Here is a 144,179-nt window from a genome sequence, read left to right on the forward strand (position 1 = left end):
TCGACTGTAGTTCGCATTGTTTCATTCCACAGAAAAGCAAAACATGACGGTCAAGCTGGACGCATCCACGGTGGAGATCGAGGAGCGGGGCGTCAAGCTGCGCCTGACCGTCGTTGATACGCCCGGGTTCGGCGATGCCATCGATAACAGCGATAGCTTCAGTGCGATCCTCGAGTATATCGACGAACAGTACGAACGGTTTCTACGCGACGAAAGTGGTCTGAATCGGCGCAACATCGTCGACAACAGGATACACTGCTGCTTCTACTTCATCTCACCGTTTGGTCATGGGTATGTATGAATGCAGGCTCCATTGCGCCACCCACCCACTGTTTGTTGTGTGGCTAATACCCTTACGCATTTTCTCCCCCAGGCTCAAACCGCTGGATATTGAGTTCATGAAGAAGCTGCACTGCAAGGTGAACATCGTGCCAGTTATCGCGAAGGCCGATGTGCTCACGAAGAAGGAAATCCAGCGCCTCAAGTGCCGTATTATGCAGGAGATCGAAGACAATGGGATCAAAATCTATCCACTGCCAGATTGTGATAGCGACGAGGACGAGGACTACAAGGAGCAGGTGCGCCAGCTGAAGGAAGCGGTTCCGTTTGCCGTTTGTGGTTCGACCACGCTGCTCGAGGTGAAAGGGCGGAAGGTTCGCGGCCGCTTATACCCTTGGGGAGTGGTCGAAGTGGAAAATCCCGATCATTGCGATTTCATTAAGCTTCGCACTATGCTCATGTAAGAAGGCGCACTTTTTCATTTGCTCTACTGGAGTAAGGTTTTCATGTTGGTTCTTATTTCGTTCGCAGTACTCACATGCAGGACCTTCAGGAGGTGACACAGGAGGTGCATTATGAAAATTACCGGTCGGAGCGGTTAGCGAAATCGGTGCGTAAAAACACCAACTCCGTGATAAAGGAAGAGAACGGCGTCCCGGGTGAGGTGCTCTCCGAGAAGGATCGCATTTTGCGCGAAAAGGAAGAGGAAATTCGCCGGATGCAGGAGAAGCTCGCCCAAATGCAGGCCAAAATTCAGGCGCAGAAGTAGACCCGAGTGTCGTCCGTGGCCTGAAGTTTCTGGGAGTTTCGGAGGTCGATCGGTCGCACAACGCCCAACCGAGAGATTGGTGCGTCAGTCTCTTGCACACGAACCCAGACGAACTACCTTGTCGCGATTGTTATGAAATTACTGTTACGAACAAGCGCAGCCATTCCCGTATGATCCATATCAAAAATGCCCATCATCCAGCCTCAGCACGGACGTCCGTCGTCGGACTCGGAACGGTTTTCCATATTTCGTGTGCCATCTTCCGCCGCAAACGCATCCTGCGCCACCTTTTGTTAACACAAGCGCCTTGCGCAAAATCCTCGAGAATCTCTATTTCTTACCGCGACGGCGCTGGGAACGCCTGGTACATAGAAGCAGTAACGAATTCATTTAAGCCTATCAGTATCATTACATTGTCGCCCATCATTACCAATGCGCCGTATAAATCCGATGCAATGCTTGGGTTTTTCCATTTTTGTACGAGATATTCGCATATTATTAGATTAGCACTAAGATCATACTTTACCATTAGTGATTGCTGGTGACGGCCGTACATGTTGCAGGCCGTATTCGCCACGTAAATCACACATCGACCGGGTTGTGTATTGGCGTACTTTTTTCGACGTTGAACAACGAACGGGTACTTAAAGGACATTCTCTGCAAAAAAAGCTCTCTTTCTACGTGTCGAAATTTGAGTTTGCTGCGCTAAATAGAAGGCATATCGCGTACGTTCTTCCGCTTGTTGAGCGTCCTTCGTCTTCGATGGGCAGGCATACGGAACAGTATCCAAAGATAATCGTGCAAAAGCTACTGAAACAGGGGCTATTTTCTTCCCGGTTGTACGATATTCAGCTGCAATAACCGCAATAGACTATGGACGATTTCTGTACTCTCTTTTCCTGATATTTGCATTAGTTCTAACGACGATGAAATATAGAAATATATATATGTCTCGATATTTTAGGGTATTACTATATTTTTTACATTTCGGTTTAAACTTTTCGGACAAGACCATATTTGAATAAATTGTATTCTACGGAATCTGCAAACCAATTGCCTTCTGGTTGTGTCGTCATGTGTCCTAAGGAAAGAAATTTGCCCCTGGCGGATGCCTTTTTATAAGTTTTGTGATAAAGTTTTCTCTTTTATTCGTCCTCCAGAGTGACATTGTGTCGCATGTGTGTTCGAGTGAGTGTGTTTATGCTTCTAGGAATGCAACTTAAACGGATCACCATTTTCTCTCCCGGGAAAAAACGGTCCCCAAGACCGACGACATTATTTTCCTCTGCATAACGTGCATTAGCTGCATTAGTCGCTCTATCTACATAAATATAATCTGCAAAATGGTACCAAGATACCGAAGCGTTTCACCAGTACACAAAAATCATTTACGCACCACATGCACAATATGCAAAGCGAAATGTATTAAAAATAAAATAAGGTAACATCGAAGGACCAATTTTAAACAAATGCCATATTGTATCGTGCGCAGTACTATCAAGACGTTCACTAGTCTTATGGCCGTTCGTTTGTTACTAAGTTTGTGGAGTTTTACTCCGAGTTGCGAATTACTAACAGAAGGCGAAGGCAGCTTAAAACCGGTTTCAAATCGTATAAAGAATCACAATCGCACAGCGATGAAGGCTCAACAAGGAAGAAGAAAAGGCAAAACATTGCATAACTGGTGTAATGTGACAGAATGAATGCAAAAATCTTCAACTTCAAAACACCATGTAACTTGCAGATAAAATTATAGAAAAAAATGTAAGCTGTAACGTGCTCTAGTATGTTCCTTTCTAGATCCTTTGCGCAGCAGTGCGCTCTCGACAATGCGCACGCTATTCATCCGTTAACTAGCCTAACTAGCACTGTTTGAATTGTATTGTATGATTGTGTCCTGGTGTAAAGCGTCAATTCATTTCATTGATTGCCGTGCCCGTTGCACGGTCCTTTATTCGGCGGTATGTACAGAGAGTTTTAAATTGTTCATCCAAGCTTTGCTAGAGTTTATTGAGCAACATTGCTCGCTCATTTACCCTCAACTGCAGCATACCATACGTAAATCCTTGACTGCAATTTCTTTGCAGAGTCATTCTAGACATCTCCTTCCCGCAGCTTTAACGCGTTTAGCACATCTGCTATCTGCTATCGGTGAATATCTTAACGAGCTTTGCGTTGGAATCTGTTCTTACACAAGATATAACATTATTTACATGTAGGTCGATCCGCGGGGACAACTGTTTCTGGTTTGTATCAATATGTATTCACAGGACAATCACAATAAGTTTACACTGCTACTGTGCGGCCCGTTGACCGATTTCCGATGTGCTGCGTCTCCAATCCTAAGGCTTGTAGTAGACGCCAGCCTCTCCTTAATATGAATGATTCTGTTATCCTTGGAGATTCGTAAACGGCAGGACAACGTATATGAAAAGCCAAGTGTGAGGCATAGCATCGCTTGGCGATGTTTCGTTCACGCATCCCTACTAACGTACAATGTACGGGGTGTTTATATTTAATACGGTCGATATATTTACTTAACACCTCCTTAGTGCGTCAACGTCCTGCCCGCAATAGGCTACATGTATATGCATACTTCATTATTGTTAATTGTCAGTATATCTTGTCTCGCACGAGTACTGCTGCTTGGCTGGAACGGCATTTGGTGCGTGTGAATTTTTTCTGTACCCTTTGATTAGGGAGAGCTTCCTTTCCAGTTGATCGAATTCTAGCCAATCGAACGGTACCGATGTTTATGAGGCCTAGCATACTTGCCAACAGCTCGTGTCCGTCCGTGCCTTATCTAAGTACATCGAAAGGCCGAGCGTATAGTGGTAACATTAGCGAGTTTGGTAAAGCGCACCAGCTAAACAGCAAAACAAAACGATTTACGCAATGTACATAAAGCAAACTATATTTTGCCTGTTAACGGCGCAAGCGCGACATTAGTAAACCTACGTAAATATCAACTAAATGACGAACATATTTTGCTCGATGCTAAACGAGGTAAAAAAAATAATTGGTAACTTATTCGCGTTTTCACGTCTAATGTTTGCAAAGGTGGGCTGCTGAATACATCGCATTGAAGAGAATGATGAATGATTCGGTTCAGTTTTGGGAACACATTTCGTTGCCAATTCGTTGCCAACGGTTATCGTACTTTTTCTCGAGCTTACGCTTAGAGGACGCAATAGCACTATTAAGGAACCTCCCTCTGTCATCCTTTCCACGTCGTCTTTGTGAGTTTTTGTTTTTGGTTTCGTTAGGGACTATCGATGGAACAAAAAAGCAATAATACGGAGCGCCGCTCACAGATTGATCGTGTCCAGATCCTGGCACGGAGCCCGCGGGCTGTGATCACCGTTCGAACTACCGGGCAAGTTCACCAGCTGGTTCCCGTTGGCGGCCATCGTCGTCGAAGGTCCTACCGTCAACGCAGTGGCGGCGGTGGATGTAGTCATCGTCGTCGTGCCGGTTCTTGTTAGGGTTGATCCGGCACCTAACGCCCCTGCACCGGTTCCGTTGGCGGCGTTGGTAACACTGTTGGCATTGTTGTTGCTGCTGCAGTTGTTGTTATTGTTCTTGGTCGATTCGGTTGACTGTTGCTTCTTGCTGCCCAGCCCAAGCGGGAAGGCAAAGTCCTGTGGCAGTTTGCGCATGATTTTACCCGACGTGATCAATCGGCCAAATCCTTCCTGCGGTCGGTACGTTGAAGATGCAACGAGAACAAAATGAGAAATAAAAACTCTCAACTCAGTGGAACCTCATCATCTCAAACTAGTAAAGAAAGCATTACCTGATGCGCGAAGGCATAACCGGAACGCAACGAACGGCGAGCCTTTCGGGCGGAAGGTGTCCTTAGTACGTCGCTGCTTTGTCGAGATCGCAACAACGCCAATCGTTGCTGTACACGAATCTGTGGCACAATGAGAATCGTCCCAAAAAATGCTTATGTAAGGCACGAGCAAACGAGATGGATCCTGCTGGCCAACCTGCTTACCTTATCTGGCAGGCTAGGAAAGACATCGACGAAGTAGAACCGTGACGCCAGCACCGGTATCATCAGGACGATCACCGTTAGGACGGTGGTGAACCAAAAGGTGGCTTCCTTCATGGCCTGCGTCAGCGAGCCCACGTAAGGACCCCCGATGACATAGTTGTAGGAGTAATCCAACACGAAGTACCACAGCAAACTGCCCCAGATCATGATGTGATTGAAGACGGTCCAGTACGAGGTGTCCAGAGCGATCTGAGAATGGGGAGATCAATAGTCAACCATCCGGGTTGGGTAAGTTACGCTGCACCCGAACATACCTGAGCTGTATTGTCCAGGATGAGGATCGTGGCAACCACCGAGCCAAGCAGCATGTGATCGTTCAGGACGTATCCGTCTGGGGAGATGCCATCCTTGTAGGTACCTGAAAGATCGAGCGTTACCGAGAGTGAGGTACGGTTGGTGGAGAATATTGTGGGGAAAATAGTTGCTTACCGTACGGAATGAGAAACAGTATCAGCGAACTGAAGATACCGTGCAGCACGCTCCGGATAAACTCCGTCGTGTTGAACAGTGCGTTCGTAATGCCGGGCGAGTAGAGCTTCGGATAGTCAACGCTGCTTTTGTCGGACACGTCCTGCTCGAAGATGCCCAACGCTAGCACCGGTAGCGATGTATAGAATAGATTGTACACTGATATAAACATCGGATCGAAAACGGTCTGCCGGGTAGGGATTGCGTAAAACGAGAGAAGAAAAAAAAATGCACATAAATTCAGTGGGCTCCACTGGGCTGCTAACGGTCATAATGGCGAGAAACTTACTTGAGCGCTGAAGCCGCAAAAAAATGCATACCAAAAATGGCACAATGTGAATGCAAAGTTTTTGTAGAAAAAGTAGCGCAAAAATTTACACATGCGGTAGTAGGACCAACGCCCGTGTACCAGCAGCAGTCTTTCGAGAAATTTGAACTGAGCTATCGAATAGTCGCTGGCTAGGACGGCTTGCATGCCTTCCTGGCCCGAGATGCCCACGCCGATGTGAGCCGCTGCAAAGAGACGAAAACAGGTAAAGCGAATGTCGACTGACGCCAAAGGTCCAGAAGCCGATGAATTACCTTTGATCATCGACACGTCGTTGGCACCATCACCGATGGCCAGCGTGACGGCGTTCTTCGCGCGCTTGATCAACTCCACAACCATCGCCTTCTGGAGGGGCGTTACGCGACAGCAAATGACTGCCTTGCAGTGTGACGCAATCTCGAGGAACTTGCTTTCCAGCTCCGATGAGAGACAGTGCACTAGCGAGTGTCCATTGATGACCAACGCTACGCCCGTGTTTTCGTCCAGATCAGTGAGCGTCGGTTCGCCCTTCTCAAATCCTTCGGAGTAGTTGCTACAATTCACGCTGCGGGAACACAAACAAATTCCACTGTTATTTACCACATCTTGCAAGTGCACTAGCGTCAGTGAGTGACAAGGTGAGGGAGGAAAAAGGGGGGTTTGAAAAGGAAAATGATTCGGGAAAATAGGAACAAGATCAAGAGAGGATAAACAAAAACAGGGTACGAAAAACACAAGAGCGGGATTGAATGAAACACACGAAACAGTTAAAGTATGATCAAACAAGGGTGTACTACTATTGTCAGCACTACTTGGGGTCAGTAACTGATAGTAGTGAACACGGAAGGAAACACAAAAACATACACGCTACGTCGCTAACGATAAAGGGTAATAGGAAGGATGTATCGATAGAGTATTAAAGATAGTTACACAGAGTTAGATCGTAGGAATGTTAGATAGAAGGAAGTGTTCTTACGTTACTATTTGCTACTACATTTGGTTCATTTGATCATCTGTACAGGCATATGAGGAAGGCATTGGCTAGCGTGACTGTGTGTACATCACGTCGAGTGTGTCATACGGGTCTGTAATGCTTCGGACACCAGTGCGCTGTTGATTTTGAATACTTGGATTGATTTTGATGTTGTACTCATGTACAGAAATACATACAAAAGGATAATAAATTTCGCAGGGAAGTTAGAAAACAATCAAACAACAAAACGTTACTGCTACACCAACGTCCGGTGGGTGATACTTAAGGAAGGAGATAAAGAAAGTAACATAAAAAAAAACAATAAAGAGCAACGAAAGCTGGGTTGACCTTAACGCATAAAGGGATATACCAAACCAGAGTGAATATAAAACATGAAGAAACTCCTTTCTTATCTTTTGCCTCTGTGGTGTAGTACATTTAAAAGGATATATTAATAAAATAAATTAAAAAAAAAACAAAGAAAATAAAACCGAAACAGGAAACTGATAACACGTAGGCTCGAGCGTATCGAGTTGAACATCCACCCGATCCGAGGTTGAAGTAAGGAGTATGGAAATTAAAATTCGTCATATTTGCAGATTGATCGATCGATCGATCGAGAGTCCGCGTGATCGTGTCGGTGTGTACCTGTCCGGTGCCTCCTCGCTTCCTCCTATACTTGTATATTTATGTCTATTATCCCACCTAAACGTCACGACAGAAACCGAGGGCGGCGACGTGTTCTGTATGTCGACCATCGGCCCTGAACTGCTGCTGTGCGCTCCGTTGGCCGTTACCGCGCTCGTTTCGCTACTAGCGACTGTTCGCGTGTGCATGGTGTTTGCTTTTTGCACATCTGCAAGACAATGCGAGATTCCAAAGAGGAGAAGAGTTCCAAATTATGTGGACGTTTTCATTAATGTCCCGCTGCGGGGTTTTTGGGCGACACTCACTAGACGGATGATAGGTGTTGACTATCCGCAAAGAGTCCATGTACTTGCGCAGCTGCTGTTCTACTTCTCCCTTCGTGATGCCGTCGATCACAAACACATCCGCCATGTCGTCCGTCAGCAGCTGACAGGAATATCCAATGTTGATTGCGGTTTCTAGAAGAAGAAAAAATAAATAAAAACCTCCTTACATCCTACTAGATTTGTGGCTAAGGTTCTACGTTACCTTGTTTGTCACCGGTGAGCACCCAAACCTTGATGCCGGCCAGCTGTAGGTTCGCGATCGTCTGAGGAACGCCATCTTGTAGCTTATCTTCTATAGCTGTCACGCCGATCAGCTGCATATCACATTCGATCTCCTCGTAGATTGCACCTAATTTATCCTCTCTACCGTCTAAAGATAAGGCAGCTTCTCTCTGGCGCACCAGCCAGGACTCGTAGAACTCTTTCGTCAGCCGCCGCTCGGCCAGTACCAGCGTTCGGAGTCCTTCCCCGGCAAATTTCTAGAGTAGCGGGACATCAGAATCATGAGACAACGTGCAGAAGAAGCACAATCGCGAATATCGAGAACAAAAAACACTCACATTCAAATGCTCCTGCGTTCGCGCTTTCAGGTCGTGCTGGTTCTGTCCAAGCCTATCGTATATCACACTATCGGCGCCCTTGCAGTACAGGATGATGGAGTTGTTGCGACGTAGCACCACCGACATTCGCTTTCTAACGTTATTAAAATCTAATATACTTAACAGTTCATATTCCTGTGGAAGCAAAACGGTTGGGTGAGATTTGTGAGATCCTGTTTTATGCAAACTCATTTTGGTGTAGCTTACCTCTGTACGTCCCATGACCTCGATTGTTATACTATTCGGTGCTCGTGATTTAAAAACAAATCCAAAATTTCGCGCCGCCGACACGAGGGCCGCCTCGTCAGGACTTTGTGCTTGATAATCTAACCTGGGAAAGCAATCGAAGCAACGAAAAGAACGTAGGCGATAGAGAAGGGTATCTTCAACGGTGGTCATCGGCGCAAGAGAGTACCCAAAAAGGACATCGTTACACTTACTTGCCATTCTTCTCCTCGGCCATCACGGTGTGGCAAAGTGCTAGTAACCGAAAAAAGTTATGCGCGTGTTCTTCGTCAGCTCGCACGGCATCTAGCAGTCCCTGGTCGTACCACCGGAACTCGGGTTCATACTCGGGATTGAAGGAAAAATCTACCGGCTCCATTACCTGTGTCGTGCATTCGCAGAAGGGCCACGTATTCATCGTGTTCCATATGTGTGAAGATTATAAATGATTGACGATTTTTGCGGCAAAGGATGAGATATTTTTTCAGTGCAGGAGTAGCGGTAGAAGTAGATGATGGCGCAAGGGTGAGAAGATATGTGAAAAGAATCGAAACGGTTGTAAGGATACGAAGAATAAACGGAACTGAACGGGCAGATGTGGAGCGTAACCGAAACAAACGCGTTCCAATGGGCAACGAGCAAATGATCAAGTAAATGCAAATATGCAGTACATCAATAATGCTAAATAATCGATTTTGTCTTGAATATGAAAGAAATCATTACAAATCAACATGTTGCAAAACGTGCTTCAACAAAACAATAACACCCCAAAGTACTCTTGATCGTGTTCATCCTCAGAGCCTTCAAGAAAGTAATGTGTGCCAAGCAACTACATAATAAGATACGGTTATACTACTGCTGTATACGAATAATGGCAAATATTGTTCGAAATTTGCATTTGAGGTGGTGTAGGCAAAAATGAAAGCAGTTACGCTGCTCGATTGCAGCATTTTTTTTTGCAATATCTCAACGCAAAATATATATGTAGTAGGAAAATTGCAGTGACGCAAGACTCACCAAACTATACGAGGAAACCTATGTTGAAAAGTTGTAAAAAATAGCGTTGTTACAAACGATCGATAATGAGAGTAGTAAGGTAAAGATCTAAAAAGGCACTGTCTGTTTTTGTTATTGAAATGATCAGAATCATGTTATGGGAATGGTGCGGACAAAGCTCTACTGCGAACAAGCAGCACGCACAATCGGACCGCTCGATTACCAAGAGTACTTCAGTGCGTTACCCCGAATGGCATTTTGCGATAAGATATTTTTTTTTCAAATAAAACATGCCTCATGAAGGCAATGAGCTACTGTATGCTAAACGGTTGAATTCAAAGCGATAACTTATGAACATTTAATTAAGCGCCCGGAAAAAGCGTGTCGCGTTAGGAAGGAACAAATAAACCAATATCATGCATACATGCAGTCCTTCTTGCGTATTGTTCCCACTTGGTGGTACTTCGGTAGCCGACTGCGCCGGGACTTGAGTTTGTGGTGTGGCTTGCTTAGTGGATATGGACGTCTGCGTTTCTTGGTTATTACTGTGCTGACTGAATCTAACATGTAGTGAAGGTGGATGCTTTTTGTTTGAGGGGCTTTTAGTCTGAACTGGTGGTTCGGTGGTAGGCTGAGGTGTGCTGCGACCTGGTGGCTCTTCAGCGTTTAACAAAAGCGATGTGTTACTGTTGAATGCGGGCTACAAGCGTAATGGTCAAAAAGAGAAAAAGTAGAAAGAGAAAGCACAAATCATAAGCAACAAAGTAACATAACAGATTATGGTTGTTGATTCAATCAACACACGATAATTACAAACGATATAACAACGATGCAAACGAATCAATCAAGAAAATAAACATATTCAAACAAAAATCAGACAAAATCATAATAACAAAAGAGGAAAACAAACAACGGTTGAAACAGTGTTTCAATGAGAGAAATGGTTGAAGGAATACACATACCATGAAGAAAATGGATAGGAAAAGAAAGAAAGAGTATATAAGATAATATTACAACATTTGTATAATGCCACACGATTCAAACCTGTACTACACATTAGTAGAATTATTGTAATAAAATCGATCAGTAGAGTAAAAAGTTCATTTCGCATTAACATAAAAATACGATCGTACACGCAAACACACATGAAAGACAAGAAAGGTAAGAATGAAAACGACACAATCGCTAGGTTCTTGGAGGTGCGCTCCTTTCTTCTGCTTATGCTTAGATGCTCGTTCAAAGCACCCATTTTAAAGCATATAAAGTCCTCGGTTGCATAAAGCTAACATTGGTTAATTACAGCTTTATGTATATGTTGCATTTATTAGTGTTATGTGGGTGAAATTTGACAAAAGTGTAACGTATGGATAAACCTTGTTTGGAGTGTATCAACTACTGGCGCTGGAGTTCTGGCGCGTTTATTGAATTGAGAGTGTAAACCCTAACTTAGAATCAACAAAATCCAGTAAAAGTACAAAACAGTAAGTGCTGCAAAACACTATGTGAGATATGCGGCACCTTGAATATGCATTTCGTTTGAAAAAGTATTATCTCACATTCAAAAAGGTACGATAACATGTGCGATTGTGTAACTGGGAATGCATTTCAGAAGGACAACAGCCGAAGGAGCTCAGTCAACGTCAAGGTTCTCGTTAAGAGCTCTGACTAAGGCTGCTTAGTTGCACGGAATAGGGAAGAAGATTGAAAAAATTGTCCGAAAGTACTACTGCAAGCGTCAACCATCTACTGCTAGGAGATTGGAAGTCATTTACAATGAAGATCATCGCCACCGGGCCCTACTTACCTCCGACAATTCAACTGTTTCGCCCGTTCTCATGTCAACAACATCGCCATAGGCACGACCGGCAATGCTACATTTGTTGAAAGTCATAATATTCTGCGTCAGTGTTCCCGTTTTGTCCGAGAAGATGTACTGAATCTGTCCCAGCTCCTCGTTTAGCGTGGTTGTCCGTGCTTTGGCATGGGTTTTCGTCTTATCGTAGTACATCTTTTCGTCCCAGTTTATGAGAAACGATTGCGCGAAACGGATCACCTTAAGAAACAGCAAAGATTTTCTGCTAGTAAAAACAGCTCCAACATCTTAAAGCAAGACCCGTGGCTTACCTCTACTGAAACGTATAAAGATATTGGCACCACTGTGTTCAGTACGATTGCGTAGGAAAAAAAGACTAGACACCCGATACTGATTGCACCTTGCAGGTAATCCTTCGGGATTATTCTCTCCCATGGCAGATAGATCTGTGGAAATGCAGCAAAGATTAGCCTTAGATTACCTGAGCACATGGATAGTGTACGAGTGGGATTTTTTTTTTATATTCGGAAACTGCTTGAACTTACTTGAAATTTATATCCTACTAGCGCCTCCCAAATGGCGGATGCAATCGTACAGAAACCGCATATCGATAAGAGAAAGAACACTATCTGCAAGCAAGAAGAAACAAAAGTGTGAGCAATTCTGAAGCGCCAGTTTGCGGACGATTGGCGGTTCGATGGATGCAATATGATACGGTGCAGCGTCTAGCATCGCCTGAATGCCAATAACTGTAGGATAAGCAGCAAAACAAACGCATTAAAAGCGGTATCAACTTCCGAAGCCGAATCGCCCGTCTAGATCATGTTACTGAGCTTGCGATGCAAATACCCGGTCGAAGTTGATAAATGCATGAGAAAAAGCCATTCACTCGCCGATCGAACGATGCTCTGATGACGCTTGGGTAAATCAACTTCATTGATTGCCACCAGTAAAGCAGACAAATCGCACACATCAGCACAGTGCCACTGTTGCGTGTGCGAGAAACGGTTCGTGGAATACCAATCGATTACCGTCATTCAATCAACGGATGGAAGCCGGCGAGAAACCGCGTAATGGAGCTGCGAACAAGATACATAAATATCTGCATTATTTATCTTTCAGCGTGAATGCATCTTCGTGCCGTCATTTGCAATCCCGGGCCACCCACGGCAGACGTCTAGGGTTGGGGATGACAACTGCAGCAGATACATCTTGGGGGGGTTTATTTTGCGTTCATTTTCCAGCAGTATAATGCAGTGCTAAAAAAAGAAAATATGCCATCCACTTTGCTCGCGCGCACTAGAATGTCCCCCGTTACGCTCAGACAACACTTGGCCGAGATTGCATCGGTCGGTACTTCCCACACACCACGGACTTGTGGCACGGACAGTGCACCATTGTCGTATCATATGCACCCGTTTGAAATACCTTTTTGCAACGCTTTTGCACTTCCCCACGGGACGGTACTTACTCCTATAATTATAAAATTTAATAGCCTATCGATGGTCGTCCGTTTGAATTTGGTCTTTCCCGAATTTTGCATCAGCTTGGTGTCCTTGCCGGCGAAGATGACGACACCGTAGCACCACTGCGTGTTGCGGATGATGCAGCCGCGCAGCAGTATCTTGTCGTTATCGAGCGGGTAGCGCTGGTTCTTCCACGTGAGCGTACCCTCGAACTTGTTCAGCAGGTTGTTCGGTGGTTCGCACACGATCTCACCGTTAAACTTCCACAGCAGATCCTCCTGCTGGCCCATGGCGGCCGTCTCCGGTAGGCACTGTTTGCACTTGAGGTTCGTCTCACCGTCCAGCTCGGCCGTCTCGATGAAGCAGAGACCGTTCGGTTCGCTCGACGACAGCAGCAGGATGTCGGCCGCCACGAACTGATCGTTGTCCATCCGGATGATGTCTCCGACCTGCACGCCGGACCACCGTTCGTCCACCAGCTTGCCATGGCGCAGGGTCTTCGAGCGCCGTTTGTTAACTTGCGAATCGGACATGTGTCTTTGCTGCATAAACGACCGAACGATGACAGGACGTAAGGACATGATCGCAGCGGTCGCAGGGTTTACTTACGAAATCATCATAGGCATCCTTGATGGCAGTGAGCATGAGCACACCGATCAGTGGGATCGCGGTGGTGACCGGCGTCAGCGACGAGATCGCCGGTATCAGCTGAAGGATCAGCAAACACAGAAAGTAAAAGTTGGCAAGACGTTGGAACTGCTCCAGCAGGTTCAAAGGCAGAAATGTTAATATCGAATATTTGGACGTTTTGATGTAGTTGTTCTGAAACGGCAGTCGTCAAAAAGCGACAACGCATTAGTCGATCGGATTCGGCTGGCGACCGGCTTACAGGACTTACAGCGTATTTGAATTGCGTATTGTATTCCCTATCGTTGGCTCGTATTCGTCGTTCATTTTCTGTTCGAAACGGAAAGAGGCAGTCGTTAGCGAATGCGTTGGCACGCACGCAGACAGGTGCAGCAATGAAATGGGAATCGCCAGTGGGAAACAACGAAAAGGACATGCATGCACAACGAAAGCAGAGTGTGAACGCGCGATGTTCGTACCGTGATAAAAATGCGATGGGAATGATGGCGCCATTTTAGGGAACAAATGCAATGAACGATCGATCAAGCTGTGTGCGATGTGGACCCCAGTCAGTGATGCGTGAAGTGCGTGAGTAAGCATGCGAGCCTGCGAGGGATCAGATGAAGGTGAGATGGACAGAAACAGTGTGAGCGTTAGCAACACCCCGCGAACCGAGGCTGGCCAGACACAAGCGCGCGTGTTAGTGTGTTAGTGCATTTACCCCCAAAAATCGATCGCAGTCGGCTGGCTCCATTCGATATGTAAGATTGGCCACGATCGAACGAGGACTTGGTTTCGCTGCGACGGATCAGCATCGGTGCGGCCGGTTGTCCTGCCGGTTTGTTAGTGTGCCACATGCCCAACCGGGCCAACACCGACACAATCGAAGCCCGCAAACCCTGCTGGGGACCATCCTTCGTCGTCCTTCCACCGAGGCACCCTGTGCTCGCACCGGTGTTATCCCTGTCGCCAATAACGCTATCCGCATCATCGAGCGTCTCGACGCCACTTCCGTAGTCACCATTTTCGTCGTCGGTTCCCTTGCCATCACCACTTCCACCACCAACACCTGCACCGTAATCGTTCTCCGCATCCCGGGCCGCAAGCAGCACAAGCCGGCCCGCCGTATCGGCAGATCCACACCGGGCTGCACCGGTGCCACTGCGAGATCTGCGGCCAGCACCAAGCGTTTCACAGCTTTCCAACACCGGTGCGTCATCGAGCGTGTTCGAGCTGTCCTGTACGTGGAAGTTGACGTCGATCGTACCCTCGTACCCGTGCTCACCGGGGCTGGAGTAGAAGTTCACGTTCGGTTCCGAGCGTTGCGGATGCAGTGGCCGTGTTGCGGAGAGATTGTACAAACTGCCACAGCTCTGCGAGTTTGATTTGCGCCGTGTACTGCCACTGCGATGGTTCCGGCGGAAGCGTTTCCGCTTTGGGGGTGATCCGGTCCGGGGCATCATATCGCGATCTTCACCAGGTTGATCACGAACCATGTGACTGGCCGGATCACGATGATCAACGTCCTGCTGGTGCAACTGTTGATGCTGCTGTTGCTGATGCTGCCGGCGTACAACCGTGGCCACCGGAAGCCGTCGACCGCGGGTACGTCGAACCGCGGCCTCGTCATCCTCATCGTCACTCGAATCGTGCCGGATCTCCAGGATCTCGAGCTCCACCGAGTCCGTGTTGGCGTGCGAAATAGGCATGCTGTCGTCGATCCGGGCACTATAACCGGTGTATCGTGGACGACATCCACCAGTGTACCATCGTACCAGCAGAGAACAGGTGATCGCTTCCTTTTTAGATCGTCGCGTCGATCACAGTACCAGATCGTACGTACGACCCGGCGTTCGTTGGCATAGCGTGCGCGGCTCAGCAGTTCACACTTCGTTTGCTCACGAGGGACAACTTCAAACGTCAATTAAATCACTTGCCAACTTGGGGTGTGGTTTTTTTTTGTTTCTTACGATCGTCACTTATCACTGCTGGCCGCTGGGCAGAGGGAATGCAGAATCACATCGATTATTACCCAATCAAAAACGCATCCATTCATCGATACCGTGCCACATGCCCTCGGGTGGGGGCCCGTTTCGAGAACCGAGTCCGAGCAACACGCCCATAACCGGGCGACAACTTCCATCGGCGGGCGCCATTTGTTTAATTGGCTTAATTAAAGAGAAATCCGTAATGGGGCGTTGAAAATTGACAAATTGTCCCCGAACCGGCCGTGCCCCCGGTACAACTGACGTCACGGGCTGATGTCAGGGTTTGCCAAACCTGCTGCTGGGGATGTTTTTTATGCTACCTTACCAAAAAAAAAAAAAACTTCAGCTAGTAACTGGAAACTGGCTGGATGGCCTTGAGTCGGATATACCATACAATTTTGTTCTGGAATGGGGCAAATTCCGTGCTCCGAACACGCAGCAACAAGAAGGTGTTTGGAAAGCGGGTCATAAAACGACACCAACGCCGTGGCCGATTCGAAGTCCCACGTGCGGCAGATAAAACGATGTATGCAGCCAATGCAGCAAGCATGCAGTCCCCTTCCCGTACAAAATGGCAATCGCATTTTAGACGTTGCGAAAACGGAACGTCAGTACACCACGTACATGCAAACTCCCACCACAGCAGCAAATGGCCACCTAACAATCGCGCTGGTGGGTAATAAATGGTGGAAAATTTAACTTGTTGTGGCGCAATACACGCTCCAGGAATCCACGTGCATGGGTGTGTGAGTGCCTGTTTTCCACGGGTCCAACTGGAATGCGTGTCTATTTTCCTTCCCAAATACGTTCATCATCGGCTTGTGTCGCACGGGGCAAGCCCAAAAAGGGTGGCCTGCTACGGATAGTGGCGCTTCTTCGCTTTCTGAGAACCTCGAGGAGGTCGTTTGTGAGGTTACAGCCGACAGTTAACGATAATAAGCCGTTTACATTGTGTGCGGGGCAATTCCGTCCGTTGGTGCTGCTCCCAGCAATCGTTGGAGGTGAGCTGGAGGGTTAAGGGCTTATTGTTAACCCTCGGCACGAACATCGATACTTGAACAGCCCGTTCGCAAAGGGGCTATTAGAGGGTGCAAGATGAAAAAATTCCCCGTAACGCAAGCTTAAATGATGGTTCAATACTGTAGCTCCTTCTGTGGGGTGTTGAAACGCGGGAAGTTAACCCGTAGAACCGGTTGGTCGGTGAAATTTTCCACGCTTGCTTCGGGTACGCCAGGCTACGCCAAAGAGACAAACAAAAAATACAACTTCCAAGCACACCCCACGGCACGGGCAGTAAAACGTGGCCTCGTAATGTTGTGCCAGAGGAAAATGGTCATTTTCCACTAAGTGGGTCAAGCCGAACTCGGTCGATCGGGTGAAGCTTCAAACCGACGCCTGCAAAGTCGTTCGAGGATCCGCACCATAAGAAGGACATCCGACCGAACGGCGGGTTAATTGCAGGAAACGGTTTGTTTGATTGCGTTACCAACAATTCCTGTCGCCCGTCGGCCGCCATTTTAACCATCCGTCCGTTCGTCCGCCACGTCGGTTCCGGTGGGGGGGGGGGAGCACGAGGACAATACTCACCCCATCCCACCCTCTGAAGCAGTGCTCCGGGGTTTCATCACGCCCAGGCCACATGACAATCGATTTAATAACAGCTTCGGGGGTGTATCTTGGCTCGCGCCATCGCTCTCCCAGTTCGACGTTGCCATCAAGCGCGCACGAGCTCGTTTCTGCATCCTTTCCTTGTCCGTACCACCCACACCCACCTGCTGCGTTCACCCCCCCCCCCCCCCTTGAGCTGCGGATGACAAAACGATACTAGGTGCTTTTACTGAAAGCTCCGGCAAGATGTTTCAACGCCTCGATGGAAAACACGACCTGCTGCTGCTTCAACCAGGTCTGTAGCTGACCATTTATGGCCATATCCTTCCCAATCCTTCCTCACGATACGCCCGGAAAGTGGGAAGTGGAAATTGCACGAAATGCCCCCCCCCCCACCAACGGAGCTCCTTTTTCGTATCCTTATTCGCCGATGACTCATGCAGTCTATCCGGCCTCACGCTGGTTGTACACGAGTCAGATCAGTTTGGTTTGGTTGGGGCGGGTGGATGATGTTTCACTTTGCACCCACCGGGTCCCGCTTCCCGGTCCGGATGCCCGTCCACAACGACGCACCGGAAGAACTGAAGGACCCTTCGAAAAGGGGCGCCCTCTTCAGCACTTCTCGCACACTTTGCGCCTCGCGTATTCTTTTTTTTTCGCACACTGCGGGTTCGCATAGTTTTCACACTTCAGCCGAACCGGAAGGCGCGACTTTTCTTTCACTCACACGCAACCACTCGAAGGCCAGCCAGCGCGCCGATGCTCCGTCCCTGTCGCCCACCCGTTGCGGTGTGGCGCACAGCGAAGGGTGCGGGTGGCGCCCTAGAGTACTTAGATTGTATTGGAGAGAAGAAAAAAAAATGTACCACCGCTATTTTGCCATACACGGGCCATGCACGATCGATTTTCCTCCGAACGTGGGGATTAATGTTCTCTCGCTTTTCCCACTCCCCCCCCCCTCCCCCCGTTCGTGTTCACGGTGAATCCTTCCAAGGATCTGCGGATGGGCACGGGCTCGTTTCGTCAGCGCACAGTAACTGGCCGCACAGTTTTCACGACACTATTGTGCAACGCGCTTGTGCTTGTACCCAAGCAGCGCAGCGGACTTGCCTTGGCCGATAGGGGCTCATAATAAACACGGCCTGCTGCGATGTCTGCTTCATGGCGCTTTATCCACGGTAATTTACATCTTTCGCCCAACAAACCCGCCGCCGCGGCAAACACCTGGCACACTCCGTGGGGTGGGTGCAATCCGTCCGGATCGATTCGGTGCGTACGCGTTTCCCTTTTTTGCCCGACCGATCGCTTGTCAAGTGAAAATTGGACTGGCTCGGAACGGGTTTGCCGTGGAAAAACACCAGCAAACGTGTTTACTGCTCGCTCACGCGCGTATGCCCTTTCTCTCTCTCTCTCTCTCGCTCGCTCTTTCTCTCTTTCTCTTGTGCTTTTTCTCCACCGTCGCTTTTTTTTTCCGTTGTAACTTTTGCTGCTCGGTGGTCGCGGACGACAGACCAAAACCCCTGGCCCGAACGGGTGTGAAACGCAGCAGCACGAGACAACGGACGGAGCTTATGATTAGTAGGCGAGCTTAGGCGAGAGCGAGATGGCACGAGCGCCCGTCCCGTTGGGGGTGGTGGATGAGTTTGGAGAGAAAAACGTGCGAGAGAGAAAGCTCGGTCGGAATGTTTTCGTTTTTCCACCCAAGCGAAGCTGTGCCAGTAGCGCGACTGTAACCGTAGCCGCAGTAGTGGTGGTAGTTTTCCCGTACGGATGACATTTTTGACATTTTGCTTTCCCGGGAGCAGGGCTACCAACCGTGGTTGCTGTCAATTTGCCGTCGGAAAATGCGCGCTCTCGCTTTTCCGTCCCTCACCGCTCGGTTACTCGCGGGGAGGCGGTCCCATTCTGTTGTCATGGCTGGTGTTGTTGCTGCTCTTCTTCTTGTTGCTGTTGTTGATGATGCTGGTGTTGTGCTGGGAACCGACCAAAACATAAACACGATATGCTGATGTGCGTTGAAAGTGAAACCGTGTGGCTACTGCGCATGGCATGCACTTCTTTCCGTGGGGCTTTTGCGTGGCGCCCTTTTTTTTTAATGTTGTTGTTTGCAACCGCCTTCATGCACGTCTGTCGCGTGCGGTATCATTTCCAATCGCGTAATGTGGCGGCCTTGCACCAACACACGCGCGTCGGTTGAATCATTTTCCGCAGCGTTGCATCGTCGCTTCGCGTACGAAACGGGCGGTAATCGAGCATTCCGAATGCAACGCGCAATGCACTTGCAAGTGCAAGGAGAAAGATTTCACCACAGACGCACACACTTGCGTGTGTGTGTGTGTGTGTGCCGATGCAAACAGATGCACCATTCGTATGCAAATCGGTGGCTCTTGAAACTGGTGCATTTTTAATCGAACGATATTATAAAAAAACCCAATGTTCATTAGACTAGCTACTAGAGATGATGCGTAAGCAGAATCCTTTACGGATGAAGCGTAAGCGGCAAAGCGTTCTAACTACAAGCGTCCCAAATAGCTACAGTGATGACTAGCACGGTGTTTGGCGTCATTCCATCTTCCGCATTACTTACGGTGCCTGGCGTTATCCTGCTGCACTTTGCTCGATTCGCCCATATTGAGGCGAGTGTTAGGTACAGGTAGTTCTCTCCAAGGACGGGACTAATACTACTGGACGGCGATGCGTAATCTTTGGCCCCACGTTAGATGAATTGCACTTGGTGGTGTATATGGTGTGGTGCACCTGCACTATACGATCATTCGTCGGCTGATCGGTAGCACAAACAGCTCACGTCGTGTTGCTCCAGTTCATAGCACTGGACTGCATCGCACAGATCTCACAAACTTGTCGTGCGTTTCGGTAAAGCTATTTATCACAACACAACTTCACTATCTTCTGGCAAAATATCTTCCCTACAAAATTGGCAAACGATGATACTTTTTTTCTCTTCATTTTACTCACGATGGAATGAGCGCTTTAGTGCTTTTTGTTTTAAAACCCGCACCAATGGTGTTTTTGTTATATCACTCGCGATAAACTAAGGCATTCCTGTGTCTTTCACATACACATCACTTGATAAAGCTTTTCGCACCCTTTGTTTTATTTTTTTTACACTTGTTCAGATGACTCACTGAGCACTCTTTGAATACTACACAGTGACCATAAATCCACGAATTCCGCGAGCGAGAGCCACTAGGTCCTGTTGTGATGCTGGCGGGGTCGCGATTTCATCGGTGGCACCCAAAGCCAATGCTCGAACGGTGGCACGGAGCGTGGCACAGGACACCCGTCCATTAAAAGCGTCACGTGCGGAATGCGGGTCGCTGTGGGTGAGAAAAAACATAGCCGAATGAGACCACGGAAAGGGACACGTCACGTGAAAAAAGTTCCCAACGGAAAGGACCTCTGGTCGCGCCACACTTTAGGAGATATTTTAACGTCTAGAAAATTGAACACACTGTGAGAAACTAGCCATGCTGATCGTTCTGCCACCGCTTCGAGGCGTGTTGTGGTGGTGCTTGCTCGAACGGAGGGTTTCCCTGTCGGTAAGCTGTCAAATTAATAGACGGCTCTGGTTTTTCCCGCGCGGAACGGTCACAGGGCTGATGATGAATTTTTGACGAATTTTCCACCACGCGCGAACAAGAAGCTGATTGGGCCGGACGTGCAACCTACTATCAATAGGGCCTATTGTTCGTGTGCATGGGTGTGTGTTTTTGTGTGGAAAAGATCCCACATGGCCGTGTGATGGAGAAACAACAACAGAAAGGAAAAGAAGCAAGAGAAGGTCGTTTGACCCCTACCGAGAACCCGGAGCCCGGAGGACCCGTGGTGCGAGGAGAAAGTGATTCCAATAAATTATTACTAATTTTAATTCTATTTGAACTGTACAGCAGAACGAGACATCGATGGTAGTAAACAGCCTTGAAGCGCGTGAACCGAACCATCTGGTTTTTTTCCGATCGAAAGCACAAGCTCCGAACGATTCTAGCGCGGATTCTATTCCGTCTATTTCCAGCCGCCGGAGGGATGATAATTGCAGCAATGTTAGGTTCAGCTGCTACTTCCCGATATAAGCGAGCAAAACTGTGAATCGCTCAATCTTCGATAATTTTTTTGATATCGAATGATAAAAGCACAGTAATACGCGATTAAGCAGCGCGTGTCTTGAACCGATAACAGCGCGAGCAATTATGTTTTAGACCGATAACAACGGTCGGTATCATTTGGTAATAGGGCGCGGGTGGCAACAATGTGGCCAAAAAATGTCATAAATTCGGTTGCTGCCACCTATCGAAAGCCGAACATCCATTGATTGCTTTATTTCCCAACATCTCCACCGATTAGACGCGGGTTTGGATCGATTTCAGTGCCATTGAAACGACAATGCACTCGATAATTCCTGTTGCATTGATTGTTAATCATTCACAGTCTACTTGCCCGTCAAAAGAGGCCCCATCCATTTTTCAGTTTTCACTGTGGGGGATACCCCCGGCGCAGAAATCCCCGGCAGTGAGCAATCCGAGCGGTGTTCTTTTAGACTCGAGCGCCCATCCACTGCCTTCGAGTGTGGCGTGCGGGTTGGCAATAAATTGCATTTGCATGTGCACGTGCCACGGTGCACTTTCCGGTTGGATTCGCTCGCTTGCTCTACGGCTTCTGGGACTGCGCCTCGAAGTGGGCACCGAAATGCGGGTGTCCCTGTTTTCAAGGACACACTCTTCCTGCAACGGTTCTAGCGGAAGTAGAGCAGAATAAAACGGCAAACAACACAAAAGCAAACCTAATCCAAACGTCATTTAAACGGAATTTCATTGGTTCCAATCAATGGGAGGCAACAAAATCGTTTCGTCACTTCGTGTTACTGCTCCATTCTTCCATTCTGCTGTCCAACCGAAGGATGATTCATGCGATTCAATCGTCTCTACACAACGTTATCTTATCGCAACCCCACGCTTGCCATATGCGATATCGATACGTGAAGGCTAATGATTGTGGTGATATTAAAGGTTCAGAGCAGGTTGTACAGGATTTCACTCAACGCTTATCCTCGCAGCTCGGTGGAACACGGTTTACGGTGGCTTTGTTGGACTATTCGGTGTGAGCAATAAATAAAAATCAGTAAAAAAATGCATCAACGATTCCGTAACGTTGCGGTGGCGTGTGCGATCCTCCTGCTTTCGTTCTCCAACACTGGTAGGCATCGTTCTTGATCGTGATCGCGCTACATGCCAGTGCGCGCTCCGTAGAGTTTGATTGTTGTGCTTTGGTTTGTGATCTTTTGGTATCCTTATTCGTTTTTGTAGCCTCTGCGCTGCGCTGTTACGCGTGTGTCAGTGGGGAAAGCTGGAGCGACTGCCAGGCGAACGCGCTGGTGCAGAACTGCGACAACGTCAGCCGGATGTCCTTAATGGGGCACGATATCTTCCTGGCACCTCAAAGCCGCCAGCTCGAGCAAGCGTGCGTGTCCGTTCACGCCAAGGGAACGATATCCGGCGTCACAGGATATGCCTATGTCCGGCAGTGCTTCTACAACGACAAAGCCCTTTGCAGTTTGCTTCAGAGCGAGTTGCCGCCGGGATTAAACATCGTTACTTGTGACATCTGCACAGGGGACCTGTGCAACGGTGCGAACAGCATTAAGGTGGCCTTCTCGAGTGTAGCTATGGTGTTGGTGGCCTTTTTGTTGTGGAAGTGAGGCTCAACATATTCGCATGACAAATTACGATGAGTTCAGGAATAAAAATTCTCACCATTAATTTATTCTAAACGTTTATTGCTAACTGATGTACATGAGAACTTGTTCAATCATTGTCCAGTGTTCAGAGTCGACATTATTCGAATGCACGTTTGTTCTATCGAGCGTGAGATCTGTTACATAACGGGAGATCACAATTTAAATGCTCGATGATCTTGGAAAGTGAGCTACGATCTAGTTACTTTATGCAGAGTTTTCGATAGTCCAGAATAAGAAAAATCTTCATTAAAACTAAGCATCTCCATGTTTCTAAGTAAGCTCTCTTATTTCATAACTCAATCCCGTCAACCTCGTTTCTTTGGCAACTGTCCGGATTAACTGGCGCGAGTACAATCGATCGATAGGCATGATTAGATAAGGCACTAAAACCGAAAGGCTAGGGATAGACCACTCGAAGTGCGGCTTATGATGTCTGTCATAATTTGCACAGCGTACTTCAGGTTCGTTTTCCACGCGAACCATAACGTCCGTTTCGTTTCATCGATCGAGTGTGCAATTAAGTCGTTGCGAAATGCAATCACAGGCGCGCATCATATAAAGAATGCCCCAAGGTCAGGCACGGTTTTGCAATCTTACCCTTATATCTTAATGTTTCCGTTGGGCAAACATCGCGAACCCGTTCAACCGGCTAGCTCGGTAAGAACACCGCCATTTGCTAGATGTAGCCCAGATTAAGGATAATGGTGGAAATTTGCAAAAAAAAATACAAACGGCTCTAGTTTAATAATTCGCTCAGACGACATTCGCCCAGGGGTGCGTAATGACTGTTCCTTGGAGCCGAAACGATCAATCCTCCGGTACGATCGACGTTTGCCCCGTGACGGACGTTCGCAGCGCAATCATCATCTGTGGGTTGTTTTGTGTCGTTAGGCAAACGAAAACCTTCATTCCGGAACCACGTTCCCACGGACGTTCTTTCCCTGCATTTCGGTACCGCGCACGGTGATTTGGTTTTTGCCACGATTGCCCCCGTTACGGACGCGGCAGTGACACAAGAAGGCCACCAAACACGTTGTGGTGCGGTCAATATTCACCGTGACCTCCGCACGTCGCAAAGGATCCGGTGGTTGTTTTGCATTTTTCGCTGCTCTTCCATCGCCACGTGACGGACGGCAACGAAATGGAGCCAATATCCGGTCGGCTTTGTCGGCAGCAACAACATTTGTCACTCGCAAACCTCAGCACGTCTTTCCACCCGCGGCATAATTCATCAGCGCAAAATACAAGCCTGCCGGCAAACCGCCGTGAGCCACACAACACACAGACGCACCCATGGACGTTCTTCCTTACGACCGTGGCTCGTTATTGATGGGTGGATCATAAATGTTTTATGATTCCTGCTAAGCACCGTGGAACTCGAGGATTCACCGTGAGAATTGTATGCATTTTTCAACCCCTACAGATTAGGTGTAACTGGACCGACGATGAAGGTGATTCATCTGAGCGGATTGGGGTCTTCTTACCGGACGCCACGTCAACACCGGCCTCCTCCAGGGTGACGGACGTGTCACTGACTCATCACGCTTATGGCGGACAACTCGCCCTGCAGCCGGCACAAACAGCTGCGAGCCCCATTAGCGGCGTTTATTTAATTTACGCTTGCGAGTTTTGGATTTCTTTTAATTAAGCACAACGCCCATTATCGGGCGCAAACTTCTTCCGCACCGCGAGCCGCGCTAATCAGTCCATCCATTATGCATCGAAGCACGGCCGAGAATCGCGCAAGGAACGCTTCTTGTGGGGATCAATCATGGCGACGCACACGTTTATCTATCGATCCGGAAATATCGTCCCCACCGCTGGCCAACAGGTTGTGTTGCGTGTTGACGTGTGGGTCGGGTAGTAGAATGTCCGGCCTAGCGGTTTGGAAGGAAGCCATACGGGTGTCTCCAGTGGTTCTGGTGTGTGCATTCGGCCTTACCCAGACCTTGACATCGGCACACGCCCTCTCTGGTGGGTCGAATTCGAACGTTTCGTCCGATTGGCAGCCGGTCCTTGTGCCGGTCGGTGGTGGCTGGAAAATTATGACTTTCCACCATCACCGCCAGCGGGAAAGCTCCACCGAAAGGATCGCTTGAAAATCGAATCGATTTGCCGTGCGCATCCTGGGAGTAGTGGAGGAGTAGGAGTGGTGATTGGTGCCTTCTTTTTTCTGTCGATTGGACACCGACGGGGCCTCGGACTTGGGTCAGGTGTGACCTACTTCTCCATCGTCCCACGATCCGGTATGCCACGTCACTGGCCGTGGTCGATGCTGGTGGTAAAATCGATGCGTAGGATATATTGGAAGAAACGTACGGCACCAGCTGGTGGGTGGGTGGGTGGTAGTAATATGTTAACGGAATGTTTGATTAGCCACCCGAGGCCAAGCGAAAGCGTTCTCACTTATGTCTTTATGATGGGCGCAATTTAGCTTAGTTTACCATCGCTGATAGTTCCGGGCCGTCAGCCCTACCGTACGCTAGTGAATGGCGTTTTATCTTTGGGGGCTTTTGCATGCGGGTGTTTTTAATTGCAAAGACACACTCGAACCATGTGACCCGAAAGCCCTGTGAAAGATACTGCTGGTAGAGGGCAACGAAAACGAAGGTAACACCGATAACACTACACGGGTTAGGAGCGTTTTTAGTATGTTTCCGAAATGTGGAGCATACGGGACATCGTGACCCAAGATAACATGGCTCGGTGTTTGCAGGTTTAGGTTTAGTGTTTCGCTATGTTCCATTACTTATGCCAACGTGGTGAACTGCGGGTCCAGCAGGGCCTCTGACAGTGTAATCTCCTATAGATAGTTGCTCGACGTATGAGCCGCGCTTACATCATAAAGATGTGATCATAATTCCACCAATAAACGGATGGAAATTATCACACTGGACGAATGAGCGAAATAACGCTATATCCAGGCCTGCTTGTGCTGTATCAGGGATGTATCGATAATAACCAACCGGAATAGTACAACTTGCAAGCACAACATCCTCCTCCGGTGCTCGTAATCTTGCTCACCAGCCGCTAATGGCGCTCGTTTGCCGGTGCACGTGTTAATTCTTAATCCACACAACCCCAGAAGGCTGCGACCCGCGCGGCATTCGATCGCTAACTGCTGGACGAGGGCCTCTATTAAATAGCGCTTAATCTGGCGCGGCTTCGGCAAGCCGTAAATGTTGTGCTATCATAGCTAATTGAAATTTATCAGCCACCTTTTGGTGGCAAGACACCACCAGCCCTGCTTGTCGATTGCGGTCGAGATTGCGGGTGGTTAATGCGCCAAATCAAGCCATCCGAGCGCACGACGGGGCACGGGTGAAGGGCGCACAAGTAGGGGCGTAAAATATGTAATGAAATTCAGCTGTATATTAAGAAGGTACACGTAGGGACACGTTTGGCCGTAGTTCCGAGTTCACCGCAAGCACCCAAGGTCGCCCAGGGATTAGCCCAGGGTCCTGGGGACCTTCGAACTACCGCAATTTCATAAGTCACACGGGTTTTGGCGAAAGTGAAGGAGCTGAAAAAAAAAACGAAAACCCCCTTGCAGCCACCAAAAAAAGGTTCGCTCTTCCAATCGGGATCGTAGGCCAAAGTTGTCAGGACTTGGGGCTTTTCTTTTTCTAGCAGAAAGTTCTAGTGAACGATCCGTATTGGGATTTTGTGGACGACATCTGAAGGTTCGGTGCTTCGCTAAAGCACCTGAATAAGACCTGAACCAATCACGGCTGGGGCTTTTGCTCACGGGTCAGGGGCGACTCAACCGAGTACGCTTACTCCAAACCGCTAATTGTGGTGCGGGAACAAACCTGCCACGTGGTGTGTGTGTGTGTGTACATCCTGCAAGAACGTAGCGTACGCTAGGACGCAAAAGGGCCAACGAACGAAAGGTAACAAAAAATTTGCATCCGTTGAATAAAGAACAAACAAGTACACCTACTCCCACACGGCCGGGTTCGCCCGGTCTTCGGTCCGGTGCGCTGGAAAGGACTCATTTCCGTTTGCCTCGACCGGTGACATGGTTCGGGTTCGGGTGGAACCTGGCAAAGAAGCAAAAGCTAATAAGCCTGCGCCACGTTCGGTGGACGGTTCCGTCGTTGCCTGATGACAATTGATTTTTTGTGCACCATTCCGTTGATGGTTTGTGGAGAAACCTTTCGCCCGGACATCCCAAACCGGACGTGTGCTGGGAATTCATGGTCATGCCACCTCCGATGCCCAACGGATCCGGAAGGTTGACCCGCGCGCAGTGCAATGAAGCGAAGGAGCGAAATCGATTCGCTTTAACCACCTTCCGGTGGCCAGATTTTAGCCGGTGAGTTTCGCACGGCCTTATTGGTGCGAGACCTGCCCTCGTAGTGTCGTAGGCCACCGGTTTTGGGTCGTAAAGAAGCAAATGTAACCGTCAATTTATGCTCGAGCGTGCGTTCCGGTCCATCGGTTTGCAATTGGCCCGGTTTACGCAGGTGAACGACGAGCCGTTATGACGATGCCACCGCTGCAAAACGTGCCGATTAGTGTGCTCGAAGGCGATGGTACTAACGACACCGGGTTGTCGTGTTGTTTTTTTTTCATTTATCCTTCTGCACTCCAACGTTAGGAAAGCCCTCTCGTTAAGGCTTCTATTCCTTCTTGCCTTCATTGCTTTTTTTTCTTCTCATGCGGTTGTGCATGAACCCAATAGCAAGCACACAGCCGGACGCTTCTATCATTGCCACGAATTGTTTCACCGAAGCAAAATAAACCATAAAACCGCGGAATAGAAAAAAAAAACAGCTCCAACTCCACACCGCACGTTACGTGTTCCCGCGCAAGCTGCTCGCGGAAAGTTAATGACATCATTTTTGGTAGACACACCGCGCCGAAACAAACAGTGCAGTCAAACAGCGCTAGACAAATAGGCCTGCCTTTTTGTTTCTTCCGTCTTTTATCGCATCATTCCCGGGTTCCTGTGGACCCTGTGCCATCGGACTGTGCCATGTATTATGCACACGAAGCGATGATAAATCGTGCGGAGTTAGCAAACACGAGAGAAATGTTCTCTATCTGAGGTGAGCGCAAGGAATTTGCTTCCAGCGTCAGCGTAATGCTAGCGTGAATCATTGTTCCAGCCGTGTATTAAAACGCAAGAACATCGTGGTACATCTAAGGTACCAGACCAGGGCCAACGTGATCTTGAATCATAATGCGCACTCTTGCCAAAGCGCTAATGGCGTGAGCGAATCTGTTTGTGCGTACCTTTTCCGTTCCCAACCAACCAAGGGCAGATTCTTCAAACGCCCTTCGCGATGCGCATCTGCTGCAGCATGGGTTTGGGGTGTGTACGGGGACAGGCAAAGGCGCGAAATGTGCCCATAACATCGAGCCTGCCAGCTAGCAAAAAACCGCCGAGATGCAAAAGCAGCTGGGGAAAAAATTATAACCAACCGACTAATTGCCGGAGGCGACGAGATATACTGACCACCGTTCACTACTACTGGCAGGTGCACGCGCTAATTGTTGATTGTGCACCCTTGAAGGGTGATCGCGGCTCGTTTTACCACTCTGAAATGCGTTCCCATTGAAGCGAGCTGACGAATCATAATATTCTCCGGTTCCAAAGCTCGGTGGTTCCAGCCTTCAGCTTGAACCGATCTCTTTTGCTGCGGTTTGGGCTCTTGAATACCCAGGCCCCGTCGATGCCGAAGCATTTGAATTCCAGCGTAAACGGCGTAAAGCGTTGGGGTACGGCGTTTGAACACCAAAGGTGTCCCTGAAGTGAGGCTTTACGTTCCCAAACCGGTGGCCAACCAGTGCGCGATCGTGTCGATTGAAAACACCGAAAAAAAAGCACGTGCGAGTGTTCTGCGTCACCGTGACATCTTTCAAGTGGTTCAAATTTGAAAGCGTTTTTTTTATTCGAGCGGAGAGCTGAGGTTACTTTTGAGGTTTTTGGAGCCTGACAAACACCACCACGTACTGCTCTGAACGTGGTGAATAATTGACTTCACTTCCACGCGCAACTTGGCCACGCGGTTCGCGGTCTCCGATTTCTACGGATTCTCTCTAATGGATGGTACGGCGTGATTGACTCACGCGCCGGTTCCCATCGGGCGGTTTCTTTGCTTCAACCATCTAGCTGTGGCTCATACTGCTGGCCAACATCGGCACACCCGAGAGGCTTGTGCTTTACATAACGTCGTTTGTCTTGCCTTCAGCAAGCGGTCGTTTCTTTCGTTGGAAAACCTTCACGATGTCTTGGCGCGCCGTTTACGCACCAACGACGACACTCTCTTTCCCGCGGGTGGGGAGGTTTATGGTGTCTCTCTTTCTCTCTCTCTCACACACACACACACGCTTGGTTGGGGTCCACTAACCGGGTGGGGATTGTGTGAGCAAACTTTAAACCACCGGCGATGACTTAACCTTGCTTCTTGTGGAGCTAACATTACGCCCGGACGCGGCCAATACTTCTCGAACGAGCCGCAAAAAGGCACCCCCATGAACGGTTGTCAAGGAGATGGAGCAGCCATGGAAGGCTTTGGTTCGACTTCAGCATCGCCACCGAGCTACGGTTGCTTAGAGCATACTGCAACAAGTTGTTGGGTACCGATCTCTCACCAATTCCGTGCCCAACAAGGTCACAGCAGGCTGTGTGGTTCAAACAAGCGCACAAGTCACCACCGCCAACGTGTTCTGGCTTCTGGCCCGTGTTCACGCGAAATAAAAGGGCCCCGCAAAGCAAAGGGGGGTTTTTGCTCAATTAAAAACTCGTTTTACCACCAACTAAACCCACGGCGCGGTATTGCGAACCGCCGCACGTACCAGACAGCTCTCGATCGTGCGGATTTTGGCTCACACAACCCGCGGACAACATTCGCCCTTCTAAGGTGCAGTTTATCGGCGAATTTTTCACCCCGTAGAAGGGACAAAAATTGCCAAACTGGCGACGCGCCAGAGCACGAACCCGTAGAACGCTGTTTTTGGTGTTTCGAGGGTTGCCGCAAAAGCGACTCAATTTGCGTAAAATTAACCCACACCTGCCAAATGCCAGGCAAAAGGCAACACAGAACAGATCCGATCGTGAGCCATCCTACTAACCTTTGCTTTTATTTTTCGCTCTCCCCTTCTGCCAATCCGGCAGATTCACGTTCACGTACGGTTGCACTTCCGCTAGCGCACGGTTTCGTTACGGTTGCCCGGGGGTTGAAGCTGGGTTTTCTCCGCACGATGCGTACCAGCTTCACACAGCAGGCCCTCACGAGCGCTGAGTGAGAGAGAAAATCTCGCGCCCTTCGCTGGAACCGCTTCACGACACTTTCCACAAATCAACGGCACACGCACGATGCACGCACGTAATACGCGAAAGAGAAGAGAAAAAAAAATACCGCGCACCTTGGGATCTTGGGAGGGAAAAACGACACACTCCGTGCCAATGAATGCTGCAATCGTTTGAAAAACCCACGTTTCGGTCACTTTTGGTCGCCGGTCCGCTTGGTCCCCACCGTCCGTTTGCATTACTGGCGACCTTTAGAAACGCGCGCGCGTGCACACGAGTATTTTCCCGGCCTCTCGTCACTTTCGTCGGGGGTGCATATGCACCAACAAAACCCTCCCCACCACAAACGGGTGGGTTTTCCACCGTGCAACTTTCACTGACAATGGCGGCCTTCCTCTGCACAACGGCGTTTTTCACTCACCGCGATCCGCAAGGACGAAAACACAGACACACACACGCCACCCACACACACACACACCCGTTTTCCGATGGTTGCGTTTGTACGTGCGCGCGGAAAACCGCCACACGATGCCGATGCATGTGGCGCGATGGCGGCGAAATGAATGAACACCACTGTCGACGTACGTTGTCCGCGTGGCCCCCGCCAAACGGCGTGCTCTGGAGTTGCGCGCACGCGTGCAAACACGCAAACACACACACACACGCACGCACACGCGCTCGTTTCGTTTAGCGAGCTGGTACGCGAGCTGGTACGACCCAGCAGGAACGGTGTGCAACCGCGAACTGGACCAAAGTCACCTCGCCTCGGTGGGGGAAATTCCTGCATCAGCATGGTGTGGAGCCCGCGCACCAACACACCGACACGGAGCGTACGCGACGCGGAAATGTCAGCGAAGTCACTTGATCGAGCGGCTAACCGATCGCGGAGGATCGCACGATGATCTTCGTGGTGTGTGCGTTTGAATGCTCACGCCATCGAACAGATGATCACCGGTGGGGTGATTCACGGCCCTTTATGATCGCGCCATGACCCGCTAAACGCACGAGTGACTAACCGAACGAATGGGCGGCTCTGGAGTGAAGTGCGAGAGAAAAACACCCCGAGGGAAGGCTGAAGCCAAAGGGCACAAAATGGACGGGGGCTCTTACGCACCTGACACCTTGGCTGACTCCGACACGTATCGACACACTTTTGGCACGCACATGAGCCTCGTCGCACATCTGTGACGTGAATGTTGGTGGTTCCGGCGAAGGCGGAGCAAAGAAAAAAAAAACAGAGCACCCTGACAACCCGAAATGACGCACTATGCCCATTTGTGGCACTTTCATTAGCGCGTTTTGCGAGTGAAAAGTGAACCATTTTGAGCGTCCCAATGCCTGGGTGGTGGCGGTGGACGCTTCTCATTAGCCGCACTTAGACACCATTAGGAGTAATATTTTTTTTTCCTTCGGTGGGTGGTAACTATTAAAGCTAGATTACATCCAGCACACCTTCCGTGGTGGTGTGTCGCAACGTTACAGCTTCCAAAAGGCCACAGTTTTCCACCCACTAGTGTGGCTTTTCGGGTCGCTCGGCGAGTTCGGAATTGTTTGCATTTTTCCCCCCAAGAAAAGTACGCACGTGTGGCGTCACCCTACCGAGAATTGGGACCGATCTGGTTGGTTTTATTAGGGGGTTGAACTTAACGTTATTTTAAATGCGTATCGCGCGTTTATATTCCCGGCGCCCACAGCCCTTACAGCAAGATCACGCCGGCAACACGCCATTAGGCGGTGTGGCATCGTTACACGTGCGCCGCAAGATTGGGATTCCGGATACGAATTTCGCTGCGCACGACGGCCGGTTTAGGGTGCTTTGTTGCCATGGTGGGTTGCGAAAGGTACAAAACCGGGTCAGTGTTGGCCCTGAACCTGGCGGTAAATAAACCGCTGGTACGCATTTAGTTCCCGAATGTGCGCCCCAAGCTGAGTTCCGGCATGCGGAAGCTGTTGTAGCTGTGATATGGTGTGAAATTTCGAACCACTGCGAAGTGATTGTGGGACCAACCACCCACAGCAGATGTACATTGGACACAGTGCCACATTTGCGGTACGATCTTGCATATGGGTGCTTTTTTAGGGGGGTGACTTTTGTTTCACCCATTCGGAATTAATTTTCTTTTCACACACCAGCCGCACACACCACAAGCAGTTAGCCACTTCGCTTCACTTGGAACAATCGCACGACCCGTGGCACGCTAAGTTCCCGTTTCCCAGTTCCATTGGTGAATGGAAACAAAATAAGAAAAAAAAAACACTAGAACCGTTCGAACCATTTCCGATGTATGACAAAATTCATATTTCAATTCCGACCGTTGGAATGTGACCTTGCGCGCTCCGACGAAATGCCGAAGTGGGTGTATTAATCAAGACACAATTTCTGGCCATGTCATGTGCCATCACGGAGCACTTGCACAAATGCTACACCCCGGCGGCTATGCCTGCATCACGGTGGAAATTGTTATATCCACAAAGGCGCGTACATACACACACAGACACACACACACACCGCAAACCCTGGGTGGGCAAATGTTGGGCACGCGCTGGCGCGAACGCGGAAAATCAATAAATCATTAATTATAAACAAACAGAATCAGTGCGCCATTTCGTGGGTATTGGATTGTGTGACGGCATATTTCCTGCACCCTTTCAACGCACACGTGGCGTGGATGTGCGAAGCGCAATTGAAGGGCCATTGTCCGGGTGCCCTTACCCGGTGGTCCAGCGATCATGGCAATCGAGACGTACGGGTAAAGGTCAGCGATGGACCTTTCACGGAATGGCCCCAAAATCTAGCCCAGCGTCGTCGAGCGAGCGCGCATCTATTGGGCAAAAGTTCCACACTTTTGGTGCCTGGATCACGGGTAGTGCGCAAGTGCACGCCCGTGGTGTTGGTGGTTGCTGAAAAATTCAAATCCTGTTCGGCCGTTCAAGACCACCACTTCCGTCGGGTGGTTCCGGTAACGTCACTGATGCCGTGCCGTGTGCGTTTGGAGCATGCGAAATTTCTAGACATCGTTCCGGAACCTGCGTGATTGGCGTCGCCTCCAGCAACTGCCGTACGGTGTCGGCTCCCAACGCTCGTCCACTAGCTTGGTGGTATTTTATTACGGTAAAGGCTACGGCACGGAATGCCAGCTGGTACGAGGTGGTCAACCTGTGAATGGAAACGGAACGAACCTTCCAGACTGGGAACGGAGAGTTTGATCACGCACAATCGCTTCTTACCGCTCATCAGCCGGGTCGATCGAGGTCACGTCCAGCGTGTCCTGGCAGGAATCGTTACGCGAACGCTCCCGAACCTCCCGGTGCACTGTTAGTGCGAGATGTGGGTGTTGGTTGGGCAGAAACGCCTCGATACCGGTGAATTTCGTCGTGATGAATGTGATCGGGGCACGTGATCCTTGCCGTAGCAAGTGCTCGATCGATGCCACCAGCAAGGACTTTCCTTCCAGATAGTTCGTGCCTTTGCCAAACTCGTCGATCAGCACTAGCGAGGTGGAGGTGGCGTTCTGTAGCACATTCGACATTTGGAACAGCTCCGACATGAAGGAGGATCGCCCGCTGAAGATCGATTCCGGGTGATCGAGCCGTGTGTAGATGGCGTCAAGGAGCGGAATCCGGGCCGTGGCAGCTGGTACAAAAGAGCCCACGTGCGCTAGGTAACACGTGATGGCTAGCTCCTTCAGATAGGTCGTTTTTCCTACTGATCCTTCCGCGGCGATCACGTTCACCATGCGTCCGGTGACGTTCCCGACGAATGTATCGTTCGGGCGGTAGGATCCTCGACGCTCCACCACAACGTGCCGGCCGGCATTAATTTGCAGCACCCTGTCATCAGCAAGAACCGGACAAACGTACCCATGCATTTTGGCCACGGTGGCCAACGACAGCAGGGCATCAAGCTTACCGGCCCATTTGTACACCCCCATGACCTCGGGAAACTTGTGCCCAACGAAGCTCGTCAGGCGCATCTGAAGCGCAAGCTCGAGCTCGATCATCTGCGCGACCATCTGACCGAACTCATTGTTCAGCTCCTTGCACAGATTGATCTGAAAGTAGGCCGTGTTGTCCGCCTGGAACACCAGCTCGAACGAGGCGTTGTTTAGGATGCCAGACCGTTGCAGCTGCTCGTCAACCTGCGTGCTGATGACGAACCCAAACGATGGCAGGTACGTCACGCACACGTTCGCCATGTCGAGCTGTAGTCCTTCCAGGCCCAACCGGGAGGATTCCATTACGAGCTGCCGCAAACCGTCGTACTGTTCGCGCAATCGATCGACGGTTGGGTCGATGCCTGCTCGCATCACTACCTTGTTTTCCTCGTCACCCCGTTCCAGATCGAGACACTTGTCGAGGGTGTAGAGCACGTGTTTGATCGCATTTCCCGGGTTGCGCGTGTACTGGCCAACCTCGTGAATGAGCGTCCCGGTGGTTCGGGAATCTTCCATCGCCATTACGCACACCTTGCACAGCGAGTACAGATAGTAGAGGTTCTTCTTCAGCATCTTCCAGTCGACGTTTCGTGCCGTGCCCTGTAGGATCTTTCGGTACAGCAAACCGACGTTGGACAGATGCTTCAGACATTGGGCGAATTGCGTGACGTAGCGATCGTTTTCCAGCAACCACCGTACGGTGTCCTGCCGTCGTCGTAGTTCCTGCCGGTCGCGGATTGGTTGCGCCATCAAACGGCTGAGCCATTCGGAGCCATTCTTCGAGCAACACCGGTTGAACAGGCTGTACACCGACAACCCGCGAGTGTCCGTGCCACGCTTGAATCCTGACGGATGCCGGCTGGCATCGAATATCTGCAGTGCCTCGTACGTTAACCCATCGATGATGAGCTGCGTGCTGGGTGTAACGAGATTGATCCTCGTTACCAGCTGGTCTGGAGACAACCCGTCACCAACACCGTCCAGCAGAAGCAGCATATTTCCGACGCTCAGCACCAACAGCTCCTGCTCGAACGGTAGCAAACTCTCGAGGAATGTTCGGCACTCGGCTTCGTCGGATTGGGCTGGCATGCCGGGAACTTTCAGTGCGAGTAGCCGCGCTTTGGCGATCGTTTGGGTGTGTGTGGAAAACTCGACCACCTTCACGTTGGGTGCTTGGGTTGGTATTTCGGTGGTGTTGCGTGATTGCCCAGGATTGCCGGGTGCGGAATCGTTCGCGGCAACCGGCAGACCCAGCAGTTCGATGCAGTCTTCGAGGAAACAGCTTGGACCGGAGATGACGTAGAACAAAGGATGGTAGCGACGGACAAGATCTCGAAGCAGCACGTACTGGGGACGTGGTTCGATGGCCTGTTGTACGGCGTACAGTTCCAGTTGATCGATGTCGTAGTATGAGGCGGCCAGGGCGCCAGCATTCCAGCATAGTGAGAGTATTTTACCCGCTTGATTGTTAGCCGTTGATGTGGTAGGTTGTTCTGGCGATTCCATCGTAGTTCGCTGCTGGTCTGCTCCACAAGACATGCGAAAGCGTCATTCACTATCACAAACGATGGTTTTTATAGCTTGTTGTTTACCGCCACGGATGACACGTTTGAACAGGATTCTGGGAACGACAAGGATGTTTTCGTTGTGTCGACACTCGTTCGCAGAACGTGTCACATTTAGCAACGCTTGCTAGATCACTTATGTGGAATTTATAATGACAAGATGTAGCGTGAACAATAATGATTACTTTGAAATCAATTTACGCTAAGACGGAATAAAAATCGAATCGTTTACAACGTCCCACTATCCAGGATGTGCTCTATGCCTGACACGTTTTGCACTAATTCGCCTAGCAGCTTGCATGTCGCATATTGGCCAAGGATTGCTCGCTCAGAAACGAACAATTAAACATATTCTTTGCCAGCTTAAAGCACTTCAACTCGTTTCGGAAAAACAATGTTACTCTAACTAAAATAATGTCTGTGCGATATAGAGCTGATTTGTTTTATAGAATATGTAAAATGGATATATACAGAATACAAAGATATGTACAGAAATTAATTCAATAATGTATGAAAATGATCAAAATATTATTGACGATATTTTGAGATAAAAAATAACATGAATTTTATTATAAGATTACCATTAATATAAAATTTGACCAATTGCACACGTTTCTATGCTTAGTGACTGAACTGCTCTTTGAAATACTCTATGCTCTCTCTCACTCTCTCTCTTTTCTCTCATGGTTAGTTTTCATACCGCGGCTACACATAGCTGGATTTTTGACAGCTCCTGCACGTAACAACAAAAGAGTGAGTTGTGCTATAATATATAAAGAAAATTTTATAGCAAACCCTGCTTGAATTCGCGTTGTTTTTTATGGCTTGTGTTTTGAAAGACTGTATAGGTGGCGCCACTGATTTCAACCAAGTGCTGTGGGCATATTTAAAAACATTGCGGAAAAAGTAATAGAAAGGTCGAGTAAGCTAACAAGTAATTTCTTCATAAACATGGAAAAAATACACTTTTACAGATTTTGCACGAGCATTTCAATTTAAATGGATGCAGTCATCACTCTATTTCCACTGCAGAAGAGTAGCGGTTTGTTGCGTACAGCACAACGGGTTGTAGATTCATTCATAGTGAACACACTTTATTTCAATTTGCCGTTGATACAGCTATCCATGATAACGTTTCCCATTTAATTTGAATAGATGAAGTTACAAATACGAGGAAAAAGAAAAAAGAATCACTACGCTATTGTTTAGCGTGGATGAATCGTATTTTGATACGAATGGTTTTAATAAGACCTAATTAAGATATTTTTTCCACATTCTACACTTTCTGATATGTTCTTTCATTGCTGTTTTCTCCGATGTCTATTATGTGCGTCACATTTTTGAGACATTGCCTTCGATGTCCGATTGAGGAAAAGCGTAGTGGAACATATCTGCCCTAACCGACACCACGTGGTGTGGTATATTGATATCACCGTAGAGTTGCATTGATGGTCGGCATGCGCGTGTGGAGCCTTAATACACAATAAGCTCTAAGCACACTTTTGATTACTGCGTAAATAGTCACGTTTCATTAACCCGATTTGTTCACGTGACGCACGTTGCAGACGTCGACCGTGGGCTTTCTGGAGGGTGTTGTGCCTCGCGTGGTTTATCTTCCGTTTCTCGTGCGGCGCTTAGTGCCGTCAGCAAAAAGGTTTAAAACACGTCTCCCACACGGTAGCAGGATCATCCAGCGTGCATCGATCACCATGGCAAGCGTTTACTCCGTTTGTGCAGCGATTCTGTTTGCCACGGTCTGTGTTTTGGTGACCGCAAGTGATATCATTGGTACTCCATGCCAGCTGCTATGTGACAATGGGAAGAAATTTAGTGAGTAGATTAGGATGTGGTTTTATTTAAAAGACTTGAAGTACATTGTTTCAAATGCACTAAATTTGCTGTCATTTGCAGAGATATGTGATCGGAAAACGGAATACTTCGACTGCTGCGGTCGGTGCGTGCAGCCAACGTGCGATGATCCCAGTCCATCGTCGATAGAGTGCGTAGAAAAATGTACCGCGGATTGTTTCTGCGTAGATGGCTATATTCGCTACAACGAGACTGGTCCGTGTGTTTTGTTAAGTAGCTGTGAATTAAAGAAGTAAAACAATTCCGTCAATTTATACTCTTTTCAACAGTCACTTTCGCTTTGTATTTGAATGTTCATCTGATGTAGGTAGCTATTTATGGTGGAATGAGATACTTCATTCAAGCAGATGTAGATCCGAACAATTAGTAACGCTCTATGACGCCCATCAACACTACAAACAAGCAGCGATCATTATTAACGATGGGTTTGATTGCATGTGTATTGGGAAATCTGTTCGTTATCATGATTTTTGTTTTATTGTCGTATAAAAATAAGTCAATTATTTATTTTTGGTCCATAATTTTGAATTGTATTGTCTTTTTGAATGAGCAATTGTTATGTTATGAAGGTATCAAATATATCCATCAGCGGTCCAACAGCAATCTGTTTTAATAGTAATTTTCGCTAGTATTCCTTGGCACCCTCGATGATCATGTGGCATCCAAAAATTCTAATTTTGCTCTACATATTCGTTGGCTATTGGTGTTCGGAATTCAACCTTCCGAGGCGACTCTCGTTCCTCAGCCGAAATGAAACAAAACAGTTTTCGTTTAGAATTACGAAATACGTTTGTGCAGATACTCCCTACAAACGTAGCATACTGCACCACTGCAGAAACGAGCTACGCCGCAACAAACCGATCATGTTCAACGTTTCCGTGACCGTGCCGGAGGTGTTGAATTTTATTTGGATCACGGTGAAGATGTATTATAAATTCACAACGTATCAACCGTTGCTGATCGACTTGGAGGACGAGGCTTGTGCGTACCTGGAAAAGCGGCCGATCAACCCGCTGACGGATTTTGTTTACGAGGTGTTCGAGAAAACTTTACCAGCGCTCGCGACTGCTTGCCCGCACGGTGTAGGTAGCTGGATGGGGGCTCATATAACTTGGGTCACTGATGGCTCTTGATTCGTTCTCCAGAACAGGACGTACAACATTATTTGGTGGCCTCAGGAACGGTACTTTCCAAATTCAATTCCAGCGGGAGATTACCGAATAGACATGAAGCTGTACGCACGCGATAACGTAACGATCTTTGCGTCGGAAACATACTTTTCCGCGCGTCGTAGCGGTATCATTGGCTCCATGCTTGAATGGTAGTTTGTTTTCGAGGCAAATAAAATATTCAACATAAATGCAACGTAAACTAGGGGTGTAGTGTCATATTTAGGTACTATTATAGCTAGATGTATAATATTCTTTTCTATTTGATTAGCTAGATGGGTGCTTGATACTTGGGACTTGAGGTTAATTGAAAAAAAAATTGAGTCTATATGTTTGAGATACGGAAATGCAGCTAAATAGCGATTATTATCAGTGGATGGTCGGTACATGACTGGGTATTGCATCAATGGAACCGGTATGGTTTAATAGCAACAGTTGCTTGATGAGAATGTCTGGTCAAAATAGGTATGAATGTTTCAGTGTTCAGGTTACCATTTGCTAGATGATTAAGCTGTTGATAAACCGAGAGTTGTTTAATGCGACATGATGTGACTGATATGACGACTCTGATTTCGTTAATGTTTTACAATTGATATGTAGACGCATTACTTGTTTATCGATATATATATTTAGAAACTTGATTGATTTAAGGCCCTAGTACAGTTTAGAAACGGGTAACGGACATGTGGCTTGCCAAAGCACTACTCTCGATCACAGTATTAACAACACTATCGGTTGCGGAAGAGAGCATTGCGACAAAATTCTCCTTGCAAGGACTCAATGAAACGAAGCAGTACACGTTTAAAATGCTCAAATATCTTTGTACCGGCACACCTTACCAGAGAAGCCGGCTGAACTACTGCAAAACGGTGCTGCGTCGCAACAAACCAACCTTGCTGAACGTTTCCGTCACCGTACCGGAAGTGCTCAATTACGTATGGGTGTCGGTGAAGCTGCACTATAAGTTCGCCACATACCAGCCATTTCTCATAGACCTAGAGGTGGAAGCCTGCGAGTACAAGCAATTTCGCCCACCCAACCCATTGGCGGACTACATTTTTGACACGTTTGTGAATAGTGCACCCGCGCTGTCGTCGCCATGTCCGCACGGGGTTTGTAGTCTTTCGTTCATGCTTCCGGTTCATTTTAGCTTTTATCCTCTATATGTTATATACAGAATCGAACATACGCGATTATTTGGTGGCTTGAGGAACGGCATACGCCACGATCAGTTCCAGCAGGGGAGTATCGTTTGGACATCAGTTTATTCGCTCGCGACAACGTGACGCTGTTTTCATCGGAAACGTATGTGGCAGTACGCCGCAGTGGTATCATTGGCTCTATGATCGAGTGGTAAAGCATATTTTGTTTGGAAAATGACACGGATCAACTAATAAAAGTACATGTTGGATATGTATATATAAACAGTTCAGTACGTATGCTTAGCGTATCAGCTTTTCATTCATGAGAATTTGTTTGAGATGGAAGCAGATTTGTGATAAGGAGTCGATAGTCCTTATTAAAACTGCACATCCAACAGAGCATCTCATCTGATTTAATAATCTGCAAATTCATTTTCTGGGAGAAAAGTGATATAGGAAACCTTGAGAAAAAAAGTATGTATTTGAAACAGTTATTTGATGCTTTAAAAATAAGCTACAAATCTTTTTCTTTGTCTTATAGTTATGCATCACGACCAGTGCCGGCCAGAGATTACAGATTGGATATAAAGTTCATACTGTATGACAATGTGACGGAGTTCGCATTTGAAACTATATTCTCTGTTCGGCGGAATGGGGTCATTGGATCTATGATGGAATGACCCATTGACAATGGTTAAAAAAAGCAATGAAATAAGAAAGCTGTATGAGAAAGTATGTCTATTTAGGATGTGATGCTTATTTGTGAATACGAGAATGGAAGTTTTTTATATGGGACAAAGATAAAGAAGTAAAAAAATCAATATGTTAAAAAAATCAATAAGTATGGATAACCATAACTAACGTCCTTCACATTATATATGTTAAACTTGGTACGAAGAAGTATGTAAGATTGTGAAATATTAGTACTTTCTATTACTTCCTGACAGTTTTATAGCACGTATACCTGATCGAAACAAGCGTAGGATTAGCAAAATTATGTTGGGAATATTAGTCTTAGGGTTGACTCGTTCAGGCGATGCGTAGTGAAATGGTATGACGTCACATCAGATAGTGATGTGTATTTCGTATAAAATAAAAAAATAACACTTCGTTTGGTGGGTCTCGGGTCGCTACACATCTCGATTGGTGCCGACTGGAGATTATAGATTTGATGTGAAACCCATATTGAATGGCAATGAGACGGTGTTCGCTTTGGCGCTGTTAAAATTATAAACTGCATGGAGCAGTAAAAAAGATAATGTATAGTTGAGGCATGATGCATTAGTAAAAAAGATAGTCTAACAAAAAGTTTTCTGCATTGACAAAACTTCACAAACCCTAATTTAACTCGCCATGCAAAGTGGGATCTATGGTCTATAAGCTGACAAAGAGTCAATGGAGAAATATTCGTCATGGTATAACAAATTGTTGAAAAGCTTTGATTACAGCTAAATGAGGCATTGCAAAATAATACGCGGCATTAAAATTCATGAAGAATCATGATATATTACCATTTTCTATCAGTTCCACGCTATACCTCATCGAATAATGTGTAGGATTAGTATGATAATGTTCGGTGTGTTACTCTCAGGGTTGATCCGTTCGGAATATAACATCCCTAAGGAAATTTCATTTCTATATCGCAATGAAACGAGATCGTTCACATTTAGAATTACGAAATATATTTGCACCGACATGCCATACAAAAGAACCCTACTAAACTATTGCAAAACCGTTCTACGGCGTAATCAACCTACGTTATTTAATATGTCGATTACTGTACCAGAGGTAGCTAACTATGTCATGATATATGTTAAGTTGTTCTACAAGTTTACGACGTACCAACCTTTCATGATTGATGCGAAAGGTGATGGATGCGAATATGTTAAGAACAAACCTACTGATCCGTTGAAAAGGTATATTTACGAAATATTCATTAAAACAGCACCGTCTCTTGTCTATCCGTGTCCTCATGGGGTAGGTCAAAAGCAATTGCGTGGCGATCGAACATGCGCGTCTAGCTAATAGTATTCATTTCATTACATAGAATAGAACATACAGCATCGTTTGGTGGCTTCCGGAACGCTACGCACCTCGATCGGTGCCGGCAGGAGATTACAGATTGGATGTGAAGTTCGTACTGCATGATAATGTAACGATGTTTGCGTTTCAAGCCTACGGCACTGTTCGTCGAAATGGAATCATTGGGTCTATGATGGAGTGGTGAAAATGATTCTGAAAAACAAAGGAAATAAAAAACTTCATGAGAAGGTCTAAAGGTAATGTCTGAGTCGTCGTGCTTATTTTCGAATATCGAAAGCGATATTGTAGGAAGTAATCAGATTTATAACGGGATAAGGCAATAGAATAGGACAATTTTTGTTTGCAACAAAAATAAAGAAGAAAAAATAATAAAAAAAAAAAGAAATGTGGATAAAAAAAATGAATTTTGGAATGAAGGGTACTTGCTTTCATTTTGAAGATAGAATAAGGTGCAAATGGTGCACAAAATCATACACTTTTATCAGACCACCGATGACCTGATAGTGATTTGTTGTGATTATAAACGCTTCTTTTAAAAGAAGAAGCAGCTTCAAATGGAGCGCTATGGAGCTTACAATAATGTGGCACGCTAATGATATCAGCAATGGCGAATCATAGAATAAGATAACTAAATGTAAAAAAAAATTAAAATCATCGCACGTAACATCTTTCGTCCGATATCTCGTATGTTGGAATGACCAATCGCATTATCCGGTATTCTCTAGTCCACGATGGATCAAATTATTGAAAACTAAATTTAAACGCATAGTGTTACAACTATACCTAAATGTATTTTTGTTATATATAAAAGTAGTTACGTTATAAGCGGCACAAAGTCCAATCCAATAATGTGTATGTTGAACATAATAATGATCGGAATGATGCTTTTTGGGATGATTCGTTCAGAATATAGTATCCCTAATGAACTTTTATTCCTGTATCGAAATGAGACCAGACCGTACACGTTAAGAATAATAAAATACATTTGTACCGAAGCGCCGTATAAAAGAAGCCAGCTAAACTATTGCAAATCAGTACTACGTCGCAATCAACCTACCTTGTTGAATTTGTCGATTACTGTGCCGGAGGTGATGAACTTCGTTATTGTTCAGGTTAAGTTGTTTTACAAGTTTACTTCGTACCAACCGTTGTTGATAGATATGCAAGTTGAAGGTTGTGAATATGTTAGGAACCTACCACCTGATCCATTGGCTAGGTATGTTTACGAAGTAATTAAGAACACAATCCCGGATCTTGTTTCTCAGTGTCCCCATGGCGTAAGTATAACGGAATTATGTGCTGAACGTTGAAGTATTTTTGCTAATAAAATACATCTCATAACATAGAATAGAACATACAAGCTCGTTTGGTGGCTTGCGGAACGTTACACACCTCGATCGATGCCAGCAGGAGATTATAGATTGAATGTGAAGTTTTTATTGTACGACAATGTGACGGTGTTTGCATTGGAAACGTACTTTGCTGTTCGGCGAAATGGGATTTTTAGCTCTATGCTTGAGTGGTGAAAATGGCTCGGGAAAACAATGTAACAAGAAAACTGTATGGGTAAGGCGATAATTTTGCTTAAGGTGACATACATTTTAACGTAAACGGTTAATTTGGTATGCAACACGAAAAAGAGGTATAATAAATACAATAAACAGACTCAACGAAAGTATTATCTTCGACGCTTTTTTAATAAAGATAGTCAGACGGCCAGTTATGCATAGAATACTAAGGGGATGAATTTTGAATGTTTATAAGGATCTAGCCGTGAACACTCATGAAATGTATATTATCCGAGGACGTAGACATCGAAGTGGTAGAAGAATTCTGGTATTCCGGAATAGTGATATCCGAATGGTCACAGGGTTTATATCTGATATTGACTCCTCAGAATGAAATAAAAAAAGAAAACACAGCAATGCCCCTAATGAGGTGAAACAAAATACCCAAAGCAGAGTTAGCAGTGTTGGGTCACTGTTAATTATGATTGGGCGTAGATTAGATCAATATATGTTATAATTTTTATTTGCGCTTTAATATAGTTTCATAGTTTTACAGAACTACTCTTAATGGTTAACACGCTCGGAATATAGCATTGCCAAGAAAATCTGCTTTCTGTATCATAATGAAACTCGTCATGCAAAAGAAGCCAGCTACACGATTGTAAAACGGGTTTACGTCGCAATCAACCGACCTTGTTTAATATATTGAATACGGTCCCCGAGGTAATAAATTTCGTTCTAGCATAGGTGAAATTGTTCTACAAGTTTACTGGGTACCAACCATATATGATTGATGCTCAGTTTGTAGGTTGCGAGTACGTCAGAAACATACCATCCGATCCGTTGAATAGATATATTTACAAAGTATTTATACAAACTTCATCAACTCTTGATTTTCAGGACCCGCATGGTGTAAGTAAACGAAAGGAAGTAAGCACGTTTACTTTGCTAACTGAAAACATTTCGTCTCATAGGGTAGAACATATAAGTTTATTTGATAGCTCCCTCAGTGCTACACTTCTCGATCTGTACTGACACGAGATTACACTGATTTTAGTGGATGTAAAGTATACATTCTATGATAGTTTTACGGTATTCGCATTTGAGACGTAACCGTCAGACGGAATGGGATCATTGGATCTGAAGATGATGATGAAGATGCCGAAATAGTGAGATTCGAAAAGAATCATCCTAAACCAATTGATAATCAAAATTGTATGTGAAGATAAGAAGGCATTGAAGCAAGGTACTTTAATAAATGTGTTCTAGTATGAAACGTTCTCTTTCCTTCAATGGTGCATTAGGACATATTTTTTCGTTAGAATCCTTTCAAATGATCAACAAGTAGTTTGTTGTTTGGATAGATGTTTTAATAAATCTAATAAATCATCAGAATGAAATTGCAACCCAAAAAAGGGATTTATCGTCCATTGGTAAAAAAAATAACTTGCTCCTATACTCAGGGGTCTCTAGCAGAGGTCGGGACACTTTTCACAAAAAAGGCATGTAATAAAAACAAGTTACATCATTTATTTATTTATTTATTTATTAGTAATAAGTCTTCTGGCTCACGTGGCCTACAAGACAGAACAAGCAAACTAGGCTTAAGTTGAAAACAACTAAACTAGATAAAAACAAATAAAAACCCACACACTTCATCAAATCATGTTAACAAGTTTCCTAAGTTACAAAGGTATAAGTTATAAAGCTTCACTGATGGGAGTGTTAGAAAAACACCATTTAATTGGTTTGGAAAACGAATTGGCATACATGAAACAATCAGTTTTCATGTTGATTCATAGAACAAAAAATAAGCTGATGCTGTTGTTATGAGATGTTATTTTTTTTCTCGAGCCGGATAAAATCAACTGACCGGCAAAATCGTACTTTACCAACCCTTGGTATATAACATCACTGCTAAACTAACAAAAAGTGAAACGCTCGTCACTCCTCTACAATTTGTTGATAAGCTCGTATTATAATTAGATTAGAGTGAATGTAATACATTTATCATATTTGCGCAACGAACATTCGTGAAACGTTATAAAATATTTACGTTTTCTAGCAGTTCCCTGTAATATTTGGCCCAATCATGTATAAGGTTAGCTTGATAATATTCGGAATGTTACTCTTAAGGGTGATATTTTCGGAATTTGCCATCCCCAAAGAAATCTTATTTCTGTATCGCAATGAAACTAGACCATACTCGTTAAGAATTACGAAATACATTTGCATCGAAGTGCCGTACGAAAGAACCCAGCTACATTATTGCAAAACCCATCTACGTCGCAATCAACCTACCTTGTTTAATTTGTCGATTACTGTGCCGGAGGTGGTGAACTTTATAAATGTAAAAGTTAAGTTATTCTACAAGTATAATACGTTCCAACCATTATTGATCGAGACGGAACTAGAAGCCTGCGACTATATGAGAAACATACCACCTGATCCGTTGAAGAGGTATGTTTTTGAGGTAATTAAGCAGACTGCACCGTCTCTTGTTTATCCGTGTCCTCAAGGAGTAAGTAAAGTCCCATTGTGCAGAGCACAATTAAATTTGTATAGCTAATAGTTTACATTTCTTTACGCAGAATAAAACATACAACATCGTTTGGTCGCTCCCGGAACGGTATGCACCGCGATCAGTGCCGGCAGGAGATTACAGATTGGATATAAGGTTCATACTGCATGATAATGTGACGGCGTTGATGTTTGAAACCTACGGCTCCGTTCGTCGGAGTGGGATCTTTGGGTCTATGATTGAGTGGTAAAAATGGCTCACGGATAAGGAAATGAAATAAGAAAACTATATTAAGTGGTAATAACCTATTTGCGATGCTAAATTGTGAATGTGCGAAAGGGTATTATGTGTGAAATTAGAAAATAAAATCAAATAAATAAATCTGAATATATTCAAGATATTTTTAACCAATCGACAGTACCAAACGACTTGTCGCTACTCCTGAGCACCCGTAACCTGATGTCCTCGTAGGCATGGAGGACTTTTGAGCAGGCAATGCTATGACCTACACGTGAGGCTTATAGTTGTGTAACGAATTAGACAGCTTAGGCTGCGGGAAAAGACTATGTCACTAGAAACTCACCTATAAGAATATAATAATATAACGAACATGATGTTAGATTCATGATGGGAGACAAAATAGGAGACCCGAAAAGTGTTTGCGTGCAGAAGATGTTGGTTTTGGTTTAATTCTCGACTGAGCTTTATGACTGAGCCTTAGACATTTTTTTTGGCTACGGAAAAATATCTAAGTCAAAGATAGCCTAAACAAGCTATGCCTTTACGGCTCGTCGGGTAATGCGCCATGCAAGAAGATTAAGAATGGGACACTCGGTTCTGTTTCCCCAATGCCTATTAGATTGATCTTTCGAATGACCAAATAGCAGTTATTAATTTTTAGTATGACCAATTATTGGGCATAACTGCTAAACTATTGAAAAGACAATAATTTATTATGCCACATCAGATTGTTGATGTTTCAAATAAAGTGAGGATATATTAGCATTTCTCGTTAGCTCTACGTGATACTAGACCAAATGATGTGTAGGATTAGCTTGATAATATTCGGAATGTTGCTTCTAGGGCTGGTTCGTTCGGAATATACCATCCCCAAGGAACTTTCATTTCTGTATCGCAATGAATCAAGACCATACACGTTAAGAATTACGAAATACATTTGCACGGATGCGCCGTACAAAAGAACCCATCTAGGTTATTGCAAAACGGTGCTACGTCGCAATCAACCAACCTTGTTTAATGTATCGATTACTGTGCCAGAAGTGTTACACGTGGTTTATGTAAAGGTTAAGTTGTTCTACAAGTTTACAACGTTCCAACCGTTCATGTTGGATGCGATGCTAGAAGGATGCGAGTATATTAGAAACATGTCTCCAGATCCGTTGAAGAGGTATGTTTTTGAGGTAATTAAGCAAACAGTACCAGTTCTTGCTAATCCGTGCCCTCACGGGGTAAGTAAAGTGCGATTGTGCAGTGAGCAAAGAGATGTATATTGCTAATAGTTTACATTTCATTACATAGAATAGAACATACAACATCGTTTGGTCGCTCCCGGAACGGTATGCACCGCGATCGGTGCCGGCAGGCGATTACAGATTGGATATCATGTTCATAATGTATGACAATGTGACAGCGTTAGCATTTCAAACTTACGGCTCTGTTCGTCGAAGTGGGATCATTGGGTCTATGATTGAGTGGTAAAAATGGCTCACGGATAAGGAAATGAAATAAGAAAACTATATCGAGTGGTAATAACCTATTTGAGGAGTGATGGATATTTATTAATAAGCGAAAGGGCATTTTGCATGGAGTTAGAAAATAAAATGAAGTCATTTGGTCTTACTATACTCCGTTAGCTCTTTTATACTTAAACTATCTGTCGTGACGGTCAATGTTGAAGATATTCATGACATTTTTTACCAAACGAAAGGACCAAACGACTTGACGCTACCCTTATACACTCGTAACTGGGTGTCCTCGTAGGCGTGGAGGACTTTTGAGCAGCCATTGCTATGACCTACACGTTAAGCTCACAGTTGTGAACCGAATTAGATAACTTAGGGTTCGGTGGAAAAACCATGTCATTAGAAAGCCACCTGTAAAAATATAATAATATAACGCACATGATGGTAGATTCATGATGGGAGACAAAATAGAAGATCCAAAAAGTGCTGGTGAGAAAATATGGTGTTTCTGGTTTAATTCGCGACTGAGCCTCCCACGTTCGCAGTACTGTCTATTCAACTACAAAATAATTTCCTAGTCAAACAAACCCTAAAAAGGCAAGCGTTGATCGTGCGCTGGATAACGCTCCATTTAATAATATGAAGAATGGGTAAAGATGAAGAATAGAATTCTATTTGCTTGATAGCTATTCGATTTGTCATTAGTATGATCATTTACCTACTATGATTTTTTAGTATGAACTATCAACGAGCAATACTGCCTAAATATTGAAGAGACAATAAAAAGGCTTCTATAATTCCCCAGCAAATTGTTGATGGGCTCTTTGTTGATGGTTCATGAAAGTTATGAATTATTAGCATTTCTCGTTAGTTTTACGTAGTACTAGATTCAGTAATGTGTAGGTTTAGCTTGATAATATTTGGAATCTTACTGATAGGACTGATTCGTTCAGAATATTCCGTCCCCAAGGAACTTTCTTTTCTGTACCGCAACGAAACAAGACCTTTTACATTTAGAATTATGAAATACATTTGTACCGACGTGCCATACGAAAGAAGCCAGTTACACTATTGCAAAACCGTGCTACGTCGCAATCAACCGACATTATTTAATATGTCGATTACTGTACCAGAGGTAGTGAACTTTGTCATAGCAGAGATTAAGCTGTTCTACAAGTTTACGACGTACCAACCATTCATGATTGATACGATAGCCGAAGGCTGTCAATATCTTAAAAATCTTCCTCCGGATCCGTTGACGAGGTATGTTTACGAAGTAATCAAAAACACAGGCCCCGCTCTTGTTTCTCCGTGTCCGCATGGCGTAAGTGAAATGAATTTTTTTAACCATAGAGCAAGTATGTGAAGCTAAAAACAAAAATTTTATCACCCAGAATAGAACATACAACTTCCTTTGGTCGCTTCCGGAACGGTATGCGCCGCGATCGGTGCCGGCAGGAGATTACAGATTGGATGTAAAGTTCTTACTGCATGATAATGTAACGGCGTTTGCATTTCAAACTTACGTTTCTGTTCGTCGAAGTGGGATCATTGGGTCTATGCTTGAGTGGTAAAAAGGGCTCAGGGAAAAAGAAAAAAATCAGAAAACTATAAGGAGTGGTAAGAAACAGTTTGAAGCGAGATGATTAGTGATGAAAAGGCGAAAGGGCATTTTGAATGGAATTAGAAAATAAAATGAAGTCAAGTGTTCTGACTACATTCCAGGAGTTCTTTTATACTCGAACTACCTGTCCTAAGGGTAAAAGGTAAAAATATTCTAGACATTTATAACCAAACGACTTGACGCTTTTCCACAAAATTCGTAACTTGGTGTCCTCGTAGGCGTGAAGGACTTTTGAGCAGCCATTATGACCTACACGTGAGGCTCACAGTTGTGTAACGAATTAGACAGCTTAAGCTTCGGGGAAAGACTATGTCATATCAGGAGACCCGAAAAGTGGTTGCGTGCAGAACATGGTGTTTCTGGTTTAATTTTCGACTGAGCCTTTCCTGTTCGCTAGATTGACTTTTTGGCTACGGAAAAATTTCTATGTCAAAGATAGCCTAAACAAGCTAATCCTTTACAGTTCGTCGGGTAATGCACCATTTAAGAAGATAAGGAATGGGACACTCGGTTCTATTTGCTTGATGCGCATTAGATTAGTCTTTCATATGGCCTATTACCAATTATGAATTTTAAGTATGACCAATTACTGAGCATCACTGCTAAACTATTGAAAAGACAATCATTTATCATGCAACAGGAAATTGTTGATGGGCTCTTTGTTGATGGTTCATGTAAAGTTACGAAACATTAGCATTTCTCGTCAGTTCTACGTGGTGCCAGGCTCAATAATGTGTAGGATTAGCATGATATTATTCGGAATGTTAGGACTGATTCGTGCAGAATATTCTGTCCCAAAGGAACTTGCATTTCTATATCGCAATGAAACAAGACCTTTTACATTTAGAATTACGAAATACATTTGCACAGACGTGCCATACGAAAGAAGCCAACTACACTTTTGCAAAACGGTATTACGTCGCAACCAACCGACGTTAATTAATATGTCGATTACTGTACCAGAGATAGTTAACTTTATCATGGTAGAGGTTAAGTTGTTCTACAAGTATACTACGTACCAACCTTTCATGATTGATGCGAAAGCCGAAGGCTGTCAATACCTCAAAAATCTTCCTCCGGATCCGTTGACGAGGTATGTTTATGAAGTAATGAAGATCACATGCCCCGCTCTTGTTTCTCCTTGTCCACATGGCGTAAGTGAAATGAATTTTTTTAACCATAGAGCAAGTATGTGAAGCTAAAAACAAACATTTTATTACATAGAATAGAACATACACCATCGTTTGGTCGCTGCCGGAACGGTATGCACCGCGATCGATGCCGGCAGGAGATTACAGAATGGATATGAAGTTCTCATTACATGACAATGTAACGGTGTTTGCATTTAAAACATTCATCTCTGTTCGTCGAAGTGGGATCATTGGGTCTATGATTGAGTGGTAAGAGAAGGTGAAAAAATACAGTAAAAGTTTTTTTTATATTGGTGAACATTAAAGACGTCGTTACGCTTTAGTAAAATAAATAAAACTCGTTTCATTTCATGGATTATAGATTTCATCATTGTTTTATAAATATAAATGCATAAATATTACAAGTGATTTGATAGAAGAAAAAAAAAATTATCAAATAGACGAAATGTGCGAGAGTAAGTAAAATAGGAAGGGAGATCCTCAGAAAGCATCCTTGCGAAAACATGTATATGTGATACAAAAATTTGAAACTGTAATGTAAAATCACACTCAGCTGAATTGCATATTAGTATGAGAACTAAAATATATGTAACAAAACAGCGTACACGGTGCCCTGCCGAGAAATGCACAATTTAACACCAAGCTCAGTACATTCGTGGAACATCCTTTTCTTCCATACGTTTTTTTTCTAATTAAATCCATAGATTTTGTTTCGTTTTATTCAATTCCTCAAAGGTTGCGCATATCCTTGTAGTAAGATTTACTAAATTTCTCTCATCATAACGAGCCACCCAATAGGAAAATCTATCTCAAGCAGCCACTCCTTGCAACTGCTCCGTATCCCGTGCGCAGTTGTGAATTTTTGAATTGTACGAGTTCAGTATACGAGTCTTGTTGAAATAAATATAATGAGATAGACGATTTGATTTCAGAATTTAATTTTCCGTACCCGAGAAGCAAGCTTCATTATTGCAAAACGGTTCTTAAACGCAACAAACCGACGATGTTTAACGCCTCCATCACGGTAATAGTCAACAATTTTTGGTTGAAAGTGAAGCTCTATTACAAGTTCCAGACTTACCAGCTACTGCTTATTGATGCAGAGCTTGAATTTTGTGAGTGTTTAAGAAATCTACCGTTAAACCATTCAGATAAATATGTGTATGATATTAGTTTGGCAACATTGCCAGCACTTGGAAACCATTGTACACATGGAGTAAGTGAATGAGTGTGCGAAAGAGAGAAAGAGAGTGTGTTGTCTTTAATTTATTGCTTTACATACTTTATTACTACGCAGAACAAAACCTACGCTCAAACATGGTGGCTTGACGAGCAAAACATTCCTCCAACAGTACCAGCTGGAGATTATCGTTTAGATTTGAAATTATATTTCTATGACAATGTCACGATATTTGCAGTGCAAATGTTTTCATCAGCATGAAGAAAGAGTATTTTAAATTCAATGATAGAATGGTAGTAGTCAAAAAGTTTTAGGATGATATTTTGCAGGGCACTTGAGGATGACTAACTAAATACTAAGGAACGTATCGGATTGCAAATACTGTACATTTGTAGCGTTTCTTGCATTTATACTGGCATATTTATCTATATCTATATATATTTATGGGAAATGGGTAAAATGGCTGTAAGGAGTAATTAAAGAGAGAGAGAGAGAGAGAGAGAGAGAAAGGGCAACCACGATGTTTTTAACAATAACAGGTTGAAAACTCTATCGTTTTCATAGTATATTTTAATGTCAAATTAATTGACCACAGAATAAACCAAATCAAATAATTCCCTAAAACAAAATCGACCCGCATGCAATTGGGTAGTTTGTACTCACAATTATGGAAGTTGTTGGATAATCCTTATCAGATACTGTAACTTAATTGATTTTAGTTTATGATCTAATAATTAATGGTGTTTTTTTTCTGGAGCAGCCTATTTGTGTTACTGAGTCTAGGAAGTAATTTAAGTTGTATCGTTGGTTAAAAAATATTTAGTTCGTTGGCAGATCTGTCAGAATAATGTTTAGTGTAGAGATAATAGCTGTGGTAGCATTACTCTCAATGTTGCATAATGCGAATATGGCAATATCAACTACTCATTTGCTGGAAAAACGTAGTGAAACAAAGCAATATTCTGCCAAAGTCACAAAGTATGTTTGCGTCGATTTCCCATACTCTAGGAGCTTGTTGCACCATTGCAAAACGGTTCTTCAACGCAACAAACCTGCGATGGCAAACATCTCTCTGACCGTTCCCGAAATTATAAACTACACCTGGGTGAAGGTGAAGCTTTATTACAAATTCCAGACTTATCAACCTCTTCTTATCGATGCAGAGTTCGAGGGCTGTGAATGCATAAGAAACCCTCCGTACAATCCTGCGGTGAGATATGTGTTTGACATTCTCAACAACACTCTACCATCTATTAGAACTCCTTGTCCACATGGCGTAAGTGAAAGCAAGACAGCAAGAAAACTTTTATTGATAACGTGTTAAAAAATTTCTAATTTAGAATAGAACTTACGACATTACGTGGTGGCTCCAAGAAAGGCACACTCCTAAAACAGTACCAGCAGGGGATTATCGATTGGATGTACAATTTTATTTTTATGATAACGTTACCGTATTTGCAGTGCAAGTATATTTATCGGCACGAAGAAAGGGAGTCTTAAATTCAATGATTGAATGGTAACAAATTAAGAGTATATTATAAAGCGGAAATATTCAGAAAAGTTATTTTGGGATCGGGTCGGTAATAAAAGGACCCGAAGCATGAGGAATCAGACCCTATATTTTCTTTTATTACTACTGAAGTTTCTATTTATACTTTTATTACTACTGAAGTTTCGTTATGTAATTCTTCTGTACACTATTTTTAATGATAAAAAATGTCTATATCTGGGTGTTCCGTTACTTATAACTGTTGATTATTATGATTATTATGAGGAGAATCCCAAGACTGCTAGGCGGCTCTAGCACATGATAAGTAAACACGCCAGAAAATAGAGCATTTAATAGCATTAAAATAATGTATTTAATTATCCTTTTGTTGAGTAATTAAAATTACACTACTTATTTCGTTCGAAAACTATTAAATAATGTTTGTTCAATGCAGGAACTAGAAAAATATTCTATCATCAAGTTGGTATGATATAAATTATTAAGTGTTAGTTGTATTTAATTGTTAGCTATGGATGAGGTATTGCTGCACTGCTTTTTACTGTAAATAGCGTGACGGGTTAATGGCTAGCAACTTTTGATTTTTATGTTTGGTAATTTTTATAAAATAAAACTGATTTTTTCACATGTTTATCGGATAGGATTATTACCTTCACAAAGGTCATTTATTTTCCTACAACTCAGATCATGCGGAACATCAATATTCTAGGTTTTCTTCTATTGTTAGTAGTTTTGTCAAGTGCTGTAAAAAGTAGTAAAAATCGTTTATCTTTCTTTGATATCAACGACACAAAGCAGTACACGTTAAAAATTACAAAATATGTTTGTAACGGATCACCGTATGAAAGAACTCGTCTAAACTATTGCAACACGGTGCAGCGTCATAATCAACCAACTTTGCTTAACATTTCAATTACTGTTCCAGGTATAGCTGTTAGCTGGATACAGGTTAAGTTGTACTACAAGTTTGCTACGTATCAACCCTTCTTGATCGATGCGGAGTTCGAAGGATGTGAGTACATGAGAAATCGTCCCAGTAATCCGGTGGTAACTTAAGTGAAGAAGATAATGCAAGAGACTGCGCCAAGTCTAATGTCGCTTTGTCAGCATGGAGTAAGTAAATGTATAGCATTGTTTTCTTTCTCACAAATAATGGTTTGATATTTAGAATAGAACTTACACACTGGTGGCTTCCGAAAAAGCATACTTCTCGATCTGTCCCTGAGGGGAACTACCGCTTGGACATAAAGTTTTCGTTTCAGGACAACGCGACTTTAGTTGCATTCGAAACGTACATATTAGTACGACGAAAGGGTTTCATAGGATCGATGATTGAATGATAATTTTGCGACTATGAAACTCTTTAAAAAAATCAATTGATGTTTTTACTTATATGAAGATATTTATAAAAAGTACGAATGGTTTGTAAGAAAATTGATGATATTCTTCAGATGTATCACTTGAAGCATATGCTATATTTATATTCCTCAACAAACCGTATTCATTAAGTTGTCTAATAGGATATAAATTATATCATGAAACGACATCGATCTTCTGGTGCATTTAGTACTAATAGTAACATCAGACAGAACGTGACAGCTACATATCGTATTATTCTACATCTGTATTGGATTGGGTTGGAGTAAACCGATTAGATCAGATTATAAATTGATATAATATCAATTAGTGGCTGAAATTATCTGCAATTGTGGATTGTACATTGTCTGAACCTGATTTTTTTCATTTCATGCGTATGGTATAATGAGATGTAATTTATATGTCGCATAAATGTTTTTGTAAATGCCTGATCGTTTGATGCCATATCTTTAATCAGTCAATTTGAAATGTGTATTACATGTCAGCTTAACGATATTGCAAAACGGTCACTTCTTCTTCCACATTGGAGATATCATGTGCTCTATTAAACTTCTAGGTTTTGTTACACTGTTAGTAACATTATCATATTCTGCAACGAGTATGATTAATCGAACTAACTTCCTTCGGCTGAACAATACAAAGCAGTACACATTCAGAATAACGAAATATGTTTGTACCGGAGCACCGTATAAAAGAAGTTACCTGAACTATTGCAAAACGATTTTACGTCGCAATAAACCGACCATGATCAACGTATCCCTCACTGTGCCAGAGGAGGTGTACATCGGTTGGGTAGTGGTCAAATTGTACTACAAGTTTGCTACATACCAACCCTTCTTGATCGATGCGGTGTTTGAAGCATGTGAATACCTAAAAAATCGTCCCATCAATCCGGTAGTAACTTATGTGAAGGATATAATGCAGGAAACTGCACCAAGCCTAATGTCACTTTGTCCTCATGGAGTAAGTAAATGAATGGTATTGCTTTTTTTTCTAACAAATAATGAATTGATATTCAGAATAGGACTTACACACTCGTTTGGTGGCTACCGGAAAAGCATACTCCTCGATCTGTCCCCGCAGGAGAATATCGATTGGACATAACGTTTTCGCTCCACGATAACGTGACGGCATTCGCATTCGAAACCTACATCATAGCACGACGAAAGGGTATCATCGGATCTATGATTGAGTGGTGAGTTTGTGGGAATGTAAAAGAATGTGAATGAAATGTAATATGTATTTATATAAATGAAAAACGAGTGACATCACCTTACATTTAATTCATAAATATAAGACTAACCATACGTTGGCAAGATAACAGGTACATGCAGAAAATTGTTAACAAATAACTTTTAACAAGACAAACTCGATAATACATATTAACTATCATGTATAGTATTATTGAATATTCACTGTATACGTACGGTACACAGAATAGGTTAATAGTTATTGGACGGTTGTAGTGATAAAGTGATCGTACACTTTATAGCCTATAGCGTTTTGTAAAGAACTGTGATTAAATCGATTAGATTTAAAGTTGAAGTTGCATAAAACGGTTAATTAAAACGATACTAACGGCGTTTAGCATAACTTTAGGTGTAATGTTCGATAATGTTTTATTTTGCTTTGAATGTTATAGCATGTTAAATAATTTGCTGGATTATGATCATGTAACACAACAGCCTCAGTAAAATATGGACAATTTAGTCCCGATTCTGTTCACAAGCATGCGTTTTGTCAAAATGTGGTTCATCCACTGACTCATATGGACTGTGCCCAAAGCTGACGAAACCTTTTAAGCCGCGTAACGGGTTGTTTGTACTATAAATTCGAGGGCTCAAGTACTTGAGTAGTACACCTATTAACAGGTGGAAAGTAATTATCGGTAACTCTATTATCCTTCTAAAAAACCATAAATCCAGTTTTACATTCACAGAATAGGATCTATAAAATTGTGTGCTGACGCGAAAGGCTCCATAATTCGTCATCGCAGAAGACTGAGCTTGGGACATTGTATTGTTGTGTAGGATGTTTGTACAGATTGATCAAAATTAGTATTGTAAAAGTTATAGGTTGTGCTTTTAAATCGACCTCATTGCAACATTACATAAAATATTTGTCATGGTTGATGGAATTAACGTCATTTACTCTACTCCTGGGAATGTTCAACAATAGTACATCGATTGTTTAATGTTAACGCTTTTCATTTGATTTTACTATATAAAAATAATAATAACATTATTGTTAATGATTAATGATGATGACCATTGTTGAACATTTTTTTACATAAGTCGGTGTGTCTCAGAACTAGTAACTTAGTTGTAATGTATTGTAAAAGTAACCATTATTGCATAAAAAACAGCTACTATTCCAATACACTAAAATTATGAATCAACGGGAATCATTATACTGATATATCAATTGAATTTTTGGCGAATTAAGAATTATCTGACTACTATCTATGATAATTGATATCTATTTATGAATTAAATATTATCTTGTTTCCCAATATAATGCATGGGGTTTATTGATATACACTCATGATTATGGATACAACAGCCGTTACGGAGCACGCTTGAATTTTGTTATATTTTCTAAATAGATACGGTTATCGTTTTTTTGTGATCATAGCCATTACATCCGAATACGAAATTTTGTTCCTATCTACGGTGTAATTGAAGTTTTTGATTGGAGGTATTCCAGCATTAGTTGATTTGATTGAAGCGAGTCTTCGCCTATATATACTCATGAGTGTGCATGATTTTGCGAATAGTTTACGGCGTAAACCTTTGTTTTACAGTAACATATAATGAAAGTACATGTTTTGCATATAACACTTGTGTTGTCTTTATGGAACAGTTTGAGCTGCCAAAATGGCAATAAGACGGTACTTCCTGGTGGTTCCACTATGCCACGACCATACACGTTCAAAATTACCAAGTATCTATGCGTGGGTACGCCTTATAAACGCACCTCGCTAAATTACTGCAAAACAGTGCTACGGCGCAACAAACCCACCGTGTTAAACGTTTCCGTGAATGTGCCTGAGGTACTGAACTACATTTGGGTGACAGTGAAGTTGTACTACAAATTTAAAGAGTACCAGCCATTCCTGATCGATATGGAGCAGGAGGGTTGCGAATACATAAAGAACCGCCCGATCATACCTTTGACGGACTATATTTATGAAATTTTTCAAAAATCCGTGCCTGATTTATCAACTCCATGCCCTCACGGGGTAAATAAAATAATTGACCGGAATTCAGCGGCCTTCGTCTCAAGATATTTTTTTTATGCCAGAATAAAACATACAACATTGTCTGGTGGCTGGAAGAGCGCTACAGTCCAAAGTCCATACCAGCCGGAGACTACAGACTCGATGTAAAGTTTATCGCCCATGATAAGGTGCTCGTATATGGCGTAGAGGCATACTTTGCAGTTCGCCGTAGCGGAGTCATCGGATCAATGTTAGAATGGTAGGCACTAGAAAACAAAGAACATTATCTAAAAAAAATGCACGTAAGATAAAAATTTGTTTGTTACATTTCTACAAATCAATACTAATCTATTATCACAAGTATTGTTTGATAATTCCATAAATATATGAATAAATAAAACATCACCAATATCAATTGTTAGCAATTGAGAAGAATGATATATAATTGAGAATGAAACGTAGTTTGTAACGCTTTTCAAACTATCATTAAATTTATTATATTTTATACACTTAATTGATGTAATAATTTATGAAAATAAAACAGTAGTTCAGAATAAAAATAGCTCAGTTTAGTTAATTTGCATTGGTATAATTGTCATATATTGGTGTAATTTTCTTGTAACGAATTAATAACATGCTGAAAAATAGATTAAATAGAAACAAGTATTTTTGTTTCAACAAAAGGCTTTTTGTTTTATTGCTAGACAAATAGTGCATTTAATAGCATTAAAATAATGTATTTAATTTATCCTTTTGTTGAGTAATTAAAATTAAACTACTTATTTCTTTCGAAAACTAATAAATAATGTTTCTTCAATGTAGAAACTAGAAAAATATTCAATTATCAAGTTGGTATGATATAAGTTATTAAGTGTTAGTTGTATTTAATTGTTAGCTATGGATGAGGTTGCTGCACTGCTTTTTACTGTAAATAGCTTGGCGGGTTAATGGCTAGCAACTTTTGATTTTTATGTTTGGTAATTTTTATAAAATAAAACTGATTTTTCCACATGTTAATCAGATAGGATTATTAGCTTCACAAAGGACTACAGTTGTACTACAAGTTTTCTACGTTCTAACCCTTCTTGATCGATGCGGAGTTCGAAGGATGTGAGTACATGAGAAATCGTCCCAGTAATCCGGTGGTAACTTAAGTGAAGAAGATAATGCAAGAGACTGCGCCAAGTCTAATGTCGCTTTGTCAGCATGGAGTAAGTAAATGTATAGCATTGTTTTCTTTCTCACAAATAATGGTTTGATATTTAGAATAGAACTTACACACTGGTGGCTTCCGAAAAAGCATACTTCTCGATCTGTCCCTGAGGGGAACTACCGCTTGGACATAAAGCTTTCGTTCCAGGACAACGTGACTTTAGTTGCATTCGAAACGTACATATTAGTACGACGAAAGGGTATCATAGGATCGATGATTGAATGATAATTTTGCGACTATGAAACTCTTTCAAAAAATCAATTGATGTTTTTACTTATATGAAGATATTTATAAAAAGCACGAATGGTTTGCAAGAAAATTGATGATATTGTTCAGATGTATCACTTGAGCATGTGCTATATTTATATTCCTCAACAAACCGTATTCATTAAGTTGTCTAATAGGATATAAATTATATCATGAAACGACATCGATCTTCTGGTGCGTTTAGTACTAATAGTAACAGACATCAGACAGATACAGAATGTGACAGATATATATCGTATTATTCTACATCCGTATTGGATTGGGTTGGAGTAAACCGATTAGATCCGATTATAAATTGATATAATATCAATTAGTGGCTGAAATTATTAGCAATTGTGGATTGTACATTGTCTGAACCTGATTTTTTTCATTTCATGCATGTGGTATAATGAGATGTAGTTTATAGGTCGAATAAATGTTTCTGTAAATGTCTGATCGTTTGATGCCATATCTTAAATCAGTCAATTTGAAATGTGTATAACATGTCAGCTTAACGATATTGCAAAACGGTCACTTTTTCTTCCACATTGGAGATATCATGTGCTCTATTAAACTTCTAGGCTTTGTTACACTGTTAGTAACATTATCATATTCTGCAACGAGTATGATTAATCGAACTAACTTCCTTCGGCTGAACAATACAAAGCAGTACACATTCAGAATAACGAAATATGTTTGTACCGGAGCACCGTATAAAAGAAGTAACCTACATTATTGCAAAACGATTTTACGTCGCAATCAACCGACCATGATCAACGTATCCCTCACTGTGCCAGAGGAGGTGTACATCGGTTGGGTAGTGGTCAAATTGTACTACAAGTTTGCTACATACCAACCCTTCTTGATCGATGCGGTGTTTGAAGCATGTGAATACCTAAAAAATCGTCCCATCAATCCGGTAGTAACTTATGTGAAGGATATAATGCAGGAAACTGCACCAAGCCTAATGTCACTTTGTCCTCATGGAGTAAGTAAATGAATGGTATTGCTTTTTTTTCTAACAAATAATAAATTGATATTCAGAATAGGACTTACACACTCGTTTGGTGGCTACCGGAAAAGCATACTCCTCGATCTGTCCCCGCAGGAGAATATCGATTGGACATAACGTTTTCGCTCCACGATAACGTGACGGCATTCGCATTCGAAACCTACATCATAGCACGACGAAAGGGTATCATCGGATCTATGATTGAGTGGTGAGTTTGTGGGAATGTAAAAGAATGTGAATGAAATGTAATATGTATTTATATAAATGAAAAACGAGTGACATCACCTTACATTTAATTCATAAATATAAGACTAACCATACGTTGGCAAGATAATAGGAACATGCAGAAAATTGTTAACAAATATCTTTTAACAAGACAAACTCGATAATACATATTAACTATCATGTATACTATTATTGAATATTCACTGTATACGTATGGTACACAGAACAGGTTAATAGTTATTGGACGGTTACAGTGAAAAAGTGATCGTACACTTTATAGCCTATAGCGTTTTGTAAAGAACTGTGATTAAATCGATTAGATATAAAGTTGATGTTGCATAAAACGATTAATTAAAACGATACTAACGGCGTTTAGCATAACTTAAGGTGTAATGTTCGATAATGTTTTATTTTGCTTCGAATGTTATAGCATGTTAAATAATTTGCTGGATTATGATCATGTAACACCACAGCCTTAGTAAAATATGGACAATTTAGTCCCGATTCTGTTCACAAACATGCGTTTTGTCAAAATGTGGTTCATCCACTGACTCATATGGACTGTGCCCAAAGCTGACGAAACCTTTTAAGCCGCGTAACGGGTTGTTTGTACTATAAATTGGAGGGCTCAAGTACTTGAGTAGTACACCTATTAGCAGGTGGAAAGTAATTATCGGTAACTCTATTATCCTTCTAAAAAACCATAAATCCAGTTTTACATTCTCAGAATAGGATCTATAAAATTGTGTGCTGTTTTACGCGTAAGGCTCCATAATTCGTCATCGCAGAAGACTGAGACATTGGAACATTGTACATTGTATTGTTGTGTAGGATGTTTGTAAAGATTGATCAAAATTTGTATTGTAAAAGTTATAGGTTGTGCTTTTAAATCGACTTCATTGCAACATTACATAAAATATTTGTTGATGGAATTAACGTCATTTACTCTACTCCTGGGAATGTTCAACAATAGTACATCGATTGTTTAATGTTAACGCTTTTCATTTGATTTTACTATATAAAAATAATAATAACATTATTGTTAATAATTAATGATGATGACCATTGTTGAAATTTTTTTTAACTTAAGTTGGTGTGTCTCAGAACTAATAACTTAGTTGTAATGTATTGTAAACGTAACCATTATTGTATACACTAAAATTACGAATCAACGGGAATCATTATACTGATATATCAATTGATTTTTTGGCGAATTATGATTTCTCTGACTACTATCTATGATAATTGATATCTATTTATGAATTAAATATTATCTTGTTTCCCAAAAAAAATGCATGGGATTTATTGATATACACTCATGATTATGGACACAACAGCCGCTACGAAGCACGCTTGAATTTTGTTATATTTCCTAAAGAGAAACGGTTATCGTTTTTTTGTGATCATAGCCATTAAATCCGAATACGAAATTTTGTTCCTATCTACGGTGTAATTGTAGTTTTTGATTGGAGGTATTCCAGCATTAGTTGATTTGATTGAAGCGAGTCTTCGCCTATATATACTCATGAGTGTGCATGATTTTGCGAATAGTTTACGGCGTAGCCCTTTGTTTTACTGTAACATATAATGAAAGTACATGTTTTGCATATAACACTTGTGTTGTCTTTATGGAACAGTTTGAGCTGCCAAAATGGCAATAAGACGGTACTTCCTGGTGGTTCCACTATGCCACGACCATACACGTTCAAAATTACCAAGTATCTATGCGTGGGTACGCCTTATAAACGCACCTCGCTAAATTACTGCAAAACAGTGCTACGGCGCAACAAACCCACCGTGTTAAACGTTTCCGTAAATGTGCCTGAGGTACTGAACTACATTTGGGTGACAGTGAAGTTGTACTACAAATTTAAAGAGTACCAGCCATTCCTGATCGATATGGAGCAGGAGGGTTGCGAATACATAAAGAACCGCCCGATCATACCTTTGACGGACTATATTTATGAAATTTTTCAAAAATCCGTGCCTGATTTATCAACTCCATGCCCTCACGGGGTAAATAAAATAATTGACCGGAATTCAGCGGCCTTCGTCTCAAGATATTTTTTTTATGCCAGAATAAAACATACAACATTGTCTGGTGGCTGGAAGAGCGCTACAGTCCAAAGTCCATACCAGCCGGAGACTACAGACTCGATGTAAAGTTTATCGCCCATGATAAGGTGCTCGTATATGGCGTAGAGGCATACTTTGCAGTTCGCCGTAGCGGAGTCATCGGATCAATGTTAGAATGGTAGGCACTAGAAAACAAAGAACATTATCTATAAAAAATGCACGTAAGATAAAAATTTGTGTGTTACATTTCTACAAATCAATACTAATCTATTATCACAAGTATTGTTTGATAATTCCATAAATATATGAATAAATAAAACATCACCAATATCAATTGTTAGCAATTGAGAAGAATGATATATAATTGAGAATGAAACGTAGTTTGTAACGCTTTTCAAACTATCATTAAATTTATTATATTTTATACACTTAATTGATGTAATAATTTATGAAAATAAAACAGTAGTTCAGAATAAAAATAGCACAGTTTAGTTTATTTGCATTTGTATAATTGTCATATATTGGTGTAATGTTCTCGTAACGAATTAATAGCACGCTGAAAAATAGTTTAAATAGAAACAAGTATCTTTGTTTCAACAAAACGCTCTTTGTTTTATTGCTAGACAATCCATTAGTTTATCTTGACATTATGTTTATCTTGAATCAGAAGGCATATGGCTCAAATAAATGTATATAACTATGATGGGACAGAGTAGAAAACCACAGTTTACAGTCAAACGTGTTTTCACGAATTTGTATCACTACGATTACTGACTTTGCAGTACTCGTTAATATGTCGCCTTATGTGATGTTGATTTTTGTGTTGTCCTGTGTGTTTAATAAAAAATTAACCGCTTCAAATCAGCTGGGCAACGATACTCGCCCGTACACTCTGCAAATCATGCGACTAGTGTGCATCGATACACCATATCCAGAAACAGCCTTACAACTATGCAGGGCGTACCTTAGACGTAATCAATTGACTTTAATGCGCGTTGATATTGATGTACCTCATATACTTAACTACATAATGATACATGTTAAGCTGCACTACAAGTACACGGTGTATCAGCCGTTCCTGTTGGATGGAAAAGTGGAAGCGTGCGAGTACATGCGCCAACCGATGAACAGCAATCCTTTCAATAACTACATCTACATGGTCATGAAAGAAATGTTACCCACCCTTGTGCGTCCGTGTCCGCATGGGGTAAAATTTGAAAATAATGTTTTTCTATAAGCACGCTAACCGTTTCATTCTTTGCAGAACATGACCTATTTAATAGCGGCAGAATTCAAGGAGCGATACGCACCAAAATCCATTCCTGCTGGTAATTATCGGTTGGATTTGCGTTTTGCTACTAAAACCAACGTTACTTTGTTAAACATGCAAGGGTATGGAGTAGTCAGGCGGCAGGGGATTTTAGGATCCATGTTGGACTGGTAGTGGAACGGTAACCCGCTCGTCAAATCAAACTTACGGATAGGATAAATGCGGTCCTCTTGGGTTCAGCACCAATCACAATGTCTCGTTTACTAAATAATCCTGCGATAAAATGACCACTACTAGGATCAGTGTACTTGTGATGGAAAAAGCTCTAGCACTCTCTCTTTTTTCACTGAAGATGGCGCAGTTCAAATTCGTGCAGCGCTGTCTCGCGGCTATGTAACGATGTAGTAGAAAAGATAAGGTAAACAGTTCTCGGGCAATGTGCACTACAAAACGCTCAAATTTAAATTCAAAGTTATACCGAAACATTAGAAAAGAACATTAAACATCAAAATGTTTATATTGAATGAGTATTAGCATACCAATGCGCGAATGACCGTTCAATTCCACTGCAGATATCCGTTAAATTCAAATGCCTGTATTACCGCTTTAAACCGCTTTAAAAGAGTTTCAAATCATTTTCTTATTCGAGGGTGAATTTCTGTATCCAGATCGTCAAACCATTTGCGCCACCAGCATCGGCATTTTTAGAGACATCCGTAGGCGTGGCGGATTAAAATCAATCCCAACAGTAAATTAGCTACTAGCAACACAACTAGTAAATTTCGTATATGCCTTTAAAAACATCGATTGTTTGGCAGCCTGAACTTCAAACTTTAGAAAACTCTTCTGTTGTTGTTTGAGAATTTCGTACAGCAAAAGGATTTGAAAGCGTATAATTGTTATGGTAAAATAAAAAAAAGCAGCACAAAAAATAAGAATTCAAATAAGAATAAACATGGAAATAACAGCACAGCTTCATTAGCTACTGCTTGCAAACGCCAAACACAATTCAAACTCGTTCGCATTCCTGTCGTCTAATAACGGGTTTCGGTTACCAATTTTGTAAACATAAACTAAAGCTCGCTGCTCCGTGGTAGAAGGAAACTTAGCCTGCAACCGCACTGCAAGCCAAAATCTTGCGCATAATCAATAATAAATGCATGCCGCTTGCGCCAACAACGCCTCACCGCCCATCCGAAAGATGTTTGGCCGAGCGATGTAATGAAAATTATGATGCACAACAGCGCTGCATGCTTCCAGGGGCGTTGTTTTTCGTAGTTTCGTCTGAACGGAGTTAGACGCAGGCGGGAGTAATATTGCGGAATTTCAATATCGTCCGTTCGCAACGTCCCGGGAATCTGTAGACCAGGCGTGGAGTCCAGAGTTGTTCGGTAGTTTCCCTCTAGAATCTTCACCGGACTGTCGTATGACAAGCACACGCACGGTTATCCTGTCTTTACGGGCAGGAACGGAGCGAGAGCAATCGGAAGAAGCGACGGGTGCGCTATAGCTTAACCTGCGCCGGTGGTGAATTGCCCCAGGAGACTAGCGGTCGCCATAGAGGTCAGATTGGTTCCGCCTCTGGTCCTTCACCACAGCGTCTTCAGAAGGCAGCATCCGGGCAGGATCGTTTGCAACATAACCTCAACAAGGCCACAATTGGCTAACGCCCGCAGGTTGCTTGCTGGCATCTGTTGACCAGCTTCTCCAGCCGGTTGCGTGTGGGCTGCCGGTGACTGGTGTGGTAATATGTAAATTAGATTTTAAAATATAATAGATATGATGACACAGAATATTAAACACGGTCGCCTTCGGGCACGGCGTATCGGTGGAGGAAATTTTGTGTCGAAGTGAGGATCATCGGCGAGTACTCGACTCCGAGGTTCGGGCGTACCCGACTTGCGTAGCCAATGCGATTCGGTCGGTACGGCGTAAAAATCTCGCCGGCTAAGAGCTCGAACGGGCTCGGGTAATGTTTGCTAATTACATTGGTCTCAATTATAGAACTTTCATCTGTTGGGCGAACGCGAGAAGCCTCCGTTGTTTGGCTGGGGACACAAAGTAACAGCCAAATTGAATCATGCTTATCATCTGCATCATCCAGCTACGCTGCCGGAGCGCGCGGGCGTTATTGTGCAAAATAATGCCGTTTAGTGCACGGCTCGATGGAAACGTCAGCGTTATTCGCAGGATTTGATTCACTGCTGGTTGTCGTTGAAGAAATAATGGCAATTCGGTGGGCGATCCAATCAAAATGGGCGTCCGCTTGTCTTCTCATGTTGACGGTGAACCATTTCATCTTGCTCGCTTAGCGCGTAATGATTGTGCAAAAGCATTAATTAGTAGCGATTGTTTGATTGTTATTAAAATCAATGCCGTTTTCCTTAAGTTTGTTTTCACTCTCTCCAAAATCTCTTCATGTCATATCAGGAGTATTTTCTAGGAATTGTGATATTACCAGGGCAAGTGTCTGCAAATTGAATCACTAAAAGCAAAATGGCTGCAAGTGATACAAAGTAAATTGTCTAGTTTTTCTCTCCCCGCCTTTAATCACAAAACTCGGTGCACGCGGTGGTGAATGATGAGTTGCTAAAGCTTTAGCACCGCAAACGCTCTCGATGCGATTGTGCCGTCCCACAGGGCAAAAGGTGACCTTCGGTGGTGGCGGTCGAGCTGTAAAATGGTTTATCTCACCGTGTTTTCCCGAGTGCCCGAACCGTCCCGGCGGTGCCCGGTGCTACAGGAAGTTTTAATTAAAAAAGAACCACTACCGTAAAACGCACCGCACACGCAGCAGCTCGGACCCGGATGTTGGGCAGGCGATTCCTCGAAACCGGAGCAATGTCGCTGATGTATCTATTTACTTACGCAAAGTTCCCGCCCGGCAGCGGGACACGGATGGATTTCCTAATTTTGTTCTCTCGCTCTCTCTCTCTCTCTCTCTCGCTCGCGGACGTCTCAAGCCCTCAGAGATCCGGCTGTCCATCATGCCGGGGATGCGTACCTTTTCGTGCGGCATCCGTCGGTCACCCAGCACCCAGCCGGTCCCGAAGGTTTCATTCTGTGATAATGAAATTAATTAAAATCACTTTACCCATCTTTTGGGGTGGGGACGAGATCGTGCGGTCGACTCGGTTCCCGCATTTCCGGCGGGAAGAGGTGAAGCACCGACGAGCGATCCGATAACGGAAAGGATAACGAGTGTAGACCGACTAAGGGGGGCTGACTAAGGGCCGCACCTAACTGGACGGTGACGGTCGCTCTGGTGACCATTGAAAATGGCAGAATTTTTGGACGACGTGATTGAAGCTGACGATAGTTACGGTTTGATGCAGCAGAAGGAATCGCGCACCGGAATCGGGGTAGGTTTTATTGCCCTTCGGGGTGGATCGTTGTTGCTTGGCATCCGGATGGATTCATCTCGCCTGTTGGAGATCCTATATAGAGCGATAAGCTGTGTGTGTGGAGTGTATTGCACTTCTTTTTCTGCTGTATGAGCAATGCGCTCATTTTCCAATGCTCAAAGATGCTGGACTGTGGACGAGTGGCATTATCAGGGGACGTCATCACCAATGAAGGAGTTAGAGTGGGCAGCTTGGCACTTGTGACAGCTCGCACTCACCGTAAAACTTTAGTGTGAAATGCAATACCCAAAACCAAACACGAGCCATGAATCGGCTCGAGTGTTTCTGGCCCTAGATTCGGCAAGGATCTTACCGCTTTCATTCGAAAGAAAGCATCCCTCGTGGTGACCAACGGATTCATTTCGGACACAAGTGTTCTCGACCCAACACGCAAGTTGTTTCGTCCTTAGTTTCAGCCATTTGTTTACCGTTTCCAGCAAACAACGATACATGCTCGGTCGGACATCACCCAACGTTTGCCACCTCACAGAAGGCGCATCGTGGGTGCGCTTAATTAAATTACCAACTGCCTCCCACCGGGCAGGACTTCAGATTTGCAACAACCGGTGGCCGGGAAATGCGAGCCCGGTATCGATGTCAGTCCGCACGCATTCGAAACATGCACCGATCCGCAATGTTCCCGGGCTGTTGCATTCTGCGTGCATCGAACACCTTCCGACGAACACACGGGGGCCCGAGTGCCCATTAGACCGCGTCCGAGCGAGCTGTTTTGATGAATTTATGAATTTATTTATATGATAATCAGGTATGAATATTTATTCCCTTATCCATTTTACGGCTCAGTTATGATTGTTGTTTCCAGGATGGCGCTGGCCGGACGTCAACATAATTCATCATCTTGCCCGATCCTGCCGACTGGGTGCTTCCGGCGTCGTGTCGGTTACGCCTCGGTACAGACGGTCAGCTTCTTCGCGGTTCCGCGATCTCCCGATTGGCGTGACGTTCGCGCACGTGGGCAGGTGGGCTGCCGAGCTGCTCCTTTGCTAGTGACCACCCGCCGGCCGGTTACGGCCGGTGACAGCGCGCAGTCAAAAGATCCCCGGCCACCTGGTCCACAGTTCGGTGTGATTGATGGCCGGCTCGGTAAATACTGGCCAACGCGCAAACACCACGCCAGTCGGCTCTTTGTGTGCCCACATGCGTTGGTGTGGGAATGGGGGGCCCACCACCGTGACACTCGGCCACGGAAGAGATTAACGGAAACATGAAATATTTATTCGGTCCACCGGTTCGAAGTGGAATGCACGCACAACGGGCCTGTCTGGTGGCGTTTCCTGGACGCCAAACCATCCCCGTGGGAGCGATCCCGCTCGGAAAAGCGTGCATTCCATTAGCTTCCGGCTGCTTCTCGCTATTAGGATCGGGCTGGCACCACTTATCACGGCACTATTAACAATTTACACACTCCGGTGCTGGGTGGGGGTTTCCGACTTCTGACTCATGGTTCGGGTGCTCGTGCAATATGTTGTGCGCTCCAGACCTTCCCATAAGTAGCGCCGTAACTTACCGATGGATTATCGTCTTAGCCAATCGGGCGCCTTTCGGTTGCAACTGGCCGCTGCACTGGTGGCAGGATGGGGAGTGAATTACAGCTGGTGCACCACCGAGCAGCTTAAGATGTCGGCCGGGTGCTCAGCGGTGCCGAACAAATGGCGGCAAAAGATTATCGGTCACCGCATCCGGTAATTGTCCGCGCTGGACGACGGGCACTGCAGCCGAGAGAACGAGCGGTGCATTTTTATTTGTGATCCTGCAGGACGCGTGCCACCGCGCATTGGTGTGAATAATCTTTCGACGAACGGGCGATTCTTGGGGCGGTCGCGTGGAACGGAACACGACACGGAGGATTAAGCGTGGTAACATAAATCAAGCCTCACTTCCGGCGCTTCGCTTCGGCTTTCGTTGATCAAATAATACCTGGGCGTGTGGCGGAATTGCAGACGAACCAGAGTCAATCCTTGAGGATTCAATTAGCGGCAGAAAAGATTTATTTATTAGCGTGCACTCGGTGCTGGTCTTGTGCAAGAAATGGCTCAAACGAATGTACGCAGTCGGCAGGATTTAGCGCCCGTGTGTTTTGCATTACCACTGAAATGGTGCACTTCCAAGCTGCAAATTAGTTGCAGTTAAATTGAATAAATGAGGACAAAAAAAACCCGCTAATCACACCAATTATGCGGGGCATACAGAAAAAAAAGAGAAAAAGGAAAATATGACGACTCTGCATTGTCCTGGCCCGTTCCTCCTTCTTTTTCTCCTTCCCAGCTGCAACGGAACCATTCACGAACGAAGCGCCGAGCGGATAAAAGTGAAGCAAAACCGTACAAAGCCGATGCCGATTGCCCGTTTTACGGTTATCTCGTTTTCCACATACTGCCCACAGATGGTGGAAAACCTCTCAACGCACACACACACACACACACACACACACACACACACACACACACACAGTGGTTGCAGCCTGATCCCAGGCGGTGCTGGCATGCCGAGGCTGGCGCCATAGCGCGATGATTTTGCATAGATAATTATCTGCTTTTATTAGACTCATTAAGGCATATAATTAAAATCTTTTGTACGGCTCCTCCGGCGCGCGGTGCGTGCAATGCTAATGTGTGTCGGAGGTTCGCCCGGCCAACTAGATGAGCTTATTTTTAGCATTTTTCTCACTCTCGCGCTCCTGCGTTCTTTCATCCGCCTGGTGTGCTGTTATCCTCAGCTGACCCGGTCGGGGAGATGAAAGGCAGGACTATAAATGATACGATCGTACGGAGGCAAAAAAAATAGCTCTCTCTTACCGTGACAGTGGTGCTGGAAAACGTGCATCCGTGCACGGTGTCAACGGTGGTGGTGCTTAGCGTTCGGTTCGAGAGGCCGCATAGTAATTTCTCGTCAAAAGAAGCATGCCAGTGACGGAGCTACGGTGTGCCGGATTTTCCATTCCAGCGCATTCCATCGCCGTTCCAGCATGAGCTTCGTTCAGCTTCATTCATCTTCCGAAGAAAATGTCACCTGACGGACAATGTCGTTCCCAAAACCCACCGTAACGGAACGGGAATTTCCCAAAAAAAAAAAAAACACCCGAAAGCAAGTCCAAATTAGCCCGGAATCGATCGAAGCACACATAATCGGTAACCATGGCGCGCAGTGATAATCGCGCGTCGTCTCTCGTCAGTTGGACCAACTACAGTATGTAGCACGCTGCCACGCGCGCCGCTTTGAGTGGCAGTAATGTTTCCATTTCGGGCATTTTTCACCCACTTCCTGGCAGGATGGAGTTGAGCCATGACCGTTTTCCATGAAAACCTCTGGTATTTGCATGGTCGATTGCAAACTTTCTTTTCGTTCGAGCCGCAGCGGGAGATGACTGTTTTCGCTGGAATTTATTTACTGCAGGCGCAACCGTTTCACAGTCGTCACATTCCACGTATCTCGCTTTGGGAGCGGGACCAGCAGGTGTTCATTCAGGGGGCTTCTACAGATAGCATCCTAGTTACGTGGTGCCGTTGTCAGGAAACCAGATCCACAGCTTGATGGCGATGTTGCATGATACGCTGACCAGTTGGAGGAAACCAATTCCAGGCTCGTCGCTGAGAGGGTCTGAGCGATTGTTTCGGTATATGAGAAGGAAAATGGTAGCCATTTGGATAGCAAACCGATGGTGAAATCGTGCTTCGATTGAACGGAAATGAAAACCAATGCATAAATTGCTAGATCATTTGTGACAATTTGTGCTTTATCAGTATGATTGCCAACATTAAGGATAAGCGTGTGTATCGTTTATTCAAAACCTCCAAGCAGGAACGAAAAAATGCCCTAAAGCTCACTTATTTGTTGGTTCGTTTTATGTGATAACTCTTTTATGTCGAGCATGTGCCATGCACGGTGAAGAAGCTTTGAAAATTATCGAAACTCCGAAAGCGTTTGGAAATACGACTAACAACAATGTTCAATTTTCCGTAGTACGTTGATCATTGAATTGTTGTATAGTTCCTTCAAAGCGTAATAGTTGCTTGCACTAAACGAATGTTTTCATCAACGTTATGTACGACACGGCCGTTCGAAGGATCTACAACAGCAGCGAATAAAATTAGTGGAGCAGTAAGCCACCCAAAATCAGCTCGATTTAATACTCACTACGGAAAAGCTGCTCAATGATATCTCAAAGCAGAAAACGTCAAGATTACATCCGTATTTGGCTCTGATCATCATCATTTGAACGAGATGGCGTGTTGTGCGGTTGTACCGATACCAGGGAAAACAGTACGCCGCCGTTTGTAGTGCTTTGCTCTGGAAAATGGAAACACACTGCATATCGTGTTCTCGATGTGGTAAGTTGTGTGATGGTCGGCATTACCGAGTCGCGAATGACTGTACCGCTGTATGCGTACAGAAAGAGCAGAAAAACCAATGATATAGTGTAGGGTAAATAAATGACCCTTAAAATTCCCTCCACCTGGAGATGCAAGATTAAATGACATGTGAGGAAAACTTCCCGACATACAGACGCAGAAGGATACGTATGCTTTAATGTAAAAAGTGTTTTCACTTACGATGAATACGGCCATAGAGACGATACCCATCGTGATAGCAGAGCAGGTATATATGAACAAAATGTTTGGCGCGAATGCATCGCGAACCTGAGCCGCAAGGTCTATGATTTGTTGGTGTCGTATGTTCATACGTCTAAGGTCTTGGTTTATGCGTTGCGTCTCAGAACTGGTGGCTTTTGATGCCGACATTGCTATTGTAGCCGATAGAGCCTCAGCTTCGTGCCGTATAGCAATGAATTGACCACTAACGTAGAGACAAATGCCACTGAACAGTGCATCACTGCCTGAGAGAATGCTTATCGTAGGTCCTGAGATGTAGTTTAGATATAATATCGTGAGGATGTAGCTCGACGTAACTTGCGTATCGTACGGCAACCTAGAGAGTGGCGGGACGTGTTAGTGAAAGGATGTGTGAAGCAGAAACATCTGAAATACTTGCACAGTCTTGAACGGTAGCAATTTGATGAGTGGTCTTTGCCCATGGTACCAGTTGTAAGCCATGGTAACAAATGGTGCCAACCCGTAGAACGCGGCAGTAAAGCAAGTAACTATGAAAATACCAGCTGCCAGTCGGTGTCCCAGAGCCATCAATCGGTTGGTTGTTTCGTTTTCTCGCGGGTGATCTTCTGGAGATGCATGCGAAGTAATGACGAGAACGAAATGAAATTCCACGTTTTCTTAACAAAAAAGTTGTATGGAATTCGATTCAACAATATGTCACTTACCATTCACCAGTTTGTCGAGCGTGCTGAGAATGCGTTCGATTTTTCGCTCGTTGTACAGTACGAACAACAATCGTATGAAGCCAGTCATTCGAGCTATGGTTGGGCAGATACTTTCGATGGCCTCACATAGATTGCCATCCAGGAATGCGTAGAGCCCATGCAGAAACTCACCCGTAATACACATGCCGAGCGAAAAGAAATTGAAGGAAAAGAACAACGTAGTTGGCCAGCGACGTACTAAATGATCCCCGGGCCAGACACCGAATATGTTCATAACCTTTCGCTGCACGCGGAAAAGGTCCCTTCTTGTAGAACCGTTTGCGCCATTATCCTGCGTGGGTTCGGAAAATGGAACGACGAGAGAAATTCGTCCCATGTTTCACCGGTGTGTACAGCACTGTATGGCTCAAGCCTCCATCTTGTGGGCCTTTTTATAAGCGACAGGTTTCCATGGCAATATAAAAGGGGGCGTTACGCGTGAAAGTTCAAAACATAAGGAATATTGGGAAAATCTGCAAAGCTTCAGCCCGTTGCATAGGTAATGGAAAACCGTTGAATTAATAATCGTGCTGCACAAAAGGGTATACTTTTGTTAGAAAGCCAGTTGCAGTAGTAGTTGCAGGAGGACTGATTGCTCAAACTCATGGTCATTATTATCAAATGGTCAAAATCAAAATTTATTCAAACAGACCCACTTTTACGCACCGTTAGCGGCCCAATTTATCCCGTTCATTATCCATGCATCGCTTTATGTCGACGTTAAATCGGTGTTGAATCAGCGCTTCCCGCTGACTAAATGGTACTTTAGTTTGACGAACCCTTAATCCAGTGCTGTAAAGTTCGCTCTAACAGCTTCGCTTATCTAACGCAAATAGCGTGTTCGGGCCGCGACGAAGCCGTACAATGCGTGGCACCAGAAAAACGTCCCTGCAAATGGTGCAAAGCTGAGGGAACATTTTGAAAAGTTCAATATTTGCACAGCTGGGTGCAGCTCTGGGTGCTGGCGGTCGGTCGATTTGTTCGTCAGTGAAGACTGCGGCCACGAAATGTCTAGCCCTTTTCTGACCAGCCAGCTTAGCACCGTTTTGCCGCACGATCTGGAGCACACTTCCGGTTATGGTTGTGACGGATCGGTCTGGTTAACACGCTCCCGCCAGTGACCAGGCATTTGCTGAGCTGCAGAAAACCACAAATTAAGTCGGGGCGGTACTGGCGAATCGAACATCGACTCTCGCAACAAGTTCGTCGAAGGTGCCCTATCAATCATCGGCCCTTCCATCCATCATTTGGTTTGTGCACCCGACCGGAGCGACAAACGGTGCGGGTTTTGGAAACCAGATGGCGCATTTTGCGGGCTCGATTAATGGCAGTTTAAGGAAGAGGTCTGGATGGAGAAGAAAAAAAACTGCTTACGATATCCGATAATTGCTAATCGGTACTGAACGAGGTTATGTCACTTTTACGGTAATGAAAGGCTTGTTGACGGAAAGCGTCATAGAATATTCATGAAAGTAACATTAAACTGAAGCCCCTTATAGGTGCATGGTGGGATAATGTTCAAAAGCAATATAAGATTATCAACCACTCAAATTGCCTTCAAAACGTTCATCACCAGATGTGCTTTTGAAATTAGATTGATTTTTTTTTCTTACTGCACAAAGAAAAGGATAATCACTCCTCAGTAAACAATGGAAAAACTGTTGCAAAAGTGACGAATGTACCAACAAAACATCATGCAGAGAAGTTTCAATGGGTTGAACACAATTATGCATGGAAATTAGTCGCATGCCGGTCGCAAATCCTCGGGGACTTGCTTCCAACAGCATAATGCGCTGGCGTGTCCTTGCAGTGGCACAACTACGTATCGCACTTCGTTGGGCTGCCCCGGATGTTGATTAATTTATGTACCGGATCCCCCCCCGGAGGGTTCATAATTAATCAAAGCCAATCCGATTTTAATCAGCCGACAAGACGTTCGCCTGCTGAAGCGTCGCTTAACTACAGTTCCGAGAACTCCTGCCAGCAGTCGTGAACGCATGTGGCGGTTCGTAGCTCTTGGCACTCGGCTGCAAGGACGCAGCGATGATGATATTTTATTAGCCACCGCGTCCTTTCGTTCTTTCATGATCCACCCTCGCTTTTCTGTGTCCGCAAAAAAGGGAAGAAAAAAAAAGGATGCTCAGAGGTTGAGCCCGGGCGGAGACGATGCAGTATGGCTTGGGTTGCTATCGGGCCGGTCAGCCAACTACCGGTCAGCCTGCAGTAATTGAAACTGGACACTCGGTAGTAAAACCTTATGTCCACACGTAAAAGAAGCCGGCTCGCTCTTACCGGGTGGGCAATGGAGCCGTTTTGCCGAAAGGCCACTGCCACTAGCCGCCGGGCTTCGGTGAGGTTTTTGTCGCTGGAGATCAATTTCGAACCGCTCGAAAGTAAGAGAGATTTTCTTGTGGCGCCCGGAAATGAGCAACGGGAAAGATAAATGTTTTCCATGGGGCGTTTTTCTTGCTGCTGCTGCTGCTGCTGTTGCTGTTGTTGTTTGCTGCTGCGCTTTTCTTGCTTGCGTTGCGTTGGTCGCAACCCTCCCCCAAAAGGACGCTGGTATTTGGGGTTGAATTTGAAGGAAGCGACCATTTGGTAGATTATATGGCGATGAGATGGAAGAGATGGCAGGCTCTCTTTCACCCCCACGAACGGAAACCGAATCCGGTGCTCGGTGCAAAACCGACGTCGTGTGTCATTTGGGTGCTTGGGAAGCGACCTGATTCTCATTTTATTTGTCGTCCCCCGATTGAACCACATTCATCTTCAATGACCCACGTGGCCGTGATTACTGCTTCATCAACTCGTTGCGCTCGCGCCAAGCTGGTTTCAGGACGCTCCATCAACACCCGTACAATGAGGGCGTTCGCTCAACCGACCGTTGGGTGAAGGTGCTGGGGCTAAATATATGCACATTGATTTTCACGGGCTCGAGAAAGCAGCGTGAAAATAGAATTGCCGTGGCGTGGCTCGCTCCGGGAGGTGGTGTGTGACCTGACGAGAAACGAAAGAAAGCATATTTCTCTTGCGATCTCGACACTTTTTGCCTCATGTCATTATTTTTCCATCCCGCGTCCACGTGGACGGTGGAAGCTCGGGAAAGGCTCGGCACGGAGAAAAGGACAAGAAATTCACCGAAAGCCAACCGATGGGTGCTTTTCATTTCGCACGCAGTTCGGTGGCTTTAACGAGCTGTGTGAAAATTTGTTTTCCCTTAAGAAAGGAATGAAAAAAAAAAGACGGACCTGCAAAAGGAAGACGAGAAAAAACGAGCCGCCTGCGCCAGTGTTGATGGGGCTGTTTTCATCGCGTGTGTGTTACAACAAAGTGCCGGAATGGTGCCTCATAACTCGCTCGCTACCTTCCACCTACATCAGGCCGGGTGTCTCGTGGCCATTCCTGCCGTTCGACGGTACATGATTTATCCCGTGAGGATGCGAAGAGATGCAGAAAAATCTTCATAATGGTGATTGAATAGCTGAAGATTTGTGACGCGCCGTAAGGGTGGCCCCGGGACGGAAGCATCGCATTCCGTTGTGGGCAAACCGACCTGAACACGGGACACTTTGCACGCCACCCATCGGAGTCGTTTGAGGGAAGGGCGTGCTCGGTTGGGCTAGACCGGAACAGGGAGCCATAAAAGAGCGATGATGTTATTTTCCGTTCCCCGATCGGAACCGTGGCGTGGAATGCGAAACTTTTCTTGTCGTTCTTGCCTTTGGAAACGCGTGTGGAAAACCGTGGCCCGATGCGTGGTGCCGGAGATGTATGGCTCTCATTAGCGCTCGCAGGCGTTCTCGCGTTTCGATGGTGGCACGGTGGCGTTCCCACGCACGACATACCCCATTTGTGGTGTTTCATTCTCGACCTGCGCGTGATTAATGTGGCACAGAAGGAAAATTAAAGCGACCGGAAAAATCAAACATTCCCGCTGCCACCGGATGGGTTTGATGGGTTCGATCGAAACTTATGGTGCCTTTTGGAAGATCCAGCGCTAGATCCTTTGATGACCGGACGCACCGGAATCGACTATTCCGTTCACACACAGAGTGATAAAGAAGTCGGAGTGTTTTTCACGGACATCTGACGACGATGCGATCAAACCGTCGTCATGGATTAGCGCTCATGAACGCAGGCGTGAATGGAATTTAGTGCTGAACTGCACTATTACGCACAAGGATCAAGGCGTAATTTCATTCTGCCCATAGGTCGATTCTACCTGCGTTCAATGCACACCCAAAGAGCAACGATCGCTCGAAGAAATCCACTCCCACCGCAACGGTTCCACAGCCGAAGCCGAGCACATGATTAGACTTGATTCCTTCGCATTGAAGCCATAACACCACTTCAAAGCAGTAAAACATTCTCCGCAAATCCATTTCTTTGCATCGACGCTCGGAGGGTTCGAGTCGAAGCCAGCCATTTACCAACCGGTAAAGCCTTTAGGCCCTGCCAGCGCAAAGGTGCAAAGGCAATAAGGACCGGCGAAATCCTTGCCGAACCGATTGTTTGCCTTTGACGGTTAAGCAGCCCAAGGTTCCAAGGAGCAGCCCGTTTGGAACTGAGTGGATCTCAATTTTCTAGCTGAACTGATTCAATTGGAAGCTAATCTGGTTAAGTATTTCCATATGTGTTGCAGCGGGTGCTTTGAACCGGGCCCTCGAGTTGCTTTCACAGGGGGCGCCCTTTTTTGCAAATCACTACCAGGGAAGCGTTGTTTGCAGTGTAAAATGTTCTGCTCTGCTTACATAGGCAGGGGCACCACGTGCGACGTTCAAGCACCGGTTTACAACTCTCGTGGACCGAGTACGTCACAACCGTGAATGGGCACGCAGCACGGTTTCAGGTGGGTAGGCTTTTGTGACGAATAAAAACCAGCAACCTCAAGAACGAACTTAAACGGACGATTGCTAAACAGACCGCTCGCTGGGAATGTCTGCACATAATGCCGCAATTATGGCTCTGGGAGTCCCGTGAGTTAAAGGACCTCGTAATACCTCGATGTAAAGGACCTTCCGTGAGCGAACCCCTGTTGACAGGATAGCATTCCAAGATGAAAGCACCGCAAGTATGCGCGAGTGAACGGAACGTTTCAGACGCAGCAATTAACATCTTTTATTAGGCTCGTTAAGCTCGGCATAATTAACTTTCCCCCAGTGGCATATGCCACCGGGTACGTTCGGTGCGCTCTCATCGTCGTCTCGAAGACGTGGTGACGAGTGCAAGTGCATCTTGCCGAAACCTATCAAAGTACGGTTGTAAGCCAGGCTCGAGTAGCCTCTTGCCGGTCGCGCTTTATACAGGTCCTTTTTGCACGGGTACTTGATGATGGCAAATCGTGTTTGTGCGAATTGTGAAGGGGAACTGTGGTTCAGTTTACTACCCGTTACGGTGAGGCTGAAGAACTACCGCACTACTAGCGATTAGATACGCCCGCTGCATATCGACTTGAACTTCGAGCTCAGCGAAATTGCTGAGCGCAAGCCAAACCGCGCGGAGTTAGAGGAACGAGTTCATTAGCGTGATGTACGATGAAGCCGTCCGGACGATCTGCGGAGCGAGAGCAAACCCATTAGACGCCCGTCGCACGTGTGCTAATCCGCCAGCTTAATGCCACCGGCGTTGGTTCGCTTACCACCGAAAAGCTTTCCATCGATGGTTCGAAGAACGGTACGTTCAGATTCGATCCGTACTGGGCCCTAATCATTATCATTTGGATGAGGTGGCGTGTGTTGCGGTCGAACTGATACCAAGGAAACCCGTACGCCACCGTTTGGATGGCTTCGCTCTGATGAGGGAATAAAAAAAGGGACACGACGTTGAAATCAAATTCATATCCGAGCGCTCGTTAGCCGGGACCGATATGTACCGAGTCACGGATGATCGTACCGCTGTACGAGTACAAAAACAGCAGTATCAGCTCCGCGAGCGCGTACGGTATATAGGTGAGCTTATAGATGCCCTGCACCTGTGGGTTGGAAAAACGGAGCCAGGATATGGGTGCGTGAGTTGCGAGGGTCCTTCTATCCGCACAAAAAGGGTGTAACTACGTACGACGAGCATCGCGATGCAAACAATGCAAATGATGAGGGCAGAGCAGGTGTACACGAGCAGAATGCTTGAGACGAATGCCTGGCGAGCGTCGTTCACTAAGTCGATTAATTGCTGATGTCGCGCGCTGATGCGCTTTAGCTCTTCGTTGATGCGATGCGTCTCCGAAGAGGAGGCTTTCAACGCTGTACGGTCCACGCTAGCGGCTAGGGCTTCAATTTCCAGCCTAATGGCCACAAACTGACCACTGAGGTACAGACAAACGCCACTGAACAGGGAGTCACAACCCGTTTGGGAGTTGATCGTAGGCGATGAGGCGTAGTTTAAGAACACCGTTACCAGGAAAAAGATCAGTGGCTTCTGGGAATCAAACGGGAGCCTGTGGAGCAGAAAAGGGTTCAAAGAAGTTTGGTCTAAATACGACAGTTATTGGCTGCGTGCCCGGTACTTACGCAATCTTGAACGGTAGTAGCTTCACGAGAGGGCGCTGCCCTTGGAACCAGTTGTAGGTCATGATGAAAAACGGCGTAACACCGTAGAGCAGGGCGGCAAAAAACATTGACAGCATCAGGAAGAGGGTAAACTTTTGGCCCAGTCTCTTCATTCGCTTAGTGGTGTCGTTTTCTCGTGGGTGTTCATCTGCATGAAAGGTGAAAAGGCTGGTAAATAGTTTTCGAGCAATGGAGCATGCAAAGCGCATGGCAGCACAAAACTTACTTCGAATTACTTGATGGATCTTCAAGAGGATGTCTTCAATTTCGGACCGATAGATGATATAGAATACGATGCGTAAAAAGCCAGAGATACGCGCCACGGTTGGGCAGATGCTCTCAATAGTTTCACTTAAGTCACCGTCCTGGTACGCGTAGAGTCCGTGCAGGAACTCGCCCGTAATGCATAGGGCGAGTGATACCACATTAAACACCATTAGCGCCTTCATATACCAGCGCTGTGCGGCGTCATTCACGGGCCAGATTCCAACGACTAACAGGATTTTCCGCTGTAATCGGAAAATGTCCCACGCTTCAGCACCGTACGCACGGATATCCTGGTTGGTCTCGGCAAATGGCACCACTGGAGAATTCTTACCCATCGTTCTTTGCGGTGTAGTGCCGGTTTGATCCATGAGCCCACGGGGTTGGCTCAATTTATAAGGCACCGGTATCCCAGGCAACGGTTAAAAATGTTAACCGTGGTCAAGCCATAACATAGCGACCATGGGAAAAACTGTCAGCTCTGCAATCAGCAGGCTTTGATTGACTAACCGGGCGACATGTGAGCAGATCGCGATTAATCTAACCGCAGCGATGCGCATTGCATTTCCTTTTATACTGAATAAATAAATGATACAAGGCATTCGCAAGCATTATCGTCCTTGCTGGGATGGGTTTGCATACCAGGAATCAATAGATAATGGAATTTTAATGACGTCGCGGCCAAAAGGACCAGCAACGCACATAGTTGCTCGAGGTAGAAACAATCCCCATAAATTTTACAACTAATTCAAGCGCGGTATGTATGTTGTTGAGAAAAGTAATGAAAATAAACGATCCTATTGGGGGGTTTAATCCTTAACGCAAGCGCTAACGAACAACAGCACCGTTCGGCGTTCTTGAGGCAGTTTCATCAACACTTTTCCCCATCCGTTTCGCGCGGCTGCTGACTAATGACGGAAAGCAATTTAATTGATTTGAGCTCTTTACAACGAAGCCACAAAACTGCCGACTAATAAATGCGAAAATGAACCCCTCTTACGGGTTTGGGTTTATTTTCCCAACCCCTTAGCCCATGGCGTGGGTGTGTCAGAACGGAAGCTTTACGCCACACGCCAAGGAAGTCGGTGGCACGCGCCAGTTTCGACGCGTTACCGCTTCATGCATAGTTTGTGGTGCGCTGGTTCGTTGTTTTGGCTCACCGACGCCCGCAAATGGGGCCGCTCACCACAAATGGGACCGTTTAATCGATTCCTGAGGTTTCCGTGGTCTAGGCCGTCTTTCGGGCTTAATGAAACCTAGTCGACAATTTATGCACACTCGAAATTCGTCCGTCAAAACTGTCGTCACTGCTGATCCGGCACCGATCCGGTTACGCGAGCACACACCCGTCGCAAATTGACTGCGGGAAAATTAATCGACAAAGCACACAGACGGACGAGCTGCCACCGTAACCGTGCAAAGGTGGAAATCGTGGACGCGTTCATTTTGCACTCCGGTGCGCTGGGGGCTTTCGCACCTGCTTGGCTGTGGGTGCTTTTGTGCGGTAAATTAAATTTACCAACAAACTTATTTAAGCCGCCAGTTCGTCTAATCGTCTGCGGCCCGAGAACCGCGTCCCCGGGGCCGGAGTTAACCGGCCAGTATGCAGGACGAACTACGCAGCTCGTAAGCTCGGTCGGTTCATTGATGCAATATTCATCGGATTTTCCCAGCACACCCAGCCATCACCGACGGACGACGGTCGTCTTTCCCCCCACTGGGGAACCACAAACCAATCCGTCCTCCGGGGACGTACGGCCGCTGGCTGGGAGTATCCACCGTTGGTCCTGCATCCCGCAGTGCCTTTGCGGAATGTCCCTGAGGGTGTCCTGCACGTGAGCGTGTTCTCCGGTTGCAACGCGTTCCACTCTGTTTGCTGCCACAATTAATCAATTGCTCAATCAGATGTAAATTAATAGCTAGGAAACGCAACCCGACCGCCGGCGGGTGTGGACAACGACCACCTTCTTGGGGTACACGTGGTCAGGACACGTCTTTTCGCTTCGTTTCGCCCCGCGGGTCTTGGTTCCTGACCGCATGTGGCAAGCTGCACCGACGTGTGCTAGTTTATAGCCGCGGGTACGCGGATTTCTAATTGAATTCACATCTCGCTGTCGATTGACGCGTGGAATTAATTATGGCTAAAGCGCTGATATAGGGCTTCCGCAAGAAGGCGCATTCGAATGAGAATGGGTTTCCGGAAGTACCACAGTTGACATTGATGAACAGGTGCGCATGATGTTACGTTTTTTTGTTGTCGCAAACTGTTTCGGAAGGTCCGTTAATATAGCCCCCATGGCTTGTGACAGGAAAAGCCAACACATGCGCGAAATATATTTAGCTAAAATATGTGTTTGGTTTTATTGAATTCCTTTCGCCTGCTTAAAATACTAAACTAGCCCGCGAACATTCATCTACTCCCGCGAGCACTTGAAAAAAGATGAATTTAGATGCACAACAAACCGCTCGATAAAACACAGAACAGACGGATGAGTGAATGGGCGTTGTGAGGAGAACGGTCGATGGAGAATGCTATAAATAACAGGCTGCCTAGCCGACATTACACTCCCTGTGTCGCTGGCCAGGGTTTCACCTAGAAGCGCCCGTTTGTAGCCCCAAGCGGTAGCACCGCACACGCTCAGGTCCATGAAATGTAATGAATTCCAGTCCAACAAATCTTAACCTACACAAAGAAACCCGCTGACTAAGCACCCGCCTCCCAGGCCCGGTCACGTGTGGCCAGGGAACGCTCGCGTCCACTGGGACAAATGTAGCAACGCGCCATTTATCCCTTCTTGAACTTGAGCAGCAGTATACTAATGGTAAGGAAGATCACGATCCAGATGGCAGTCGACGCGAACCCGATGTAGACGTTCGGATCCTCGATGACCCAGCCGCGTTGCAGGATCGAGCGTAGCGATTCGGTGGATTTGGTCAGCGGCAGAAAGACGGAGAACAACCGCACTAATGGGTGCATCCCTTCAATGGGCCAGATGATGCCACAAAGCATCACGATCGGCAAGAAGCTGCCCATCGCCATGTACGTGGCCGAACGTTCGTTATCACAGGAGCACGACACCACGAAACCTGCACGAATGAAAGAGAGACATGTTAGAACGATCACCGGACGCGTATGGCACTGTCAGGACCTACCGAAGCACATGCCGCAAAGCCCGGTCAGGATGGTGAGCAGAATGACCCACACGATGTCGCCCCGGTTGGTGAGGTTGAACACGGAGAAGCTAAACACCATGACGAGTGCCGTCTGGAAGCACATCACCAGAAACTGTGTGGTGACGTGCGAGAAGAGAATCTCGATTCCGGTGATGCCCGAGACGAGACACCGCTCCAGGATGCCTTCGTTACGCTCGATCAACATGGCGCCCGAGGTTAGCGCGACGGAAAGGAAGAATATGATGCTGAAATGGAAACGCAAATTATTGCATCTGCTCTCGATCCTGCGGGTGCTTACATCCTTACGTGAGAATAACGCCCGGTGCGGCGAAATCGGTAAAGTTCGGCTTACGATCACCGTACACGGGGCTGTTCCACTGGAAAGGGATGCGACCGTTCGAGGGGTTAACGTCACAATCGCTCAGGATGTTTTCGATAAAGTCAAAGAACGCGTACTGGATGTCACGGTAAAGCAGCGTGCCTATTTGTTGATCTAGTGATCGTGGCGTAGGAGAACAGAAAGCGTGAGTGTTGTGACTGAAGGCAGTCGATTCGGAGGGTGAGCCTTACTTGACATGTCCATGGTGACAGCCAGATTCGCAGAGTCGATGGTGAAATCATCCACATCTCGACCCCGTTCCGTGCGTTCTACCAGCGAGTCGGAGTAGTTAGAAGCAAATACCAGCGCGCCCCATGCTTTGCCTCGAGTGACCTGCTGCAGGGCGTCGTTTTCGTTGGAAAAAAGCTCCTGTGATGTAAGAGAGAGATAGAGTGCGTATAAGTGAATGTCCGGTGTCCAGGTTTGGTACGGCTTGGAGCTCACCAATTCAACGCTCCTGTTTTTCAAAAACTCCATGTAGCGACAGCTGAGCAGCGAATAATTACAGCCCGGGAACACCGGACACTCCTGGAAGCCGAAACCTGCCTCTTCGAGTTCGTAGTTAGCCACGGCCAGTTTCAGCCCAACGGGATCGTGTCCGATGGCCCAGCAGAAGAGAATGATCTGCGCTACTGGAAGACCTATGATGAATGCCATCACTCTGTGGAAAGATCGCGAAAAGAGAGAAACACAACGGTCAGTTAAACTGGGGGTCATGCTAGCTGTAGCTGCTCCAGATGGTAGCCATACCCAACGTTACGCCACATCCACAGGAAGTTCTTCCATATCAGTGCCCTCATGTGATTCGGTTTGATGAACTTCATGTACTCGATGAGCGGAGTTTTGGTGTCCTCTTCGGGAGGCAGTGGTGGTGCTTGGATCTCGGGCGTGACCGCATCTGGGCCGCGGGACGACATCGAGATGTTGTCTCCAAACTCTCCCGATATCTCGCCATGATCCTCCTCCGGCGATAGGTCCAGAGCCGGGTTGCTGATGGCCGGTATGCGCACGTGTTCGACCACTTCCTGCGCGATCGACGAACGTCGCCGTTTGCCCATGTTCTGCAGCACGGACAGCTTCAAGAAGACGTCTTCGAGCGATTCGGCTTGGTACTGTGCCAGTAGGTCCGCGGGTGACTCCTCGGCCAAGAACTTGCCACCACGCATCAGCCCGATCACGTGTGCCTGGCGTGTTTCCTCGATGTAGTGTGTTGTTACGATCACCGTCGTGTTGCCGGACTTCGTGATCTCGACCAGATGGTCCCAGATGCTCTGTCGCAACACCGGATCGACACCGACGGTCGGTTCGTCCAGAATGAGTAGCTCAGGTTCGTTTAGAAGAGCGGCTGCAAGACTCATGCGCCGCTGTTGACCACCAGACAGGTTCTTCACGAAACGTGACGCATTTGGGAGCTGCAACAGTTTGCACAGGAAGTCCGTCTTCTCGTCGACCTGATCCGTGGTCATACCGTAGATCCAACCGAAGTAGATGAGCGTCTCGCGGATGGTGAACTCCCCGTACAAGGCCACCTCCTGGGGCATGTAGCCGATCCGCGGGCCAGGTACACCGGAACCACGTGATCCAGGACGACCGCCCAGAACCCAGATTTCACCCGAATTAAGCCTCCGCCGACCGACGATGCACGAAAGAAGCGTCGTTTTGCCGCAACCCGACGCACCCAGCAGTCCGTAGCTGAAAATGGTACAGAAAAGCGTTGAAGTTAATCCCGCGTGATATAAACCTCACGTGCGCCGGCTAGCCACACTCACATCGAGCCCTTCGGTACGGTCATGTTCAACCCATCCAGGATGACGTTGGGGTTCTTTTTGGTGCCGTAGATTTTGTGCGCTCGCCTGACACAAACCGCCTGCTGCCGACGGATGGCCACCGTGGATGGTTGCGACATGAAAGTTTTTCGCTTGGCCGCGAGATCAAAGTCTGTGTCGGAGGTCACCGCCTGGCCGCTGCCAGTCGCCACCGGCGGGATTCCTTCCGATTCCGCGTCCATGCTGTGCTAAGGGATGGAAACAAACCGGACACGATTAGCGTTGAAAGGTTTCAGGGGAGAATCAAAGTGCGCCTAATCGGAGCGCGAATAAAACGCGCGGGCTGGTTCTGGCGCGTGCTAGACGATAGTTGTCCCTGTTGTCAGTTTACGCAGCACCACGCGGTGTTTGCGTTGCAAATTTGTTTGACATTCACCACACACAAAACACGCAACACATGGGGTATCGTACCCCCATTTTGGGTGGCTCGCTTTCGTAGCCGGAACATTGGTTCATGTTTGCGTTGTGTAAATGAACGCCGCTTATGGAATGGTTATCCATCGGATCTTCCCACCCACGCCACGGTTCGCCCACTCGCGAGATATCCTTGTTCTGTAGTTGTCGCCACGTGGAATACCCACCCGGGAAAAAGGGTGGCGCAGCACTTCATTTGCTGTGCGCTGGGAAAATATCAATTTAATTGCCATTAATGAAGCTTGACACGGTGTTTGCACGTTTACCGAGCGCATCGAGCCGGTTGCATTAACTGCAATAATGCAAACATCATGCGGTGCAGGACGGTTGTGCTTTCGCTCGCAGCTGACGCAGCCAGGGTGGTTGGTTGTATGGGTGGTGCGTTTTTCGATGCACTGTAGGCGGAATGCACTTCCGGCATGATCTCGGTACCGTGTTGCATTTTGAATTGCATGAGCGAGTTTTTCAAAAAAAACCATGCTCGTGGCGATTCAAGCTCTTTTGGGCTTCATGGCGTTGCAGGACGGAATCTAAGTGACACTTTTCACAGCGTTCTGGAGTGATATGAAGCCAATACTGTCCAGTGAGCCGGCCGGCATGACACATCAATATGTAAAAGCATCCCTAAAATAGCACCCGGCAATGTAGTTTTAAACCGTTTCCGACAAACAACGTGGAACGGCAAACAACAGGTCTCAACGATGGCGATGGTTCGATTCCTGAGCAGTGCTCAGTCTGTTTTTTTTTGCTTTTTCCTCAGTACGAACTATGACAACGTACAAGAGTGCTACAACGGCTGCGAAAGCTGCCCACACCTAGACCTACCTAGAACGAGGCCGGTACCGTTCCGAGCCGGCCACTTTGGTACCACGGCTCGTGTCGGGAAAGTTGAGCCCCTTGCGAACAAGAATGTGGCATTGTTTTACAGCGCTCTCGGGCGTTTCCGAATGTACCATACCGGGTATGAGCGCAACACGGGTCTGTTAAACTTTTGCGTGTGAGCTAGAACCCGAGCCTTGTGCAAGCGTTATCTAGGGGCTGCGTAATAGACGCTGGGTTGAAGGCGCTTAAACGCTCGCCACAGTGCCGGCGCCAATGCATGCGGTAGTGTGGGAGCGCGTATGTGTGCATGCCAATTTTTTGTCCAGTTTGTTCTGCTGCAACCCCTTAACTGTTCGCTAATGTGTTTCGCTATTTCCTTCCCGCGTGCGGTATGTGTGGGAAAAAGTGTACGAAAATCGTTCGCGGCCGGATTCCGGGGCGATAATTTAAAAGCGGCGTGGCCGAGACTCACTTCCACCGTGCAGAAGGTGCAAGTTTGTGGGTGTAGTGAAGCAGATGGGCCAGTTGGGTAAATTATGTTGCAAGGTGGGTGAGAAGGTAAAGCCACTGAGGAGTTGCGACTGACCAGAAGCGGCCAGAATAATCGACCAAAGCAACGATAGCTCGAATGTTGACAGCGGGCGTTTGAAAAAGCCCATTAAGGATCATGCAAATTAAGGATGTTGTGAATGCGTCATCAACGGAACCGGCTTGTTCTTGGCCTTGCAAACGAAATGCGCCATTAATCAAGTTTTCCCGTGCCATTGTGCCGCTAACGATTGCACGGTGTTTAATGGTTGAAATTAACGGAAGTTCGCAAAAAAAGCTACGTACTAATTACAGCTTGTGTACTACCGCGTACGGTGTTTAACGTACTGGGTCGGATACTTCGCAAACATCGCAATCATTCGTAACGCACTTACGATCCGAACTCGTTCGCTGTACATTTTCAATAGCACTCGAGACAACTGTAAAGGGTTCTCGTGCTCCCGCATATCCCCGAGCATGCAAATTCGAAGAACAATATCAAACTACCCGGAACCGAAACAAAAAAGAAACACTCACAGACTAGCAAGGACTCTAGCCGCATAAGGACGCGCAATCAATTTATTAGTTAGAAATGAGTTTCCGGAGCGCGTTATGGAAGTTATCTCGTTCGATGTTATATTTTTTTTTCTTCATTTCGATAACGTTCGATAGCGGTACAGCTCGCGCTCGCCATCTTCCTCCCACGCTTGCAACAAGGATGCAGTACATACGTACTTGACGAAACTTATAAAATCAAATACCTACACCGGCGTTACCATCGAACGCCTTTTTCGCGTATCCGAAGGCACTTTTACCCTTCATCCCTCGTATTTGTGGGTAGTTGGGTCGGCGTATGGGTGTGTGCAGTTTTTTTTTGTCCTGCAGCTTTTCACCCACCGTGTGTTCTCATCAATCGAATATGCATTACGACAACTCAGGCCCCCGGGGTGGGAAGAAAACGGGCACCGAAACGGCGGAAGGCGTACATGCCGTGCCGTGTTCCGTCCAACCGGCACGCCTGTGGTGGCGTTGGGCGCCATCAGCGCGATAGGGAAAAGTTTTTTAATTGAATTAAATCGTGTTTCCTCGTCCTTTCTGCGTTTTCTTCCGGTCCCGGGGTTAGTTGGGTGCCGAATGGAAATTGCATGTTGCGGTCGATCGGTGGGCGTCGGACAGCCGTGGCGAAGTGGCACGGCTCGATTAGTTGTAGCTGGTAAACTTGGATGATTGATTCCCGGACGAATCGACTTTCCGTTCGTCCCGAAGGCTTAGTTCTCGAATCCGTCCGAACGGATGTCGGTGACGGCCGGTGCAACCGTTGCACATTCATCGAAGGCGACGGTTCAATGTCATGATCATAAGGTACCGGTTATGTAAATGCCCTCTGTGGTTGCGCGCGCGTGTGTGTGTGTGTGTGCAGGCGTGTGCGAGACGCGTAATTAGCCGGCCTTGCCTTGCCTTGGGCAGGTGTCGCCGATGTTCATGAGATTCGATTTTTTTCTCATATCTCTGGCCATCAAGCCCCGGGTCTCGGAATCGACCATCGAGTGTGGCGTACCGCCTTCTGAGTAATTATCGGAGTTCCTCGATGGCACGGGTGATGGTCAGGGTCGGGGGAGATATGACGCCACCACGTGTAACTTCATCGTCGGGGGGAAGGTTCAAGATCACCGGTGACCCCAGACTCGTGTCGACGGGACCTGACACTTCCCTGGGGCACATTTATCGACTTAATTCGGCTAATTATTAGAGCCTTTTTTTTCTTTCTTGTTCTTCGCTCTCTCACCCCACGTGTTGACTTCCGCGACCGCAACGAAGGGCGAGGTGTGATCGTTGGACCCTTAATCCATTACCACGCGCGACTGATCTCACGCACGCGTCAGAGCCGTGTGGTTTTTGCGTTCCGCTGGTCACGTAAGCGACATTTACGACCACGAATGCGCGATGGCACCCGTGAATGGTGGCTCAAAATGGTGGCTTTCGTGCCGTTGGGTCATCTTTGTCGCGTGACCTATGCACAGGGAAGGCCCACGCAAACCACGATGTGACGAGATGGAAGACCCATCGTCCGTTTCCCCTAAAGGTTAAAGCTAATCGACAGCAGTTTTCACTTAATATGCCGCACGATTCTGCCAATTCACCAGTGGAAACCGCGACCGTAACAGGGCTCGTTGCGTGATGTGCGATGCTACGTTTGTCCAATCAGCCGACGAAACTTACTTAGCGATATGATTGACCGTATTTGTGCGGCGTTCTGATCGCGCTTTGGAAGTCACGAAAATGCTGCACCAAGCGGCACGAAGAATGAAGCCCGGAAGCAGCTCCTACGCAATGGCGGTTGGCAAGACCGCGAATCGCACACTCAGCTGCTCGCGGGGAAGTTCCGCTAATAGCCGTGAGTTGGAAATGAGTCGATGCAAACCAGTTTCCAGGCTCATTAGCCACTTCATTTCAGGCGCAGGATCCACAGCAGGCAGACTGGCTGTGTGAGTCGACAACCGCACCCGCCAGGTCAGGTAGCAAAGACGGAAGTGTACACTCATCGACGCGGGTCCACGAATCGTCGGCTCACTGACGTCCCCATTGACGTCAATGAGAATCGATGAGCGAAGTCTAAGCTGGCAGTCGAACCGGTCGTTAGCGGTCTGTGAATGCATTTCCCGTAGCCTGTTGCCTGGGTGGTGCTGATGCTGGTGCGAAATTTCTAAGTCGGGATTGCCTCCAAACCGGTGCATCGAGCAAACAGTCGGCAATTTTCCTCTTAATTTCGTAATTAAACCGCCTGAGTCAAACAGCATCGTCGTCCGTTCTATTGCGGAGTGTATCCAGTGCTTCAGGCGACCGGATACGAAACTACAAAACCCCCTGACGGTAGCGGTCTTGGGCTGGAGCAGCTGTGCAGCGTTCCCGGGCTCCTTGGCAGGCGTCGACGGTTGATGCGAAAGGGCCGTCTAATGAGTCGTTACTTACGACCGGGCCGCTCTTGGTTCTCACATGCATTCAGCGCATGCATGCGAAACGCGAGTGAATGCAACTTCCGGAACATTCCGTGCCTTCAATATTTAATAGAGAGAATTTCCCACAAATGTCACCACCAGACGGGATCTGACCATTTAGCTTTTCAATTTCTTTAGCCGACCCGCTTAAAACGGAGCCCCCCACCGGAAGCAAGTGCAATTTATCCCGACCCACATCGGGAGGCGGTGGGTGGAACCTCTCATCAGCAGATGAAAGCAAATTCCATTTGCCAGGTGGAACGGATCCTTCGCACGGCCAAATGAAACTCCTAGCCAGCTGCATGCATACGCTTGGCGTGGTTTTTCCGAGTTCTTTTTCTTTGTTTTGTTGTTGCCTTCGCTGCGCAACGTGGCGCACGAATCGAACGGCGCAGGGAAAAAAGGAAAACTGGCCACGCTTTTCCAGCCAGCCAGTCGCTTTTTCCCGCCGTAGACCGGCTTCACGTGGCTCACGGGTGGCTTAGTGTTTTTCCGTTCCTTCAGCTCCGTCCGGGTGGGAGCAACTTCCACATATGCACCAGGCTGATCTCATTAAGTAATTGTGCTGAAAAATGTAATTTAATACAATTTTTGCTGCTTCACGTTTGTGCTAGAATCGTTCGGTCGGCTTTCGTCGGCCGTTTAACGCATGCCGGTGGGGTGCTTGTGCGGTTGGTGAGATGGAATTTAAAACAGGGCCCCGAAGCCGTGCAACAAGCTTTTCGAATTACCGGCACCGGCTAATGATGCCAACATGGACCGAAATGGTACAATGTTCTGACTCGCAGGCGTCTTCGGGATGGTTCGAAAGCGTTCGCTCGCATCCAGGTGTAATTATTCATAACATATCCAATTTGCGAACGTCTTGCAGGTTTGTGGAACTTTCGAGCGCTTGTTCTGCAGACGTTCGGCACCGTATGCCGTTGAACCGAAAATGGGTGCAAATGTGGCTTGATTAGAACGAGAACTGCTCTTTAAAGCGAACAACCGGTGGACGACAACTGTGGTCGCTGTCGTAGCGTGGAATGAATATTTTAAAAGCTTCCTTTGGTCAGGTCACAATCCAACCCGTGTCCAGTGTGTGCTAAGTGTTTCTCGTGTGCTTTCATCGAGGTGTCAGGCCAAGTCCGGTCTTCCGGGGGTTGCTTGCGGTTGACTACAGGCTCCAGAAGTCATCCTGCTACCAAGCTACCACAGCTAGACCGCTGGGTCTAGTGGTCCGAGCTTTTTCCTGGAAATGATCAACCGGCTCCAGCACCAGCAGTTGTGTTGGGGTGTACAGCTTTTTTTAGCACTCCACCGTCTCATTAAACATCCTGCATGCATCATGCGGAGTGTATCTCAATTATTTGCTCAAGAAAAAGGTGACTGGGCTCAGAAAAACAGGATCATTCCATTCCCCGAACATGGTGGGTGTCTTTGGATGGCAGTCAAAAAGCGTATGCGTCAACGAAATGGGTCGAAGCGAGAAAAAAAAATGTAACCAGCCGAGTGGGCGTGCATGTTTGGTGTCCTTTTTTGACGGGGTACATCACCACGTGGTAGGGATTTTAAATGGGCCAACAACTCTCAATCACCTTACCAGGTTTGGTTTTGTGGGCACACGGTGAAGGTTGTGTAAAAAAAAAAAAAAGAAAAAGCCCTTTTGCACATCTTTGTAACAGCCCGTGTTTAGCGCTTGACAATTTTTTGGAGCCCAAAAACATCCCGCTTGACGCCACATTACGATCCCCGGGTTTTCCCACCCCTAACTCTCGAGGGAGCGTTCCAAAATTTAAATAACCACCTTTCGCACACCCTTTACGAAGCTCAGCGGATCGAGTTGACGGTGTTGGCGGCGTTTTGTTCCAGCAATTGTCGGCGAATAAAACCGCTCATTATGCACGTCGCTAATAACATTTGCATCATGCATGTAGCTTATTCTCGCCAGCACCTTCACGCGCCTCCAAAACCACGTGCCTGTCAACCACCGCGGAAACAACCCCATCTCGGTTCTCAGTTCTGTGGTGCGGGAGAGACCCACTTTCAGGTCAAGACCCACGGGACCGCGCCCACGGGCGGTTGGTACAGCGCAAAAGGATACACGGTTGGTTCCTTCTAACCTGCTAGCATCGTGTCGCGGTGGTCGCATTATTGTGCGGCATCATTTCGTGCTGCCAGCGAGGACGCAATTTTTCTTGCTCGGATGAAGAAATCCCACTTTTAACTCCCATCGCGAGCGCGGGCGGCTCATGCATATGCAAATGGCATCCTAACCCCGGGGCCAGCCGGAGATGGGACGGATCGTTTGTTTTGTGCTCGCGGGCTCGATCCCACCCGAACTTGACCTCCGAGGAGGAGTCGCTGGGGCCTGCGAGAGTCACTGCAAGGGTCGTTAGGCGTGGGGCTCATTGCAATGATTGCCTGCGCGTTCGTGCCATCGTTTTACGCCGTGGGTTTCGTGATGCACGTGGCCAGCAAAACCCGAAGCCCGGTGGGTCAATTGAGTGGTGCACTCTCAGTCGCGGGTCCGTCTCGACTTCTGAGCCACGCAAGCCAATTTGTCTGCTGGGTTGGGGGTGTTTTTTTTTGCCCTTCTCTCGACTGCAACTGCAGTTCGCGGTCGTCTTCCAGGCCAACGCGCAAAGGGAGTGGTTCACATCCCCGCGTGTCACTGAACCCCGGCAAGGCCGAGCAGGTTGTTGGGGTCGATTTATGAGTTAATATTGTAATGCAACTGGTATGTGGCGTCGATGTTCATGCCGTTCGTTCGCAAGCAGCCCATTTGGTTGGACACTTTGTTTCGATTGGACGTTCCGGGGCGATTCGCAAAGCAACCAGGCAGCTGTGGTGGGTTAGGCGGAGTTTCCTGAGGTTCTGCGGTGTTTCAGTACGCTTTCCACCGAGATGCACCGAGATGCACCGAGATGCACCGAGATGCAATGAGATGCATCTTCGATCGGGAAGCTGCGGTTCGTTTCATCCATTCCGTAATTCATTACCATTCGATTCAGCACGTCAGGGGTCCACCGTTGCTGCGGTCGGTGTCCTTTCTATGGGCTCCAATGCCCTTCAGCAGTAAGGATACGCCGCGTGTGCGCGTGTGGTGAGGCCTTCACCTTCGGCATTCGGTGCATGGGGTGGAACACATTTTAAACATGATTATTGCACCTTACAGGCAACCTTTGACGCCCACTGACGATGCAAGAAAGCTACACGGTTGCTGCCACGCACTGCCACGCAAAGGTCACGCCCTCGAAGGAACAACCCATTCGGAATCAAGCCACCAAGTAGTGAAAATCGCAATAAGAGCTTAACGGATGGGATGAAAATAAAAATGCAACAGACGCGCATCGTTGACCCCACCGCGGAAGCATAATGAATAAAAAAAATATGTCCCCATAAACGCTTGATAGCGATCCCGCAGAGGGCTTTATCCCTTCCCGGCTCGTCCGCGTTCGTGCGTTAATCTGATAGTGCAACGAAATCAATTAACTCTCCAATCCGCTGAATGTTTGCCGAACGAGGATGCGTTTTTATCATCGTTTTTTTTTTCCTCTATCCATTTCACTTCCACAGCCTGCTATGATGCCAGCTTTCGGTTTCACGCCTTCGTTCCCTGTGGTGGCTCCGTTTACATTTCCCACCCACGATCGGTTGGGTTTTCCCTCCGCTAAAACTGGCAACTCGCTAATGATTTTCCGACCATCGGATTTTGATTCATCGCTGCAGGTGGGCGGGCGTGAAGCGTACGGGTGTGATGGCCGCTTTTAAACGCTGTCGAAGATTAAAACTTAATTTGTTTCAATCCACCCATCTGGAACTGCGGGAACGCGCCCTGTTTCCCGAGTTGTGTTTGGGCGAGTGTGCGAGTGTGGTGCATGCAATTGTGGAATGCAATTATCCTACCGTTGCACATTTGCACGCATTCGACCCCTGGGTTTTTCCGCGCTGGCCGCCCTGTTTCCACGCGGGCGTACCGGGGCTGGCTGTTTGATGTTGCGTGTCTCTCTGCTGTTGGTGTTATTGTTTGATTTAATTTTCGTGCCGTTTGTTCGTGGCGCTGGAAAGGTCGAAGCAGAGAACGTGTTTGCGAACGGCAAACGGGGTTGCACTATCTGCGTACTATCCGGTCGTTGTTCCGGCCGTTTGTTGTGTTGTGGTGATACAGGATAAAAATGAGAGCAAATTTCTCCCCACGCCCAAACACGCGCGCGCGCGCGAGAAGGGTTAAAAAATAAGTGACACATAAACACAATTTGGGCGTTATCGTGGCAAAAAGCCGCAGACGCGTCTGATGTTGTTGGTTGTTTTTGTTGCTCGTTCGTCGTTTCCTTCCCGGCAGGAAATTGACTTCAGCAACAATTACGCATTTATTCCCACTCATCGAACACGCGAGCTAGTTTTGCAGGATGAACATATGAAAAAATTGATACAAATGCCCTTCGTGGATTCTCTGCGAGTCCCAAGTGAAGTCTAGAGGTGGCATGCGGAACATGGAACCGCGAGAAATTGAAAAACCCACGGACCTACCCGGTGATGAGCCAGCGGTTCGTGATTGATTCGATTTATCGATCGATCGATCACTGACCGGTACGAGCGGCCTGAGATCGTTGAGCACCGATGGCGTTCTTTGTCTGGCCGGAGAAACTTGCGCACCGTTGGAGGGCGGTTCGGTGAGGAACCACGCAAGGACGTGTGCGATATTTCAAACGGTTGGCCTTCGCTGGCGCTTTCATGTTCATTCATAACCACATGCGCTAGGGCGCATGCAACGGCAACGGCCGTGAGGGTTCGAACCGATGGGTCGGAGGGTTTCATCGAGCGCGACTTCGAGAGTCATTAAATGTAAACTGCACAGTGGTTGAACCCGATCGTTGCATGTTTAACAGCCCGTGTGTCGACCAACGAATGCCATGCTCACGCTTGTTGGTCTAAATTTTTCGTCCGATGGCTTCGAGAACGATGCGAGTTTATGCTTCGCAGCTTGTATTAGCCGTCTGAGAGACCGACCTGTCGTGCAGTGGATGGACGCGACGCATCAGTTGTTCAAACAACCTGTCCAACTGGATACACTTCGTTGGGTGCTTTCGAAAAAGATTCTCATCATCACGGTCGCCTGAGAAGGATGCTTGCTGTTTTTTTTATGTGTCTTACAAAACCCCCATTAAACGTCAATCCAACGCCGAATCGTAAACTCGATTAGTCATGTAAAAATTGAGAAAATAAACCGACGAACGGACGTTGTGTGTATGCAGACTTAATCGGTATTCGAATCTTGGCGCAATTTATCTAGCCGATCAAACATACTATGCCGATATGCTCGCGGTGTGAACCTTCAAATGCCTGCGCAATCGGCCACGGGGCGGGTGCGATGAAATTATTCATTCTTCTATTTGACCACCTCCGATTGGATCAACAACCTTCAGCAAATAGATTCGCAATTGCGTGCAAGGGTTGAGATGGTACTGTGAGGCGCAATGAACACAGGGGCGAGAAAAAGAAACATACCGGCGTGTTTAAGAAAATATTCAATTCACCAAGCCCCGAACGATTTGCCTAGGAAAAAAATGCGCCTCTCTCGCGGTGCTGTACGCAGTCCAGAGCTCGGTACAGATTATTTGCTCTTCAATTCACGGCTCCGCTGTGTGACGTCAATCAGGAGGCGGAAAGTCGTCGTTTTTTTTTGGGTGAGGTGGAGAGGCTTCTCGTCACAAGAACACGCCATTTTGTACTCGTCGTTGCGCCGTTTCGGGGCATCGATTTTGGGGTCGCGTAATGCGAAGACGTTTACGCGATGTTCGTAATTTGTACCGCACGAGGAAGAGGATTCGTGATGGTAATGAGTGTGTTGGGAGGTTTTTTTTTGGCTATTTAGAGGGTTTCCGTTAGAACCGATGGATGGAGGGTGCGCCAAAAAAAAACAGGCGAAACTCAGCAGCAAGCTCCAACGAACGAACGAGCGAAGAAATCTTGTCCATGAAGTACCACAGCGAGTACTCGATCACGAGGAGCGGTTGTAAAGCAACGCCAAGAAGCAATGAAATAATAAAAGAAGCAAGCCGGATATCTCGAGCCATCGATTCCGGGTGAACCGAAAGTGAAGGGCCGGCATAAAAACAACACCCAGCGCTACGCTGTGTTGGATTATCGTGGTGCGGGCACGGTGGCGTCGGTGGCTTCTTGCTTCTAGGAAGTCATCATCTCCGTCTCTCCTCGGAAGAGCGCACCGCATCGAAATGGCCGCTGTAATAGTGATGGCGGCGGTGAGGATCTCGCTGAAGCAGGACCCGCTGAAAGCTCGCTTTTCCACACGTCCGTTGGCATCGTTCTTGAACCGATGCGCAGGGTCAGCACTGGCGGTCGAAGCGGAGGCTACAAAAAGGCAAGCTTCTGCGTTTTCTGCGTGTTGCCGGGCAAGGGAAAGCGCTCCATTTTGTGCTGAGTAATTCCGGCCGAAGCGGCCACATACCATGCGGCAGTGAACTGGTCGTGGTTGAATTACATCCGAAGTGACTGAGAAGAAATCAGCGTTTTTTTTGTAGCGCCCGTCCGCTGCTTTTTGCAAGCAACCATTCTGATTTGGTCGGTGATGTAGAGTTAGAAGAAAAAGAAAAAAGGGGAAACGCCAAACCTCCAGTTCACAGGAAACTGATTCATTCCGACAGCGATGGTTCGTGCTAAAAGGATAACGTTATCATGGTACGCGTTGCTGTGAGCACCTGCGCTGATGTTGATTAGCTAATGTTTTCCTTTGTTTCACATTGGTACACTTTCCCCGACCGAGCAACCCTTGAAAACGAACTGTACAGCGGCGTTGTGCGTTTCCGTTTTGCTACAACAATTAATACCGTACAAAAGAGGAACGAAAAAAAAAAAAACCAAAACTGCATTTCCAACCTAAACAACAGCGAACAAATGACAGCGCTGTTCGACATCGGTCCACTCGAAAGGCCACCGAAACAAAACCCTAATGCCAATTTAGAGTGCGCGCGCGTGTTGGGCGCGTTCTATCGCTCCGGGAAAATTATTACGCCAATAAGCACAAACACGAGCACGGTGTGTGGTGCGTTTGTTGGTGGTCACAAAATTGTGCCTCCTATCGCCACAATGGCGAGCCTTGCATCCAAAACGCTTGCGGGATGCACCATTAATTGAGCCATTCCGCGCGCCAGTTTTCGATGGCTGTGCGCGAACGGTTACATTGTTAAACAGTCCATTGTAATCATGCAAAATCACAATAGGATCTATTAATGATGATAATGAAATCGTGCGCTCGCCGGGAATGTGTGCGCCTGCGGGCGTCCTCGTCCTCGCAGGATGCGCCCGAACGCTGCCACCAATGCGGATTCCTGGAAATCAGCCCGGGGAACGCAAAACGACGACAACGGACGCAGAAGCAAACACAGCACTCGAACCAACCGTCGGCCAGCAGTGTGTAGCAGCCGTTGGGCGCATCCATAGCGCATCGTTTTCGGTGGCTGGGTTAATTACAATTCGGTCGTTGCGAGCATATGTCGAACCTCTTAAGGGCGGACCGGACCGTGTCGCTTGCAGCAGCGTGGCCAGCACCACGATTGCACCAGGATCAGACGACCCCCGGGGGCGACAAACGATGCGTGCTGGTGTGAAAAGTGTGTGGTTTATTTTATGCAACGCCTATCCTGTCCGCTATCGCCTCCACACCACACGCCGAGGCGCGTTTGTGTCCTCGTCGCGACAATCGTCGAACAAGTTTTCGGTCACCCGTAGCGCCCTCTGGTGGGAGGACTCGCAACTCGCCCCGTTTGACCCGGTTTGCCGCATCGATTGATTTGCGCCATTGTTTTTGCGGGGCTGCATGGACATGGGACGGGCTGAAGGTGTTACTTAATTATTTCGTGCAGCTCGCAAAAGCGGCACCAGCGCAAAGCTCGTAAGCCGTTCCGTGCCTATCGGTACCATCGGGGCTGGTTACTGTAAAATGGGATGCATGGAGCTTCGATGGATGGTTTCGGGTTGCTCTTTTGTCCGTGTCTCGGACACCGTTCGAGCCCCGGAGAGGTCAACTTCACGTGAAGACAATGCCGGGCGGGTTTGCTGTTACGTTCTTAATTGTGGCTCATTGTCATTGGGTGTGTGTGTGTGGTTGGGAGTGATTAGTGCGTCCGGCGGTGGCAGAATGCTGTTGTTTTCACCGGCTCCAGTGCTCGATCGATCGATCAGATGCGACGCAAGGCCACAATTACTATGAATCTTGCCCCCGGAACGGTTCGTGCGGTGGGGCACCGATGTCGTGACATTGACGAGCGAATCAACTTGAAGGACTCCGGTGAAGGGAGGTGAGAGTGGAACTGAGGGAGGGGCAGGGGGGTAAAAATCGCGTCACCCACCCACGTCGCCCGGCCGCAACTTTGTGCGCTAATCAAGCTGAACTAATAATTGCAGGGTTACCGCCTAGCGAGCGCTGGTACACGAGATGGTTCTGATGTGACGCGATAAAGCTCACCATCCGGCCGGAAGTGTGCTCGACAAATTTTAATTACGCGCTAGGAGCCGTGACCCTGGTGGCGAGAGAAGGAAGGGAGGGGGTGGCAACAAAAAGGACAGTGACAGTGGCGCCCCTCGAGGGGCTAATTGTGTTCCCAGAAGTCGACGAGCCATGCTGTGTGGTGAATGGTTGGGAGCGTTATCACTCCCACTCACCCATTGGGCAGGCCAATTAACGTCGCCATCGATTTCGATGTCCAGGAAGGTCATTTTGTTTATCCTTCGTTAATTGAATGATGCCCGCGAGGCGACCGTGGTGAGATTGATTAACTTTCCCAGGCGGCCTCGGCTCGCAGGCGCAGATAAGGAAAAGATAATGCGGCTTATCGGTTTTTCGAGGTTGGCCTTCCTTTTTTTATTTCTTTTGGCGAGCCAAGTGGTGGAAATACAAAATAAACAAAAAAAAATCACACAAAAACATGCGGAACAGGTCCGCTTGAGCAGGATTTAAAGCGAGCACCAGGGCGGCGCAAACATGGCGGCTTATTTGAAAAGCTTTCACGGTCGCGGCTCGTTGCGAAAAGAACAAAAAACTTGTTCCAAATTCCAACCGATCCGGCTGGCAGATGAATTAATTATGCGCCAGATAGTGCAAAGTTCCACGTGAAACCTTGAATCACGCCAGCCACGGGCACACTGGCGCGACAATGGGCGCGGTTCGTTGACCGATCAGCAGACCGATCGTGCGGCAAACTGGTTTGGCTAGAAGCAGTCACTAAAATCAATGGCATATCGCGTGCGATCTGTTCCCGTTATGACATAAGAGGGGATGATTTTAGCACCCCCAAACGTCGCGACCGGTAGTAATCGATCGAGTTCGTCGCTTGTGCGCCTGCTGCGGCGTTGAAGTTACGCACCAAAACAAACCGCCCGGATCGCAAATGAGCCGCCATTCAGCGGCCGTTTCTTGTTTTTTGAGCGTGCCTATTTGCTGCTTTTGTTGTGCTTCTTCAAGGGCCGCTTGCGATGCGTCATACGACGGATGGTGGGGCTTTTCTTGCTGCAGGGAAAATACGCCTCCGGCACGCCACGCGTTCTGCGCACCCGAGCGGCAAATCATGACGCGTGCTGGCCGTATTGCGCAGCCTTCTCCACACCGCGAACGGCGGCACGATGCGCGGCTAGCTCTAGAAAGCCGTTCTCGAAGGTTGGCCGCTTCGAACGAACGACCGTGAATGGAGTCGGATGGCGGAAGCTGACCGAACGCTCTATCCGATGGTCAGTTCGGAAGCAGCCTTTCGGAGGTTTCGGTTTTTTTTTTGCATTTATTTTTTTTTCGCTCGCTTACCACTTCCCGGACAGACGCGTTGCGCGATCTTTTGCGAACCGTGCGGTTTGGTGACTTTCGAACATTTTGTGGTTTGCTTTCCATCCACGTCTAATCAATAATGTATTACTTGCATCATCTTGCGCTTTCATAAGAGTGATACAACGACATTATCGCAAGATCACATCTGGAGCATATCCAGAGCGTCATTTGGTGGGTTGGTTGTAAACAAGACCGAATACGTTCACCGTCGTAAAAAGTCACCCGAAGGAAGGAAAACAAAGCCTCGCGGGAAGTGTGGCGTACGTTTGCCTAGCGGACCACCCTTCTGCTGACGCGAAAAAAATGGCCGAATCAGCAAGCTTTTTTTTCTCGTTTTGTTTTGTTTGTTTTCCTGCGAACAAAGCGAACGGTTTGCATTCGGCTTTGCTGTGGCTGTGGAAAGCTCGCCCTTTTACTATCGGTTTGGCAATGAATATGCGATCCGCCTGTCCGGCTTGGGGTGCACTTTTTCCACCGAGTCCATCGGTGAGTGGTACAGATTTATAGGATCCACTCTAGCGGTTGAAATCGCGATGAGCTTACCTACGAAATAATTTTATTACTCCACTTTCCTCTATTTGGCGCATAATTTGAGGGTGTTTTCTTTTCTGGGTAATTTCCATCGTTTTCCCTCCCCACGAATAGTGCTGGGCTGGATTAACGAGTGCCCGTGCCCGATGTGAATGGCTCGAGCGAACGCATCGAGGCTGAGTTTTCCATTTCGCTCGGCACTGACGCGAATCGCCGTGGGCGGTAAGAAAGCATCGAAAATTGCACCAAGCCGCTGAGGATACGATGACGAACCAGGTCGAGCGGTATGTGCTTTTTCAATCAAACAGTGATTTATGATACGCGGATAGCGGGCACCATCGTGATAGCCAGTCATAATCGAGATGCACTTCCCTTTAAGGGACGTTTTTTTTTGTAGCGATGCGTCTGTTAGCGACTCTCGTTAGTGGAACAAGCCGCCCGAGAAAGGCACCATTTAGCACCACAGGTGAGTAAAGATCACCCCCGATCGGAACGCAGGTGTTTGGCCATTCGTTTAGCGCTCAGTTCAGGTTCAAACGCAAGCACGCGCGCTAACGATCTTTCGCTAATAAATCGATGACACGAAACGACATTTTAGGAGGTTTTTCCACGCACTTCTATCACTCTCGCGGGCGCATAGTGTGTTTTTCCTTACTCCCTGCCGTGTAGGTGTTCGCAATTGTTCGTTGCGTGTTGTTTTGTTTGTACCTTTTTACCCCACTAGTCGCACCTCGCGTGAGAACTCGCCCGTACTCGTCGCGGTAAAGGTCGCAAACGCCCGTTCGGTTTCCGGTTTTGGGAGGAATTTTTGCAACACACGTTATTCTCACCTTGCCACACGCGGGAACAACCTAGCTGCGAAGCCTCAACAGGCAGCCGCGCTTCACTCGTAAGATGAGAGAGAGAGAGAGAGAGAGACAGCAACACAACAGGCAAAAACAACACCAACTGTAATCAATCCCTTCTCTCCACGATGGCACGATCGAAGATGATCGTAGCGAGCGAGTTAGATCAGCTCGCCCGGCTTCGATGCCCTTTCTGTTAGGGCAATCGGAGAAGAAAGAACGTCGATGGGGGATGAAAAGAACTCGCACAGAAACAAAAAACCGCTCGCGATCACGCAGCCACACAATTCTCACACCCGGCACTAACCGACGATCGACCGTTCGCGAGCGAATTCGAGTGGGAACTGGGCGGTGTGAATCGCGCCCGGCTCAGCGCACCGATCGCGAAAAACCCCCCACCGAGCGCACGCGGAACGGTTTGTCCGGGTGCTGCAAGTGCGAAAGAGAGAGAAAGGGAACGGTTGGTTGGCGGGCCAGGCAGGTGCGTTAATGAGGAAGGGGCAAAAATAGTGCTCAAATCACTCGATCAGATCGAACGCAAATACTGCTGCGTCATGCGTGCTGGGGCAAATCCTCCCGAGCCATGCGTGTGGCTTGATGGGGTGGCATGTGCGTGTGCCTGGTCAGTGTGGGAGTGTGTATGTGTCAGATCGGAAAACCCCCCCGGCTGGTGGTATGAGTGGACCACGGAGTCCCGGGAAGTGGACGCTTCCGTGAACCAGCGAGGCGCAACCTGCACCGATGCACCCGTGGGGAATCCGCCAACCGGCTTATGCAATGGGAATGGTCTTCTAGAAGCTTGCGTAGGGCGGAACCTGGATGAGAGAACCGGTTTGTGGCTCAAATGTCTCGCGAACGAAGTCCGCCCTGGCTAGAGGGCTTCCCGAGTGTCCAAGCCGGGCGGGTATGCGCCGTCATATGCAAGTGTGGGCAAGGTCAGTTCGTTGCGAGCCAAGGAAACCCGTCTCATATTATGCTGCGGAATGCGGTTGTGGGCGACGAACTCGAATGCCTGAGAATGGGGGGTCTTCCCGGATGAATACTCCCCAACACTATGTCGCACGTTGAACTCGAGCCGAAAGGAGTTGCTGGTTAAACGTGAAGCAAGACACCAACCGATGGATCGAGAAACCATTTTCCAGTCAGACAGCTCGCGCGAAAGATTGCTCGTATTGATGGGTTTGAACAATGGTTGAACTTCACGTATGGTTTACCTTCCCAATCGGGTATTAAGCAAAGCCGCTTCGAAATGGTTGCGGCAGATTACATCAACACTTATGCACCACCGTGCCCAACTCGGCCGGTCCATTACACAACCTACATTGCACGCGAAAACCCGAAAAATCCACTGTACTAGGGTGGGTTATAGAACTACCGTGGGCAGGTTGAGGCACGAAATTCCATCCGAGACTTCAAGGTCACGCACGAGTGTTGCACCAGCGTCTGAGCGAGCTAGCGAGTGTTGGAAAATGACTCAAAAATAGGAAGCAGCCATGTTTCGTGCTGCACCGGGGAAATGCTCACTCAGCTCGAATGACCAACGAAGGTGGTTTGTGGCTGAAAGCTTGCTTCAAGCAGCAGTATTTCGCTGCTCAACTCTCACCCCGGTACGGTATGCCATGCTGCAACTGCTGCGGTGTGCTTTGTTTCGTTGGCAGCCCGCTGAAACAGGTGCCCAGTGAAGGGCGGCTCAGGTCAGTGTGATTTATGCACGGCATCGCCCGAGAGTGATCGAGAGCTTGTGTCTGATTGACGCGGCTAGCCGGAAGATGTGAAAGAGAGCACTCGAAGCAAGTGCGTGGGGCACTGGGTCAAGGTGGTCGGTGATCGCGATTGACATTGATCCTCGGCGCGATCGACGACGCACGACACGTAACTCGATCGAGGACGGGCGGCTCTCGTGCCATGGTGAGACCTTGAGTTGTGAGCTTGCCATGCAGGGTAGAAGCATGGATAGATGGAATTCAGGTGCTCGCGAGTAAAAGGTGTTTGAAAGATTTTGACGATCAAAGGCAGTCTTACACTGTCAGGTACTTCCAGGTAGATGTAAAAAACAATAGCCTTGGGTGGATATATGCGAAAGATCAGGTTTTATTTGACCAGGCTTTGTCAAGGAGAAAACAACTAGAGGACATGCAAGAGCAGACATCATACAAGGAACAATACTGGGCTGGGAATGAATATTTGTAAGATCGAAGAAATCGTTTATGTTGATCGAAAGCATACTGTAGCCTTATGTTATGCAACCCGCATGACATTGGTTGATTGTGTACTATGGTAAAAAGTTACAGAGAATTGGACATGTTTTAATCGCATATATTATTATCGGTATTTTGAGAAGTTGTTTCAGAGAAAAATTTTTTCATAAATAATATTTTCACTATCATTTGCTATCCAAATAGTCTCTGAGCATATTATTTCTGATTTTTGGGTTTATATCGTGCTAAATTCGCTTCTGTCTGTCACTTAACAAGCAATTGTTTGAACAACTTTCTCGTGTTTGCGATAGCTGGTTATAACACACGAAAATGATTCTTCAAAAAGAAATAGCAAGACGAAAAAAGCAAACCACTCGCGAGTTCAACCCGTTTCTAGTGTCGCTTGAATCTCAAGCATGTCTGTAAAACACATTTGCAACAAGGAAACAATGTACTTCGCTCGTGTGTGCTACCGGGTATTGCTAGCTTTGTTCTACAAGCAGCATTGCCAGCTTGAGCAGTCTGAATTTTACGTATTTGTTTGCTCAGCTGGGCAACACCCGAGAAAGGCAACATGTTGAAGGGATCAATGTCAGCTTATAATGTTGAACAACCCCTCGGGTTGGTTCCAGTCGAAATCATTTGCAAACCGTCGCAATGCATTTGTTCGGAAAGCTGTGCTCCTTGGTTTTGCTTCTCGTTTGGTGTAACATTGGTAAGTACGAATAAGTTGGAATGGGTTTACTTATACAAGTCATAGTTAGCTTAAAAGTCGTAAAAAATTTTCTTAACTGTTTCTCTCTCTATCTTTTTTTTGCTGAATTTTGTAGCTCTCGCGCAAGTTCCATCTAACCTTAAAGTTTGCCCCGATCTTGAGGAGTATACTTACTCCTTTGTCTGTCAGCCAACATGTACGATGCGAAATTGTCGAAATACTGAGCGATCACCTAGGAAGGAGGCTTGTACCTGCAAATCAAACTACATACGGAAAGCACCGAAAGGACCATGTATTCGTCCAGAAACATGTTAAGCATGGACTGACAAATTTAAATTCAATCTGATAGTGCTTTTCTATATTAAAAATTGTAAAAATAGTTTACAAATGTTCTCCACTATCCAAGATGTGTATTATGTTTTGAGATCTTTACTATTAAAAAAAGAACTGGCTAAATAAAACTACATCGTCTTATATTCTTTAATCCGATCATGCAGAAGTTAAATTTGAATAAATGCAGGCTATTGCTGAAAATACAAAAGATTATTTTCTAATCTATTATATATGTTATTGTAAATAAGACTGCTTGATCGTGTGTTTCAAATGTACTAAGAAAGGTCTTGTTATTGTGAGTTAAAACATAAAACACTTTCCAGCGTATTGCTTTTATTGTTATCCGTTTTGTGTAATTGAAATAATGAACATGGAACACGCGGTCGATTTATATTTTTAATCCACCCACATCTAGATCACTGACGTCGTTGCGAGCAAGATCTATGCTCCAAGGCAACCCAGTTTGACGCCCACAAGAGCCGGTTTACATTGATCTTCAGGGATGCATCGGCCTGTTGGCAGATCGCGCTTGTATCCTTTTTTACACAAGCAAATGTTCTCCACAGGCGAGCACAGGTCTTGACAATTGTAGTTACAAGGTGCAGAGATGGTGTACTCTTCGTACGGCGGACAAGAATCCTCTGCCAATGCCGAATGCATGGCAAAAGCAAACAGCACAAAAATTATGCTCAGGTTTACGAACGTCGATTTCATGGCACTGGCGGTTGCTGGACACACAGGAAAAATCCGCTTGGGCACTCGATCACCTCGTTCTATTGATCGTACGTAACTGAGTTGGGCCGCGTTGCCAGATTCAGTAGATTGCAGTTGTCTGAAAAAGGTATGTTATTGACAGATTCGTAGTTTAATCAAGCAAACTGGTATTGCGGCTGAATAAACAACCAAATCTGCAAAACCGGGGTATTGTTCTTCGTCAATACGTTACTATCCAATCGTGAAAGAACGATTACAATACTGAACATTGAATAATGGAAAATGAAAATATTCTTAGTTTGGAAGAAGTGAGAATCTTTTGGTATTGATCGGACGTGCGTATCAGAAACTTATTTTAAACCATTGCATATGTAGTCCGCAGCTGAACGAATAATACCAATAGCATCATGACGTATATTGTAGCTATCAAACTACAATACTCTTTCACATATCAACCGCTTGTACATGTTCAATTTTAGAATGTCGACTCTTGTCCAACGGCTCGATCACGTTCACCGATTGCATTAAAACTATGATGGATTAGAATCAATTGTAGTAATTCCCAGAGCAATTGCAAGGACACATCCGGCAAACCACGAGGTACGTGTAGTTGAAAAGTACCGAACGGTATACTCGTCACCCAGTAGACGAGTGCATCATAGGAAGGCACTGTTTCCGGGTAAGAGATTAGGAACTTTTCGGCCACCGGATTCGCCGTGTTTTGCGTGCGAGCTTTTGACCGTTAATTGGGCTGTCCGATGCAGTGATGCAGCTAGGCCAAACAGAAAAGCGACCACCGTACGCTTCCACGTACTCATCAGAACAAGTTAGGGTGGGAGGCGAGAAACATAAATTATGATGCCCGCGTGAAATGAATCAAGGTTGTCGTGGCACGAGAGTTCGCGTCAACCGTGTTTTGGTTCACCAAAGACACGATTGTTATCGGACGCGTTGATTAGATTTACGGATTTCTACCACACCTTTCGATGCTCGACCTTTGGGTCGAGGCTTGTGCGGGTCTATCCTGAAGCGCGATGGCGTACATTGATGCCCGCAAGAGAATAGCCCGGCTTAATCCGTTGCGTCGAGAGTTTATTCAACTACACCGATTTGTTGCATTAGCGCCTGCATCGTTCCGGGAGTACGAGCCACTATTTGATTTGATGCGCAACACCAGACTAGGGAAAGCCCTCACGGGGGAGTTCTTTCGGCATGCTCGCACCCGAAGTAGCTCTCAGTAAACGATATTCATTAGCGGTTCCGCTTAGTTGCAAGTGTGATTAGCGGTATAGTAGGTGTGATAATTGCTGGTTACTTGTCTACGGGCAATGGTTCTAAAGTGGCCACCTGGGAAGCTGTGTGAGTCAGCTGAATTGTGCAATAGAACAACAGGCCACTTATACCGAGTTGTGCAGAAATAGTGCGCCTCCATTGGTGGCTCGTTTGATGCTCGAGAGCAATTTGTAAACAGCTCGAACAAATCTCATCCATCAAATGGCGGAAATCGGTGGGTGCTTTAAATTCATTCGCCCATAAACCACAGATTAGTTCCGTTCCGTTGTACGAACGGGCTACGGTGCATTCACGAAAAGGAAAATAAATAATGAATAAACCGCGTTTGCCCGCAAATGGACCAGCGGTCAGCGGACCCAGCCTTGGGTGGGGCAAAAAAGTTCTCCTCCGTGTTTGCAAGATGTAAGTGGCTGGAAAAGAATGGCTAGCACATGGGAAGCTGTGAGTGCAAAACGAGGACGAAAGCAGCCATCCTCAGTCCCTTGGAGAGATAAAACAATAACAACCGAACGGACGAACGGAGCGAGAATCGACAGCAAAAACCGCAGACGGAACGAAACCACCGAAACCGAAAGATTACAGACCCATCGGACCCGGGTTTGGGGTTGGGCAAAGGATGTGCCCTGTGGAAGGAGTGTGGCAATCGCTCCGGAAGGAAGCAGATGGTGTACCGCGGTCGGAAAGCTAGCTCCGGGCGGAAGGATGGCCGGGGTGGCGGGAGCGTATTGTTGGGTGCAAAGTTTTCCCCGGGCCAAACTAGCCCGGGACGGGGCTTTGGAAATTGGGAAACTTTTGATTAAATTTCATTAGAACCTTCGGCATCCTTCGGTCGAGAATTTCCCACCCTGCTTCCCCCCCCCTCCCCTTCCGATACCCACGCGGGTGAAGGAAAAACAGAGAGAAAAAAAACAAAAAGAAAAAAAAGATAGAAAAAACACGTAAACTGGTAGAAAACGGCTGTGAACGGTTTCGAGAAGAACGGAAAAAGGTTAGCCCTTCGCACCATTGGCTGATGGACCCGAGGGGCCATGCCTCGGCCTTTTCCGGTAGGCAAATGTGGCTCCCATTTTTAGCCCACCGTGGGGCGAAGGGACAGCGCCGGGAAAACGCGCGGCAAACGAAGCATTCTCGGTTATCAACATCATCATCATCATTATTAACATCATCACCGGCGGTATCATTACGTAAATCATTATGACAATGGCGGATCAATGAAGCTGCAAGGGGTGCCTCGTTGGGCAAAAAGGACGTGTTGTTTGTCGCACAGCGTTACCTTCGATCCCTGGAAAGGATTAAATGGACGGTTCGAAATGGATGTTGATGAGTACGTGGAATCTCTTTTCAGTGATGAAAATTTGCTCCAGTTGGTTCATATCGCTTTCCGCATGGAACAGGACGATGGGATTTCTTCTTTCTCTTAAGCGTTGAATGATATTCCAGTGTTGGGGAGAGTGTAGCGTGCTTTCAAATACATCAGAATGAAGCCGAGTGTTGCATGACGGACAGAAAATCAAAAAAAAAAGTACAAGAACCCCGGGAACTCGTATTCAATTTGTGCAATCTGTGGTAATGCCGGTCAATGGGTTGTGAAATTTTCAACCACCCACACCCCCAAACGGTCACCGTGTGAAGCAAACCACATTAGAACCGATTAGGGCTGGGCTGGGAAATGGAAACACGTCCGCGCAACCCAACGGCACCGATGCGAGGCGGCTCCCAAAGGGGGAAGAACGAGTTCGCAGAGATGAAATAGTTGTTCCGTGCCGAATCGGGGCAATTTTCCAATGAGCCCGGTCTGGGAGCTGTGTGTGTTTTTTTTTGTGTTGTTGTCTCGGTTTCCTTCCATCCCTTGCATCGGTGGCGTGTGTTTACTTCGGCTAGCAGACCGGTGCTGGCGCTTTCGCTTATCACGGTTGGTGTTATGTGAGTGTGTGTGTGTGTGTTTTTTCGATACCACATTGCTTGAAACCGTTCATTCTCGAAGGGGATTATCTTACGGCTGCTTGGACGAACGGGGACGCTGATTCCACCGTCGAGGGACGTGCAGAATAGTCGACGGTGTGCACGTCTGAAAACTTGCACCATATGTGACCGGATGTGTGAAGCACCGGTAAAACCGGGCTCATTCAGGTGGGATTGACTTGAAGAGCTTAAAGCTCCACGTTGGCGTGCTTTAATGTCAATACGCGCCATAATGTTGCGTGCGAATGATGAAAATGTGTTTGTATTTTTGTGCCGAACAGAAAAAAAACCAGTTAAATTGAAAATGGGATTACAAGCTAAAAACAAAATGAGAAAAAAAACACACACATACACGTATGCCCACAAAAAAGGATCAACCTCTGCCGAAGCTGTCATTTTGTGCGGTCTCGGTTGGGAACGGAAAAATACGGCTGCGGAACAAAATCAATGTTTCGCGTTTTCATGCGCGCACGGTTCGGTGGAGTTTCCACAATCCATGCTCGTTAAACCATTAAAAAATCATTTCTCGCGACATCCGGCGGTGGGATGGGAGCGGTTAAAAATAAATCTCCTTTCGAGGCTCCCGGGCAACGACACCCCGCACGCCGTAACCGACGCCTTTCCCCGTGCACACGGTCGTGAGTCCTTTTTTGGTGAAATTTCATCAAACCCCTTCCGAACGAGCCCCAACGGCTTCCCCGACGGATGACGGGTGCGATGTTCGGTCTCTCGGTTCGGTTACGTTTAATTAATTTAATAAACTCGCACCACGCCACGGCAGTGCGCCATGTGTGCCGTTGCCGGTTCGGGGCGTGTACGCGCCCAAGCTCGTCAAAAGTTTCCCCGACCAGCGTTTGAGTTATTTGCACTGGATGGAAAGAAAACCGAGCCCGAGTCGGTGGGTTTGCTGCAGTTGTTTTGTGTTGATTTTTTGCTGTTTAAATCTCCGTGGCCAACCGGACGAAGCGTACGCGATGGCGCCCGATAAACCAAATACCGGTGGACGACGAATGGTTAAGCGACGGATTTTAATTATGATGTTTACGAACATCATGCGACAGGCGACCGATATTTAATCCGCACGATAAAGGAGCCCATCCTGGCGTCACGCTTGCACACGCCTGTTTGCCTCGGTGGCGGATTTAAATATGCATTATAAATTACAAACAAAAATGCACAAAAATGAGCAAGAGAAAAAGAATAGTAGGCCAAACAAAACGAACGAAAATCGCTGCCAATGGTGACCGCGGGCTGCTGGTGCAGGAGGATTTGGTGCATTTAATTCCCACCGAACCGAGTTGCAGTGGCATCAGCCTTCCTGCTTCCGAGTTGCAGCAGCCATCCATCTCCTGGGGTTCGCCTGGCTTGCGGGTGGTGCTCGACACTTGTCATCGGTTTTTGGGGGGACGGATTCCGGACGGTTTGCCCTGGGCGAGTGCTGCGGTGTGACCGGCGCCGGAAAATGAACTCCCGGCGGGCAGTAAAACGCGGGTTAATTACGGCCGTCCGGATGGCCGCGAACCGGTGGCGCCCGTTCGTTGGGCATTGCGGTTTAGGCGCTAGAGGTGGGTGCGTTGGTGGGTGATAATGAGCGACGCCGCCTTCTCCTGCAGTTCGTCTGCCACAATCGACCATAATTGATTGCAGGTCCAAGCCGCTAGGGGGCTTTGCGAGGCTGAAATTCGAGCGATGGACAGAGAGAGAGAGAGAGAGAGCGAAAGAGAAGGACGCGTGGGACCGATCGTGAGTGCTTTATTTCTGGCCGGATGGAGCTGAAACGATAAACCACAAACCGAACCAAATAGGACATCGATACGATTATTGACATAATCCCTGGAAAGTCATTTGGCTGGGTGGCTGGTTGGTGGGTGGACGAGAAAACTTTTATTTTTTTTTTCCCCCGTGCCACCTCAAACTGATCGATCGGTGGTTTTTTTCGAGCCGGATTCCATTCAGACGGCCACTTTTATGTTGTGTGTTGCTGCTGCAGCCCTTTCGAATAATTCATTCGTGTGGTGGAGCTCAACAAAGCGCTAACATTTCGTCCGAAGCATGCCTGCCGGTGCTCGGTCGAATATTAATCCACATTACACGAGCCATTTCCATTACGGAGCGTGATGAAAGTGATCGTCGCCCCGTAACGAGCTGCCAGCGCGGTGTCTGTGCGCGGGTTTGCGAACGATGCCAAGACACGCCAACGGTCACGAGTGCATCCTTTCACACCAACGTCGGCCGCATGCGACAGGTGGAATGCCGCGCCCAGGTTTTCCGTGGGATTCGTTTACGGCACGCCAGAGAGCATTCAAGGGTGGAATTGGATTTTCCGTAGTGCCACACCGAGTACCGGCGGAGTCTATTGAGACGTTCTGGAGCGGAAGTGGAACTGCAAACTCGGTGAGAAGTTAATTTTTGACGTTGTTTTTTTTTTGCTCTCAATCATTCGCGTCCTGAGTTTGTGTTCGCGCTTCGTAATCATGGTTGCAAGATGGCGACCGAGTGCGTTGTTGAAGGGAAAGATGAAGAGAGAGAGAGAGAGAGAGAGAGAGAGAGAGAAAGAAAGAGCGAGAAAGGAAGAAAACGCAGCGCTTGATTAACAAGGATCAAAAGCACGCCACAGAACAGGCGGAATGGTGCAATGAGCTGCAAGGACCTGCTTCATTTGCCGCACAATCCCGATCTACCGAAGGACACGCTTGCGAAACTGCTCACAAGTGAAGCCAAAGTCGACGACCATTCTGCCGCGTGGTGAGGAGCGAAATCAAGTTTAATTAACTTGGCAAATAGAAAATGAAGTGTAAAAATGGTCCCGTTTTTATAGTTAATTAAAATGCTAGGAAACGATAAGTTGTGTGCCGCACCGGAACCGACTGCCTGTCCGGTCGGGTGTCCCACACCATTCTAGCCACTGGCCAACGAACAAACAGTGACTGATGATTGTGGTCAGCCCCACCCCGTGTAGCGGAGTGGGTTGCGTGGTCGCAGGCTTAAGGCAAGTTCTCGCCGGGCTACACTACCGAAGCCCCCACGGAGAAACCCTCGGGCCGCTCATTAGGCGGTTGGCCGCAGTGGCGCGTTATGCCGCTGCGGTATTGTCGAGTTTTATCGGTCAGGGCGAGCGTTGCGGTGGATGGGACCACCGTTCCTCGAAATGGGTTCACTTAACAACAATGAAGCGAATTGCTGATGACGAAGTTATGGCCGGTTGTTGTTTCCTGCCATTTTGCTGCCGTTTTCCATTTTGCATGCCGCTCTGATTGCCGGTGGGAGTGCCAGAGAACTTTTGTGCCACTATTCGTGGTTGAGTCTGCGTCAATATTTCGGACCGCTTAACCAGAAACAAAGCTGGTGTACACGGTCGTTTTTTTGTTTGGTGGGGAAAGTTATGATTAATTAGGGTCTTTTGCGAGGAGTCTCACAAACGCTTGGAAAAGAAAAAGGTCGGCCGTAGAAGCAAGCGCATATAAATTGAACATGAAAAATGGATTCGAAGCGATCAAGATCAACAAATTGAATGCAAATTATTAGCTCGAATAAATACGAAATCTAGCAGGTTTCTGAACATAAGCTTTCCAAAAAACGTACAAATATACCTTTATTAGGATATGAAACCCCGCCCACTCACTAGTGACGGTGAAGTTGCGTTAGGTTGTGGACACGCTTGAACGCCATCACCGAGTTGCTGTAATCGATATGGAACTGCATCAGCAGAACGACAAAATTAGCGATAGCTGTAACCATCTGAAAGTGTAGAGCGAACGCATGTGATTGTGATAATAAGACGCCATGTAGCTTGTCAACTCACGCCAATCAACGCCTCAAAGTCCAGCGTGAACATCCCAGCGAGTGTGACCTGCAGCATCGAGTGGTTCAGCGAAAGCAGGAACGCGTTCACCGTTTCCCGGTAGTGCCTATCCTGCCCGGCCACGAGTGATAACCGGTGCACGGAGGCTTTAATCATTCGGCTCTGCGTGGGGGAAAATACGACAAAATTGCGTGCTGAGTTAATTGTTGCACCGGCAAACGGATGCAGCAACAAACGGTCCCGACATTTCGGACCCCTCGGTGGTACCTGAGCGGCTATGCTGTGGCAGTTGGAAATCAACTGGACCGTTTTCAGTCCGTAGACGACAATCATAACCGTGCCCATGACTTCCAGCTCGAGCGCGTACCGGCTGGAGCTCATGATCGAGTAAAAGTATGTAAATTGATAGAAGAACTTAACGGTACGAAATAAACGGAAACCATTGTTTGTTAGTGCTCGGGCGGTCTCTTGCGGTGCCGGTGGTTGACGATGGGCCCCACCTTCGACATGAGCTCCTGCAGCAAAATCGACAGGTACATCACCACTGGGAGCGAGTAGAAGTGCAGGATCTTCCGCAAGGTGCCGGCGCACCGCTGGTACTCGTACAGATGGCACTGGAGTCGGTGGGACACCGGAAGTGCCTCGGCTGGGGCTTGTCGATTCGCACCGGAGCGCACCGAACCGGTCCACAGGTTGGTGAGTTTGTCGTTGATTTCCCCGAGCGTCAATCGGTGAGCAAATAGCAGGGCGTAAAAGTTGTTCACGTGCACCATGTTTGGCACGAGGGTGACCATGTAGAGCAGTGTGTGGATGATGTCGAGCTCGAACCACCCGACGAGTCCCATGTAGGCGAGCGTGTGCAGCAGGTAGATGACTATTGGAAGTAGGACGAGCTGAAGGAGCAGCTCGCGGTACTCGGGCCGGGCCAGGCGTTTCCAGCAGCGCGCCTTTTCGAGCAACTCGGTAAGAAGCTGCCGGTAGGTTCCGAGGAATAGCAATTGTTGCACACCGATCAGCACACAGTTTCCGTTGAGGACGAAGTTTTCGACCGCGTGTATGATGTCCTGCATGCCCACTTTGGGGAACTTCATCCGCACGGAAAGCTTCCTTTCTCGGATGTGCAGCACGACCCACAGCAGAGCCAAACCGCTCGAGATGGCCACGAGTGGTCGGCACGGCTCGAAGCGCCCCGACCGGAAGTCGTACCGGAACGGAAGGAGCCCGGAAACGTAACTGAGCAGCAGATTGAAGCGGAGCGGCAATGGCAACATGTTGTCGTGGTGGCGTTTGCTTCGGCACTGAGCGAACGGTGGTTTCGCGCGAGAAGCAAATTACAGGACGACCAACGGATTCGATGAGTCCGCACGGATGTGTCGATTGGCGTGATGGAAGCATGTGCTTCCGCTTGGAGTTCGCCAGGCCGCGATACTCACCGAGCGTGAAGGACTCCAGGTAAGAGAATGTGTTTTTTCGTGTGTGGCATGAATATTGCATACTTCAGGGCGCGTATGATTGAATGGGCCGGTACATATTTGGTGGAATATTATTAATGATATGCAACGCGCTCGTTAATCATTGCGTTTCCATTACAACCGGACGTGGATAAACGATGGCCGCTGGATGAATAAACACGCCTTCTTTGCATGTGGTGGGCGAAAGAGTGATCCACTGAACCTCAACCAAAAAATCAACCATCGTACGCGAAAACGCGCTATCTTATCGTTTTCGTCGATGAACAACACTATTCTCGAAATTTTGTGCTTAAAAATTGCTATGCTTAAACAATACCGTTTTCCAGAATGCTGGTGAAAATCCATCGGTTGGTCACTCGCAGCTTTAAGGTAAATGGGTTCCGTTTGTCTCGCCACCGCTTGAGTCAGTTGTTCTGTTAAAGCTGACGCCGTCGCGAACCCACCCGTTGTTCCGGGTTCGGGCGCAGTACGCACAATCTATCATCGTCTAATTTTCTGCTCAACTGATTGGCCTGCCCTGACTTGCAGGATCGCACCGACCTGATAAGGATGCAGCCCGGACGACGAGCGGTTGCACCGGACGGTTTCTAATAAATTTTCGTTATCCCTGGCTCTTTGTCATTGCCGTGCGATGATCGTGCATCCACCGTGCAACTTGCACCCTGAGTGTCCTGGGCTAAGGATGCAGTGGGTGGGTGAACGTAGCATGAGAACGAGCTCTTTGTGACCCACCATCGTTGTTGATATTTTCGCCCACCCGGAGAGCTTGAAGATGATGAAGATTCATTTGCCGTTTGACCGCTACATCAATGATCGATGCGCATAAGGACGATGGCGGAGCGTTCGAGGGTGTATCTGGGCCAATCCATTGTCACCATCGAATCCTTGTAGGGAGGGAGTAACTGTTCGAGCGAGGACTCGTTGGTGCTGAGCAAACTTCGAGTTTAATACGGACGTGATGACCAAGCGAACGTTCCCGTTAAATGTTGTCTTCAGTTTATCATTCTCTACCGACTCCCAACGGGGACGTACGAGAGATGAGTTTCCTCTGGCACGGCGTCGAGCCCGCCCCCCAGGGGGGCTATAAGTTTTAATCGTATCGATATCGCAGCGTCGGATCAAAAGGGTACACCCAAACGACGTGGCATAATTCTCATTAGTTTCAATTTGATTCATCGACAGATCGACACTTTTTAGAAGCTATCGTCTATCGGTTCGAACGAATCGCCTCGGGTTCATTCGAACTCGGTGTTTATGTTAACGGATCGAAACCCGTTCCTTTTAGCGTAGCTTTTGCTCCACAGGGAGGTGCATTCAAGCGGTCCTTCAATGACCCTTTTTGTGAGAGTACGATTTTAATTAATTTCAATTGTTTCTGCATCAAATATGGCTTCGAGCGCTACGTCCAATCTAAACCACTCCGTCGAGAACCGATCCTGGAGGATGCAACGATAAAAACAAGCGTAAGAAAATGGGACACGGATAGTTTGGCGAATCAAACGCTGCTCGGCTACCGTGTTGGGGATTCCGTGCATTTATGGCATTCTTATGCTACTTTACCAGTGATCGCTTTTTTTATCGCACCATCACCAGTCATTAGGGTTTGCAGTTCGGTGCACAGGACGCGGCAAATCGTCAGAAATCATCGCACTTTCGAAGCGGACAATCCGGGGTATGTGTCCGGATCGCCAAATATTGGCCGTAAATCGTGCAGTTACAATTTACTGCAGCTGGCGACGGAACGAAGCAAAGCTTTTGGAGCGCCGTTTTGTTGGCGGCCTGTCATTTTGATGCACTCGTTAAGTGGGACATAAAAAAGGCTTCGATCGTTCCTACGGTGGGGTAGTTTTTGTGTAGGCTGGTCGGGCGGCTTAGTGGCTGCTTTTATGCTTCGGTTCTGCAACCAGGTCCTGTGCGACTCGGTACGTGATCTGACTTGATACAACTGTGCCGTCGATGGTCGTCGTAAAGCCAGATCAATAACCGGGGCTTATCGCTCGACCGTGAAATAATAGGCCCATAGGCAGCGAAGAGCAATCGTAATCATGGCGAAGAAAGTTAATTAAATCTAACGTTCAAAGAACGTGAAGGAAATAGGCACCATGCGGTTGTGATATGGTCCGTGTATAAATCTTGCACGAAATTGATCGTTTGGGAAAATAGACACCGATTAGGCGGGGAGAGTTTTTTGTTGCTTTGCTCTGTTATGTGGAAACATCCACATATTGCTTCGCATAGGGAATGTAAGATAGTTTTAAACGAATCAAATGGCAACATTCTGTCCTTGATATAGTTTGTTCTGGCATTTTTCATTCATTGTTATGACGTTCGTGTTGCCTAGAGCTCTGTCTCTTTTTCTTTCTTGTTTGTGCACAGTGTAGTTTGATTGCATTTGGCTCTTTCACAAATAAAGTACGAAAAAAAACGTTAGAAACCCAACAATGACGATGCTGGAATTGGTTCCCCAAAGGTTACCATTTTGCGCCAGCACGACACGCTAGAATATTGCAATACCTGCATTGGTGCGGCTTGCATTCGATCGCTTGGATGGTGCATCGATAGCAAAATAATACATGAGCAGGTGAATCGGGAGTTTTTTTTGGTTTCTTGCAATTGTTGTTTACGGCGCACCCGGCAGACATTTATCGTGCTCTGAGCGTTGGACAAAAATGTTTGCTTGGCATCCTTTCAGTGGTGTAGGTAAGGATCCGTATGGAGCATATGCCATCGAAACAACCACAACCGGTAAGGGAGCATATTCGGTTGAACCAATCCGGAACGATGCCTGAGAACATTTCTTCTAGCAAGAATTTGTCGAAATAGTAGGCCTTTTGTTGATTTTTAAGCAGGGCCTGATTCTTGAAAACATACGCTTGATTGGCTGCATAATGTGTAGTATAGTGCACCACCCAGGACAATTTGTTTAGCTGACATAACGGCGCTTTGTGAATGCGTTTTCTATAGCACAGAATGGTTCTCTTGAAATCACTGTGTTAGGAAATGGCTCATTTTTCACATTCGAAAGTAGGAAAATCAAATTTAACCAAGCGTAACGAATCGTTGTGAAGAAACGAACACGAGAATGTTGAGTGCATATGCTATGGTTGTTTAGAAATGCCCTAATAAACTATCCAAACCTCAAGGCAACCCTTTCGTGAATTCGGTTCTATGTTCCACCGTCTTCAGAGGCCCTGGCTTTATGCTCTAGCTTTTCGTTTGTCAATGTAAAGCTGCAGAAACGGCGGTACAGCATTGGAACAATTCCTTTACTTTCTCCTCGAAGCTTTCTACTTGTCACCGTAAAGAAGCTTTGTCATACGACGCAATTGGACATGCATTCCTCGCAATGCCCCAATGTCCCAATGTTGGTTCGTTTATTTGACTAGATGATGGCGAGAGGGCTGCCGCTCAAGTATGCTCAAGAGTGCAACGAAATGACATCGCTGAACCCAAACCCGTCATGCGTGTTACATTTGAGCATCGCATTGTATGGGTTTGAGTACCATTAGTGCTACGCTGTAACATCTTCGCCAGCCACTTTCGGGACTTGCTTGCATACGGAATGGCTTGGCTGCACGAAGTACGTTCGGTGGAGCTGCTTATGCTTGTGTTCATTTTTCAGCATTATCATTTTTTACAAGACAAACAAAAATCTTAGCGTTATTGTACCGAAGGTTCTACTAGGTTAGCTTGAGAGCACTGTGAACATCGCAATTTATTTGACACAAGCAAAAAGAAGCTTTGAAAGTGAATGGAAGAAAATGGCTAATAGTTTACAGGTCAACTGCTGTGCGAAGATAATTCGTTTAATCGGTGTTTATTACTCCGTAAAAGTCGCGCTCCGTCGCTCGTAACCATCGTTGTCTAACGGCATTCGTTAATAGTTTTCGCCAAATCAATCCGCCCCATTTTCACCATTTTCTTCTGCCCGTTCGCTATGGCCAATGTAGCGATAACTTCCTAACAGCTGCATTTTCATGAACCACCAGCTGCGTCGCGCTTCTCAGAACGGGCGCACGCCGGGATGGAATGAATTCCACTAATTAGAATCAATTTCTGCTTGTTTCGCTCGATGGTCGGGCCATTTTTCCCCGTATCCTCGAGGCATCCTTCCGAAGGGTGCGTCTTTTTCTTTTCGTTTTCATTTCTCGCCTCGCCCGTTGGCCCGATGAAGAAATTAGTGCTCTGTTGCTGATTCCAGCTGACCCACGGGGCGTCGTCGTGGCATCGTCGTTCGTCCCGCAGGGCGGAGATTAAAGTAAAGTGGGCGATGGCGAAAGGCATCCACGTCAAGGCACGCAGGCTGAGCGTGAGTGCTCTGGCGCAACAAGCGGAACGGGGTGAACAGGATAAACTTTCTTAATTATAATCTAATTCCTTTATTAGGTGATGCCTTGCGTCTTGAGCTCGTTATTTGCGTCCTCACACATCGGGGTTCTGGATGCGTGCGTATGCGATGACAGGAAACACGCTCGAGATGAAGCATTATGCCACGCGCAACGAACGAGAACATGGGTGTGACATCGAACGGCCGCTGTGTGTGTGCTTTTTTTTGCTTTGGTGCCGCCACATCGGGCGCAACTTTCCAGCGCCATTCTGCGGGCATTATTGTGCCGTGTGGCTCGGGTTTTAATGTGCCGCTCGGACGTGCTTATACTTCCGTGCCTCGAAAAACAAGCCCAAAAACGGTTGCCGGACCTTTTATCGCCACGATACGGGCTTGGTTTGGGTTTGGCTTACCCTTCCCGAGGCGTTGCATTGCCGCTTTCTCCGTCGTTTCGCTGCTTAATTTAGTACGGACGCGCCGACGAGCGCGGCTAAACAGGAAATGGTTATTTTTTCATATAATCACCTCGAACGGACCATTCATCATTGTTTCGTCACTGTTGGTGCAAAGTTCCGTCGTCCTGCCGGTGGGTTGCTGGCTCGTCGTAACGTCGACGCCCGCTCGAGTGACACACAAGCCCGGAATCCAGAAGCCCGGCATCCTGGCCGTAATAAAGTTATCTTCACCTCGGCGTTTCCCGGGCCCATCGGTGAGTTATGGGTGGGAAAATTTGGTTTCGGTGGAAAAACATCGACGGAGCACGTCGAATGTCTGTGCGCGTGAGGAACAGACGGGCGGGAAGCCAGGACGACCGCCATCACGGGTGTGAATGCGGCTGCTAATAAATTATTCATTCAGCGTACTCATCACCGGTTGTCATACGGTCGGTGTGGAATGGGTCCTTCTACATTTATTTTTCGACAGTAGTGGCAGGGATGGCAAGTGAGAGACAAAAAAAAAAACTCACACACATACAAACACGGGACGAGAAAGAAAATGTGCTAAGCTTTCGAAAATCTATTACTTCACTTTCACCCGGGTAGGCTGGGGATGATAGAAAAGCTGACGCCCGAGGCCGCACAGGAAGGTGAATATCCCTTTGCTCAGCTGAAAGGACTGGCGTTTAAAGTGTTGAACTAAGGTTGGTTTTTTTTTGTCTCACTTCAGCTGGTTCTTTGCAAATGTTAGTTTTCCGCTTGCGTGTACAAACGACAGTAGGATTATACTCGTGCGCGTTTAATTCTGCTTCGCTAGCGTTATGACTCCGCTACAAAATGGAGCGCTTTTTTTTCGTCACTTCAACATGGAAAGCTTCCGATATCGCAGCAGGCTTTTCTAAGGTTTTTGATTTATCCGAATACAAACAGGCTTCGCCGAAGCTAAAAATGCGTTACCACCGAGTTTGTGTGTGCAAGATTTTGCGGCACTTTCTCATTCCGGCCGCGCGCTAAATTGGCCCTCGAGGAATGTACCTAATTTTAGCCTGATGCCGTATTACCACGGCGAAAACAGGGGCGTAATAGTGATAAAAGAACCCTTACGTACGCCCTCACCCATCAGGGGATCATCGTCCGCCACTAAAGCGCAACCCGTGAGCCTTGAGATCTCTATCATCGGAAAATTTTTGACGCCAAGTAATTACAACAAAGGATCCAAATTCGGGCGTTCCGCATTCGGGGAAGCTTCCGCTGAAAACTTAATCGAGTTGCGCGAGTTTGCCAGCACACGATAAGAATTCAAGCTGCCATTATTTGTAATAAGAATCACCTTGAGGCGCTTTCTCGGAGTTTTTCCACGTGGCCGAGGGTGGCTATAGTTTTGGTGCTGCTGTTTGCTGCATCGCACCCTTTTACGTGAAGCTTGGGTGGAACGCTGTGAGACGATGACTAAGGCTTTCCAAAATGAAACCGGGCCCTGGGATGAGTGGAGCGTTCACGCTTTCCCGTGCACGGTGAGGACGCGGGAAAACGGCGTTGAAGATTTGGCTACAGATTCATTAAAAGTTTCCTTTCGCCGTAAGCCGTCCGTCGCGAGACGGTTCGTGCGGGAAAATGAGACAAACAGGGTGCAGGTCGGTCGGCGTGGGAAAGAACGGTATGAAATTGCTCGAAAAAAAGCGTCCTCTGGTGCAGTTTGTAACGAGCGCCATTCCTAAACGGGAACCGGGTGGAATGTGCCGGTGAAACGAAATATGCCGCTCCAAGTGGCCGGGTGGCTTTGCCGCATGGGTGGTGCACCACCGAGTGCGGCCATGTCGCAAGATGAAGTGTAAAGATTTTGTCGCTAAATAGGGAAATGTCGGACCAGCGTTCCGTTGGTGTGGCGTAGCGCAAAAATTGGACCATTTCCGAAAGGATTAGAACTCGCGCCGCGCGGTTGAAGTAGGTGGTGAAGTTGGGCACCACGACGTAAAAAGAACCGAGCTGAAATCGGTTCTCAAGTGCGAGAACCCAACGAGTGGCAATTCAGCTGCTTTATCCGTCACTTAGCCATTGTTCGGGGACGCACAAGTACGATGGAACGGGTTCGCCTACACCGCCCTTCTCAAGCGCGCAACGTCTTTTTGCGACGCGCATTCCTTTCGGTGCCGAGCGGCGCGTTTGAATGTCGTTTAGCGAATTGTTTACCATTTCTTGAATTCTCATTTCCCACCCAGCGAGCCTCTTTTACCCTTCTCGGCCGTATGCTGTGCCATTCTTCGCTCTCTTTCTCTCTCACTTTCTCTTATGGTTTGGCATCGTAATCGCATTTCATCGGAAAGCAGCTTCCAAACCAACGCGAGCACTCGTTGTTCGGTTTTGCCGACTCGGCGACGGTGTGAAATGTGTAACACCTTTATCACGAAATGAAATCATCGCTCGCTATTACAGTTACCTTTTTTTTATTACATGGCGCACTTGGCCCAACGCTACGGGGGCCGGTGGTCGGGTGTGAAATTTACGTGTGTGTGAATGTGTGTGTGTGTGAGCGTGCTCATGCTTTTCTTCGCTCGTACCTGCGTGGTTTCGAAACCGTTCGCACGAGGAAACAATGCTGATAGCGAGCATTGGTGCGACGGAGTTTTCGTTTACGTATTTTTTTTACGATTGCCCAAGGCACGCGAAAAAGGGCACACCAGCGAACACATTTTCACGCGATTATTGTGAGGTGCCACATGGTTAAATTTCCGCGCACTTGAGAAAACGCGCCGAAAACTCAATAACATAAACAAGCAGAAATGTTCATAAAAGGATATTTGGTATTTTTTCTCCCGTTTCCAACAATAGGGGCGTAAGGGTTGGGAGAGTGAAGCATTCCTTCAGCATATGGAATGCGGTGGTATGACTCATTCAAGCCTAGCGCGAGCTGGAACTGTGGAGGTGTGGTTTACAGCCACATCGACACCGACACCGAGCGTACGATGGAGACGCCTGGTAGTTCATGTGAGTACACCGATGCCGTAGGCACGATGGAGACGCCTGGTGGTTCGTGTGAGTACGGAGCTCGGTATTCGCACAAAACCTATCGATTGGCCGTGTAATTTAAATTTTAATTAGATTTTACAGTTACACTGGCCCTGAAGGGTGAATGCTGGGCTTTACGATTTTCCCTTCCCAACAAAGCATCAGTTGCATCGTCCGATGAGCCATTGTGCGCACAGTTCGATCGGCACGGCAAGCAAGTGATGTGGTATCGTAGCACAGCCCATACCAGCCGTGTTTGACACGTGACCCGTAAGAAAACATCCGCTCTATTTAGACAATAATCCAACTGTAAGGGCTCATCGAGCCGGTGAACCGTATCGGGGATGTGTTTTTCTGTTTATCGAACCGCTTTGTCCAGCAATAAATCAACGTCCGCCCTACGGATCAGCCTTTTACTGTAACGATCGCTTCCGTCTGATCTCGGTGGAACGGGTTGAGGTAAGAACAGGACGGCGCCAGGTGAAAACCCACTCAAGGAGAAACGCTTCCGTTTTAATCCGGATTGTAGCCCTTGTTTAGGCCTCTCGACGTCCGGCGTTCCTTCACGAGTTTCCCACAGGACGGATCGAGGCACGCCTCTTGGCGTCGTTGCCTTTCACCAAATCGGGAGCGACGCGATGCGCTTCATTTGAAATGCAAAAATGTTCATAAAATTCGATTGGATTTACTTGTTTTGGAGCCCGTCCGTCAGATCGGCAACGTTCGCTGCCTCCGCTTTCCGGCATTTCATCACAGTTTACAATCTTACCGCATTAATCTTTCCCTTCCGACGAGGCAGCGAGGTGAACGTTGCAAAAAAAGAGTTAACCTTTTCACTCGTTCTTTTTCTTGTTGTTCCCGGAGATTCGCTAAAAAGCTGGAACACAGATAGAAAATGGGCCCGTATCCGTGGGTTTGCCCGTGTCAGAGGAAGGAGAACCAAATGCTTGAGACTCGATTTGCACAAGAGATAGGATTACAATTCGGGTTTTTATGCTCCTGGTTCCCCCGGTTCCGGGTGCACGAGTGGGTATGTGTGAGCAACCCAGTCCTGCCATGAAGCCTGCAGCGCTCCTTCATAGTATCGGGAAAGTGAAGGAGATATTTCGGTGCATAAGACGGCAATCGGATTACGTTATCGACCCGGATACTGGTTCCATAGCAATACATGGAGTGGCTTTTTTTGCCTGGATTGTTTTGAAACAATCCCGCACGGAAGCGTGAAGGTGGTTGGTTGAGCTTGGCCCTGCGGTAGCTCCTTGCTTTGAAGGTTTCGCATTGGAAATTATCATTTTTTGTTTGCTTTTCATTTGCCCTGGAGATTGCATCGCCTGTCTGGTCGACCGAAGTGAGTTGCCGTTTTCCCTCATTGAAAATTCCGGTGCCGCTCCATCCGTCATCTCCACGCATGTGAACTCAGGGCATTCTCGAAGTCGTTGCTTGAGAGGACAATTTAAACCAGTGAAAAGGAACGAGACCCGCCTCGGTTGTGGTGCAAGCTGCTTCCGGCAGGATTAATGGCATGTGCATGATGCTCTGGCCCACCACTGGCATTAGTCAAAAAACTTTGGCCTTATGCAATTACGGTGTCCCACGGGATACCCGTGGTTTTGCAAAACGCTACCGTGGAGTAATGACACTAATGAAAAAGCTCCGAACAAGATAACTTTAATGCGCGTAACCCTCCGGTCGAGGTGTTCCGGACGTCCGGTGGGGTAGCATCTCTCCGATCGCTCGCCGTGGGGTGGCGTCCTGTGTGCTGTGTCGTAAAGTTTTGCTTCCCTATTTTTTTTTTCTCTCCACAAAACACCTTCACCCAGCACTATTGTTGCTGTGCGCGTATTTTGTGGCGATTTTCCTCCTGAAGCCCGAACCCACCGTCAGATCGCTGCATGGGTGCATCGGATCGCAGTAAAGCATTGTCGTAGTTGTCGCACGAAAGTTGTTTTGCCGTACTTTGCTGTGCTGAACGCCTGTGGCGGCCGAGTATCGCACCTAGCACGAAGCACCTCTTGCGCAAGCAGGGGGCAGGCGTTTTTTCCCACCGGAGGAAGGTGTTCAATCTGGCTAGTAGTTGGTCGTTCGTTGGCTCTGACTCGCCGTCTCGGTGATACCGTCCCACCGGTGGTAGTCAATGACGACTTCCGGGGCTTGCGCCGTGTCGGTGGTGTTCATTTTTGCTGCGATGGTCACCGCTGTCTTGAGTAGATTTTAATTGAAACCGGCAAAAGCCTGGCCAGCTCCCCGGGGGTGTTAACGCTGTCGGAAAATAATGAATTATCCCGGTGGGTTCGTTTTGCACGCGGTAGGGACAGAAATGTGTTTTTTTGCGAATATGCGCCAGTCGATTGCCATAATGCCGTGTATGTAAATTACCAGTGGCTTATGGTGCCATTATTGTGGCGCAGTACCCGGAAAACCATTGGCTACCAGCCCTCGTTAGTGACGGTTTTTGTGAACAGACACAATTGCTTTAATGTCAGTGTATGATGCCCTGACGGGGTGAAAATTTATCGCTAAAAAAGGTTCGGCTCTGCATTAAATTGTAACCGAGTGATTATTGCAATTATCCAAGCTCTTAGATGGGGCTTACCTATTTCGACGCGGATTACATAAACACACCAGCACACTGCCGATGTTTCCCTTTAAAGCGCTTTGATGTAATGCGAAACGCGCGACACATTCATTCATAGATCAATAGATGCCGGATGCGGTGCTAAATTATGCAGCAGAAATAAATTCCATGACTACAGTGCATTTGTATGTAAATAGCATGGTTTGGTTATGTTGTTTTAATTACGCTTAATGTATATGCATTCCATTCCACAGGAATGAGATGTGTACATATCCTTTGTAAATAGTAGTAAAATTACACTACGAATCCATTCGCAAAAGCCTTTTTAATTTATTGCTGCGTCTTAAAAACTACTACCCCGTCTGCTATTCTAATTTAGTGTGTGAGTTTTTATTTAAACCAAAAATCAATCACAAACAAGTCCACTTTTTACTGACGTTCTAAGATGCACCACAAGCTGCATCCGTTGTTCATGGTCAGTGCATATCTGCACTAGAAGTTAAGATCCGACATGACTGGATTACTAAGTATAATCTCTTTTAAAGCGAATCAGTTTAAATACATGGTTGGGTTTCATTGCTGCCTGAAATTTTCACAGGACACGTTGCTGTACAGCCACTTCACCATCGATTTGAGTTATATCGACGAGAGCAACTTGTACCCATAATTCCTACCAAAACCCGCAGCTTATCGTTCCACGGCACAACCACGGCTCATGGCAGCTGTGACGTATTGCATAGATTTTCGTTGCACGTAGCACGGATAACTCAATGATCGAGTTCCGCTCCAGCTGCCATAATTTGTCCGCACGTTTCCTCTAAGCTAAAGAAACGTCGTATACGCATACGTCGTCGATATGCAAATCATGCGATCGCAATTCCGTACGTGCAAACGGGGTCGTGCCGTCGGAAGTGTCCCACGGGAGCCGAGTGGAATAAACCCATCCCTATGCCGCAAAGTGGCGCGTTAAGGTACCTTTTTCCACCAGTGCTCGAACCAGAAAAAAAGGTCACATCGATATTGTCGTAAAGAGAGCTAAGATGCCAAGGGCAGAATATCGGACGTATACATCAAATGGCGATAAAACATTAATTACGATCCTCGGTGGCAGCCGATTAACGTCCCAAGTGGGTCCGGGTTCGTGCGTGTGTGCAATGGTAGTCCCTTATTTTTTTTCCTTCCCCGAGGGCGGAAGTAAAGACCGCACGGTTCGGGACGAAAAAAGTAAATCGAAATCGAGGAAACCTTCCCGTCCGTGCCGCTGCCAATTAAGTGGGCAATCATGTGGTTAAAATAAAGTCAGGAAAAGGCGCCAGCACGGCATAAAATCGGGGTGGATTGCGGTAACAATGCTGCCGTTGCCATTAGTATTGTTATTACGGCAACGGCAACGGCCCTCACCGCCGAACCCATATCCGATGCCATGATTTTCGATTATCCACAATCAGGCGAACGTGCCGAGACTGGGAAATTGCATCGGGACCGCCCCGATCTCGAGGATGCCCATGATCTCGGCCGGATGTTGTGTTGTATTCTCGTTGTGTTCGGAAACAAAGCAAAAAATATATAAAAATGAGCAATCTACTCGGAGCGCCTAAAAATGTAGTTGCGCTGGCATCAGAGATGGGCACCGACGAGAACACGAGATTTTTACCGCTTTAAGCGCGCTCAGGGTAACCGTTCGGGCAGCCATAATGTTTTATGTCGAGGCAGTGAAGCATTGAGAACTGGGCAGCTTTAGCAAACAAGAACGTCCTCTCACAATGGAGAACGATCTATCTAGCCGGCAGAGATACACGGGAAAATATTGCATGGTGGATGGTTTTTAAGGAATTAAATTTATACAACGCAAACGAATTTCGGCCAAGAACCAACCTTTTCGATGATTTAGAGAAACGGGTAGAATAAGCTAAAGCAACTTACCAGTCTACATGGCCAGCCCGAGCATGGCCTTTGCTTTTTGTCTAAAGAACACAGCACTTCACTGCTGACAGGAATACAAATCAAATCACCAAAAAGAACGTCACTTTCAACGTGTATAGATGGTAAAACAGAAAAAGAGAGAGAGGGCAAAAAAAACCATGTCATATGGCGGATTTGTTCGCCATCTGTAGTGTGACTTCGAAACGGCCATTTGAATGCAAGGGTCAATCGGGGTGCTGGTGCGAATCCAACCGGGAGCAGAATCGTGCTCGAGACACCGTAGAAAAAAAAGCTCTCCTCAAGCACTCGAAAACACCGTCCGGCTGCGACATTGTGCGCCAAATGGCCCTCGAAATGTCCTGCTGCTGAAGCTACATCGTTTGCTCGGCCACCTGCCACAACCGATTCCAACCGCTAGCCGACGTCCAGTAAGACGATCACCGGGACGTGACTCCATCATCTTCGGACAGCGAGTTATTCATTTCGACCCCGGTGCATTCCCGGTGAACGGTCCCGGCTCAACTAGCCTTAACGCTGGGCCCATAAAAGCGGATGGCGAGAAGCACTTGGCGCTTGGTCGAGAATCTCCACCGGGGGGCCATGATGGATGCATTCGCTTGCACTGCTTGATTGCGCAGAATTGCAACAGATTTCTGGTCAAGCACCGGTCTGTCCGGTGGCAGGTGCATGTTGCCGGTAAAAACGAACCGAAATGGCCACATGCGTTGTTGGGAAGCTCTACTTTTGGCATGTGCTACGTGGAAAGGGAGATGGTTGGAAAATTACCCCATCACGTATCAACGAAAAAACGTCTTATATTTGCGATATGCTTTTTGGTCCAGGGTTTAAACGTGGACACTCGCTCCCTGTTTTTTTATGCTTCGCTTTTACTCGCTTACTGTCGAACTGTGCTCATCGTTGAGTGATCTTAAATGTAGACTGGATTACTGTTTTGCCGGCTTTGCATATGGCGGCAAACATAATGAGTCGGTGAAATTGCATTCCTCCCGAACCGAGTCAGCTCCGGGTGGGCCATGAGTGATATACACCGATCGCTTTATCATGTGACGGAACGCCAAACGCGCCTCGGGGACAAAGCTGCCGACTAGGGAACACACCCAGGATGGATTCGCGACGTCACGGGTAAAAAGGGCGCGTTGTGATTGGATCAAATTTTTCACTGTAGAGCGTGATCTCGAGCGCTCAAACAACTCCCAGGAGTGGGCTGTGTCGAAACGACGCGAAACGTTAACACAAAAAAGAGCCCCAGCAAGCGTTGCCGTTGCTTGAGGCGACGACTCCATCCTGCGAGCGTCGGGGAAGAAGGATATGACACTTTGATACCTTCTTTCCGTCACTGTACACTGATCGTTGGGGCCTCTCGTTCGCGTACGCTCTGCTCCAGATTCCGGCCGGCTAGCTTTCAATTCATCTTCACTCGCTGGGGCAATGGGGATGGGATTTTTTGTCGCTTCTTTTTCGGTTGCACCATCACACCGCACTCCAGTGGGCCAACCGCCCTGCGAGGGTGCCCTCCATTGGGGTGCTTTTTTCAGCTCTTCTGGGAACTCTGCCTCATCGGTGGCATCCCGGTAGGTCTGCCTTTGATAAATGATATGACATTTATTTCGAGCTTCATATATATTTCATCCATCTGTTGCCCGGGCCGGATGGCAAAAACCGAGCGGGTGGAACGATTTTTGATGGAGCCGGCTATACGGCGCGGTCCCGCTCCGTTTGCCATGTGTTTCATAAAAATGGCCATGATTTTGTCGCGCTTATTTTTAGGTGGGTTTTTCTGTAGGCAATCGCAAACAAACAGCTAGTTTGGACGTAATGGTGGCCACGCAGCCGAGGTGATGTTATTAGTTTCTGGTGATGCGATCGCTGGTGCGATAATAAAATCGGGACGTAATAAAAATACTCCAACCCAGCGAACCATGCGGGGTCGTTCTTTGATGCGAAATTTTCTGCACGCTACAAACTGTGATATAATGCCGTCAAGCAAAAGTATTCTCTGTTGCTACGGCATCGGCACTAATTAGATACAGTTGAGACTTTATAAGCGAAACGTCGTCCGGTTGCTAACGATTCACTCCAGCGTGGCTCATCAGGCCCTTCGAAATGGGCAAGCGGAAAAAATGAAGCTCCTCGGAAGCAGATAATCCTACCGTCCGTACCGAAAAACTGTTTGCTCGGACAGTTCTCGAAGCGCGAACGTAGCGCCAGCAGCCGTTACGGAATGGAGCAAGCACCAGATGAGTACAGTGGAAAATAGAACTGAAGAAAAAAAAAAACGACACAGGAAAGTAGAAAGAATGCAGAAACAAATGCACTACCTCCTTAACGAAGATTGTTTGAACGAAAGTTGCTGTTGATGATTGGGTTAGAAATATAAATAATAACGAAAAGTTCTCAAAGATCGTACGATCCGCGCGGGATATCGTGACGCGCGGTGCGGAAGCTCTCAGGGAAGGAAAAAAGAAAATGTATCGCATCAAAGGGCGATACCGTGTCGACGCGGAAGGGGTTGGGGTCAAGATGGTGAAACTTTACCCGGAATTCGGGGTGAACAGAACTCGAGCATTAAGGGCGCGAGAAAAATGAAACATCCCGATGATGAAGTTGGTGTTTTCTCATTTGTTTCATATTATTCTTGCAAGCGGAAAGTTTTATGAAAATTTCCAACAATGGCTGTAGATAGCGACTACGTGGTTCGAGTGTCTTATGCAAAGACGCTACAATCTGCGAACAAAACTGAGCACCACCCCGGTGGTGGGTGGCAGCAGGAAAACCTCGAGAAGAGAAGAAACTCCAGCGAGATAACGAAATGTTGCAATTTGTGTTGCATCTGCACCACGCGCTTTGGGCCATTTGTATTGAATTTTTGTCTCGTTTGGATCGATAATTGAACGCTTAATTTTTGTACAATCAGAGCGGTTCGAATGCTTGTCAGACAATTACAGTCAGCAAATGTACTTGGTGACAACCAAGTACCCTTCAACGCAACCAGATTGTACGTTGTTGTTAAAAGAAAAGCTCATTTATAATCGACTGTTACGGTGGCTTGCACGGCTACTAGCTAAAGGACAATTCAATTTGCGCCTATGGAGAACAGCCTGGTGGAACCGCTAATAAAGTGGCTGGTACAGAAACGATGCTCTTAACACAGGCTAAGAGCCACCGTTCAAAGACATCATAATTCATAGTTCTTATCCAGTGCGACCTTCCTCTTGGCGAGCCTAATAAACGGACGGGAAAAGAAAGCATCTTTTGCTGCGGTTGTTGGAGCTTTTCCTTTGTTTTTTTTTGTTTTTGCTTTTTTCTGCACCCCAAACGCATTAACATGGTAGCGAGTGCTGTTCACGCCATGGCGACGAACGAAGCCACAAGATGGTAGATAATTGTTTGCAGAAAACAACAGTAATTTATTATATTTATGAACTTCCAGCGTTTGAGCTTTTTTTCTGCATTCCTTGCTTGGTAGGAGCAAAAAGGACCTACCGTGGATCGGGGTAGTTGTTGTTAGTATGGTTTATCGGTCCATTTTACTTCTGCGGTTAGTGGTGTTCGTTGGAGCTGTGTTTTTTGTGAGTTGCAGTTTTTAAAGTGTTACAAGCTTTGCAAGCTGCTTTAAGCCAACAAGAAAACCGCATTTTTCTTTTGGTTTCATGCATGTATGCATGGAATTATATGTTAATATCAGAAAGAGCCTGTTATACAATTTTTTTTAATCTAGTTTTTACATTATGTACTCGAGCAGAAAGTTGTGTTCTTTCTTCAACGAAGAATCAGTTCGTTTTCCGCACGAGAATGATTCCATCTCGAGATTAAGCCAGCTCGCAAACTTGAGCAAAGATTACATCAAAGCACGCGAGTAGTTTTCAACTTTTGAGCCTCGTTACTTATCGACTAGCGCTCAGAATAAGTACTTTCCGGGCTTAGCGCGGTAAGCAGGAATAAATTGCATGACCTACGGCGGCAGCCCCGGTGATAGATGCGATCGGCGAACGACAGTAAGCTTTCGGGAAGCGCTCACCGCAACCGATGCCGTCCCGTGCGAGTGGACAATGCAGCGCTCTCGAAGTGCCATTCGTTTTCGGCTAAACTTTGTCGTTGCAGCACCGAAGCACCGAAGAGATTGTCAAATTTAATATTAATGCTCGCTGCACCACCTATTCGTTAACAGCGGAGGTCGCACCATTCCGCCATCACGTACGTACGGTGGGCATGTGTTTGCTCTGGCCTTCCTCGGCCGAAATATGCACCGCCGACGTTCATATGTCGAGGAAAACTTTGTACGATTGCCGTTTTCTTTTCCGGCAAGCTCGGTCCGCATCGTCGGTCGGCCGTTGCGCTAGCAGCCGGTGGTTGGTGCCAAATGAAACGGAACGGATCGCCATGGAGATCGAGACGAAGGAACCCGAGTATGCAGGCTGGAAATACGGCCGGTGGAATTATGAAGTTTTCCTTCACGGATTTTGGAGACGACGGTGCGAGTGTAATCTTGCTGCGGATGAGTTTGGCTTGGTACAGGAAAAGTTACAAGCCGCCGCATAATTCATTGGCCGGGCGCATAACTTCGATCTGTTCACGGGTTTCCTGCTGCGTCCTGGTGCGAATTGTATCGTCACATACACCGATGTCAATGCGGCACACATCGAGGACTCCGTTGGGTGGGGAACCAGCTGGAACCAGGAGGGGCGAAAAATGCTTCGGGTAAACACGAATACTCATAAATTTTTCATACTGCTCATGAAGCTCAAACATTGCTCGTCGAGTTCCGTGCATCACACGTGCCCAATACCGGTGCTTGGTATGTGCAATTCTAAGGTTTTACGTTCGTGGTGGTGCGGGTGTTCGATGAAAAAAAGTTAGCACACGGTTCATGAAATATTCTCCTAAAAAGTGTACCAAGCAATCCATCGACTTCCCGATACGGTGTTGCACCGTTCACTCACCGTAAGCTCAACTTCAGCCCAACGCAAACGCAAACTAAACCCCGCAAACTACGGTCTCCTCTGCTGCAGCAACGGTAGCGAGGTTGCACTGAAGAACTGAAAATGGAAATCACTGCGATGATAAATTGCTCATGAATTTGGTAATTAAAGGCTCCGGGACCCACGGCGCGGCATCAAAGCAACCACGGAAGGCTACGCAAGGCTCGCACGTACGCAAGGCGGTTGCACCTCGAAAAGCTCGGCAGTAAACTTTGCTGGCGAACAAATCAAAGCAAGCCGGTCAGTTAGAGCATTCCTGAATAAATATGAGACATTTACGATCTCGATACACGTCCGAAACGGGACCGCCCGTGGCAAAGCTCCGGCTGCGGGTCCCGAAACGTGCGCGTGTAAGTTTTGCAGCTAACGAGAAAGCTTTTAGATTAATGTGCAATTTCATGCACCAGCTGCCTTCGCAAGCAGCCAGCGTCTGGTTGCGGTATGTTTTTCTTCCCGTTTCCCGATCCGTACCGCGATTCTTGGAGGCAAAACGGTTCCAGCGTCGTACGGAAACTCCCCGAAGACGAAACAGGAGGCGGTGCTCCATCACGGTGAGTGTTTCGTCCTTTGAGCCGGAAACTGTGCCACGGGTGTGCTGTGGCGAAAAATGACATCGCCATCAGGACGGTGGTTGGCCTATTTACAATGGAGCGAAGCGTTCGGCGGAATCATGCAGTGCAGTGCCATTCGTCGTGCGGCTCTGATGGTAGCGGCTCTGACTGACATAAGGCAAGCCTCGCAAGTGTTGAGAGTGACAAATTTTACACCGAAACCCGCACCTCTGGCCGTCAAGACGCGTGGTGCGTGGTGTATATTCTTCCAAGGCCTTTGTTTTGCGCTATAAATGGCAGCCATTAGGGCGCGCCGGAATGGTGGGTAATTATGCGGTGGAAACGAAATGTCCTGAAATTGAATACACACTCACGGGGCGGTTTAGGGTCACGTTGTGAACGGTGCACCGGCTGCCAGTTCCCAGCACAAGATCTGCTATCTGGTGAAGTGAGTGATGTTCGTTTTAACGTACCCTGGTGCCGTAGATACAATCGGCACGTATTTCTAACGAACATACCCGTTCGATGTCCGCCATCAGTCCGGAAATGACGCGTCAAAAAATGAACAACTGCCAAAAAAAAAATACGTTGCATTTCCTGTCCCCATACGGCAAGGGATATGCCCGTTCAAAGCTCAGCACCAGTCGAGGGTTTTTGTTTGGAAATAAAAGAAAACCACTATCAGCATATCCTTCGAGCGTTGTAGTCACGGGAAGTGGCACAGAATGGAAAATGTCATGCGTCATGTCACGGGGCATGCATGCGTCCAGTAGAATCAGCCAAACCGGCATGTCGAATTTTGGTCGAATTGCTGAGAATATGGTTGTGCGAAACAGGATAAGCTTGCCAGTCGAACGGCTACATTTAAACATCTTGTGACATTCTAGTGATGATGCCAAAGTACAGCTGCATAGAAAAATATCCCCGGCAGCCATGAACTCTTGCAAGAGCTTGATTATCATTCAACGGACCTTTAAAGTCTTTCAAAGCCCTGAATGACGGCCTCTTCAGAGTTTTTCAAATCCCAGCCCAAACGAACGAACGAAACGATGGAGAAAATGGAAGCCCCTTTTATAAACAACGTGTGTCCGTGCTGGCCTTTCTTCTCGGTAATCATTACACCTTTTTCCGTCGCGATTATGCCCGGAACGTCCAGCTGTCACGAGCAGTGCCTTTCACGGTGTGGCAAATTTTAACGTCCACTTCGACCGTACCACGTACGCCCCATTCAACGCTGACCGTAATGAGCGCAGTTCCGCAGTGGTAACCCTATCTGGTGTGCTTTTAGCTTACTCGTCCCGTCGACCTGATGCCGCTTTTGTCGCTCCAACTCCTAAATTCCTCTGATCCAAGGACAGAAACATGTTTCGAATACACTGCCATCGTGTTTCCACGGGGCTTTGGAAAAAGGGGTTCACCCTCTGTCCGTGCTCCCACGCGTTACCAAAGGGGCTTGCTGATGCTCGATCCAAAAAGCTTCGTTAAACGAAAAACGGTCAGCGCGCAAAAGCCGAAGCTAGGAGCGAGGAGACGATCCTGCACCGGTTTGGGTGGGGGTTTTCTCGAAGGCTTAAAGGACACGAAAACAATACGCCCGCACGAACGCCAAAGACGGAGTGGTTTCATTTTTCGGTTGCCGTACATTTTCACGTTTCCGCTTCATTTATTTAGGCGTTGCCGCTGCTGCTGCTGCTGTGGAAAACTTCAACCCTCACGTGAAGCAGGAAGAAGCGGCACGCCGGTCGGATGCGGAAATCTGTTTTGCTTTTACCCTCCGAGGCGCTTCGGGCGAGTGCAAGATGTACGCCTCCGTACAGGCAAGTAGTGCAAAAGCACGAAGTGATCTTCTGCGAACCGTACGGTCGAAAGATGACTGATTATGGGGATGGAATTGAATTCGAGGATGCTCGAGGGCCATTACTCGTGTATTAAAGCGTTTTTCCGAACCACCCAGAGCGTGCGGTGGAGAGATGGAAAAAAGAGGATGCGAAAGTGTGAGAGCCGGGTAAATACCATACCGGTGCGAAAGCGATACGTTATGTAGCGCTGGTGTTTGGTTTTCGTAGCGTTTTCTTTCGCATGAACCGGCCGCCGGAGACACCAACAATGCTGCGGATGATAGCGAAATAAACGGCTTTGAGAGCATTCTGGCAAATCGCTTTTCTTTCTCGTTCGTTTAAAGGCGTACTACCGCTGGCGTTGCAGCAAAAGCACGCACAGAATAGTTACGGTCTTGCGTGGGAATGGGGGCGTTTTTTTAAGGAGCGGCCTACATTATGCTCGCTCGTAACTTTACGTATCGATGTTCGAACATGAAACTCCGGAACCCAAAAGTTCGGCTGAGGAAAGATGATGGATTCATGATCATGCAGAAAAAAAACCCCACACACATACACGCTTGTGCGGGTGCTTTGCCCACAGAGTATCGAGTTGGGAGCTGGTGGCTTGAGAGAGCATGTTTTCGATTTCCATCGCTTTACATCGACGCGGTACGTGTTCGCGATGAAAGTCGGGCTGCGGCCTTTGGGGTCGAAAGAAATGGGTGCCTTGAGCAAGCCAGGATACTACGACCAAAGCAAACACCAGCAATCGCAAACCGGCGGGTCCATGGATGCGTGGAAATGGAGAAACATCGCAAGAGTGAAGCTTCGTTCCTTTGGAAGAATGAACGGCCCGGATACAAGTCGTGCCGTGGTTGGAACCGGGGCTACAGGCACCCGGACGTGCGATGATTGATGAGGAAAATGACTGGAAATGAAAGGATCAGCGAGCGGCGATCGTCTATCGTCGTCGTCCATTGCCGGGCTCGTCCTGTCAGGAACGCCTCGAAGCGATACATTTCGAACGGTTGGAAAGATTTATGGGAGCGCCGACCCGCATAAGTTGCCCGGTGCACCGGGTTTCGTTTGCTGCATTTCCGGCATGGCTTTCGATCACGCTTTGAAGGGGCTTGGTTAGGCTGCCAGGCGCCATTTTAGGAAGTGCTGAAAATCATTTACGTGACCATGGGTTTATCTTTCACAGGGAAGGGGCATTATTTGCAAAGGAGAAAATCGGCGAAAGAAAAAAAACGGACACGAACAAGGCACTCGGGCATGTTGATGTGACTTTCAAATGTTTATTAAACAATTTATTTATAGCTTTTCTCACCTCTCTTTCTCTGCATCTATATCCTTCTTGCTTTCTCTGTCTTGCATCCTCTGGCTTAACGCTTACAACGGTTAGTTCCTGGTGTGATTCGTTCATTCGTTCATCTATGTGTTTTATTTTTATTTCTCTCCAACTTGCTCCTGAAGTCTCGATTCCTATTAAACTTTGTGTTTGTATTTGCTTCTGTAATATATTTCGTTCATTTGCATCTCGATTTTGCTCCTGCATCGAATGATTAGTTTCTAACGACTTTACCCCAATCGCCTACAATTCCCATCTCCCGTGAACGTCATTGATCCTATTGTACAGGCGAGTAGTCACGGCCTGGGGGCTGGCACGCAACTGCCCGCTGGAAACTTGTTTATTTTACTTTTTTCGTTTACTTTGGTCTCTTCAGTGTTTCATCTCCGGCCTTAGCATAATACTACAAAACGAGCTTCATTTGGCATTCTGTGGGGCATGACGGGGATACTGTTGTGGTGGATGAGAGACAACAAACCAAACGGACACGCATCCTGGAATGACACCGTGAACGATCCGCATCACTCTCGGCTTCGCTAATATACTGATTGTTGTACGAGCTACGGGCAGCTATGTTTGGTTGGGGGAGTTGGATTGTTTTTCCGGTTCTTTGGGAGTGCATTCGACCAGCTTCACCGGACAGTAAACTACCATATCGTACAAACAGTGTAGGAGCCTAGCGCCTCATCTGCCACGGGCGATGAGTTTATACTCCGTGTCGATTTCGAATATTTCGATTATGAGACTGTAATCGCTGTCAATAGTTCTAATTTACAAACACTTTGCTTAGCTAAACGTTATGTTTCATTGTAGAGTTCTGTATAGAGATATACACGGATGTACCGAGCCTGTCCGATTCGGCAGTCGTTCTCATGCTGCAATCTTGAACGCAAATCCCCCTGAGCCGTTTGGTTGGCCTGGTAACAGAGCAAATAACTCGAACGGATCGACACTTTTAAAGTGCGCACCTTTATCATGAAATCGGTCATAATGATCGCAGCCATTCGTGCAATGTACAACGGAATGTCCTGGCACCAACATACCCCATTAAGTGGTGCGGAAACAAAGCAAAACAAAACAAAAACCGAAGCACGAAGCTTTGCCCCATTCGCACCGGGGCTCTTGTTGAATGAATCCCACTTTAACCGTTACCGTTGTGATAAATCAATCAGCTGTCCGTGAATCCTGTCGGAAGCGGGACACAAACAACCGCCATTTGCCATTTATGTGTGTTTGAGTGTGTGTGTTTGTTTGTGTTTTTTTGTTGTGAGTTTCACCGTTTGCTGCCAGAATGGCACAAGGTGGCGAAACGAAGGGCACCTCACTCGCGGCTGTACGGTGATTTAATGTGTTTATGTTTTATTACACTGGCCCGATTGACCACCGACGGGGGTGGGTTCGATGACGGTGGTGGGTAGTTAAAGATGATGGATGGATAAGGAGCGTCCGCGTGCGTGCATGCACGCGCGTAACAATAAATGGAATTTAATTTACCTGCACAGTTCGGATGGTGGAGCGTCTATGCCTATATACAGATTGTTTCCCGTTTGGTAGAGCGTGTAATTTACAGGCTTGTCCAGATGCCGATATTTAAGTTAAAGTGGGCTCTCGTCCCGGGAAAGCTTGTGGAATCGAAAACACGCCTCGAGGCGGAGTCGATATGTTCTGTGAATGCGAGATCCTACCTAAAAGGATGCACGCGGGCTCCAGAAGGACCGCGAGTCCGAGAAGTTGATCGGTAGGGTTTGTTTCTGTTGCACATGTGGTTGGTGTAAGCGGGGAGTTTCAATACAAATATATCACATTTCGATTTGACGAGTTTTTTCTCCATTGATCATCGAGTGTACGCGCTGGAGAACGAAACAGAACCGAACGCATCGAGAGACAACGACATCGGACATTGATCGAGTGTGGCTGCCTCCATTAGCCACGAGACAGCTGATTGATTACGTTACAAAGGGCGAAATGTAGCGCAGCGTGTTTGAGGGAACAAAAAAAGGGATAAACCAAACCCAGACCAAGGTGGCCTTCTTTCGTCCTTCACTGACATACCGTGGTACCGATCGCTGCCGATTGCAGCTAGCAATCCGCTTTAAACCGTTTCGTTCCGTTTGCAGTGTATCATCGCTACATGATAGGGTATGTACAATTATCTACCATACTTTTAGTTACAGCTACTTTGGGTTTGACGATGTCACCTTCAACCTAACCACCGTCTCGTCTGCGCATCTCACAAAGATGCCGACGATGGAGACGCCTTGGAGTGATCTGCTTTCCGAGTCACCCTGTACGAGATTCCCTGGCGCAGGAGTAAATGCATCTTACACTACGTACCTTACTGATGTGGGGGTAAAATGTAGAGTTAAACTACGACCATTCGCCTGCCACTCGGATGTGACCAGAATGTGCCAGCCTGTTTGCGGAATGGTTTGATTCGTGGGCACTCCGCAGTCGATTTACGCGTCCACGTGGTTGAATTGTGCTACGGGAAGAACGGAAGTGGGCTCCACAGCCTGCATACGAGCGGCGCCGAGTACCGGAGAACCGTGAGTTAGTGAGTGATATGCAATAAAATGGCGTAGCGACTCGCCGCATTCTCGAAGGTCGTGGCCACCCTTCAGCCGCTGGTCCAACGCTCGATGCCAGCAACCGCATGGCTCACGTGGATCCGCTCGAGGGCGTACGAACGCGGAAGGCCGGCGTAGTCGGCGGTGGAACCGGTGGCACTTCATCACGTCCGTGGTCCCGAGTAGCGGCAATACGAGCGGCCAAGAATATCCTCCGGTGGTATCGATTGGTCGATGGGCAGCATTCCCTGGGCTTCCAGTTGGTCCCGTACCTGGCACGAGCGGGAAAACAAACCACAAGCAAAAACATCCGCTGTAAGCCGAGATGAAGTCGCGAACGCGCACGAAACACCTGCTTACCTGTTCGACTTGCCGGAACACTCGTATGAGATTCCGACCGGCTAGCTTTGCTATGTCTTCCTCGGTCCACCGTTCTGATTCTAGCAGTTCTGCGAACAGGTAGGGATACCTGGAGACATCCTCGAGTCCTTGGGGCACCCTGTGAATGGAGAAAATGGTTACACGTTACACGACCATACGGAATGGAACGTGCCCGGTTCGAGTACTCACAAATTCACTCCGTCATATCCAGCGCCAATGCCAACGTGATCGACTCCTGCCACATCTCGGATGTGGTTGATGTGAGCTAGTGAGTAGAGAAAGGAAGCGAGTTTCAGTTTGGATGAAAGAACCGTCTGTGAAAGCTTGAGACCAAAATTAAGCACGGTAAATAAAAAACCACCCTAAGGAACGTTCACCATCCACTGGGACGGGCTTTTCCACGTGGCTTTGTACATCCGAAATTTATAATCCAATCTAAGGTCACTAGATCAGCTGGCGGAAATTTGCCGTACCCCATACGTCAACCATTTTAATGATTTCTCTGGCTGCTGGTGGACCCGTTTTTCCGAGTGCCTCTCGGGTGTGCTAGTAGTAGGGGTGAAATTTGTGCCATTTTTTTGTTGTTGCACCATTCCCATTTTCGTGTGTTTTTTTGACCCAAAGGTTACGGTCTCGTTAGTGGCGAGTGACCGTTGGCTTCAAATTTCGGTGCATTAGAGCGTCCCACCCGGAGTGCGCGGGCTGCTTTGCCGTGCTTTGCCCATACTCACCCACGACATCCTTAAGGGTGGCCTTTTCGCCGCAGCTCACAAAATGGGGATAGAATGCAACCATGACGAGCCCCCCGTTAACGGCCTGCATCCGGGTTCGAAAGGTTGTTGCGAATGTTGCGAGTAGCGCATCCGAGGGGTCGACGAGGTTTTCCGAGTGGTCGGGTGACGGCAAATTGGTAGCGGAAATTGGTTTTCCGAGGTCCGAAGCCGTGCCATTGTGTTGCCGAAGGCCGCGACATGTGGTCCCGGGTGTTGTCCGGTAGTTCCGTTCGTCCGTTGTGGGATGCGAGTAGCAAGCGATAAAGAAGAGTAAAAGAACTCCCATGAAGAACGGATACATTTACCCACCCGTGCCCTTTTTTTCGACGGACATTAGCCATCGTTTGCCACCGTCAGGTCGAGTTTTCGAGGTTCGCGTTTGATTTCGATTGTGGGCGAACGATGGCCCGCTTTCCGTGAAAAACCCCGACACAAACGCTCGCCCAAACTCGTCCCCATCGACCGTGAACCGGTCGCACTGAAATATTCATATTTCTGTGCTGATTTTTAATTAATTTCTTGTTATTCTTTTCCGAGCAGGGCGCGCGTGTTCGATGTCACCGATGCGAAGATGCGACGAGGGATGCGACGATGCGCTCGCACCCCACGGACGGGCTCCGCATGGTTCTAAAACGACAATGTCTGGCAGTCGATCCAGGCGGTCGCAACGCGGCTATATTAAATTTCATCAAATTATGCAAATATTTAGGATCGTCACCGTCCCGGCCGGTGGCTAGCGCGAGGGAAGCGAACAGCAAAACAAAGAAGAAAAAATATTGTTTAAAAATCCACAAAATAAAGGCAAAAATAATATCCACCGGCGAGCCGGCGGGACGTAAGTCTCGTTGATCACCAAACTGGCTCGCCCGATGGGGCTAGCGCTAAATTATATATATTTCTAGATGGACATCCCGGGCTTTCGCCTAGGGCCGGGTCTGCAATGTGGGTAGGATTTTGTGCTTTTAATTCGCTCCCCGTCTAACTTCATTAGCATTGGGAGCGTGAACGGGGGGTTTCGGTTGCAGATTTTTAATTGGATCGCGTGAACGCGAACGCGCAAACTTACGATCCGCTTGAGCACGTGGTCGGGCACGTTGCGTGAGCTGTTGCAGATGGCGTGAGCAGACGAGTGCGAAAAGATGACGGGAGCCTTTGAGGTGGCCAGCGCGTCCAACATCGTCGGCACGGACACGTGCGACAGGTCCACGATCATCCCGAGCCGGTTCATCTCGGTGACGACGAGCGTACCGAAATGGGACAACCCGCCGATATGAGGCACCCGGCCTGGCTCATCAACTTTGCAGCAGTCCGCCCACGGGGTGTTGCATGTGTGCGTGAGTGTGAGGTAGCGAGCACCTAGCTGGTAGAAGGTCCGCAGCACTCCGAGACTGGTGCCAATCGAATGGCCTCCCTCGATACCGATCAAACTCGCCAGTTTGCCCGATCGATGGCTTTCCTCGATGCCTGTGAATGAAACGTTGGTTTCGTTAGGCACGTGATCGAGGAAGGTAGAACACCACCTTGGAAGGAGATACTCACCATCGGCCGTTGTGACCAGGGCCATGTGCTGCGGGTAGAGATTGACTAGCCGTCGTATGAGATCGATCTGCTCCAGCGTTAATTGCACTGCGTCCAAATGTTGCGACGAGCAGGGCGCATAAGCCGACCAGAACTGGAATCGCAAAGGAGTGTGACGCGGAGAATGAATGAAACGAGGAAGCGAGAAGGATGACCAACGGAGGTCAACCATAAACGATAGGCTTTACGATGGCGCGTACACGACGTCGAGGCGAGGAGTCAAACAGCAGATCAAACATTTACCAAGCCAACCCAAACGGCACGCAATCACGGACGGGTCGTAAATTTTCGCAGGACTCCGCATCGGAAGCAGGAAGTCGATATGCCGCAGCCGCAGGGGGCCCAGTTACTAACCGTGCATGGTGGAATTGCGTGTAAAATGATTTACGCGAGCGACCGCGGGAGAAAGTCCAGTGGCCGGAAACGGGGCACCGTAAAACATGGCAGCAAGGCGTCACGATGGAGGCGCCTGGTGTTTTTTTTTTCACTCAACTCTCTCTCTCTCTGTCTCTCTGTGTGTGTCCATTTCCCCCACGGTGTTGCGGTCGGTCGTGGCAAAGGGGGAGCGTCTTGGGAAACGTGTGGAAGAAAGCGTAAAAGACGTGTTCAACTACCCGCAGTCGGCAGTCGGCAGCTAATCGACTGCTCACCGGGAGTACGGTTGTGACCGGCCGGTCTCACGACTCTCGCCGATGATAAGGACAATCACGAGGCATAAAGATAACATTAGCAAAACCACCTTCCGACGGGCGGCACTGGAGGACTTCTGCGTTTGACCTTTTTCGTCGAGGGCTCGAAACCGGCCGCCAGGGTCCCGTGCCGGGTGAAATTCCCCGGGCTTCCCAGCGCACCGAGGGAGATGAAGAGATGAAGTTTGGCCCGAGATTGAAAGAAGATTGGACCGTCATTGTCGTCTCAAGGGGACAATCAAGGAGCTACCGTCCTCGGGCAAGGGCAACCGAGGACTAACAGGGGCGCAAGTTGAACCAGCATAAGAAGAAGTTAGAAAAGAAGCACAAATGGAATCGTATTCTAACGCCCCTTTCGACCCGCGCGCAGGAGCCGAACGAGGCGTTGAAGACGGTAGGGCTGCGGTTTGGCTTCGTTTGCATAGGGTTTTGCTTTGGGTTTCCATCCATTTGTGCTCGAGTCCGGGACTCGTCAGTCCCAAGACTTCCACGTCTCGGGAGCGTATTTTTTACTGTTGTGGGAATGAATTATTTATTCCACTCTCGAGAGTTGTGCGAGAAGACCGACACGTTCAAGAGGGTCGTCAGCGCAACGAAATGGTCAGCCATTCCTGTTCCTGGCTGACTGAGCGAGAGTGAGAGAGAAAGAGAGAGAGAGAACGATAGCAAACGAAGGAGCCGGAGTGAATCATTTAATTTTTATGGCAATGCTTCTGATTGAGGCTTTATCTTCAATTAAACTACCCCGGAGTGGTGTTGATTTTTGCCGGTCGGTGTCTCGTCGGAGCTTTGCACTTCCACGGTAAGGTGCGAAGAACAAAATTAACATCAAAAGGGGCCTTGAGCAAACTCGAGCGATGGCGGTGAGTTGTTTTAAACATTTGTCCCGTTCGCTTATTACACGACTCGCTCATTAGGCGTGCGGCTTGCGATGGCTTCATCCTGCCCGGGTGGCGATAAAAGCGGATGAAGTTTTCGTGTCGAGTTTAAAGACGACGAGCGTGGGTGGAGGAAAAAAAACCAACCAAACAAGCGTACACCATGAAGTTAACTACCGGTCAGGCGATGGTGCCATCCGTCTTCACCGGAAGAAGCGCACATCATCGGTAGCCGGCATCGTCCAGTACTTGCCACGCACAAGATGCCCACCCTGTGATAAGCGTCGCGTGGGTAAAGCGAAAAAACTTGTTTTAGCTTTCGAGCGGTATTCCATAAAATCGAAGCACCGACCCGATGAGTGCCGTGGTTGTTTTGAGGCTTCGCCTTCGCCTGGTCCGATCCGAATACGGTGCCCGAAAGGGCGATAGTAAAACGGTAAAGCTCGCACAACATCCATCAAACCGTCAAAAGTTGGCCGACGTTTTTTGCTCCTCGCAGTTCGCCTCAGACAGTTCCAGAGGTGGTGTGAAAATTCGCTTGAAAATAGTCCGGAACGGGGCGAGTTTTTATCACGTCCTCGAGATGGGAACCAACACGATAGAGATGATAGCACTCCCGAGGGTGATACGGTTTCGGGCTTTGGCCACTCTCGGCCGGACGGAGATGGAGACATTATGCCGGCTCACTCGTTCGGTTCGTTGACGGCGTTTCCGGCGTGGCCATTTCCATTACACGCACGCCGATGAGGCCGAGGAAGGGCGAGAAAATTAGTTCCCACTCCCGGGGAGAAGTAAGCGAACGAGAAGAGAATGAACGTGGAAAAAAAATACTCAAGCATGCTTCGTTATTGCTGGAAGCTTTCGACGCACTCGTTTCAGGCGGATGCTGGCGTGACTTGGAAATCGAGTATCCGGCACGAAGACGCTGATAGCGATGATGACCGTGGCGATGCGGCAGATGACAGCCGGGAGAATTCCGTGCCACCGACCGTCCGCTTCGATTCCCGATCCGTCCGGGACCCGGGATGTCTGTTCCCGGGCGGGATAACGCGGCTCGGGACTGGCATGGAGCTGATGTTTGCGAGACGGAGCCATTATCTGCCTAGCGCGTTGCTTTCCCGTTCGCGGCACGCTTCACTTCTTACGTGGCGTGGAAAATCACGTAAACCAACGGTGACACAACAAGGGGCAAAAGCAGAGGACTCAAACCACACTTTAATGGGAGAATGTTTTTTTTCCTTCATCCTATCATGAACTGATGGTTGGAACTGTGGGTTTTTTTTTGTCGTCCGACCAATTTCAGGATAACTGGTTGAAAATAATCGTCAAACGCTTGTGCCCCGGTTTGGTGCAGATTGAGTGCGGGTGCCGTGATTAGCACTCTGGGGCGTGCCATGATAGCGCCTGGAGGTCGAAACGCCTTCACTTTCGGCTTTTCCGTTTGGGATGTTTGAACAAAAAATTATCGCCTTTTTGGTGGGGGCGCCTATCGGCATGACCGATTGCGATGCGGCACGCGAAGTGCTTGGACGAGGGAGTCTTACTTACCTGTGCTGAAACCATGCCCTCTTTCAAGCGCCGCAAGTCCGTATGGCTCCAGGCACTCGTCGACCAGGGTGTGATGTCGCGGAGATCCTCCCCAAACCGGAACTCGCGTAATTGGTTTTTGAGGAACTTCCGTATATTCCACGGTAGATCGTTGTGTCTGTCGAGCGAAGCACACAGAGTGAGAAAGAGATAAAGATGGAGAAGGAGAGAGAGAAGAACGCGAATTAAAAATCATCTTATCATATCGAAGCACCCCCATCGTTGGTGGGGTTTTTCGCGAGATCATCTTACCCATCGATTAAAGGCACTTCCTTCAGCACTTTGCGCACGATCTCCATCCGCTCCTCGAGCTGGATGGCGAGGCATGTCGAAATCAGATGGGCGATTATTGTCCAGAAGAAAATCCCGCACAGAATGAAGCCTTCGATAGGCTTCCGGCGACGCATGGCGCCGTCCTGCAGGCAACGTCCCCGACGTCCACGTCGTCGCAGTCGTCGTCCTTGCCGTTCGCGCTGCCGAGTGATCACGCTGGATCCCGGTGCGTTTTTATTCGCGATTCACTGGTGAATCCTTCGCCTTCTCTCGCAGTCTCGCTGGGGCGATGAGAACCGAACCGGTGGCGCAAGTTCGGCCCGTAACGATTGAATGAACCGGTAAACGATGTACAGCACAAGGATGAGGATTTTAATGCCGGAGCAACGGCAGCTGCTGCTGCTGCCACGAGTGTGCTGAACTGCTGTCAGATTTCGTCCTTACCGGGACGAAAAGGTGGTTGAATCGTTCACAAAGCTCGTCTGAATGCAACGGACCGATGAGGCGTGCGCCAATATCGTTATCGAACCTCCTCGGTGTGCCATCGGCTGGTGATAATGAGGGTATCAAGCTGCTCACCTGCTTCTGAGCGCGTTGCAACACTGCAGGCGTCGTGATTGGGATGAGCAACCGCGATGGATGAAATACCTATCCCAAACGCAAAAGCCGGTCGAGTGCAGACTGATTAGGAACGGCTGACGAGCTATGAGTGAGAGAAAAAAGAAAAGAAAAGAGCATGATGCCAAAGCGCGTCAAAGGCCAACGAACAGTTTGGCGTGGAAGCTTTGCCTCCACACCACCGTGAGAGTGGGCTGAATTGGATTAAAATCTATTTTTGCTGAAACCAGGAAAAACGCCACGAGTTAGTATTCTGCGCCACTTTGCACACGGGATATATGGGAACCATCCGAATACCAGCAATACGATCGAACTTCCGGTCGGTGGAAACGGATCCATGTTTGAACTTCATTATCGATACCGAGCCTCCTAACGAGGCGTTGTTTCGACGTTTAATCAACTGCCTTTGCTGGCCTTAATTGTGAGAGCGCGTCTCGATTGTTGGATCTGAGCCAAGGCAGCGAGCAGGACTGCCGTGTCTGTTAAAGGAGTGCACAATATATTCACCATACTCGATCCTCTCATCCATGTGGCAGTTATTGGAACCGTCGCATTTACACGTAGCGAAAACGCGCATCGCTGGAGTAGGCTCAATAGTAGCCCCGGCGTTTGCGGAGGGTTCGTGTAAATTTGTCTCAATACTTGATCGTTTCGTTTGTCACGTGTGCTTCACGGCATGGTTTCAACGGGTGGGTTGATTAAATTTTAAGCCTTTCTCGTTCGAGCTCGTCTCGATTCCAGGAGAAATGCATCC

The 144,179-nt window shown here is 47.1% G+C and overlaps 8 protein-coding genes across 8 annotated transcripts in view; 3 read left to right on the forward strand and 5 right to left on the reverse strand.

Annotated features, from left to right (window-relative positions):
• The window catches only part of LOC128730856 (septin-1), a 3,548-nt gene extending 1,367 nt beyond the window's left edge, over window positions 1-2,181 (forward strand). The window contains exons 3-5 of the mRNA XM_053823943.1: window positions 33-291; window positions 374-739; window positions 811-2,181. Of these exons, the coding sequence (XP_053679918.1) occupies window positions 33-291; window positions 374-739; window positions 811-1,048 (863 nt within the window). The 3' untranslated portion in view covers window positions 1,049-2,181. The remainder of the gene's footprint in view (window positions 1-32; window positions 292-373; window positions 740-810) is intronic.
• Window positions 2,182-4,277: 2,096 nt separating this feature from the next.
• Window positions 4,278-15,266, reverse strand: LOC128730551 (phospholipid-transporting ATPase ID). The gene is made up of 22 exons (XM_053823650.1): window positions 14,279-15,266; window positions 13,829-13,887; window positions 13,540-13,752; window positions 12,936-13,472; window positions 12,010-12,093; window positions 11,776-11,910; window positions 11,456-11,704; window positions 10,076-10,351; window positions 9,673-9,690; window positions 8,871-9,037; window positions 8,638-8,761; window positions 8,392-8,565; window positions 8,034-8,310; window positions 7,811-7,963; window positions 7,506-7,713; window positions 6,160-6,449; window positions 5,867-6,090; window positions 5,539-5,764; window positions 5,364-5,467; window positions 5,050-5,298; window positions 4,846-4,965; window positions 4,278-4,744 (listed from the first exon to the last, which is right to left on the reverse strand). Exons 1-22 carry the CDS (start codon window positions 15,264-15,266, stop codon window positions 4,358-4,360), a joined length of 5,262 nt encoding a protein of 1,753 aa, XP_053679625.1. The 3' UTR covers window positions 4,278-4,357.
• A 6,957-nt stretch (window positions 15,267-22,223) lies between these two features.
• LOC128732233 (uncharacterized) lies at window positions 22,224-22,915 on the forward strand. The gene is made up of 2 exons (XM_053825405.1): window positions 22,224-22,364; window positions 22,475-22,915. Exons 1-2 carry the CDS (start codon window positions 22,298-22,300, stop codon window positions 22,864-22,866), a joined length of 459 nt encoding a protein of 152 aa, XP_053681380.1. The 5' UTR covers window positions 22,224-22,297; the 3' UTR covers window positions 22,867-22,915.
• A 10,161-nt stretch (window positions 22,916-33,076) lies between these two features.
• LOC128730865 (mutS protein homolog 5-like) lies at window positions 33,077-35,607 on the reverse strand. Its single transcript, XM_053823955.1, has 2 exons — window positions 33,395-35,607; window positions 33,077-33,323 (listed from the first exon to the last, which is right to left on the reverse strand). Exons 1-2 carry the CDS (start codon window positions 35,605-35,607, stop codon window positions 33,077-33,079), a joined length of 2,460 nt encoding a protein of 819 aa, XP_053679930.1.
• A 24,157-nt stretch (window positions 35,608-59,764) lies between these two features.
• Window positions 59,765-60,363, forward strand: LOC128730876 (uncharacterized). Its single transcript, XM_053823966.1, has 2 exons — window positions 59,765-60,127; window positions 60,223-60,363. Exons 1-2 carry the CDS (start codon window positions 59,765-59,767, stop codon window positions 60,361-60,363), a joined length of 504 nt encoding a protein of 167 aa, XP_053679941.1.
• Window positions 60,364-77,963: 17,600 nt separating this feature from the next.
• LOC128730887 (odorant receptor 22c-like) lies at window positions 77,964-79,455 on the reverse strand. The gene is given in 6 exon segments (XM_053823977.1): window positions 77,964-78,014; window positions 78,100-78,252; window positions 78,334-78,450; window positions 78,453-78,894; window positions 78,968-79,154; window positions 79,233-79,455. Coding segments are annotated over 6 exon segments (1,173 nt in total).
• Window positions 79,456-81,633: 2,178 nt separating this feature from the next.
• Window positions 81,634-84,831, reverse strand: LOC128721108 (ABC transporter G family member 20). Its single transcript, XM_053814829.1, has 7 exons — window positions 84,593-84,831; window positions 83,574-84,515; window positions 83,268-83,484; window positions 83,015-83,192; window positions 82,751-82,937; window positions 82,424-82,689; window positions 81,634-82,357 (listed from the first exon to the last, which is right to left on the reverse strand). Exons 1-7 carry the CDS (start codon window positions 84,829-84,831, stop codon window positions 82,056-82,058), a joined length of 2,331 nt encoding a protein of 776 aa, XP_053670804.1. The 3' UTR covers window positions 81,634-82,055.
• Window positions 84,832-136,812: 51,981 nt separating this feature from the next.
• LOC128732094 (dipeptidase 1) lies at window positions 136,813-142,941 on the reverse strand. Its single transcript, XM_053825257.1, has 8 exons — window positions 142,787-142,941; window positions 142,496-142,652; window positions 139,342-139,474; window positions 138,869-139,266; window positions 137,761-137,845; window positions 137,219-137,294; window positions 137,009-137,147; window positions 136,813-136,920 (listed from the first exon to the last, which is right to left on the reverse strand). Exons 1-8 carry the CDS (start codon window positions 142,939-142,941, stop codon window positions 136,813-136,815), a joined length of 1,251 nt encoding a protein of 416 aa, XP_053681232.1.
• Between the last annotated feature and the right edge of the window lie 1,238 nt (window positions 142,942-144,179).

The sequence above is a fragment of the Anopheles nili genome, chromosome 2 (genome assembly GCF_943737925.1).
Source record: "Anopheles nili chromosome 2, idAnoNiliSN_F5_01, whole genome shotgun sequence".
Taxonomy (NCBI): Eukaryota; Metazoa; Arthropoda; class Insecta; order Diptera; family Culicidae; genus Anopheles; species Anopheles nili.

Coding starts and splice junctions, on each gene's coding strand:
- LOC128730551 (XM_053823650.1), bottom strand. CDS start 15,266: ATGCCTATTTCGCACGCCAACACGGACTCGGTGGAGCTCGAGATCCTG. Junction 10,352..11,455: donor AAACAGTTGAATTGTCGGAG/GTAAGTAGGGCC, acceptor TTACGCTTGTAG/CCCGCATTCAACAGTAACAC. Junction 5,299..5,363: donor TCCTGGACAATACAGCTCAG/GTATGTTCGGGT, acceptor CCCCATTCTCAG/ATCGCTCTGGACACCTCGTA.
- LOC128732233 (XM_053825405.1), top strand. CDS start 22,298: ATGCATCAACGATTCCGTAACGTTGCGGTGGCGTGTGCGATCCTCCTG. Junction 22,365..22,474: donor GCTTTCGTTCTCCAACACTG/GTAGGCATCGTT, acceptor TCGTTTTTGTAG/CCTCTGCGCTGCGCTGTTAC.
- LOC128730865 (XM_053823955.1), bottom strand. CDS start 35,607: ATGGAATCGCCAGAACAACCTACCACATCAACGGCTAACAATCAAGCG. Junction 33,324..33,394: donor ATCGACCCGGCTGATGAGCG/GTAAGAAGCGAT, acceptor TTCCATTCACAG/GTTGACCACCTCGTACCAGC.
- LOC128730876 (XM_053823966.1), top strand. CDS start 59,765: ATGATTAATCGAACTAACTTCCTTCGGCTGAACAATACAAAGCAGTAC. Junction 60,128..60,222: donor TGTCACTTTGTCCTCATGGA/GTAAGTAAATGA, acceptor CTACCGGAAAAG/CATACTCCTCGATCTGTCCC.
- LOC128721108 (XM_053814829.1), bottom strand. CDS start 84,831: ATGGACGCGGAATCGGAAGGAATCCCGCCGGTGGCGACTGGCAGCGGC. Junction 82,938..83,014: donor TGTCACCATGGACATGTCAA/GTAAGGCTCACC, acceptor CACGATCACTAG/ATCAACAAATAGGCACGCTG. Junction 82,358..82,423: donor GCTTTGCGGCATGTGCTTCG/GTAGGTCCTGAC, acceptor TCATTCGTGCAG/GTTTCGTGGTGTCGTGCTCC.
- LOC128732094 (XM_053825257.1), bottom strand. CDS start 142,941: ATGCGTCGCCGGAAGCCTATCGAAGGCTTCATTCTGTGCGGGATTTTC. Junction 137,295..137,760: donor CACCCTTAAGGATGTCGTGG/GTGAGTATGGGC, acceptor TCTACTCACTAG/CTCACATCAACCACATCCGA. Junction 136,921..137,008: donor TGTTCCGGCAAGTCGAACAG/GTAAGCAGGTGT, acceptor CGCTCGTGCCAG/GTACGGGACCAACTGGAAGC.